The sequence below is a fragment of the Sphaerodactylus townsendi genome, linkage group LG03, assembly GCF_021028975.2.
Source record: "Sphaerodactylus townsendi isolate TG3544 linkage group LG03, MPM_Stown_v2.3, whole genome shotgun sequence".
Lineage (NCBI taxonomy): Eukaryota > Metazoa > Chordata > Lepidosauria > Squamata > Sphaerodactylidae > Sphaerodactylus > Sphaerodactylus townsendi.
The window spans coordinates 79,417,496-79,561,674 of record NC_059427.1 but is presented as its reverse complement, the minus strand read 5'-3'; the positions used below and the strand labels follow the sequence as shown (position 1 = coordinate 79,561,674).

The following is a 144,179-nucleotide window of genomic DNA, read 5'->3' as shown; positions in this document are numbered from 1 at the left end:
TCTGGGAAGAACTGGATTACTTGTATGAACCAGTTGTACTCTAATTTCATTTCAAGGCATGCACCACGACTTCCTGCAGCCTATAGAAAGGAAGAATTCTGTCAACTTCATATACATTTTCCTAAGCATCTTTATATGGACACGAATTCCACTGAACTTAGAAGTTGCAGGTGGTGCATGGAAAAAAAGGGAAGGAAATTAGGGATTCAGTTGGTAATTAGAAGCAGCTTCCCTTGACAGCATTAACAGATAGAAAAGCACATTATCAGCCAGCAGGAAAACATGCATGGAGAAATTGGGTCCTAGCATTTATTTCTGCTTTTTGTGAATTGCAGCACATAAGTGGGGCCCCATGATAATTATGGGGAGATCCCTTCCCCCTCTTAGTGTCCTTTTCCCTTACATCTCTGCTGCTGCCAGGCCCAGCACAGTTCCCAGTTGCTACTATCATACCAGGCCCACTCATCAAAAATTTAAAAAACTAGGAAAACTAAATATTGCCAGAATTGGCAGGACCAACTATGTATTTTTCAGGCAGAAAATGCGCACAACTCTATGATTCTGTTGAATAGATTGGAAATTTATCTTTGCAGCATTGGCTGAATGCAGTTCTCCTCACAAATTTTTGAAGTGGATTGGCATTTTTTATCTCCAAAATTAGAGTACTAATAGCCTATTTTCCACATATGAGATGAGTTGCTCTCTTTCTCCTCTTATTTTTTATCTATGTCTGGAAGCTCTGACATGTACCATCCTGTAATAATGTAACATTCATGGTTTTGAACATACCTCTTTGGAATGCGAAATGATTCTTTAAGCATGTAAAGAATTTCTGAGTAAGCATGTTGAAAATCACATTGAAAGAAATTGGTGAAACAGCTTGAACATATTGATTTCTAATACTCTACTTGTGGATATATTGTTAAATGTGAAAAAGAATATGGAAATAAAGTTGGAGTTACTAGATTAAGATGCAGCTGAAAAGTGACATAGTATCATGTAATATTTAGGGCAGGCAAAATAGGTGTCTTTAAGTATTTGGTAGTGCAGTGTTATGGGTAAAGAATTTGAAATATTACTTTCACATGCAATATGAACTTTTTTCTCATTGTGCATTGTGAGAAATAGTGAGCCAGAAAAGATGAATAAAAAACAACATAAGTGATGAGATGATTTATGTTGTAACCTGCCCTGAGCCTTTCGGAATAGGGCAGGATATACATTTAATAAATATATAAATAAATAAATGATAAAATATGAAATAAATGTTTAAGACAAGTTATCCAGAGACAGTCATAATATAGTCGAAACTTACTTTCAATCCCATCAGGCAATAAAGTACACTGATGACACCCATGGGCAGAACATAAAAGAGGAAAGAGGTCACTTGGATGATACAGTTGTAGATCCACATGGGCTTGACCACAGCGCATGTAGCAGAGCCAGGGACTTCTGTATGGTTTGGGAAATACTGCACCATGATGCCATGAATGCTGGTGTTGGGAAGAGAGAAGAGGACAGACAGGATCCATAGGGCAATGATGATCCTCAGAGCACGCCGCCTTGTGCTTTTCATCTTAGCTTGGAAGGGGTGAAGAATGGCCACATATCTTTCCACACTGACCGTGGTGACGCTCAGAATGGAGGCAAAGCAAACAGTCTCAAAAAGAGCAGTCTTAAAATAGCACCCAACCAGTCCAAACAAGAAGGGGTAGTTGCTCCACATTTCATAGACTTCCAAGGGCAGTCCAATGAGCAGGACAAGCAGGTCTGAAACAGCCAGGCTGAAGAGATAGTAGTTAGTGGGAGTTTTCATGTTCCTGTGCTTGAGAATCACCAAGCAGACTAAGAGGTTGCCGGACACTCCAACGATGAAAATCAGAGCATAGACCCAAGTCATAGGCAAGAACAGATGGCTTCGTTTCGGGCCGTATAAAAAGGCTAAGTAGTCCTCAGTGCTGTTAAAATATTTCCTTAGTGATTCAGCTTCTTCTTCCATTTGGTGAACACACCAAGTGATATTAGTAGTCCAATCCATTGTTGGTTATATGGAGGAAGAATAACTTTCTCAGCTCCAGTTTTATCATCCAAGCTTTGCTTGTTCCAGGCTGTTCACTTTTTAAAGCAGAAATATCACACTCAAAGAGAGCAACAGAGCGAGAGAGAATATGCCTTCAAACCTGAAAGCACAGAGACACTGAAAAGAATAAGTGTGTGTGTTTGAAAGAGTGGGTGAGCGAATGTATGCGCGTGGGGTGCACATCTGCCTTTTCTGTATTAACTGTTCCCTTGTGCAGAGTCTTTTTGACAGCAAGCCCCTCCTTCTGCATAGACTCACTGGCTAGCTGCATTAATCAAATTATATGTTGAACGAGCAAGTCTTGGCTATTTATTTGTATCAGCTTTCTTGACAGGAGCTTTTACTAAACAAGAAGTATAAGTGGGAAGAGAGGATAGAAGAAATATTTAAGGTAAGGCCACTTTTTAAATCCTTACCTTTGAGAGAATCCAGGGAGAAGAATGTGGATGAAGTGCTAGAGTCTGATCAAAACTTAAGCTGAAGTGAATTCTTCCAGCTATAAGGGAAATAATGATGTTTGCCATGTAAAGGATTTTACTGATTTTGGTATTCCATATTAAATAACAAACAGTAACAATATATTGCTTTTCGAGGTAGAGACAACCTTCTGTATTAATTTTAATGTTTCCAGTTCACATACAGAGCTGGAAATTTGCCATTTAAGCACTATATCAGTGTAAAGAAGCAGTTACCCAGTATGTATGTGTCATCAAGTCACAGCTGACATGATAGGCTTTTCAAGGTAAAAGATGTTCAAAGGTGGCTTGCCATTGCCCGCCTGTGCATGAGCTGAGATAGTTCTGAGAGAACTGTGATTGGCCCTTGGACACCCAGCAGATTTCATATGGAGGAGTAGGGAATCGCAGTTCTCCATATTAGAGTCTGCTGCTCTTAGCTACTATTCTATGCTGATTCTCAGTCATCCCATCAAGTATCTCTTGTGCCTGGAGTGGGGACCAGCCCTTGTGGGAGGAGGGGAGAAGGATGACACAGATAAACATGCTGGGAAGAATTGGCCACAACTTTACTTATTACAGGTTTCTCGCTCTTGGCAATCATTGGTGGGGACAGAGGGTGCAATTCAAAACCCAACTGCTGTCAGCACCTCCCTGAGCTTGCCTGTTGGGGTAACCAAGGACAGAGGGCTGAAGTGGTAGAGACCACTATTACTGGATGTGGAGAAATGGCTCCCCCTCCATTTTTTCTCTTTTGCCTCCCCTTCCTCAATCAGGTACCATAGATCTGGAGGACTTAGAAATCCCAGATCAATATCAGGAAGTACTGCCTGACCTAGGGGGAAATGATATCTTGACCCAGCCTGACCTGGTCAAAGGAGGGTGGGGTGTGGAATCTGATAAATTGAGGGGAAGAGAGAGACGAGGTCTCTTTTGCTCAGGTCTCTCCGGAGGAGAGCAGACTTCTTGCCCGAACTGGGAAGGCGGCAGCCATTTTTTGGGCCATGTGCCAGGTAATGTGAGCTCTTTGCTAATTGCAACATTTTAAGCTTTAAGGACCTACCCGGCTTTCTACCATCTTTTAGCCAGGGTATGTATTAGTGATAGGGGAAGAGGATTTGTGTTTTATCTCCTTTATTTTGTAAACCCTTGCTAAATCTGGTGTGTGCTAAAACATATGGTAATCACTTCTTTTTAATAAATACTTTTTAAACCTTGGATGTGGAGGACAGTTCTCTGTACCACGTACGCCCCACTGTCTTGGACACACTTTTAAAGCAGGAGGTAGAAGAAGGCTGAGCAGCTTTTTTTCCAGGATCTCGTCCACCCTGTGGAACCCAGGAGAGGGGAACCAAGGGGAAACTGAGGCAGAGGCCTCACACAGTTGGAAAGGAAGCTGGGAAATCCTGATCTTGCCCAATGGGCAGTCCTCAAATGATCAGGTGGTGGCAGCATACCCAGAGAGAAAGTTAGCCCTCCCCAGAAAAAGTTGGTAACTCCTGGGGGTGTGCAGAGTGTGAAATAGGGCCTGCCAGCCAAAAGCAAGCCCATTTCACCACACTGGCCATCACCCTCCTCCAGGGGGCATGGTCAGTGCATCAACCCAATGTTGTTTGTTGTACTTCCTATCCACCACATCCCCTTAGGGACCCCCTTTTGGATCATATACAGAGCCACCCTATACAACCTGTACTATGTTCCCTAGCCAGTGTCTAAATGTCAACTGCCTGTTGTGATAGTAATGCTCTTTTTAACAGTGCAAACAAGCACACACAGTAAATGTATTCTTTAATATAGGAAAGGCAAAAACCCTAGGGCTTATCAGCCAATTAACCCTGGGTAAAATTCTTTCTCAACCAGTGAGTCATTGTAGTCATAGCAAAGGATGAGTAGCCGCACCAAAAATAAACCCTGCAAGCATGGAATGCAAGGATGGGTCTTTGTTGAGAGAGATGTGCTGAATGCTAAGAACCTCTTCAACCTGTTCTTTCCAATCTGAGCTTCAGACTAGAGAGAAGCCTGCAGTCTGTGAGCCCAACCCATGATAGGCTGACTTCTGGGGCAGGCTGCAGGGAGCTGCTTGATTACTGACGGACTGACAGCCAGTGCTGGGCCCAATTAGTGAAAATCATTCTTGTTCCCCACCACTATCACCCGGGCACAAATGATGACCCAGTCATGGCTGGAATTATTGTTTCAAGAAAGTGATCCTTTTAAGCAAAACACACATGTGCACATTTTAAAATGTATGCATAATGTGACAATATCATTAATGAAATTACACATGCTATCTAGTAAAATTCTTGCAATAGTCACTCAAATGACATTTTAGAAGTTAGACTAGCAGAAGTCTCAGCTGCATTTTTTGGTTCTGGTGTCAACACTAGGACAATGACATTGAAAGCAATACATAACCCTTATCTAACCCCTCCAACCAGGAACTCAAAGCAGCATATGTGTCTTTATTCACATCACATCTCTGTGAAATGAGGGGTGGGGAGGTTTGAGGCAGAGATCAGCTAAGATTAATCAGTAAGGTTCAGGACAGAATTGAAATTTGAACCTGGATCTCCAGTCCAACACCCTACATGATCCTGACATTCCTATTATGAAAGAGCCCTTATTTCCTTAAACATGACTTTGAAGTAAGAAGCCATAGTAGACAAATGGGAGGAATGGTGGCATGGTATAGCTTCTTACACAAAAAGTTCAAGCACCAACATTTCCAATTAAAGGTTTTCAGGAAACTGGTGTTCTAAAAGGCATTTCTCTGCTAAAGACCCTGGAAAACTCGTTTCTCAGACTATAGATGAACCAGTTAGACAGTGCAAGTCAGTACTATATGTCCCTTTGATGTATACAGATCCATTATTTTTTCCTCACTCTTCTTTATAAAACAATACCAAAAAACCCTTTCTTACTAGAAAAAATGTAGAGTGTACACATCATGAACAGTGATTTCTCTTCCTTTTTTTCAGGGAATCCAGCCAAATTGAAATATAAGGGACAACACTACACATCCTTTTTCTGCACTGTCTTCATTATTAAAATTAAGAGTTAGAGCATTTAAATAACTGTCAGGCACAGAGCCCATAATGGTGATAGTAGATTATGGGTGAATCAGCTGCCTCTCAGAATTTAGCCTGCAATTCCTCCCCATAGCAACATTGCTTATGGCTCTTGCACCATTCCAGTGCCACGTGGAAGGCTCAGCTGGAACCAGTGATAACTTTCTCACAGCATTGGGAAAGGAAAAACATGTGGCAACTCCAGCTGAACAAGGAGCACCACTTGTGCACCCCAGATGTGTGTGACTTTTTAAAAAGGGTTTATTTTGGCCTCTGGATGCTGGGAAGTGGGAGTTTGGCCAGCAGCCAATGGGTGCTGACCACAGAGTTTTATTTGGCCTCCTCTTGTTTACAGGGCACTTGAGCTTTGGTGGCTGCATGTGTGCAGGTTGCTTTTTCCAAACACAATGGTCATCTATGGGCTATGTCCAATAGTTCAGCAAATAACAATCTACTGGTGATTTCTGGCCTGAAAGATGTCCTCCTAGCTCCACCAGAGCTAGGGCATTTTTGGAACTGGCCTGCACTTGGTGGAATGCCCTGGAATGCCCAGTGAAACTGGAATGCCCTGGAATGCCCAGTGAAACCAGGGCCTTGCGGGATCTGATACAATTCCACAGGGTCTGTAAGACAAAGCTGTTCCATCAGACATATGGATAAAACAGCTATAGATCATTTACCATCAGAAAGATCTCTCCTCCTTTCCTCTGTGGTGCTGTATTCTATTGATGAAAGGCTAAAAGATTTTGGAATTTTAGTATTTAAGATTAGGTTGTCTAGCCGCTATCCATGTTTTAAATAGTTTTAATGTGTGATTTTATAGCTTCTATACCGGAGTTTCAAAGTTAACTCAGAGATACACCAGCATAGCGACCAGTCAGTTCCCTGAGTACTTTCTCCCTCTATCTCAAGATTGCATTGTGAAACTGTCAGTTGCACAAAACTACAGTTAGGTTTGCAGTCATTTGTGCTTGATACATTTGAATGAATTAAAATGGGAAAATACTGTATTTTAAATGAGTGGACAATATTGTTATTCACTAGCTGCAAAGCAACATTCATTAACACCTGGAAAGGGAAAAGGGCAGAACGATTTGTCATGCTCACGGATGATATAGTCAAGAGAAAGGACATCATGGGCACCACTTCCCTTTTTCATTGACTGAAGGCATCCTTGCCTGTCTTCTGTTCAGTAATTCTGCCCTGGCTCCATAGCCAGACAAGAGGTAATTGCTAGCATCTTTGTCCATTTTGTAGAATAGCATACCCCTGCAGTTGTAAGCTCAGCTGTCCATGAAAAAAGCTTTTTCTTGTCTACACAATGCACTCCATGTGCATCCATTGACAAAGGTGGGGTTTATTTTAGCTGCTATAAAGATCTAAGTCTATAACTCCATTTTCTGACAGTTTCGGGGGCATTTTGGAATTTATCATAACCATGTTGAAAGGAAATAAGCATTTTCTGCATATAATGTCAGATCCAGCATGGAATTGGAAAAAAAGCAGTCAAACTATTCAGGCCATGGAGCCTACAAATGAAATGATTGAAACCTAGATCTTGTTTCTCCAAAGCTGCATCTGTTTCAGACTCCAAAAAAACCAAAACAAAAATGGAAGTCTTCATTTACATTTTAAACAGAAAAAAAATATTGTGGAGAGAAAAAATATTGCTTGTCAGAAAATAGAAGTCCTTCGATTGGGAAACTTTCTCTGAACTGCAAGAAGGAACAGATGGAGATAATATTTTAACTTGATTGGGAGACATAAATATATTACATTCTTTATTTAACTCCATTCATTGTTCCAGAAGGCAGGTTTTAAAATGTAAATTTTGAATTGGAAGAAGAAGAATAAGGTACAGAGTCTTCAAGATCAATCATTCATGCTAAAACATTTACAAAAGCACAAATGAACAGTCAAGAGTCCAGGTGCGGTAGTTACAAGAGATCATACCATTTAGTTAAGTGTGTTTCCTCTTTTGAGAGGAATAAAAAGAAGGAAGAGGGGGCAGCACAAGGTGGGTGGTAGGCAGAAGCGGAGTGAGGAAAAACTGTGCCTGAAGCATGCGTGCGCCCTGCACCCCTGCTGCAGTGCCGCATGCCCCCATCCCAGAATGCCCCTGCCACACCCACTCCTCAGCCTGACCATGCCTCTGCCATGGGTGCCCCCACCCTGTGGGCGCTATGCCATTGTTGGTAGGAGAGACATAGAGAGGGGAGTGGAGAACTGTAACTGAAGTGAAAATAAAGGTCTTCTAAGCAAATAATGTTATGGTCTTAGCCTTTGGTTATCATGCTGACTGGTCAGGAGGATATGAGCCTACGCTGTGAGGACAGTGGAAGGGGCAGAGCTCACAATGTTAATCACGTGTTGTCCTATAATGGTGTTAATTTGGGCTGATCTGCCATCAACATGCTGATGATGCTCAGCTCATTCTGTTGATGGAGGCAGGGCAGCCGTCACCTCAGCGGCTCTACAGCATTGTTTTGAGGTGGTTGCTGGTTGGTTGAAGCACAGCAGGTTAAAACTCAATCCATCAAAGATGGAGATCCTTTGTCTGGGCTGTGGGGAGGGGATTGGGGACTTTCAGCCACCGGTATTGGAAGGTGTCTCTTTGGCACCCAGTGGCATACTTCGGCAAACTGGAGCCCTGGGCAAAACCTGAGTTTGATGTTCCCCCAGGGGCAGCCACCCTCCCCCGCTGTGACCAAACAATGATTTTTTCCACCAGGTCATTTCAAAGTCACCATCCCATTATAGAACATGCCCCAACTCACAAATTGGAACACAGCAATGGGCCATGCCATACAGCAGAAATAACGTTAAAAAAACATTTTCAAAATGCTTTCAAAATGTTTTATTACTGTTATAAAAACATTTTATGGTGTTGTATCCAGTCCCCCCAATTGGGGAAAACAGCATCACTTTCAATGTTATTTAAACTGGAGACCCCAGATTCTCCCTTTAAGGTGGATTTAAAAGGAGAATCTGGGCTCCCTCATTTAAACAAGTCATGCTGGAATCCAACCCCAAACGGCATTATTTTCAATGGTGTTTATACGAGGGAGCCCAGATTCTCCTTTTAAATCCACCTGAAAGGGAGAATCTGGGGTCCCCAGTTTAAACAACATTGAAAGTGATGCTATTTTGGGGAGGATTCTCCTCCACCCTGAAACAGCATCACTTTCAATGTTTAAACTGGGGACCTCAGATTCTCCATTTAAATCCATGCCAAGGGGGTGTATTTAACAACAACAACAACAACAACAACAACCTTTATTAGGCATTGAGAGAATAAAAGAAAGAAATAAAACAAACATTGGCAGGAAGGGGGTGGATTTTAAAGGAGAATCTGGGAAAATTTGGGGGGTGCCTGCTGTCAGGGGTGCAATTATTAAGATAGCAGCACCAAAATTTCAGAGTGTCTTTGTGAGACCCTACTGATGATACCACCCAGTTTTGGTGAAGTTTGGTTCAGGGGGTCCAAAGTTATGGACCCTCAAAGGTGTAGCCCCTATCTCCTATTAGCTTCCATTGGAAACAATGGGGGATGGGGCACCCCATTTGTGGGTCCATAACTTTTGACCCCCTGAACCAAACCTCACCAAACCTGAATGGTATCAGCAGGAGAATGTCTTGATGATACCACCTATGTTTAGTGAAGTTTGGTTCAGGGGGTCCAGAGTTATGGATCCTCAAAAGGATAGCCCCATCTACTATTAGCTCCTATTGGAAACAATGGGAGATGGGGCACCCCCTTTGGGGGTCTATAACTTTGGATCCCCAGAACCAAACTTCACCAAACCTGGGTGGTATCATCAGGAGAGTCTCCCAAAACATCTCTGAAATTTTGGTGCTGCTAGCCTAGAAACTGTACTCCCTGCAGGCCAAAAATGGGAAAAACACTGAAAATAGGAAAAAACCTCACAAACGAATCTGCATTTTTGGCTGGTGGTTCCCCACCCCTCTATGATGCAGCTAGCCTCTATCTGGGCCAGGGTCTTTACAGCCCTGGCCCCTGCCTGGTGGAACACTCTCTCTCCAGCTGTTAGGGCCCTGCGGGACCTGGGTGAGTTCTACAGGGCCTGCAAAACCGAGCAGTTCCACTGGGTTTTTGGGGAGGCTGGCCATGGATTGTCCGCTCCTTTATGATGTCCCCTGTGTCATTTGAATGTGCCTATCTTGGCTATTTTGTTGGTCCCCTCCTGGGGTGTAGGCCAGATGCCATCAAATGCATTAAATACATCATATAAGTATTTTTTACTGATGGAAATATTTCAGCAGGATAAGCAGTTATGTTTTAATTTTAATATGTTTCTTTGCATTTGAACCTTCATTTATCATGACAGTACTCAGATCAATCAATTTTAATCAGCTTTGCTTTGTAGGGGAATGATGAATTGAGAACTGAGCACACAGTAAAGAAATTGTATAATGGAACAACGTCATGCTAACCTTTGCCAGGATCCTCTGAGCCTACAGTCTTAACATGGTTGAATGAGTAGGCTGTTTATCCTACTGTAGACAATAGTTTCAGAGTGGCATAGATCTGGGTACTTAAAATTAACTTGATGGTGTATTAAGTTGTACATCGAAGGTTAAAAAAGGAATAAGTAGAGTTGTACCATGCCTAGTCAACAAAACTTCATTTCTGTTTAACCATTTAGCAGATTTTTCAATCTTTTTTCAAAAAAAAACTAGGATAAATAATATTAGAGTATATTAGCAAAATAATTAATTATTATTTCTCCCAAGTAAGCGGGAAAGAGAATGGCAAAAATGGTAAGAAACCCACTGCAAGTTATTATCTCAGCTGATTTCTTGGAAGTGATGCTCTTTGATTGAGAAATACGATACTTTGGGACTCACCAGAGATGATGTTTTTTTCATTTTGTCTTAGAACTACTTGATATGTGACATAATTCCTGCATGGAAGACTTCTCCATTTAAGACACAGTATGGATAAAAATGCTTTTTTGATAGTAATTTTCTGATGCTGTCCTCAGATAATGTAACAGAGAAAAATCACAGCCTGTCCATGTCCCTCTAATCATAACCACTACTGTGCCTTTTATAATTCTATTCTCATTTTTGCATGCTTCCTATTCTCCTACCTCTGTACTCAGATTCCAAGAAAAAGTCTATTAAATGTACTTTAAAGGAGAGGAAATCAATTTACTGCTATTTTGAAATTAAATAACCAATGAGCAAATATTTTCTCATATCATTTAATCATGTTCTTATTAAATAGAACACTGTCATGACTTGCTTAATCTGACCATTTCCTCATAATATAAGTGAAGGTGAGGCCACAGAGTGGGGGGAAATTTTAGAAAAGTATTGACTGTGCCAAAAACTACCAGACCATGGCCACACAGCCTGGAAAACCCACAACAGCCAATTGATCCTAGCCGTGAAAATCTTCTACAATACAAAAAAATTAGAACTTAAAAAAAGTCCCCAGAAATCTTTCAATTGTTTTTTTGTACAAACAGTACAGTAAGTAGTACAGTTAATTCAGAAACCTACACTCAAATTAGACCATTGATTCAATGTTCCATGGTGCTTTCTCTCTTTGTTTTTACCTTTCTCTGTGTGTGTGTGTATGTGTGAGATGAGGTGAATTTTGAATATTTTTCCATATTTGAAGCTCTTAGATAACTTTGGCTTTGCAAAAAAAAAAGTAAATGTATCTTTTATTGTGAATAGGAAATCTGTGCATGCTGACATAGAAAACCTTACACAAATGAAACCTAATGACTCCTTGTTCACTCAAAGTAAATTGAATGGTCCTATTTTCCTTTCTCTCACGTGAACAGCATGGTGTAGTAGACATTTGGTTTTGTCTATACAGCTCTTGGTTTGTGAGAAAAAAGGGAAATAATTGGTCTGTTACTATTCCACACAGCAGTTCCCTTTTTGCCTTCTGATAGTAAACAAATACGGCTTTCTATTTCTCTCATTCTGCCATTTTAAAGAATTTCCTGGATCATCTTTAAAAGCAAGCTTATGACACACAAACACTGTGGAATAATACTGTGAATCCATTAGCCACCTGACTGTGTTCTGAGCGCTGTCCCAAGCCAGTGCACCGCACAATTTATGCCGAGAGAGGACAATACAGTAGCAAAGTTGCTACACTATAAGCAGCTGAAAACTACCTGTTATTGAGCAGAAATGGGCTTCCTTGGCACAGCTTGTCATTCCAGTCCTACTCTGCCAATTAGAGATGAGTGAGGAGTGAAGAGCGGGAGGCTTCACTCTGCTTTGTGTTGCTGGGTCCTTGCAAGCACCAGAAGACTGGGAAAGCAAACTGCTTGAAGCTCATAAGATCCATACAGAGGCACAACAGTTGACTTTTAAATGGAACCATCACAGTTAAACAAATTGCCATCAATTCATTTTTTAACTTTTAAAAAATGCACTTAAATTTTGATGCATTTCTAGTATTGCTTACTACCACTCCCATAAATATTTCATTTGTATTTAGCTAATTGGATTTTATTTTTTACATCCCCTTGTCTATTAGGTTGCTTTTATTGCAGAGACTGAAGATCGCATATATAGAACCTATACTGGCTTATTCAATTTATGCAGAATTTTATAGTACCATATAAATATATTATTATTATTATTATTATTATTATTATTATTATTATTATTACTACTACTACTACTACTACTACTACTACTACTACTACTACTACTACTACTACTACTACTACTACTACTACTACTATACACATAACAACACAGGACAAGTGTCTGAAATTCATCTCTGAATATCGAGTCCTTCCCAAAGACCTAGGATATTAGAGATATTTGCATACAATGTGTGCAGTTACTAGAAGTGCTGCTTTCTGCAGCATGTGGACTGATGTTCTGTCCAAGTTTACGCTTTTCAGATGTTTTTCACGGTTTCTTGGGATTCCTCCTAGAGCACCAACTACTACAAATACAACAAATACAAAACCTTTAATGGCATATAGCACCAACTACTATTGGGATTACTGTTGTTCTTTTTCGCCACAGTCGTTCGACTTCAATTTGTAGGTCCTTGTATTTCGTGATCTTTTCCAGCTCTTTATCCTGTTGTCAACTGGCACTGCAACATCTATGATCCAAACATGTTTTTTTTTCTCTACCACTGTTATGTCTGGGGTGTTATGTGCCAGGTGTTTGTCTGACTGTATTCTAAAGTCCCAGAGTATTTTTGCTTCTTCATTTTCTGTGGTCTTCTCTGGCTTGTGCTTGTACCAGGTCTTGTTTTCTTGGACTCAGAACCATTCGGAACTTCTCGCTGACACCCGAGGGAGTCACCTGAACTCATTAAGATCTCAAACTTTGAACAGCTCAAGGAGTTGATAGGAATCTCATCTGGGATCTTATAAAGCAAAGCAACAGGGGGCTACTAAATAGCCATGAGGACCCATGCCCTTGAGGTTACTATACACTACTCATTTAACATAATACTACAATATAACCCCTTTGAAAAATAGAGGACACCAAGTTCAAAACCTATACATCTCAATGTACTATACCACCCACATGACAGACATAGGAGTGAAAGGGAGTCTGGACATCATGAAAGCAACTGGCAAAAGTAAGCACTGTGTTCCTTTCTGACCCACATACATTCACAATTCAAACAGACCTCGCCTGAACAATCTCTGAACCTACTTTAAAAATGTCAAAGAAAACAAAGCACATAATAATCACCAACGCACCTGAGACACCAATCACGGACTCAAACTTTACAAATGACAATATGGCTATTCACAAGAAGCTATTCACAATATAATATTAGAGAAGTTGGACAGCTTCCAAAAAGAGAACAAGAACAAACTAGAACAACTAGAAATAGAGATGCACAATCTTAAAAGGGACAATGCAAAGTTACATAACCTGGAAGCTACAATGACTAACATCAAGGTAGATATCAAGGTCACAAACCAAAAAGTGACTACAATGGAGGGACAGTTGGAAACACATAAGACATAGCATGATGAACAATTATAAAAACTCACAATGATGGAACTTAAACAGAAGTAGACAACTTTGAGGATATGAGGACTCCAGGAAATACCAAAAGAAAACCTAATACAACGACTTTCTCCACTTTTATCTAAAACTAGCGGGGCCCAGCCACGCGTTGCTGTGGATATTTTCCTTCTCATCACAGTCCGCAACCTACACAATGTCCATGCAGGTCCAATGATCCCCAGCATAGCCTTTTGGGGTGGTCAAATGGAATCCCTCTTTCCCTTTTCAATTCACATTGTTATATGGTGGTGCCTTGTGCTTTTAGTATAAGATAACCGTTTCCATTCCACAACAGAACTGTCCAGAGTGGGAATCCCGCTGTCTATGAGGCTGGTTGACACGCACTGTCCTGGCTTGGGGCAGAACTGGGGCAAGGAGGCTATTCCAGTCAGGCAGCAGAGGCAGGGTGGTGAGGCGCTCAAATCGAGGCCAGCTTCCTGAGTTCTTAAAGGGCCATGTGCAAAAGAAGTGGAGCCAGTAGTGTTGGTTCGCCCCCACCCCGTGGATTTTCTTAGAAGAAAAAGGCAAACTCCAGCTCGCTTTTAGTAAAAGAGAGCTGTGGCAAATATGGGTGAGGAAGTGGGTAAGTGGTGGTTGAATGTGAGGGAGGGCAGAGTGAGGTGTGTGAGGATGAGCTGGATGTGTATTGTGTGGTAGCAGTAGGTGAGGCACAGAGAGTGAAAGTTACCTGTGTGTGAGGGGGGGAACCCCACCTGACGTCTCACACGGCAAAGTGTGTATGTGTTTCACTTCCACTTGTATTACCTAACAGTATTACCTATTTACTGTTTTCACTGCTCATCTCTGCCCATCTGCACAAACGTTCTAAGCCCTCAGGCCACAGGCAGACAGGCTGCACGAACATTCTAAGGGTGACAGTTAAACCCAGCCAGCTTCATGGCCTGGTACGTCAGGAAAAAGATGTTTTACCTGGCTCAGGTATGGACTTTTGGCGATTTGAAGGTCCAATTACCTGCCCGCAACAGGGAGGAACGTCATGTGAAAATTTGGGAGTGATCCGTCCAGCCGTTTCGGCGTTAGGGAGTGATTAACAAAGTCACTGTTTGCTTTTTATATATATAGATATGGGACATTCCATTTCATGAAATACCTAAAGAAGTTGATCAAATGTACAGAATAAATTTCAGGTACGCTAAAGAACACAAAATACCCAGGGACATAGTGATGAAATGCTTGAGAAAGACAGTGTCAGACATGATCCTGAGGAAACATTTAAAACAGAAACTTACCTTGGAAAACTCAGATCTCATCATACTTAAAGAAATCCCGATATACTTCCAGGAGAAAAAAAAAGGCGTATCATTTCCTCACAGACTTTTTACGTGAAAACAACATTTCTTACAGATAGCTGTTCCCTGAGGGGATCTTCCTTATCTGGAATAACACTAGAGTAAATCTATAAACAGTTGCGAAAGCACAGGACTTTTTATACAGTAACACAAAGCTCTCAAAGAACACAACAAACTAGCCAAGCAAACAAATCACAAGACAACAAACCCACAACACCAAACACATGACTGATCCAAATCTCCATAAGATATTCTCTTGCAATATCAATGGACTCATCCTTCCAAATGGAAAAAAGTATTCAAAAATCTAAGACACATGTGTCAAACACAAGGCCCGCAGGCCACATCCAGCCTGGCATACAATTCTATTTGGCCCACATAACACACACTTAAAATCCCATTGTCTGGCCCAGCCCCAGCTCCAGAAGCCAGCTTGGTGGGCATGGTCAGGTTGCTGCCTGAGGGGCAGGGAGGCAAAGGGGGAGGGCCCACAGTGTGCGCAGTGGCGGCATGGGACCTGGAGAAGAGCAGTTAAGGAAACGCTGCAGAGGGACCCTCTTGTACCTACCCTCAAAACCGACAGTAGGAGCCTGAAGCTTGCAGCCTGCAGTGAAAGACGAAGGAGGAGGCAATTCAACTGGTCTTGTTTTTAACCTGCATTTGCAAAAGGCCAGCTGGGCTGAGAGATCTGTGCCCCGTCAACCCTGTGAGCAGCTTAGAATCTGCAAAGCAGGGGGACCATATTTGCATGCAAAATTTGCAATCCTTTGCAAGCAACGCTCACCCCTCCCCAAATGTGCACACCCAAAAGGGGGAGGAAAGTCATCTCCTCTCCTTGCAAGAGAGCTGACCCATTGCAAACACACACACTCAGCCCTGGCTCCTTCGAATCTAATCCCTGAAAAAAAGAGGGCTGGACAGCCCCTGAGTTACAGTGCTTCAAGCCAAAAGAAGGGCAAGCCCTCCTCTTTCCCCCCACCCAAACTTTCAAATGCCCTGTCTCCAAGTCCGGTGGCATCTCTTTATAGGCAGAAGTTGGTGTGTCTTTTTTGCTCCACTCCACCCTAGTTTCCTGGTGCTTTGCTTGAGTTTTTTGCAAGAGCTGCCCCAATCTCTTGGTTGTGCATTGGGTAAGGTGGTCGAGCAGGAGGGGCATATGGGAGGTCCAGATTCAGCTTTGTACCAGGGGAGTCCTTCTCTGACTTCTGTGCATACCTGCAGGGTAGGCTGCCATGTGGGATGAACAGAAGCTGCTGCAAAATTAAGAAGGAAGCCTCCTGGCTTACCTTGCAAGGCTATTGCATGGTGGGAAAACTGGGGTTACCACCTCCTGACTGGACATTCCTGGAGATATGAGGTGGAGCATAGGAAGGAACTTTAGCAGCTACTATCTGGCGCAGCCCCCCCTCCTCGGGGAGATGTATCTGTCTTGCCTGGAGATCAATTGTAATTCTGGGAGTTCTCCTGGCCTAACCTGGAGGTTGGCCTGAAGCAAAGGCGTAGCTGGACAAAGCTGTGCCTGGGGTGGCCTCTGCATTTTCCACCCCCATGGGTCCCACGCCACACCCCGCACCCTCCCTGTGCCACCACTTACCTTATCCTGCATGCTGCAGGTATAATGGTGCGTGGGGGTGGCTGCTGCATGGGGACCCATGGGGGAGCAGAAAATGCGGAGGCCACCATCCCCCCCTCTGCTCCATTGAGCAGCAGATGGCTGCCTTCTCCGTCGGGCAGAGGGAGTTTGCAGGCCATCTCCGCCATCCCCTCTCTGCCCTGAAGTAGAAGACTTTTAGTCAATTTATCTCCTGAACCAAGATTAGAAAATATTTACATCTGTTCATAACAATAGACTGAAGATAATCTTGGCTACATACATATATGAAGATCAAGTGGGGTTCCTCCCTGACAGACAGGCCTGGAACAATATTAGAACTGTTATTAACATCCTTGAGATATTGAAATCTAAAAAAGATATCCCAATGGTACTGATTTCCCTTGATGCGGAGAAGGGATTTGACCAGGTCAATTAAAACTTTATGTTTACAAGTTTGAGAAACGACCGGACCTATATTTTCTATCAATCTGGGACTGTAATGATACCATATTACCGTATATACTCATGTATAAGTCGAATTTTTCAGCACATTTTTAATGCTGAAAAAGCTCCCCTCGACTTATACGCGGGTCACTAAATTTTTTTGTGTGTTTTTACTTTGCTGGCCAGCAGAGGGCGCAGTTTTTATGCTAGTGGCACCAAAATGTCAGGGTACCCTCAGAAGACTCTCCTGATGATACCAGCCACGTTTGGTAAAGTTTGGTTCAGGGGGTCCAAAGTTATGGACCCCCAAAGCAGGTGCCTCCATTCCCCATTGTTTTCAATGGGAGCTATTAGTAGATGAAGCTACCCTTTTGAGGGTCCATAACTTTGGACCCTCTGAACCAAACTTCAAACCTGGCTGGTCTCATCAGGAGAGTCTCTTTATGATACCAGCCAGGTGTGGTGACGTTTGGGTCAGGGGATCCAAAGTTATTGACCCCCAAAAGGGATGCCCCATCCCCCATTGTTTAAAATGGAAGCTAATAGTAGATTTTCCATTTCTGATAATATGCCTCTTAAAATCTAAGTTGGGTTACATTTGGACATACAGATGATGATGAGGAATCCAGTTTTGAAGGATTTTAATTCTTGTGTTTTAGCTTGGTTGCTGGTTGAGCTAAGGTTTTTGTACTTTTAAAGTTATTGTTCATACCATATTGTTCTTGTTGACCCTCTTTTTCACTTACAGAGCCAGTTTACTGTTTTTCTTTGAAATAAATATTCAAAAACATTTAACTTACTGATGCCTCAATTGATGTAATTTTATTGGCATCTATTTTTATTTTTGAAATTTACCAGCAGCTGCTGCATTTCCCACCCTCGACTTATACGCGAGTCAATAAGTTTTCCCAGTTTTTTGTGGTAAAATTAGGTGCCTCAACTTATATGCGGGTCGACGTATACACGAGTATATATGGTACAAAGACACAAAACACTCCTTTATTATTTAATGACAGCAGCTAGAGTAGTGATATCCAGATATTGGAAGACGCAAGAATTACCATCATATGATGAATGACTGTTAAAAGTACAAAATTACAGAACAGTGGACAACCTGACAACTCTAATACACAAAAAATGCCCTGACCCTTTTTATAAAATATGGGATCCTTTAATACAATACCTATACAATTCTGACTCTCAAAATAGAACCCTATTGCTATCTACATAGCTTACGATTATTATTAACCTATTTATTATTATTATCATTATCATTATTATTATTATTATTATTATTATTATTATTATTTATCTATGTATCTATGTGTCTGTATGTATATATATGTGTGTGTGTATGTGTATGTGTGTGTATACACTAAGATATTATTGTGCATTTATACCTATATTTTTGCATTTATGTTCTAGAATCTTAAACCACTATTTCTGATGTATTACTCGCAAATACTAAGTACATTGTTTATAATTGATGTGGCACATCATATTCTGTTATTACTGGAACAGCTTTAAGTCAGACTGTCTACCAATTAATATGTATTCCTAAATGACAAAATAAAAATGATTTTTTAAAAAACAAACTTATACTGAAGGAGGCCCTCAATAAATAGTTTTTCTGTGATTGCACATATCTCAGATGTTCTGACCAGACACATGCATATACACACACATTGACCTGCAAATCAACCACTAATCTCCCTTCAGTTTCATTGAATCAGATTTACAGATCACCCTGTTGCCAAGTTCTGAAATATTTCAAATTAATCTGGGCTAATGCTGATGTTCACTAATAAAATCTGAGGACTGAAACAGCCATGGTATTAGTCATTGTCTGGGTATGAGGTCAGATACAGATCTCTCATACAATTGTCTATTTTAATTTAGACACTTAAGTTGACCATCAGACAAGCACATTGATTTTATATTCTGCTCAAGGCATGATTAGAATGGAGCATGACAAGTGACCAAAGTTAGATATCCTGCTGCCGCTGCTTGATATACAATATCCTTTCCAAGCTGCACTATAATTTGTTTTCCTGCTGTCAGCATTACTCACAGAGCATGCTTATGGACTTGTATTATGTCTGATTTTTTCAGGAAATCAAGCCATCTGCTCCACAACCTATCATTTTTCTTTACACATTGAATGCTGTCACTATGTTTTTATGTTCAAAAACTAAGGAAGAGCATATAGTTTCCTAGAAGATAACTGTAATATTACAGTTATAACACTCTCAAAAGAAATGGAATGGATGTTTGAAGGAAATAGTGCTCAGTAGCTTTCTTAGAGTTGGGCTACATGCTACAGCTTTAATGTAGGAAGAAGTTCTTGCAAAATAAAAATCCTAAAAAGTCCCCACCTAAATTACCCCAGGACACCACTTCTTGAGAGGTAGAAGAAGATGAGGAGCAAGTCAGTTCATTAACAATTCCATCCTTCCTGCCGGTCATAAGAGGAAGCCTTACACAACAGTACAAGTATAATCAGTTGTTGCCATGTACACAGTTGTGAAATGCAATCTCACAACTGGTATGATAGAACTATGTCATATAGAACTGCTGTAAAACATCCTATGCAGTTAAGGGATAGTTGTTTGTAATGCAGAATGTCATGATACACAACTGCTTAATTGGAGAGAATTGCTCACTACATGGTCATAGATGGTCGAAAGAAGTTCTTCATACAACTACAATAGCCTCATGAGAACTTCTTAAAGGTTCACATCACAGAAAATGACCAAGTACCTTACATTAGTCAAATAATAGTATCATCTTTTATAAGATTGACTGGCCTTTTAAAATATCCAATGTGTGTCTCAGATATGACCATAGAATCATAGAGTTGGAAGAAACCCCAAGGGCCATTAAGTCCAATCCCCTGCAATGCAGAAAAACACAATCAAAGCACTCCTAACAGATGGCCATCCAGCCTCTCTTTAAAAACCTTCAAAGAAGGAGATGCCACAACTCTCCATTGTCAAACAGCCGTGACAGTCAGGAAGTTTTTCCTAATGTTTAGGTGGAATCTCTTTTCCTGCACATTGAATCCATTAATCTGTGTCCTAGTCTCTGAGGCAGCAGAAAACAAGCTTGCTCCCTTTTGTAATGTAACACTTGTGGAGTCTATAGCACTTAAATGTAAATAACAAAGAAGGCTGAGTGCACAAAATTTATTAAAATTATACATATGATTCAATATCAAAATGGGCAGTTCAGATACTCAGGACTAGAAATATACTGCAAACCCCTGCAGAGCTAAACCACTGTTACATATGCAAAGGGAATTAGATTGCAGAAATTCAGAGCTATCTGAATATTATAGAAACATGAAAATCTCTGGACATGCACTTTCAACTGGAAATGATGAGGGCTGAAAATATATCCAATGATGGCTCAAAAAGTAAGCCACAGAGTTTAAGGTCTGTGTAACAAAAGAACTTGAAAATCATCAGAAAGTTATAGCATACATTGTGTACCATTGCCTGAATATATTTCAGGCAGAACTATAAATAGTAATTAGTCAGACTGAAATGAAGCACTTCACTTTCTGCTCTTTGAGAGAGTCTAGCAAGCAATATGGTGACAAATCTGTAGAAATACTCATCAAGCATTCTTATCCATTCTTTCATTAGTTCTCATTAAATTTGTACCATGGGCTTCCACTAGATCATCGCTGCTTCCTGGATGGTTGATATGCCTGGTATAAAGCTTATTTATGTGGAACTAATGAATCCTTCCCTGCAGTCAACTGAATCTGAGTATTTCATGTAACATCAAAAGATTTCTATTTCTTTCTTTCTACTTTTCCCTTTTTTAACCTAGAGAATTGTGATCTAATCATGTTATATGAAATAATTTTGGGAATGCCCCTTCTAAGAGAACACAAGCTTTTGAGGCAGAAACTTAGGCAATGTATTGTGCAGAGATAAATGAGTTACACTATATGAGACCCTAGTTTAGAACATCTTGGATCAAACGACTGCTTTAAAATTATGTGTTCTGCATGTGTTACACATTTTAAAATCTGAATTCTGCAACTTGTTACAGAATATGCCTCATTGGGCCTTGTTCAGCCATACTGGCTTTTTATTTGTATTCACAGTCCAATTTTAAGAGAATGTGCTTTACAAACCCTGCCCCTCCCCTAAGTACTTTGCCCTGTGTGTTCCTCTCTACCACTGGAAATCTGCTTAGGGTGCCAAACTCCATGTTAGCTTCTATACTGAAGTTTGAATGGAAATTCAAAATATATCGCATCAAAATCCTGGCCAAACATACCCTATTGATTAACACTGGGATGATAACTAATCCAAATGAAATCCCTCTCATTTTCAAATCAGAGCTGATTAGGACAACTATTGCCAGTATTCTGGTTCATGCAGGAATCAAATTGTGTTATTTTTTAAGTCTTTCCATCCCACAAGAGTTGTATGGGGGAACAGGAGGAGCAAAGGGCAAAGAGAATGGCTCAGTAGCATGTTTTCCAACCATAACACAAGAAAAGACATTACTATCTTAAAAAGTTCCTGACCCTAACAGTAATTACAGAGCACATGAAGACAAAAAGTTTCTAATGTGTTAGTTTGAAAGTTAAGCAGAGATTTTAAAAAGCATCCCAAGAAAAGTTAAACATGAAAGTACTTGGCCTAGGCACTCATTCAATAAAGACACCAGACAGCAGCTTTGGTTTAACTAGTTTATTTAATCAAACTAATGTGTGTCATATTAAATATACTAACATATTTAAATGGGTGGGCTGTACTAATGCAGCCTGCCTAGGAGGGCCTGGCACACAGTGTACTCAGGGTGCTTGCTGCTCATCCCTACCTATTGGGATCAGCCTGCCTGATCTGTGCCAAACTAATTATGGCCTACACTGACCAGGCCTATTTATAACTACCTTCACTCTAAAAATCATGAAGCAGGTAAAAAAAGGCACTCCTGAGTGCCAATTACGGAGACAGCCAAAAATTTCCTCTTGGTCCCATAGTCCATCAGATAATCTCATGATGCTAAAGGGAGGGCAGGTGGGCAGCATCCAGCAGGAAAAGCCTGTTTGGATGAGGTATGAGTAGAATATAACTGGAACAGCTGCCCCTGCCTGTTTGGCTCCTCCAGCGATGTCTGCCCTGGCCTACCATGGCCAGAGCTCTGCTTCTGCCTTTACTTGTGCAGGAGCAGCCAGCTCCGCTCCACCGACCTACCCCAAGCAGCAACTGCAGCCCGTGGTGATTCACAGCTGTAGCCTGTTTAGTGCAGGGTAGTGCTGAATGCTGAGGAGGCACTATGCTTTCTGTTAAAAATAGAACTTTGCTTTATAAAAAATCTTGGGTTTTATATACCAGCTTTTTCAAGGGATGCATAGCTCTATTCAGCTGATCAGACCAATCCAAAATGATGTTAGAATATAATGCATTTTATCCTCTCTTTTCAAAACTGCCCCATAAGCTGCAATATGCTCTAATTTATTCATAGCTATTTTTTTTAAGATGATCTAATCCAACCAGTGCTACAAGGCTATTTTCATGGTCAGTATATAGTTTCCCATTTAAACACAAAGCATCCAGCGATTGGATATTAGCATGCTGTCAAATAAGCCAATGTTCACCATAAATTCTGGAGAAACATGAAAAGGTTGATGCCTTCTGGGATCAGTTCACAACGGCTGTGAAAGTTTTCAGCGATAACACCCTATTTAAATATTCAATATCATGCCGTTGGTTCTTCTGAGAACAAAACTAGATAACTTGATAGGGATATTATACATCTAACATCCTAGAATGATTTTTACAAGAAAAATTGCAGTTGTGGAACAACATCTGAGCAACATCTAAAAACATGAGCAAGTAAACTGGAACAATAAGCACAATGGACTTCACAGAGACCCCACGATCCCGAATTTAGAGGTATTTATTGATTCTTCTTTGTGAATAGAAGTAGATTTGGCAAATACTGAAGAGAATCAGAGGAAATTGTTTCACAATAGTAAGGAACAGTTGTTGAAAACACGTGCTATAACAGCAACAATGTCATTATCAGTGTTTTGTTCTATCCTAAGAGATCTTTGTCAGTCCCCCACTCAGACAATAAAACGCTTGTAAGTTTTCAAGGATTTTATTGAAGACATATAGGGAACAGAAGAAGCCAGTTCTGGTGGGAAAGGTGCCAAGCAGTTGATAATATGGATAGCATAATCCGCACCCTCACATGGGAACAGAGAGAGTAATAAGTGTCCAGCCTGGAGGCACTTCCCAGCTGCAAAACTCCAAGGCCAGAGCCAGTAGATAGCGATGCACCTGCAAAAGCAAAAGCACTCCCAGACATTCCCCCCTCCCAACAATATCATCCTGACAATCTTATGCAAATGAAGTAAGCAATCTTATATTATTCATAGATTGAGTTTGCATCTATGTGCACTTCTGCTGAACCTAGTCTGGTTATTCAGAATCAAGTTTTCTTTTTTTAGTGTCAGGTAGGTAGCCATGTTAGTTGGCTGTAGTAGAACAGAATTCAAGTCCAGTAGCAATTTTTAGGTAACAACACATTTTTCCAGGTACAAGCTTTTATGAGTCAGAACTCATGAGGAAAGTTTTGACTCAAAAAGACCTTGGAAAATGTTGTTGGTCTCTGTGGTGCTGCAGTTCTCCTGTTTCTAGATATCAGTGGAACACTAAAATTCTAGTCTTTTCCACTTATTATGCAGGGTATTTTTTTTAAGAATCAGAATCTAGTATTTGGTACATATTAAGAAAATAGGCTTAATTATAATGTATAAATATCTGTAGAGAGAGGGACAATATGTTTATAGGGAAGAAGATTTCACCCTCCATATGTCTTGAGGACATTATCACAAGATTGAATAAAGTCTAGCACATTTTTTCCAAGGGGTCAAGATAGATTTAGTTCAATGATAATAAGCCCACTGTGGAAGCAAACACGCTTTCACTGCATACATAAAGGCTTGAATTCAGACTTGTCCATTAGTGATTGCCCATCCTTTGTGTCAGTTGTAAAGCTATTCTCTCCCTTCTTTTGCTGGATATGCCATGACAGTCCCTTACTTAAGTTGGATTCTCTGGATTGACATCAGGTGTGTTTGGCTTGCCATATTGGCTCTCTGTTTTGCTGGAATTCTCTGGTTTGATGTTGAGTCTGCTGCACTTGTTGATTCTGTTTGCATGTTGAGGCTTTTGGGCAATGGTTGATCTTCTGTTTTTGGCTACTGGCTTCTTTACCCTTAGGAAACAATGAAGACAAATTAGATGGCTGTGGGCACCCAGTTATGGGGCCCATAGAATTGGATCCTTTGATCTAATCTGCTGAAAACATTATTTTCAGGTTCACATCCCTACTTCATGATGCACAGTCTCTGCTCCAAAATCCTTTCATACATAATCTTTATATTTTGAAGTGGAAATTCTCCTTAAGCTGGTGAAATTGGGTTTCTTCTTATTAGTCACTTTACTCCTGCTTATGTCTTCACATCCCTTCTTCCACTTTCCTCATTGAGCATCTTCCTTCTTCCTTCCCCATCCTTTGACAACTTCTCAGTAATTTTTTTCCTTCTCTGGTTTCATAGTCTTCCCTAGTTCTAGTTTCATACATAGTGCATTCACACAAGGTGCTAGGCATAAATACATGTGCTAGACGTAAATATATTTAAATATATACCATACAGTCCTTGTAGTTTTCCTCATTAACTGAGTGAACCAACATGGGTTGAATCTTGGGTTGAGATGACTCTACTGAAGCTGTAAGATAGGGATCTCCAACCTTATTCCTATGGACACATTTGGAATTCTGATACAGGGTGGTGAACCACAGGGTGGTGAACCACAAAATGGCTGCCACAGAAAGTAGAGCCAATTGTTGCTGTAGGAAGTGGAGCCACAAGCACAGAGGAAGCTCAGGTGCACAGAAAAAGGTGGATAATTGTAAAAATACACACTGGAAAAGAGGAATGAGACAAAATAAAAACAAAACTGTGTGGCAGTTGTCACTGAAATAATGTTATTTCAATATGCGCACCCATTTAGTTCTCCAGTGGCCACGCAGAAGCCCTGATGGGTAAGTGCTTAACCTGGCTTCATCCACTTTCTATAAACACTTGGTGAGTGCCAAGAAAGGTGTCAAAAGATGCAATGGAGACCATAGACACCACTTTGGGGATCCCTGATTTGTGATTAAAATTATGTCAAATTTCAACAGAGAGAAATTAAAATAAATAATTTTTCCCATACAGTACCAGGAGAGAATATAGTGTGTTCGCGGTAAACCTAATCTGACTTCACTGCTGGTTAATGAACTTAGGATCCATTTAAGCAACATGTTGTCAGGTTCTTAGAGAATATCCAAAATTTATGATGTAATGTCCTGTTTCAAGGAGATCATCATTTTAATTCTCTGGACTGAAACCTTGGTGTGTCAAAATTCCAGAGACAGGGTCCTTACAGAGGCTGCTAAAATATAGCAGAAAAACAGTGTTTTTTCCCTGCCACTTTATTAACCTGCTGTAACTCAGATGCCTTTTTACTGGGTTGATGAAATAGTAAATAAAGTATTATGATGAAAAATCCAACTATTGACCTCATATAGACAATTCCTGCCTGGACTTCCTCTGTTTGCAAGGGCTTTCAAAATACTTATGGCAAGGATGGAAAGTCTGCAAATAAAAGATAGAAACGAAAATAAAGAATGGTTAACGTATAAAAATATTACAATAATAAATCAAGGGAAAATTCAATTAAAACCCAGAAATCTAATACTGGTAAGAGGCCAACCCTGTCACTGGTTCACGTACATACAACTAACAGACAGCTGGAAAAGTGATATGAAACATTGGGGGATTAGCACCAGTTCTACAAACTTTGATAAAATTTTAATAGGGGAAAATAAAAAACTAATAAGCAGATTATATGATTGTCTCCTGCAACAGAAAACCGAAACAGAAGAAGTAAAACAAAATATGATAAAATGGGCCCAAAATATCAACACAACAATTACACTAGAACAATGGGAGAACCTGTATAAATATATATACAGATTCACCCCGAACACAGATTTATGGGAACAAAACCTAAAAATGTATTACAGAACCTACTTGACCCCCCTAACAATCTCATTAATAAATAAGAAAAACTCACCCAATTGCTGGAAATGCCATCAAGAAATAGGAACCTTCTACCATATCTGGTGGACCTGTAGGGAAACAAGAAAATTTTGGACATTAATCCACAAACATATTGAGAAAATTATAGGTAAACAATTAAAAAAAATCCACTAATCAACCTCCTGAGCCCAGTGATGATAGATATAGAAATGGATAAATCACAATTACATCTGATGTATCATTTGATTATAGCAGCTCGACTTGTCTTTGCTAAGCAATGGAAATTAAACAATATTCCAACAATGGAAGAATGGAAGCTAAAAGTACAACAGCTCTATGTAATGGACAAGCAAGCACATCAAGTGAAACAGTTGCCGGCTGAAACATACAGAAAAAACTGGCAACTATGGACAAACTATATTGCTAAAGAGAATGACGTCATTATTCTTCCAGTTGATTATTGAAGAAGATTACGTAATTTCTTATATTAATTTTTTAAGTTAACAATGACAAGAGGTTATATATGTTATGAAGATAATAACATGATTGAAATTTATAAAGTCGATAGGTAGCTAATAATTAAGTATGTATAATGAATATAACCTTGAAAATGTCTTTAGTGAAACACAAACAGTTAGTTTATAATATATTAGTAAATAGAAATTAAAATTGGAGATGAAGTCCTATAAACAATAATGTTAGACAAAAAGGACAAGAGACACGTTAAACGTGTTTCTTGCTACTTTCTTCCTTTAGCACACTACCTCTACTCTTTTTAAACTTATATCTCATTTTGATAATTTTACAATAGATTACTTCTCTTTCTTTTTCTCTCTCTTTTCCTCTACCTTTATTTTGGTAATTCTGTACAATTGTGATGAAATATTGTAGTTATATCAACTTGTAGAATTGTAACCGAATTACTTATCTTAACCACTCTAATTACCTTTTCTTCTCATGTAACTGTTGTTGAATTTAATAAAGCATTTATAAAAAAAATACTTATGGCATTTTTCATGTTCTTGGATTTGTTGCAGAATAAGTGAATATAAAGCAGATTGCTTTTAGTCCATAATTTATTTGCACAGTTTTATATGCTTAAGACTGTTTTGCTTAGAAATGATAGCTTTTATTTTCCAGTAATTAGTTACACACTTCTTGCAACTATGCATATAACTATGTGCATAAATGTTCACAGATGTTCAATTATAAAATGGTTTTCATTAGGACATTGAAAAATTTGATTCAGAATTAAAGCTAGTCTTATTAAAAAGAATGTTACCAGCCCTTAGGACTAGGGGATGCCGCTGTCTACTCTTCACCTCATTTTGGAATTAAAAATGGGAGGAAATTGTAGGCATTTTAACTTTTCCTAAACCATGCAGGCTTTAGCTGTGAACTGACTTCTTTGTCTTTCATAGTCAACAGTGTAAATTAGCAGGAATGGGTATTTAGCAGGAATTTGGGAATGGTTCTATTCTTGGGAATAAAAGAAAATCCAGAGGCATATGGGGGCTGCTACAATGTGGATGCCCTCACTAATTGATTATGCTCTCTTCATGGTTACTCACATGCTAAATGTGTGGATCCCACCTAATACATGCAAATCAAGCTTGCTAATTGCACCCTTTACACTTGTTAATAGCCAAATTCTTTCTCCCACCTGGACGTTCCACAGGTATATATACTGCACTTGCTTTACTACCATCAGATCCTCTGAAGTTGCCAGCCACAGATGCAGGTGAAACGTCAGAAGAAAATGCTACTAGAACATGGTCATACAGCCCAGAAACCACATATCACCCCAATAAAAATGTAAATGAAGTAGTTGTTAAAGGTGTTAGTCAAAGGAAGGAGCATTGGGTTAGTACAACACTGGGTAGCAAGAACATTAACACATCCATTGTCTTCACTGGTTATGGTCCAGAGCTGGAGATGGGAACTCTTTCCAGGACAAGGTCTATGTGATCACTTAATCCTGTCAGGAAGGGTGTGAGACAGGCATTGTGCAAAACTGGTTTGGATGGAGACAGGTCCAGACATAGTTCTTTCTTTTTGTGGGTACATTGAACCATTGCAAAGAATTTGGGCATTGCATTTAGGCACCCCAATTGTTGGTGAGATTAGTAGAGACACCACTGTCTTCCAAACACAGTTCCCTTGATCCACCACAGGTCATTCCTGCAACAGCAGGGCTGGTTTGCAGGTGGTGAGTGCGGGCTCTGCAAGTCTGAGCTGGTGGTGGGGTTGGCTCTGCACATACACAGACTCAAAGAAATAAATTTCTACAAATATCCTCAGCATGATCTACAGTTTATCCTCATTTTTTCCTCATTTTAATGTGGATGTCATGAACCAGTCCCTGGGCAATGAGGACTATGAGGTAGAGACCAGAACTGGTTTTTCACAAAGACATGAAAGCAAAGCCAGTTCCAAACCCTTCCCTGCCAGCCAAGGCAGAGCCAGCAACAGATGCAGTGCAGCTGGGAGAGCCCTCAGCAGCTTCAGATGAGCTAAGTGATGAACCAGCTGCCTGATGCCTATTTTGCAGCTTATTATGGCAAAAGGCTCGGTGAGCCAGAAACAGCATCATCAGAGGAACATTGAGCCTTTGCAGAATCCTGGCCTCATTAGTAAGGCCATCCCATATAAACCCTTCGGCTTGGCTCTGCCTGGGTCCAATAAGTGTTTCACTGGAATGCTCCAAAAACCTGGTTCCCTGCTCCATGCCTTCTACCTCTGTGCCTAGCCTGCCTACCTGCCTGCTTGAACTCCTGGATTTGCTTGACTTTGGACTGACTGCACCTTTGCTTGCCACCTGCCTTGACTCTGGAATGTCTGACCATGCCTTAGCTGACACTGGCTAGCAACACAGAGTATTGAGATCTGGACCACCACTGGGGTCCTCTGGATGTCTGGACCCCAGTGAGGTGTACCCCTTCTCCCCACCCAATAAAGAGACCCTTCCAATGGTGCTAAAAACATTAATCAACTCCTTAACTGCTTTATTGCCATGGGTATGATTGCCAACTCCCAGATGCAGCCTGGAGATCTCCCAGAATTATTGACCTTAGGGATGCCAGCTACCGGGTGGGACCTGGGATCCTCCAGAATTACAGCTCATCTCCAGACTACAAACTGGAAAAAAAAGATGCTTTGAATGGTGGACTGTATGGCATTGTACTCCAATGAGGTTCCCGTCCACCCCAGGCTCCATCTCCAAATCTCCAGAAATTTTCCAACATGGATGTGGCTGCCCTACCTGCTATTCCCTGCCAGTGGCCATGAGGGACCTAGTAACCCTAACTGATATTCAGACTGCAGAGATCAGTTCCTACAGTTTCCAGGACCTGAATGGCAACTGACAAGAGGTTTGGGGATGGAGACATAAGGGGCCATGAGGTCATTTCCATGAAAACTTGGAAGTTATCTAGAGTAGCTCTAAGAATTGTTGAAAAATAACTCAACCACCAGTACTCCAGTCTGCATATTATTGCTTAAACCACAACCCACAGGGATGTACATAGTAGAATCAGATAAATTTACTTCACTGATTGAGCTACTTCCCTTAGAGAAGGTTTTTTTCCCCACAGCACAGGCAAAATAGCTCTTTACTTCCAGAACTTCAACCTCCAAGAAGACTCTTAAAATGTTCTGTCAAGGAATTAACCTCTCTCTCCTCTGTATCATCTAGATACCGGACCAGTCAGAGTGAAGGATGCTACAGCCAATCAACTGGCTTCTCTTGTTCCTAGGCCTCTTTGCCTCACTCTGACTGCAAACAATAACGGCTGCAGACAGAACTGCACTTTTAAAAAACACACATTTCTCTGCAGTCCATCACAGCAAGGAAAAATTGAAAGCAGCAGGAAAAGAGGAAGACCCAACATGAGATGGATTGACCCAATCAAGGAAGCCACTTTGCAAGATCTGAGCAAGGCTGTTAATGATAGGATGTTTTGGAAGTCAGTATTTCATGTATGTGCAAGTGCTATCAAGTTGCTTCTGTTTTATAACACCTCTACCGTCTGGTGTCTCAGCTGTGACCATTCTGCCTTGTGGGTTCTGCCAGGAGTTTAGCCTCTTGACAGGGTCTAGATTCCTTATGATATTGCCGTTGGCTTCTTTGATATACTCAACATCCTCAATATGTTAAGCTGTGCTTCCAAAAGGGGACATTAAATCATAAGGACACCACAAGTTGGACTCTGCTGTCTGGAGGGAGAAGCTGAGAATCACCATTCCCCTCTGAGAAGTGTACCATCCTCTATGATCTTTTAATTGTTTAAAATATTTGTTCTTCAAAACTGATCCCAATATCAAAATTATGGAGCAGTGAAAAAATCCTGATATTGATAGAGAGTGCTAGGCAGCCTGAAGAACTGCTAGATAAGCAAGCAGGATCAGGCACAGTAAATATGACTGCATTGAAGCCACTGGAAGAAATGTCCGTGGCACATGAAGACTTGGGTTTACTTCTCCCCAGTTTGTTTCCCATTTTTGCAGTATCTGAATGGGACAATGATTGTTTGCAGTATCAACTTTCTCTACCATCATGCTGCTTTATCAACAAGTGGTTCTGTTATTACAAACTGTCCATAACCGTTTTCAGCAGTGGTGTTTGCATAATTTCTGAATGTTATTTCTATCTTCGTAAGGAAGGAAGCAGATAACTGCATCCCTAAATGAAATTTATCTAGTATTGCCAGTTGAATCTGGACAGTTAACCACTTTATGCAGTCAAGCCTGCAGTTTAAAGAAATCAGTAGTAACTTGGCAATAGATAATGTTAACACCTTCTATAACAGTGAAAATAGCTTTGGAAGTGGAAAAGCAGGCAATCCTACCACCTAGGCTACTGGTATTGTTATCTTTGGCCAAGGCAGAACATTACACCGCTTTTGGCAAAGTGCTTCCATATTATGAAATCAATAGAGCAGCACAGAATGAGATCCCCTTTGGAGAGAATGCCAGCTGCAAGAATTGGACATTGGCTACATATCCTTTTAATTAGATTGGCCAGTCTGAAAAAAAATCAGTACTAAATATGGGTCAGTTTATCAACAACCTGTAAGGTTGTGGTTTGATGTGTGTTGCTGTTTAGCCAGCCTGGCCTTGGAACATTCCACGGTCTGGGCTATATGCCCAGGGTGGCTGCTGAAGTTAACCTTGCTGCCTGCGCTTATCATATATGTTTGAAGCTTGCCTTTTTCTATCATGGGAACTGTATTGGGGAGTTCGGGGAGGAGCCGTTTTGCCCGTAAAAGAGGCATCCTGATTCGGGGAAGGTCAGAATCTGCATTCCGTGTATTGTGACTCCTGAAGTTTATGAAATAAAGAACTATTCAAAGTTACTTGATTTCGGGTCCTTCGAGGTTCCTTACACAACCTTTGCTTTCTAAAGGCCATAGAAGAACAATTTGTGACATGGGCTTGTAGTTAGCAGCTGAACAAATTCAGCAAAATTGTGGTCCAAATGATGCAATTATGAACTCCAAGAGAAGCAAGAGTTTTAAAGCTACAGGTTGTAACTAGGCAAGTAATGTAATCAGTTTGTGTCATGTTGTTGTTTAGTATTACCAACTGGTGTATTACCAAACCATCTATAGGCTCAAGGAATTTAAAAGAATATAACTGCTTAGGAACACAGTGTTAATCACTGGTGTGCTTTGAAACCAAACCATACACAGGCTGCTAGCATTAATCAACAATCATTATCTTTTATGATTTTCTTATTCTTTTTTCATTTCATTTTTTAAAAAACAAAAATTGCAGAATCCACATCTATTTTAGATGTACAAACATTATTGCATTACCTGATTTCCAACCAAAACAATAGATTTGCACTGAACTGAATTTATTTCATAAAATTTATTTGTCTATGGTCCATTCTGCACAGCACAAATAAGATGTGAGAATTTCTTAAAAAGAACCATCCTGTTTTTTTCCTATATTGTACAGCACAAATAAAACATCCTTAGGACATTTTTAAAAGAATCCCACTTGGTGCTGTTCTATGCACAATGGTCATCTTCCATTTCCCCCACCTTCCACTCCCCTTTCCCCAGAGCAATTACTTTCATTTTCACAGCAGCTTGAGCCCACAATTTTCTGCAGGCTGAGAATCCCTGCTGCCACCATTTGCTGTTTGTTTCTTATATCTCTATATAAAATGTGAATTAATAAGGTTTGTTTTCGCTGGTGATGTCATGCACATGTCATTTCCCCCCTTTTTTGTTGGTTTTGTTTAGAGGGAGCTGGATTTGTAGCTACTATGCCACAGGCAAGAGAATTACAGCTGCTTGGAGGTCTGCTCTACTGTCCATTGAGAAATATTAGATAGATCTGCCCTCCATGGACCATTTTAACTTTTTTGTGCTGCAAGAAAAAACTAAGATGGTTTGCAGAGAGCATGATAATCCAGAATACAGAGTTTGGGGAAATAGGGGGCCTTTCCCCACTGACCTTAAGCCCCGCGCTACTCTCCGAAAGTAGCGTGGGGTCCCCTGGCACTCCCCACAACAGGGGCGGCAACAGTGCAGCCGCCCCGATGCTGCTGCTGTCGCACCCCCTCAGCGCGCGGCATCCCTGGAGCTCTTTTAAACGGCACCTTGTGATGACCCCGCGCAGAGCGTGGGGTCGTGGGGATGCCCGGGCGCGCGCCAGGGATGCCGCGCGCTGAGAGCAGCACGCGGCATAGGGGGGATTACAGTAAGTGGGGAAAGGCCCCTAGTCTAAACTAATAAATCATAAGGTAGCAAATCTGTCAGTGCCTATGGACAGTTTATTTCTCAAATCAACATGCAGCTTAACTGTGCATCTGATAAACTGGCCTTCACCCTTAGATCATTCACCATGCCCTTCTAACTTGTCTCATCCAGCCCTGTAGTAGCCCTACCTGTTGTACTTTCACATTTACCCATTAAAGCAAATTTATAAATCCACAAAGTATTTACACTTAATGTATCCCTCCCCCAGTCCTTAGAAAGCTCAGGGGACCCCCTCCCCCAGCTTGACAGCATAGTTTTTTTGCAGGGGGGGGGGATGGACTCAGATTAGAGAACAAAAAAACCCTTTCTGGTTTTGTACCAAAATGCTTCTCCTTCTCAGTCACACCAAGTTCAGACTTCATTAGCTTGTACTTTAAACTGGGATTCTTCTGTTCCAGTGTGAATCACCTTACCCTTACAAACATTGAGCTTCATTTGCCACGTTGTTGCCCACTTCACCCAATGTGTGGAGCTGTTGTTGGAGCTTTTCACAGTCATCCTTGGTTTTCACAATTTCAAATAGTTCATTTCCCCCCGCCCTCTTTTAAAGTACAGGGTGTGATGAGATAGCTCTGAAACTTTTGTTCAAGTGATTTGGTAGGCTTGATAAATTTGTGGTTACTGGTTAGAACATCTCTGGATCTCTGGTGTCATGGTTTATAATGACATTTTGTTCAGTGACACAAAATGGTGGGTAAAAGAACAATTTTTGGCTGAAATGCTTTATTTTCCCATGCTATGAGATTAAAAAAAGGTGAAAACAGTTCTTTTTAAAAGGTCTGCAAGATGTTTTGTTTGTGCTGTGTGGAATAGGCTATTAACTATGAACTATGTGCAGAAAAACCTATACACATATTTATATCTAAATGGGTTTTTATTCAAAATGTTTTAATCACTATTTAATAATTAAATCAATTGCTCTAAATAGCCTATCACTCTAAATCACACACAAACTTACTATTGCAAAAAAGGCAAACCAATTCACCTAATAGCAGATTCAAATGGAACTGCCTCCCCCACCACCTACAGTTCATAGGATCTAAGGCTGCCTGAGTGGCTCCCTTAGAAAAGAGGACATGCAACCTAAGATGGTGGCACATAGCCAAACTGATTGCAACATAAAATGGTGTCCACAGCTAAAGGTGGGAATAATGCTCTTCCACCCACAAGAAGATGCAAAATGGTGTTTCTCTCTACAGCAACCTTTGCCTCCCTCCGAATATAAAGCAGTTACATTGTGCAACTAGAAGATCTATTATCTGTAATTCATTTAAGTTATGAAAAGAAGGCCATGTATAAAAGTCTGAAATTATGAAGGCAATTAGGATTCAAGGATGGGTTATCATGCTAGCTTCAACAAATTACTTGCAGCTTCAGTTAAATGGTTCAAGTAGCAGGAATGCAAAAGACCTCTGAGATACTGGAAAGTCACCATTAGTCAATACTGACCTTCATAGACCAACGGTCTGATTGAATATAAGGGAGTGTCATCCATTCAACATTCAGCCACAGAATCTGTCTCAGCAGAAGGCTGGGAGAGTTGAATTCTTGTTATAAAATATGTATAGTTAACAAAAGGTTGTGGAGGTTGAATGATTTTCACAGAATGACAATTAACAAAAGGTTGTGGAGGCTGAATAGTTTTCACAGAATAAATTTCAGTGGGAAAAAAAGATGTAGGGGTAGAAAAGTTTCCATTGTCAGTTACACAAGAATTTTAAAAAAGTATCAAATGGATGCTGAAAGAACAGCTAAACTAAAAAGGCACTATATGCACTCATAATGTGTAATGTAAAATTCCTGATGCATCCTCAGGAGACAAAAGAAAAGATATATTTTATTTCTGGTAAAGCAGAGTTCCTCTGTTTTACCAAAACAGAAAGTTACAGGAAATTACATGAGTCTGTTTTTAAGATTTCTCTGAAAAACAATCTCAAAATATATTGGAAAGTTTCACAATTATACCAGATGCCAAAGGAAATGTTACGATAATTTTTTCCTCTGTACAGTTTGGTTTGCTTTTGAGATTTTAATCCAGTAACATTATTTGTGTGCATGTGCATTTGTGTGTATGTGTGTGTGTCACTTCCAAGATTAGTGGAATATTTTGTTAAATTTTCTGTTATTTTTATAACAGAAATCACACACACCATTTACAGTTCAGTTCTCAGCAAGTTTACATAGAATCCTAATCAGATTAACTCAATAGAGCTGACTCTAATAAAATGTTGTTAGGTTTAGTGGTATCCCATGTCCCCGGGGTATGCCATTTGATCATATTTGATCTCTGCTGACAGGGAGGCTGGCAGTGGCTGAAGCACCCGCCTGAGCTGCCCCCTGTTGAGCCACAGCCACAGGCTGGCTCCTGCCTGAGAGCCGGCCTCCCTGTCTGCACGGAGGCCGGGGAAGCAGGAGCCGGCCTCAGGGGCCTGCCTGAGTTGTGAGTTGTGGCCACAGGTCAGCTCTTGGACAGAAGCCAGCCTGCAGCTGTGGCTCTGCACCAACTGACTCAAGGAGTGGGTGGGTGGGGTGGGGCCCCATTGACTGAAGGAGCAGCCTGGCAGGGCCAGACCGACAGGCGGCCCACAGCAGGCTCCTGGCTCAGCTGTGCCTCTGGCCCACTGGGTGCCCCTTGGCCCAGCTCTGACAGGCTGCTCTTTCAGCTGGCAGAGCCTCTGCTAGCAGAAGGGGCAGCCTGGCCGTGCTGCCCCTGGGAACCCCTTGGTCCTGCCCTACCAGCCTTGGCCCTGTCAGGCGCCGGAGCAGCTGCCTGCTAAGGTAAGTGGGGCAGGGGATAGGGGTGCATGTGGGGGGTAGGGTGAGGTGTGTGGGTGGTGGTGGGGCACCTGGAGCAGGCTTTGCCCCTGGCCATCATTTTCCCCTGGTACTCCTCTGGTTAGGATTGCACTGTTGTTTGGGTGTTCCCGATCTCCCAAGATTTTTTGGTTGGGGATTAGGATGAATTACTGAAATAATCTATCTGGATTTAGCATGCCACAACAAGGTACCTTTTTGAAGAACTTGTTTTTCCTTTTTAAAATGATAGATGGTCTGTGGTAGATACATTTGATGATCAGTTTATCTTTTCAGTGTTCTCTCTGGGGTTTCAATTGACATTGAGATATTCTTATAAATTGTTGTCTACGTGAGTCCCATAACTATCTATCAGACTGAGTGCTAACCCCCCCCCCCCGCAAATACCTGTACCTAGCTGTATTTGAGGTTGTAAGTGACAATGCCACAGTGGGGGCCTCTGAAAAATTCCTGAAATTAGGACATTCTAATGTCAAGCATAGACTAGACTCACTAGGGAATATTGTATGCTATTATGATACAAATGTTGTCAAGTAATAATCTTAATGGTGAAAACAGGAGCCATCACATACATTTTGAATAGAACATAAATTAGAATCCATCTAGAATCATTTCAAAATGTCTCAGTGGCGCACAAATGAAAATTACCCTTATTTTTTGTTGCAATAGGTTCTTGATGTCCTGAAGGCATGATTTCAAATAACACAAAATAACTAAAGCATAGAAAGAAAAATTCCAAACTGTCAGATTGGAAAATAGATTTATTAAAGTAATGAACGAATGTTCAGACTGTAGCCAAAAATCCACATGCTGGTATGTATCTAGGTCATAGCCCATATATAACAATTGCAAATGATTGAGAAGTACTTATTAAATATGTAATACTTTATTATCATGTACACTGCTTATTAGTAAACGGCTGGAATGCATACACACACACAACAATAAAGCCCCCAAAAATCGAACATTGTAATGGCAAACCCTAAACAAATCCTCATGCAGGATTCATTGGGAATAAAGCCCTCTGATTCCTGTGCAGGGATTGGGTAATCTTCCAACACATTCTTTCCCTCCTCCCCCCTCACAACACTTACCTTTCCCTCAGGCTGCAGGATTCCTCCACAGCTCAACCCATCTGATGCTTGCCGGTCATTGCATCACCTCCAAAGGCTCAACCCCAGCACCCCCTAGTCCCTAAGAAGGCTCCCTGGCCTCCCCCTCATGCCCTGCTCCCCTCATCCCTGCTCCTGGTCTCCCCCCAGCTGCCCCTGATTCTGAAGAAGCCCTCCCAGCCTCCCTCCCAGCACCTAATGCCTGCTGGATCAGACTGCTGGTCAATTTAGTACAGTATTCTGTTTCACACAGAGGCCAAACAAAGAGGGCATAGTGGTCAAGGGCACCTTCTCATTTTACTTCTTAGCACTGGAATTCAGAGGTTTTCTGCCACTGGTATGAAGATATTTGTTGGAGGATCCCATTGGTCACCAGGGCTAGTAGCCACTGCTTGTCCATTAATCAGCCTAACCTCCTATTAAAGCTGCCGTTTCTCATAGCCATCACTAAATCCACTGGCAGTTAATCCCACAATTTAATTACTTCTTTCTGTTTCATATCATAAAAAGTAAACCACAAATATGTCACTACAATTTAAAGGGGGCACAAAAACATATTAAACAAAAGCCAATTACCTGAAGAAATATATGTAAAAATCCTCACATTTCTTGAACACATCTCTTCCGGAAAACTCTATACACTCTTTTGTAGCTAAATCCCTTGCCAATCTCAATCTTCTTCTTATTCCTTGGTTACAGACACCCTTTTGGTTGATGATGTAGCCAAGGAATAGAAAGTCTTGAACTATTTCAATTTCTTCATTGTCAGTCTTAAAAATTGTATAATTTCACAGTAGTCATAACTTTTGACTTCTGATGTTCAGCAGCTGCAATCCTGTTTCAGCACTTTCTGCTTTTACCTTCAGCGGGAGTCATTTTTAGGAATGGGACCATTTTTTTCTCATTTTTGGGAAGCGGGGATTTGGTTTTAAAAGACTTGGAGATTTTTGAAGACGTGAAAAAAGCTGAACTCCCCGCCCCCCCCCCTGCCAGCATTTTTGCCACTTCTGACATTTTTCAGGTCTTTTAAAGCTGAATCCCCAAAATTTCAAGCTGCAGAACTGAAAGGATCAACTCCTGCGCTCAGCTCTCCAGGCAGGGCCATCGGAATCGCTGAAGCTGGAAACAAAATGGAAAAAGCTTTTTGGCTTTTTTGGCTTTGCCTATTTGGCTCTACTCAGGGGGAAAAACACTTTTTTTGTTCAGCTGATACCCACCCACCCCTCAAGACAAAATGGCTTTGGGGATTTTTTCTGGCTCCACTACATCTAGATGCACAGCCCTAGTCTTCACTATTTTCCTCCCAGTAATGTTGTGTCATGTGTATATCTCTGATTGTTAATGTTCCTTCCACCAGTTTTCACTCTACCTTCTAATCCAGCTTTCCATATATGTTTTGCATATGGACTGAAGAAATGGGCAGATAAAATACATCCTTGTCTGACACCTTTGCCAGTTGGAAACCCTTCTGTTTCTTCATATTCTGTCCTAACAGTAGCTTCTTATCCACAGTACATGTTGTGCATCCAAATAATCAGATGTTGTGGCATACCTATTTCTTTTAAAATTAACCACAGCTTTTCATGATCCACATACCGTAGGTACATATTTTGCTATATGAAACACAAGATGATTTTCTTCTGAAATTCTCTCATATACTCTTGCAATCAATAAAAAGTTGCAATATGATTTCTAGTGCCTCTTCCTTTTCTGAATCCAGCTTGAACATCTGGAATTTCTCATTCCATATATAGTACCAGCCCTTGTTGACAGATATTGAGCATGGGATGGGGCAAAATTTAAGTTTAGCAGTAACTGGCAGCTGTCTCACTGTGTTCTATGGGTCTGCTGGTCAAACATGTATGTATTCCACTATTGCTTTGCAAGATCAGAGCCCTATGCAGCAGCAGAGGCAGATGCAGTAAATGCAGTAAAGATGCAACCCACATGGTGGATGAGTAAGTGTCATTTAGATGGCTATGGCATGAACCCTTAACAAATGGAGCCTCCCTCCATGGTGAGGGGAACCATAGGCCCTGTTGAGGTCTCACAAATGTGGCTGAAATGGTCAGAAGCACTGTATTGGTTGGCATCATTGCATATATCCCTGGTGTCTTTGAGGCAGTTATTCAACATGGAGGAAAACAGGGAGGGTGACCTTGCTGGTATGGTATAGGCTGGCCACAGTGACCTGTGTACATCCCATTGCTGGGCCATGGAACGGCCATCTCACTGATTCCAGCCCAGCTCTTGCAGCATCTTTCTTTCTTCTTAGCAAATATGCATGAGATTGCTTCTAGTCTTAGATATAACTTTTGTCCAATATTTCCTGCTAAATATAGAAGGTAAAATCATAAGCTAAGAAGGATGTCAACATATAATTGCACAACTAACTGGCAGAAAGTTATATTGATATTCCAAGGATGCACATCATCGCTAAACCCTTTGATGAACTTTAAATGAAAGATTCCTGGAAAATGAGTGATTACTAGCAAGATGCCCGGGAAACAGAAAATCAACCTTTTTTTTCTAAATTTAAACCTTTAAAAATCCTTTTAGACATCTTACTTCCATTCATATTCCTTTTCAAAAAAACTGGTTTCCCATTATGCATTGCACTAACATGTACCTTTGCCTTTCATTGCACTTGAAAAGAATGGAGGGTAGGAAGGATAGACTGTGCAAGTACCATTTCTAGCCTAACAGCCCCATCCAAATGTGTGGGGGAGGCAATTCACCACTGGAGGTGGTGTGGGCTTATGCCAGCAGATTTGCCCTTCCCAGGACACTTGCCCCAGTGAAGGGGTGGATCCACTAACTAGCACCTGTCAAAGCCTGCCCAAGTGGCCAGATGTTATGACATGCACCGTGGCAATGTGCCTGTGCCCCCACCCCCATTGCAGTTGTGTTTCAGAGGCATGGCCAGGGGCAGAGTGGACATTAGTCAGCTCCTCACTCTGCTTCACAGCCAGAAACAGGGGTACCCACCTTTTCAGCAGCAGGGGGTTGAATTTGCCTGATTGGCTCCCTGCACTGCTGGAAAGCCCTCATGGGAATGGCAGGGTGGTGTGGCAGTGGTGCCATGCCCTGGCACCTGGCCGTTTGGATGGAGCTGCCTGACTTTTTATTCAAGCATAGATTGGCAAGTTTTGTCCCCTTACTCTCTTCAATCTTACAATATTTGCTTGGACTTAATTCAGTGGAATTCAGTGGAGCTGAATGGGGGAGTATATGATTAAGTTAATAAAGGATTGGTGAGGACAACTCAGAAGCTTCAGTTAATATCAGTGTGGCTTCTTGAAGCAGTGGGCCAATTGAAACATGTGTCCTGGTTGACTACATGTTCCAGCCTCAATTAAAAGTGCTGAATTTTAACTTTAAAGCTATTCTTTTCTTGAAATGAACTTATAAAAAGGATTGCAGGAGATGCTCACTGACCAGTGGCTGGACTTTTTGTTCTGTGGTACTGGACATTTTTGACACCATTATTTTTTAAAAATCTTATGTATTTCTTTTATTTTAGTTTCAACTGTCAATATTATATATAAACCATGAAGATGAGGAACCATGATGAGAAACTATGGAAACTTATGAACTTCTATTGATATTAAAGAGTGCTAGCCATCTCTTGACAAAAGTAATAATAGTTTGTGACTTAGCTGAGCTGTTAATCTTATTTTTCTCCAACAAACAGGGGGGAGCAAGGGGGAACTGCACCTGGGGCACATGTGCGCCCTGTGCCCCTGCCACACCCCTACCCTGGAATGCCCCCAAATGCCCCTTCCATGCCCTGGCCATGCTCCTGCACAGGCATGTGCCCGGGGCATCATGCCCCCCCGCTCCATTGGTCCTACACCACTGCCACCAAACAATATCTGGAAGACAATTTTCAATTTAATAATATGACATGGCATTCTAAATGCTTAATTCCTGAGACTGGAATAATAATAATAACAGCAACAAGGGCAATATTTTATTTTTTGAGGTTGAGCATATTCAGGAGGATTGGATTTTTATTTTTAACTTCAGCAAGGTCATTTTACTGAACACTTAATTTGTGTCACAAGGAAAGACACATACCCCAAATCCTGCCCACAACCCACCTTGACCTTAAAGAAAAGCAGTCCCACTAGCAAATCAGCAGGCAATTATACAACAGAATTCTACTTGAGAATTCAATTATGTTATTAGATTAAACTGTATCTGATATTGTTTTGTTGTCTAAAAAGAAATTGGAACTGCCCTCAGAAATCTCAGTAGCAGATTTAGAACATATTCAGATACATTAGTCATTCAAATTATCAGTAGATTATATTCAGTCATCATTCCCAGGGAAGAGGCAATCTCCATGAAATAATTAATGAAATAACCAGCTTGTCAGACTTCCATCTGCAAAACACAAACAGTTCTACTAGTTAGAGGAGAGGCAGAATTTAGGGTGCCAGGACAAAGAGTTTGAAAATGAGATTACTTTCTTTTGCCACCTCTTTCTCTCTGCCTAAAGGTGCTCTTTTACATGTAAGTGGGGGAAAATACTTAAAAAGTGGGATAGATAACTATGGTTGGAAGATCTTGTGGATTTGAGGATGGGGACCGCAGAGTGGCACAATGCCACAGAGTCTACCCTACAAAGCATTTTGTCCAGGGGTACTGATCTCTATAGTTTGGAGATAAGCTGTAATTCTAGGGGATTCTCCAGGACCCAACTGGAGCCTGGCACCCCTAACAATTATCAAATTAATGTTAGAGATCACTCAGTCTGGGTTTGTATGCGAGTATAAAATTGAAGTGATAGGAAATGTGAAATGGTAGCCATATGTTGTCTTAACTCAAAGAATTAAGGCGGATTGCCATATAATTTTTCACCAACCATTAAGCTATCTCAAGATGGTGAAATTCTATTGTTTTCAAAATGTTCTTCATTAGTATGTTTCAATAACTATTAGATGAAGAAGAAGAAGAAGAAGAAGAAGAAGAAGAAGAAGAAGAAGAAGAAGAAGAGTTGGATATATATCCCCCCCTTCTCTCCTTTAAGGAGACTCAAAGGGGCTTACAATCTCCTTGCCCTTCCCCCCTCACAACAAACACCCTGTGTGGTAGGTGGGGGTAGAACCTAAATTAATACTTCTCAGCTGTTAAATTTTTAAGCAGAGTCAGTTTCCCATTCATAAAATGGGAGCAATAGTGACATCAAGAAAAATTGTTTATATTGTTATTTTAACAATGTTAATAAAGACTTCATACACTTTTTAAAAAACATCATGAAAGATGTAAGCACTATAAACCATGAACAGTAAAGACTGGATGTAGAAATGGTTAATCATGAGAATTATTTTGCTTCCATACCCTGAAAAAAAAGGTACCAGAGAAGATATACGATTTATTAATTATATTCTGAATTATACAATTATACTCCCTCCCTCCATGGTGTGGACATCCTGTGGTGTGAAGCTGCCCTATTGAGCCTGTCAAAATCTGAACAACCCCCCTTGGCTTCAAGCTGGTCATAACCACAGACTTTTGCTTTTCTTAAGATGCACCAAATTTATGCAGAGACATGATGTTCACTGGGCACACACTCTACAGTGCAAAGAAGGTGTTGATGTGTAGCACCAAAGGGTTAATCCTTCCGCATCCTCCGGGACCATACAGCTACCAGTCATTGGTCTGAGTGCCCCCCACATCTAATTAAACAGTAAGTACCTAACATGTACAAATCCTGTCAAGCCCAGTTAGGATTTGATCAGGCCCTCGGGATCAGGCAAATTAATTTAACCCAACAAGACAACAACAAATATGAAACAGGTGGGAAAAATTATATGATCTTATCCAATCAGATTGGGATTCAAATAATTCCAGCCATTTACACACTAATGATTGCCCTGGGTTTATGTTCTTTCCTTCTGAAGCTTTTCCCCCCAGGGCATCTGGGATCAATTACTCACTCCTGTTTCCTATTTTTCCTCTGTGTTTTTCCCAGTATTTGCAGTGGGGCTTCAATTACACTTATATGGAGATGGGGAGAACAGAGAAAAGAGCACACAAACAGCCACAGAAGGTTCACCAGACTCAAGATTTGTGATCTTGTGATTGAGTGTTTGCTCATGGTATGGATGCAATGGTAGGAGCAACAAAATGGAGAATGCTGGGAGGGAAATGAGGGAGCCAGAACAGGCGGAGAGTGAGCAGAGAAATGAAGGAATGTATTGCTTTTTGTGGAAGGGGAAAAGGTGGGAAGGAGGGGGGGAGAACCCAAGGCAGGCATGGTACACTCATCCAAGTTTGGATTCCTAGAAAATTAGAGGAAAAAGAAAGAGTTTGCCTGCATTGGGAAAATCCATCCTTTCATTCATCAGAAGTGCAGTGGTGTTGCAACAGCTGAAGAATTAAAATCAAACTTGGATAATGTTGCAAATTTGTTGCATAATTTAAAATCTTCCTCAAAGTGAAGGTGAGCTAGCCTCAAGGAGAAGCCCCGTGCACAGATGGCCTACTGGACCCTGAAGCCACTGGCTAATTTTATATAATTGCTGCAAGAAGAGAAGGATCAGAAGCTCTGTAGGAAAAGCAACAAAACCATATGCTGAATGATAATGGAACAGCTTTAACTAGCCTTCTTTTCTCAGGGCCCTGGACTGTATGAGACAGACTTTCTTTTTCCATAAACTCCAAGTCTGCTGGTTCCACTTTTCCAATAAGAGCGGGTATAAAACCATGTCACCATTCTTTGGGCAGAAATGAGTTTACAGTTTATCTAGGAAGCCAACTGGCATTTCTTCACAATTACTCCATAATGAACATTTGGAAATGCAATACAACACAATACTTTTTTTTTCTGTTTCTTTATATGTGGCCTTGTCATATATCTGGATTATACTCTATTGTGCAATCTTACAAAAATCTAACAGTGGTTATACCTTATTTCACATTAATGTTTTATGAAAGGATGGTTGTATGTTGTCACAGGCTACTACAAATTCAAAATGATGGTAAAACTTCATTGTATGTCTCTCACTTAATTTCCAACTGAAAAATTAGCCATCTTTGATTACCATCACAAATTTATCTTGCTGATAGCAGAGATTTAATAGCAGAAGAGGATAATCAATGCAATGCACCATATTGGTGTTCTAAGTGAGAAAACATTCATCCATTTGACAAGAAAAAAGGGCACTCCTTATTAGCATCTTTGGTTGTGAGAGATAGGCATTTATCACATTCAGCAATGATAAATAAGTAAAATTATATTGATTTATTTATGCTTCGCTAATCAAGATTTCTATGATGAAATGGATATCTAAAGATCTGAGCTTAATTCTGGAGGTGAGGTTGGAATTTTGGCAGAAATGCGGGTGCAAAGAATTGCTCTGGTGAGATAGACTGGATGAAAATGGGGACAGGAGCTAAATTATGCTAGTTTGGCACAAAGGCTGATGAGAACATCCACTGAGGCACTATGTGATTTCCCAGAAAAAGACTGAGCTGAAATGGGATGATGCTAATTTGATCCCCACCTTTCCCAGATACAGATATCATAAAAGCAGAAGCCAGAAATCTGTTAGAACAGCAAGAAAGGTATCAGAAGCCAGCCTTCAATCTCAGTGCCTTAGTGTTTGGAGCTACCAGTGTTCAGCCATATATCTAGAACTATCCATAACAGAAATCAGAGATTTATTTATTTATTTATTTAATTTTTTTAACCGCCCACCCCCGAAGGTTTAGGATGAAAGCTTTCTTGTACCCCTGGTTTTATTGAAGAGTATTTGATGCTGCACAAATTAAAAAAACCCACTAGATTTGTGCATTATGAAATGCACACCAGAATATTGACACAAACATTTTATCTCCTTACAACAGAAATAAAATGGAAATGCAATGATTGAATATACCAAGGACAAACTTCTGACACAGAACTGTGACTGAGTGTTCAAATTATTTCAGATATTTCACGAGATAAGAGCTGGATTCAAGTCTAGTAGCACATTATAATTTAGATTTTCTCCTTCAGACCAATGCAGCTACCCTCCTGAAACTATCTTCATATCAAAGTAGTTAGATATTGGGAGTGAATGTGGGGTCCCCAGATTAAGTTGTTTTCATTCAGTTCAGTTGTTGCCATCCTTAAAAAGGGCCCTCATGAAGCAAAAGTATAGACATTTTGATCTTCCTGTGGGATTCTGATTGGTATTTCACTTTGTTCCTACTGTCTTACTAATGAACATTCTATCATCTTTTTCATTCTGAGTTAATTTCTCCAAGAGTACATCATTGCATTACAGGGATACTAAGATTTTTTCCCTTCCTTTTTATAAGTACAAAAGTGATACATTTTAATACTGGAACATAGATGTCCAATCAGTCTACTTTCCATCAGGCTACTTTTTAAATCTGTGTATTAATGCCAAAGCTATCTGATATTTTTATCAAATTATTTGCCATTAGAAAATTATAGTGAAAATGCTTTTTGAAGTGAGAACAGCAAACAATTGCAAATTGCTACAGACTGTTCAGTGTTTCCCTAATACAACAACAACAATCTTTATTGGCATTGAACTGTCCCTAATATCAGAATGCTTAATAGTTCCTTTGGTGCTCCAGAAATTACCTCCATTTAAGTAACTCTTACTATTCTTTTCAGCCTATTTCACATCATAGCTTTATGTCAGTGCCACTTCACAAATATAGAAATCTAAGATTATAAATGGCAGTATTATCACAGTATTGACATTATGCACTCCCGTGAAGAGGGTTTATGTGACTAGGTATCTCAATAGTTATCATAATAGTAGCAATTTACCATTGCAGTGATGGCACATTCTGATGCACTGCAAAATTCCTCCAGTAATAAGTGAATACTACCATGCAATAAATATGTCTTTGATCAAGGCTGTTAGATGATGAGTGCTGAAAGAGGATTGCGTTTTCACAGAATTTGTATAATGTCATTCTGGAACTTTACGTTTTGCAATAAAAGTGGATGAACAGTGCAACAGTAAACTGAGGCTGTTTCTGCACAGGCCAAAAAAGCCGGTAAAAGGATGGCAAAAGCAGCATTATAGGCGAAGAGTTCGCACAGCCATCGTCGCAGCACTGATGCTGGGGAGACGCGGAAACACTCAAGTGACTCCAAAATGGCGTAATTGAAAGTCGTTCAACAAGTGAGGTTTTCCAATAGCGGCGCTTTGAGGGTGCAGTTGTGTGAAGCACCTGCCAGTAGTCAATGATACAAACCCTGCCCTCTCAACGGTGGCCTACACTGGTGGTGGCCCTGATGGGGAGGGAAAACCATCATGGCAGCCATGTGGGTGAGGTCAGCTGTGGTGCGTACCAGGGCCACAGCTGAGGGTGGCTGCCAGTGCAGGCAGCTGAGGCGGTAGGCATGTGTTCCGTGGCATCGTGGGTAGGTGATGCTGTTGCCGTGCAGGCGCACATACCTGAGCCACCAGGGAAAAGTGGGTCTATGGCACATGGGACAGAGCAAGCTCTATGCAGGACAGAAACACCGTGTAAGCATGAGAGGCGCACTGATCCAGGGAGGTGGCTCCACTGCCAGTCCTGGGCGGGTGGTAATCTGTCAACCCTACCCCCAGCTGCTGAGGGGGCCCCTGCAAATAGAAGGACAGGACAGGTAGGGAGGGAGGGATAAAGGGACAAGGTGGACTCACAAAGCACCGCAAGAGTTCCATGGTACTGGTGAAACAGGTGTGTGACAACAGTGTCAGGTTGGTTGCTGGGGGGCCCTTTGGCCTTGCGGTGGTTCCCGCCCTACCAATGTTCACAGAAAGAGCAGCTGCAGGATGCTCACCAGGGCGAGGGGTTGCCTGGAGGGACAGGGAGATCTGAAATGTGCTGGACATCTGTGGGGAGGCAGAGGTGCAGCGGGTGCTGGGCAGCAGCTGGCGCAACATTGACATGCTTGACAGGGTGGCCCAGCAGATGAGGGCTTTGAGTCATCAGTGAATGGCCGTCGAATGCCGCACCGAAACAAAAGACATGCGGTATGAGTTCAAGCATGTGCAGCAACACAATAGAGGGACAGGTCATGAGAGAACCACAAGCAGCCTTGTGTTACGGCTGTCATTCCCTGCAGACCCCAACCATTCTTTCCCACAGATGTCATAGGCATGCAGGAGACAGGCCTGGGTGCAGGGCCAGTCGACCAGGGGTCCCTGCCAGGCACTGGTAAGTGTGGGCCCCCCACTGCCACACCCTGAGCAACAGAACCAGATGGCTGCTGCCAGGAGATGGTCAGGAGATGCTGGGATGACGCTCCCATGTGTGAACATTGCTATGCCGACCCTTGCTATGTCTGAATGTTGCTATGCTGACCACATCTGATTCATTTACCCAGCTGGAGGAGAGGGAGGAGGAGTAGGAGCACATCGACCCCGGTGAGGGCAACTCCAGGCAGCCACCAGAGAGAGGTATGGCGAATGCCCCTGGCAGGACGGCCTGCCAGACACCAGCCACATCAGCCATTGGGGGGGGGGGTAGCTGGTTGCAACCAGGCCTGCCATTTGTATCCCACAGGTTGCCCCACAAGAAGTCAGCCAAACTTGCCAGCACCACGGGAGACTTTGCATGAGCACTGTATTGTGCAAAGTTGATGTTGGTTCCGATGGGTGGCCCTCTTGACTGATCTGGGCTGCCAGCTCCTGGATCAGTTCACTGCCAAAGCCAGCAGCCAGAGGGTGGCCCAGGAAGCAGAGGTGGCATGGTTGGATAGAGCACTGGAGAAGCTCTGAGAGATTCATGAAAAGATATCCCTGCTCCGGGATGCCTACATGGCTGTGGCAGTCCATACCCATGAGCTCATGGGCGAGAGGACAGACATCCTCAGGGGCCTGCTGGACCTCAGGATCTAGAACCAACCACCCCCCTGGGGCCCCAAAGACAGGTGGAGCCGCCCTCCCCCCTGCTTCCCCCGGGAAACACCAAGATGAGGCCAGCAGCTGCCATTCCCCCCCCCCAAAGCGCACCCGCAATGCTCCACCAGCATCCCCACCTGCGAGGAGGAAATCCCGTGGGAGGGGCAGCAACCAGTGCAGGCGGGCAAGAGGTGCCTTGATTCCCAGGACCCGTAAGGCTGGGGGCATGTGGGCTGGGCCCCAAGGTGTGGTTGGGGCCCCACCAGGGGGCAAGTATGGGTGTGTGTGTGGCAGCTCAATAAAATGGGGCCCACCCAGGACATTTGTCCCCATCCCGCCATGTGGAAGCTACGCCACTGGGTACACCTGTTCATGGTCTGCAATTCATGAAGCTAAGCTGGCAGCTGCCTGACATAGGAAGACTTGGGTTTCAGGACCTTCTTCATTTATACCCTACCTCTTCCCCACAATGGGGTCCCAAAGAAACTTACATCATTCTCCTGTTCTTTGTTTTATCCATACAACAAGCCTGTGAGGTAAGTTATGCTAAGAGAGCTTGATTGAAGCTCCATGTGAAGCTTGGAGGCAGCAAAAAAAAATTTGGGTTCAGGTTTAATAGACCTGAAAATTTTAGAAAAAATATGTGAAATAAGTATGATGAACAGAATGAGCAAGAGACAAAAACAGTCTCTGTCGAAGAACTTGGATGAATAAAAATTAAGGCAAGGTAGTAGTTAACAAAACACTAGATTTATGGAACCTTGTGGACCAAAGAGCTGACAAAATTGATTTCTACTCTGAACACCCATCATAAGCTCATTTTAGAACAGATTATCAATGCCTGTAGGCGTTTGATGTTCTGTGTCAAGCAGCCATGAAATCCAAATAAAAATATTATGAATTTTTAACAGTGATGTAGGAAGAAGTCAGTCAGGCTACATTTTTTAACTTCAGTGAAACCAAGCAACTTTAGGGCAGTTACCAGAATTAGTTTTGGGAGAAAAATGTTTTTAATGTATGGAAACTGAAGCGTATCAGGAGCCTAAAGTCCTATTCAAATGATATAGCCACACATGAAAAAACACATTTGCAAGGCTGCACTCCAACATCACTTTTGAAATCAAGTTTCTATGTAAGATCCAGTGTGATATAATGGATAGAATGTCAGAAAGACTGAGAAGATCATGTTTTCAATTTGTCATGAATGTGGTCCAGTCACTACTGCTCAGGCCCTGCTCCAGAAGAGGGAGGGGGTGCAGAACGAGCACTCATCTCTCGAGGAGGGGAGCCAGTCACCACTCTCCAGGTCCCATAGCAGGCGTTGGGGGCTTCTGAGGCAGCCACTGAGGCCATTTTAACAACAGGGTGGCTTCAAAGAACTGGGAATTAAGCCCAAGGGAAGATTTGAGTGGCAGCTTTTGCATGGGAGAGGGGCACGAGATGAGCAGATGGTCATTTGTTTTGCCCCTCAGCCCGTCAGCCAAGCAGCTGGTGCCTCATTACCGGGCATTTTGTTTTTCCTTCCATTCTCCCTTATAATTTTTCAGAGGCATTCAGGGGTAGCTGCCTGCTCTTGGTGGCCATTTTAGAAAGAGCCTTTTATTTCCAAGCAGGCTTCATGGTGGAGGCCATTTGACTAGGGCCATTTTGAAGTGCTTTTTTTCATAAGGTCTGGGTGTGGAGGCAGCTTACTCTCCCATCCACCCTTTGTTCAGTTAAAAAAATAAAGCTGGATGGAGTTCACCTGTCCGATTGGGGAATGGACATTTGGCCACATGCCATAAGACACGACCTATTGCAGTGGCTAAGCAGCACACAATAGACTGGTGACTCTGGGCTCAGGAAGCTAAGGTGGAAGCTGTTGGTAACAGCTCAGTGGCAGTTTTGGGGCATAGGAGCACATCCTTATTGGAAAGGCAGAGCTTGCATGCCGGACCTTCCCGCATTGGGGGCCTCAATAAGAGATCTGGGGGTAGTGGAGGGCTCAATGGTGCAAGTCTTAGGGCTATGCTTGAGAGCTCGCTACCCCGGCAGGAAGGGGTGTCATTAAATGGGTATGTGCTCAAGTGGCACCTAGTAACTTTCTGTTCCAATCCACTTGGGGGATTGGTGCTGGGCAGTAGTTGCTGCCTGAAGGGCCCGGGGAAAGCATGTATACACACATGCAAATACTATATATGTACATTCTCACCCTTCTTTTCAAATATGTTCATCCAGAAATACAGATATTTGACAGAATATATAGTAAGTTACTCCCTCGGTTTTCACACATAATTCATCTTGAAAAAAAACCAAAATCGTAATTTTACAAAACTGGAGGCAATTCTATTTTCCATAGGAATCAATGGTAACTAGGTTAGTCCCTATCTCGGCAGGCACTCCCAAAAGTGCCTCAATGGATACTAATTGGCTTCCTCAAATCCCAAGCCGGAGAGGCAAGGGAGTTCCTTATTTGACGGCAGTGACATCAGGGGGGTGTCACCAGTGCCCAAATAAGGAGCTCCCTCTGCCTCCCTGCTGGGGTTTGACGAAGCCCAGCCAGCCGAGAGGCAGAGGGAGCTCCTTATTTGGGCAGTGACTCCTCCTGATGTCACTGCCCAAATAAGGAGCTCCCTCTGCCTCTCCTGGCTAGGCTTCCTCAAACCCCAGCCAGGAGGCAGAGGGAGCAAAAGGAAGGAGGGGGGAAGCTTCCTTTCGCTTGGGTGACTTCCCCTGAAGACAGGAGGGAGGGAGCGACGAAAACCGAGGCAATCGATGAAAACCGAGACAAATTTTTCCCAGAAAAAATCAACAAAAACCTAACCGACGAAATCCGAAGTCAACGGTAACCGAGATACCACTGTATCAAAGAGAATAATAGGATGCAGAAGGATTTCATTTGTTGACTGGATATGAATAGTGTAAGCCAAAATTACTGTTTACAAAACATATTCAGTATAGACAAACTGTAACAACAACAAGATCACTATTGATACCTGCTGTCCATAGGCTAGGGTTTAGAAGTACCGTATATACTCATGTATAAGTCGAATTTTTCAGCACATTTTTAATGCTGAAAAAGCTCCCCTCGACTTATATGTGGGTCATTAAAATTTTTTTTGTGTTTTTACTTTGCCGGCCATCAGGGGGCGCAGTTTTTATGCTAGCGGCACCAACATTTCAGGGTACCCTCAGAAGACACTCCTGATGATACCAGCCAAGTTTGGTAAAGTTTGGTTCAGGGGGTCCAAAGTTATGGACCCCCAAATGAGGTGCCCCCATTGCCCATTGTTTTCAATGGGAGCTATTAGTAGATGGGGTTACCCTTTTGAGGGTCCATAACGTTGGACCCTCTGAACCAAACTTCACCAAACCTGGCTGGTCTGTTGTTTATGTTGTACACTGCTCAGAGCCCTTTGGGGGTGAGCAGTATAAAAGTCTAATAATAATAATAATAATACCCCATCCCCCATTGTTTACAATGGAAGCTAATAGTAGATTTTCCATTTCTGATAATATCCCTCTTAAAATCTAAGTTGGGTTACATTTGGACATACAGATGATGATGAGGAATCCAGTTTTGGAGGATTTTAACTCCTGTGTTTTAGCTTGGTTGCTGGTTGAGCTTGCTAAGGTTTTGTACTCCTTTTAAAGTTATTGTCTGATACCTATTATTTGTTCTTGTTGACCCTCTTTTCCACTTTCACAGAGCCAGTTTACTGTTTCTTTTCTTTTGAGAAATAAATATTCAAAAAAACATTTAACCTACTGGATGTCCTCACAATTGATGTAATTTTATTTGGCATCTATTTTTTATTTCTTTGAAATTTACCAGCAGCTGCCGGTGCATTTCCCAACCCTCGACCTATATTGCTAGTCAATTAAGTTTTTCCAGTTTTTGGTGTGGTAAAAGATTAGGTGCCCTCGACTTATATGCGAATTAGGCTCCAATTTTATCAATGGAGTATATACGGTACTTTTTTCTTGCTCTGCAGACTTATCAATCCATTGTTATGCTGATGATTCAGAATATGGCTGATGTTAGTTAGTGTTAATTTTTAGGAGAAGTAATCCACTGGTAGCACACCTTCCTTCCTAAAACCAGTAGGATGTGACTCAATTTACACATTAATAGACCTTTACAATATATTTTGATACCTTTATTTCTTGAAAACCTAGAAGGATTATCTGTAATACCCAGATTATCTATAATACCCAGTATAGGTAATAAGGCTTGGAGGACTGTCTACAAGGTCTTGCAGAGGGCAGTAGTAGCAGGTGGAGACAACCATGTTTCCACTTCCTAGCATGAAATGCATCTTATGCATCTGTATGGAAATGGTGTAGTCCACCTTTCCAATGCAGGTAATTTTATGGATTATACTGCATTGTGTTTTGCATAATTTTATTGTTGGCAGTTTAGGTAAAGGGTGCCAAGCTTGTCCCCTCATTTGGCAGAATTAATATGGACTAGGTACTACAGATTGAAAAGCTCCAAGTCAGCTGTAGATGGTGGGAAGCGAGACCAATCAGACACTACAAGTTGATCTGACAAGTTCCTGGGGAGGCAACTCATCATAATCTGAATCCACATTCTAACCAGTGTAGGGAAATGGTTCTGATAAATAACAGGGCTAGTTCTCTGCCAGGGCTAGTTCCAGGTTTGGGGAGGGCTCTTGCCAGTTAATGCCCAGATCCTTTTTCTCTCTTTGCCACTGTGCCACCCTTGTCCACAGTTGTTGATTTTGTCCATTTGCAGATTGGCAACTACAGAAGACCCTGTTCAGATGAGTAAAACTGTAGAGCACAGAGGACAGGCAATCTTGCAGATATGAGATTCCAAGACCATGAAGAACTTTTTATGTGATGGCCAATACCTTAAATTGAGCCCAGTAACTGGTGGACAGCCAGTTGAATGACTGCAGAATGGGAGTAATATGTATGTGTGTGTAAAGTGCCATCAATGTTGCAGCCAATTTAAGGCAATTCAGTAGGGTTTTCAAGGCAAAATACTGAAAGAGGTGGTTTGCCAATGACTTCCTCTGCATAATTACCCTGCATCCTTTGGAGATCTCCCATTCAAATATTAATTAGGGCTTAGCTTCTGCGATCTAAAAAGATCTGTCTAGCCTAGACCATCCAGGTCAGGCCTTGCTCTATGTCTCTGCTGATAATAGTTGAAACACATAATTTTGCACCAACTGGAATTTCCAAATTGATTTTGAGGAGAGAAAAATGTACAGTGCACTGCAATAGCCTAGTCTCAGTTTTACTGTGGCATGGATCCAGATGGCCAGATCAGCTGTATCAAGGTAAGGGGCCATCTTTCAGACTAGACCATGTTGGAAGAAAGCCTCTCTTTTGTTTATAACCACTTTAACTTGCTTCTCCAGTAATAAAATTGAGTCTGGTATAATCCCAAGGCTCATAACTGAATCAGCCTGTGTCAGTTGAACTCCATGAAAAGGGGAACACGTCTTTCAAGATCACTACCTTCCGAACCAAAATTACCTCTGTTTTTTCAGTTTAGTTTCAACTTGTTCACTCTTACCTAATTTACCACAGCAGCCAGGCAGTTATTTATCACCAGGGGATTTGAGTATGGATGTTTAGTGCTGAATATCATCCTCATATTGATGACATCAATCTCATGTGATCTCTAGATCACTGTCACATATATTATGTAAATTAGGTTTCAGATACATTGTAGAAGAGAAAAGAACAAAGACATGTAGTGTTTTGAGTTACAGAGCTATCCAGAGAGTGCTGCAAGTTCATATTGTGCAATTCCATCCCCACATAATTTAAGGAAATTTCCTTTAATTCAGGCTGAGAAAATAACTTTGATTCAGGCTTGCAGAAAAAGCTGGATATGCAATCATAATAAAATGATTTACATCTACAAATTCTAAGATGATTTAACTCTACCAGGAGGTAGAAGTAGCACAGATTGGGGAGAAGACTTGGAGAATGGAGTGTTTAAAAATACACACCAGAAGCGTTTAGAATATTGATGATTAAAAATGCTAACTCTGACTATCCACAATAGTGTATATGAATATAAATACCTTATGTGATTGTTATTTTAATTTATCATAAAACATAGAGCTGGAAGGGGCTATATAGGCCATCTTGTCTAACCCTCTCCCCAAATGGGGTCAGGCTAAAGCATCCCACACAAGAGTTTGTTCACTGCTAAAAGATTTCCAGTGAGGGGGAACTCACTACCTCCCAAGGCATTCAATTCCACTATTAAACTACTTTTATTGCAACATTTTCCCCTGATATCCAGCTAATACCTTTCTGTCCATAATTTAAGTCCATTATTTTGAGTCCAAACCTCTGCAGCCAACAGGAACAATTCCCTCACTTTCTGTAAGTGACAGCTTCCAAATACTTAATGAGAGCAATCATGTCTTCCCTCAACCTCCTTGTCTCCATTCTAGGCCCCTCTTTGCTCTCTTCAGCACCTGCTCCATTTTGCCCAAATCCATTTCAAAGTGAGAGCTTCAGAATTGGAAACAGTACTCCAGGTACAGCTAAAAAAGTCCCCAAGGTGGTTTAAAGTAAAATAAAATACAATAAAGCCAATAAAAACAGAAAAAATATGTAATAAAAACTCTATTATAGTACAGTAAAAAGCAATAACAAATGTTACAGTTAGTTTATTAGTACTGCCATTCCCTCATCTCACCATTTCTTATCAATGTAACTCAGAGGCTTTCTGGAACAGGAAGGCACTCAAACCTACATGGAAGTTCTTCATGGGGGCAGCTGTACTCTGTTCCTGAGTATGTACAGGTAAAGTGCTCTCAAGTCACAGCCAACTTACGACAACCCTGTCGGGAAGGGGTGTTGATCTCATTTGTTAAGAAGATTTAATATAGCATAAATGTTACTTGGTCAGATCAGACCCAGGTGCATGTGTGTGACTCCTTTGACTGGCAAGCCCCCAGCAGGCTCCCCAGCCCAGATTGGTAGTGGTGGGGGGCTACCTCAGCTTGATAGGGTTTATCAGGTTCGCAAGGAGGGGGGGTTTCTCAGCTGGCTCAGGGGCTTGATAAGCCCTCTCAAGGGGACGGTTGCGGCCTCTGGCTGCATGTTTGACACCCCTGCTGTAGGTCTTTCATGGCAAGAGACTAACAAAGATGGTTTGCCATTGCCTTCCTCTGCATAATAACCCTGGCATTCTTGACAGTCTCCCATTCAATTACCAAAATGGGTTTACCCTGCTTAGCTTCTGCTCATGCCATCCAAATCAGGGTTTCCTGAGCACAGGCATTCCAAATTTGGATTCAAAAAGCTCTTTGCCAGGTTTCCACCAGGCAAACTGCTACAAAGGCTGGATCCCAAAGGAAGGGTCCCAAGGTTTAACTTCAAGCTTACAGTAGATTAATATTTATTTATTTGTTCGTTCGTTCGTTCGTTCGTTCGTTCGTTCGTTCGTTCCACTTATATATCGCCCTCCCCCGAGGGGCTCAGGGCGGTTATGGGAAATGTTCCTTCATACATTCTGAATCTAAGCCATTCAGGGATTTAAAGATCACAAACTAACTCCTTGTATTGAGCCCAGAAACAATTTCTAAATCTATTGTCGAAGGCTTTCACGGCCAGATTCAACTGGTTCTAGTGGGTTTTCCGGGCTCTGTGGCCGTGGTCTGGTGGATCTTGTTCCTAACATTTCGCCTGCATCTGAGGCTGGCATCTTTAGAGGTGTATCACAGAGGGAAGTCTGTTACACACTGTGTCCAAAGAGAAGGGAATGTTTGGGGTATATATTGTCCATGTTCCAGGGTGGGAAACCAATCAGTAAGTGTTTTGGTGGAACTTGTTATGCAAAGATATGGTTGATAGTATTGTATTACGGGTGGGGCTTATCAGTCCAGGGAGTGATTCACCTTTTCATGCCCTGCAGCAGCAGCAGTATTGGTGAATGCAAATCCTGTGTTTGGGTGGAGTCCATTGTTCATGAACTTAGCATGCCCTTGGGGTTTGCTTTTGGTGTTTTTAAGTACTGGTAGCCAAGCTTTGTCAGACTGCACAGGGAGGCCATTGAAATTCACAAACACCAAGACAACTTCAACAGGAAAGAAGAGACTCTGAGGCCGTTTCCGCACGGAGGCAGAAGAGACTGGGTCGGCGCATTTCGCGCCAACCCGACGACGCTGGGACCGTCCGCATGGACGGTCCCAGAACCGGCTGGAACAACGGCGCCACGGAGCGCCGTCGCCCGGCCGATCCGGCATGTCCCCGGGCCTCCGGCACGTCACCAAGGCCTGAGGACACGCCCCCCGCCCCTGCGCGCCTGCTCCTGAGTCGCAGGGCAGGGGGGCATGTCCTCAGGCCTCGGTGACACGGCGGAGACCCAGGGACGAGGTAGTGCAGGGAGGGAGTGGGGGGGGGAGTGCCGGGTAGCCGCTGCCGTTCGCACGGCAGCGGCTTCCAGCTGGTGTTTTCAAAAAACCTCGCTGGGAAAGCGTAGTTTGAAAATACCGGCTCGGCGCCGGTCGGGCGGCGTGGCTGCGAAGCAGCTGTGCCCCCTGTGCGAATGGCGGCCTGGGGACGCCCGTGCGGAAACAGCCTGAGAATTAACAAAGCTTGGCTACCAGTACAACTTTGTGCTCTGTAAAACCTCAACTTTGACTTACATTTTTGGAGTGGCAAAATGATGCTGCCTCCTAACTCCTTGGGCACCTGTACCGAACTGAACTGAGTTAAACAGGGGCATTGCTGGGAGATAACAGAAAGATTGCCTCTTGGGAAATTTCTTAAAGGGACAGGGGCTAACTAAAATTCATTCCCTTTGGAGACTATACAGAGGACTAAACCCATGCTAGCTATGGGAAATTGATACTTAACAATGAAAACAATAAAGACTTCTGTGGGAGCATGACACACTTCCTCCATCCCACTGCCACTGCAAGCAGATTCACAGCTTCCCATGGCTGTATTTCAATTTTTTAAAAAGTTGGAATATCCAGTTATGAATATCCCTTGTAATGTAAGCATAGTATGGACTGTTTAGGAGCATTTTGACTCCACATTTGTTGTTAAGTAGCATTCATATCCAAAATGGCTATACAAAATTGTCTTTAATTTTTATCCAATTTAGTATATTTATTTTCCACTCTAAAGACCTCAGGGTAGCTGAGAATTGGCTTCTGATTTTCCAACTGGAGACATTTTGTCTATTACTCAGCAAAGTTGTCAGAAACTGACTTCCATCTGATCAGCTGTAATCTGGGTTCTTCTAATTTCCTGTTTTAGAAACTGTCTCTCAGACTTTCCGAGATGCAGGAAATTTAGAGATAGAGGGAATCAGAAGTTCAGATTATTTTCTTTCTTTTCTTCCAACCTCAAACAGTTACCCACTATTTCCTAACACCCCCACCCCCACCCCACCTCACCAATTCCCAAAGGGGGATGGAACCCATAGAGTCCCATGGTCTGCTAGAAGAAGGAATCACTTTCCCCCACCTGGGTAAAAACAACCTACATTCCACACTACTGAGAGAGCTGCAATAGCAGGTTGCTAATGAGCTGATAATGTGCCTGAGAAAAAGTAAAGCAGTTTAACTGAAGCAGAGGAAGGAGGAGGTCTGAAGGGAGCCAGGTTCCCAGGTCCTGCCCAGGAGGTGAAACATGGCAGAATCAAACAGAGGCTACTCATGGTATAACTTAAGAGTGCAGTCCCAGGAAACAGCAGAGTGCAAGGAAATACTTCCAGAGCAAGTGGCAGTATGCAGGTTGTGCTATAATTATTTATGTATTTGTTTATTTCAAAAATGTCTATGCCACTTCTCCTGGGAGCCTGCCTGAGAAAGCTTACAAAATAAAACACAATTAAATAACTTATAAAACATCATATGGTAGTGGAAAGTACCATCACGTCACAGCCAATTTATGGTGCTCCGATACAAATGGTTTTTCACTGACAGCCTCTGTGTTGCAACCCTGGACTTCAATGGTTTCCCATCCACATACTAATCAGTGATGACCCTTCTTAACTGTTGAGGACTGACAAGATTGGGCTACCCTGGACCAGGTCAAGAAGCAGCCAGAACACAAAGCTAATGGCCCTTTCTTCACAAATACCTGAAAACATATTCAATCCTCCCTCTACCATGATGTATGTCTATACTCACCCTCCTCCAAATGATTCCTGGCTGCCATTTTATTTATTTATTTATGTATTTATTTACTTACTAATGGAATTTACACCCTGCCCTATACAGATGACTCAGGGCAGTTTACAAAAATTAAAACCAACAATAAAACAGGATCATAGAAAAGAATCAGGATACTATAACTTTTGCTCCCCAATTCCCTTCATCTATTTCAAACCTGTCCACTCAACACTGCTTATATCCTAGGAATGTGTGAGTGTTCTGCTGTTTCAATTATTGTATTGCCCGTATACCCCCCATTATCCCTAAACAAATTGTTAAACGTTATTTTGCTGTCCTTCAGAATTCCTTGCAAGAGCTGAACCATTGGCATCAAAGATCCCGAGCTTGTCCAACCTAGGCCAATAATTTGCTCTTGCTAATTTCCAACTCTACAAGGGACAGACTCCCACCATTTTGGGTAACACAACCTGAGACATTTTTCTGGGAACATGTTAGATTGCACAATACAGCAACTCAACCATAATTTATACAAGTACCACCCCCCCTTCAAAGCAGAAGCCATTTTTACCCTTGTCTCCTCTAAGAAGCAGGACTGTTGGGAGACAGGAGTCAAGGTGGCTGCCTTACAATTAGCCTAGTTAATCAGACAAGTAGTAGAAAGAAGCTATTTAAAGACAACCCATCCCTCAGTACTATGCCTTTGCCTGGGAAGTTGCCTGTCCTTCCCATACTTCTTTACACAACATGGGATTAGCCAGTCAATTAATGGCCAAGCTAGGGGGGGTTCTTTTACAATTATCTCAGACAAGGATTTTTTTTTCATCTGCTTCATTTTGTTCTTGTAGGGTGTTAATTAAACAGGCCAGATCCATCTAGAACTGATTAGGCGTTTGGATGAATAAGTGTAAATTAGATATCTGTAGTTTGGGTATATTGGTGAGAAGCATCTGGGGACTGGGGAAAGTACTCAAATTGGCCACTCAGGGCTGGTGGGACTTAGTAGAAAGTACTCCTTTGGTGCTGGACATCATCATTTAAACCCATACTTGCCTGGGAGAATAGACCACATCTCTCTGCAAAGGGTTTTGTCCAGAAAATGAAAACTAGGCAGTAACTATTTAAAATGTTGTGTGTGTTTCTTTAAAATGTTGTAGAAGGAAGGGGGTGAAAATGAGATGAGAGAGTGAGGTGACTGGCTGACACTGAAGAGTGACTGTGTAGACTCTGTGCTGAACTGAGAGAAGGGGGCTTGATGATGTTAACAGCCTAGTGTTATATAAAATATAGAACTGCTCAAAGAAATAGATAAAAACATTGACCGGCTAGAAATGGAGTCAAATCCTAATATGGTTTCAGAGATATAAAGGAGTGAGAGAGTAGATTGATGTGAAGTAAAAATCATCTCAGCAGCAGTTGCTGCCACAGATTGTTTTATTTATTGTAAATTATTTCTTGAAACCTTTAAGTTAAAGAACATATATAAATAAAAAATTTATTTGTTAAATTCAACCTGGAATCCCACCCTAGTAATTTCCTAAAAATCACATAGCCCTTTGAAACTGCTTTAGTTTCCTGGTGGTGGCAATATGAAAAGAAAGGAATAAATAAACATTATTTTGCTCCTATCATATTTATTTAAAAAGGAATACAAAAGTGGTAATCACAGAGGCCTAGTACTTTTCACACATTTGTTGCTAGGATCAGATTTTCCAGATGCTAGTAGTGTCCTTGTGGGATCCTTTTTGGAATGCTGCCCTTCTGAGGGTAAGATTTTATACATTCAGTGCATTTTTCTTATCTTCATTTCAGTGTTCAGCAGCTAAGAGACTAATCATAAGAACACACAGTTGGAACTGAACCACTTTATACTGAAGATGTTTTGCATGTCTAAATGTTTCTTTATGAAGGAAAAAAGCCTTCCTAACCTTAGAATAGTAGGTATTCTCTTTTCAGTAATAATTTGCCTCTTTCCCATTTCACTAATCTTTTAGGGAGTTCAAGTACCAAGAAATAGAAGAAAAATGTTATCTTTGGTCAATTCCCCACTGAGGATTAGATGCGTGCTCATCACACAAAATATCCAGGTTTCCAGCAGAACTCCCCACTTCACCAGCACCAAACACGCTTTCATCCTGTTTCTGGCACTCCCCCCCCCCCACACACCATGTGTTATTTTAGAACCTGCAAAAAAGTAGACGTTCTCAAAAAATGCATGGGCAATCTGGAATGGTGGGGAAGTTGCGCGCGGGGGGGGGGGGGGTGAATCCGGATTTGTTTTTCCCGCTACTGGTAGTGATGTGGAGCCTCCCATCCAATGAGAACGCAGTGGGCTCAGTGGGACTGAGTAGAAGGCAATACAAAGCAGTTCTACACATCATAGCCACGTGGATCTGACTACATGGAGGCGCGCGGAAACAGGACTTCGCTTTAATCACCCGTTTCTTCATTTCCGCATAGGGTCGTTCTGCACATGCTCACAGAGACTTAGATCTGGAAGTTTGAAAAATAAAAAAAATTCCCATCCCAACACAAAGCAATAGCCAATCAGGATAGCCCCTGAGTGGCTCGCGTGTTCCATCCGCCTCAGTGGGGAATCCTTTGTTGCTGCTGCATTTCTGGGAACAAGGCTCATTTGTGGAGCAGAAGCTGTAGTGGGGATGCTGAAACCGTGCTGAAAAGGTCCCAGTTTTTCCCAAACCAGTTTGTATCTACATTCATTTTTCGGTGGCGAATCGACCTTTAAGGTAACAACTTTTACTTTAATGGAGGAAGTCTTCAATGAAGTATCTGGCATGCTCCCCCTCCCCCAAAACATAGAAGTGAGATTATAATTTTTCAGGAAAATATTCTTCCAGCAAGAAATGCTTCTCTTTCAAAGGAAACTTTAGGCTTTGCCAAAATGTCCTCAATTACAGTGAAAATTGAACCATGTAAAAATCAGGCAAAGCACTTAAATATGTGAGAAGCATCTTAAATATGTTACCTCCGGGAATACTATAATATTTATTCAGCAACTCAGAACTGGAACAGTCTTTGTATAGTGAGTCCCTTGACAGGCTATCTCTAATTAGGCTGTATTTCTAGGGCTTGTGAACAAGACTTAACATTTCTTTCTTTCTGTGGATTGATGCCTGAATTTTTAATTGTCCACGAGAAATATTGCTGACATTTGAACCTGGGTCCACTATACTAGTGCTGTGTGCTTTGCATACATTGGGTCTCAGGTGATTCTCCTCTGATTTCAACTGTTTTCATCCCGTGGATATAGAGCAAAACAACAACAAAAACAGTGGCAGTGTCGACGAACCACTCTGTGATTGGCAACACCATGAAATTCAGTATGGTGCATTTACAGAATAATTGATTAAATTTGCATATGCCAAAATAATTTTACAGTCAGCAAGCACTGTCAGGGGACCCTAAGAACTAATGTGCTTCAAAATCTTAGCAATTTACAATCTACATGGAAAAGTGGCGCCAATGTTCCTGAAGCGCTCAACTGCATTTCAATGGCTTTTAGTGTTGTTAAATTTTACTACTATTAAGAGGATAATAGTAGTGCTAATCTCTCTTCAAAATGGGCAATTAACCTGAGTGAAGATAAAACATAATGGTAACATTAAAAGAAGATCATTTTTTTCTCATTTTCTTTCTGTAGTGACCATACTGGTTGGGAAGCAGATTGCTTCAGGTTTGCCAGCTCTGAGTTCAGAAATACCTGAGGTGGGTTTGGAGTTTGAGCAGGGGAGGAACTTCAATGGGGGTATAAGGACACAGGCTCCACCTTCCAAAGTGTCATTTTCTGTAGGCATACTGATCTTTGTTGCCTGGAGATTAGTTGTAATATCAGGAGACCTCTATCCACAATATGGAGGTTAGCAACACTAGTCCCACCCCTCTGGCACAGGTTTCCCCATGATCCAAGTTTACTTAGTCAAACTTATTGCTTCTGAGGGAGATTGATGCATAGAGATTGATGCTGGCTCTGAATTGCCAGTTGCTGTCTGTTACCTGGAGCACATCCCCCCAGTGGTTTATCCCTTGTTATATTCAGCAGGGGGTAGGAGCAGCTTGTGTTTGGCAGACTCCGCATGGGCCAAAAACAGCGGTGTGAAAACGGTGTGAAAATGGTGTAAAAGGATTTAAAATGGTGTAAAAGGGTTTATACCATTTTCACACCATTTTCACACTGGCCCATGCGGAATCTGCCTTTGAGTTAAGGGGTTAGCAACCTGCTGGTCTTTTTTGGAAGAAGGCTTAGTAGCTCAATCACAGTTTCCTCATAGTCTCATTTTTTGCAGCCTAATCAAGCAAGGTCAGCCTTGTAACAAAAGCATTGCTTGACTATACACATCAAATGAGATTTTGTTTTTTGTTTTTACAAAATTTGCATTTGTTCTTATATGTAAAGGAAATAAATATACCTGAGATTTTCAGTACTGCTAAGACATCATAGTAGAAGGGAATATTTTTTGGAAAGCTGATGAAAAGCATCCCCAATTTTCTCATGGTGAAGTCAAAGGTGGTGAAAAAGTTGCATGAAAGAGAGAAGGAAATGTTTTATGCTGTTGAACATAAGACAAGGAACATATGCTTGCTGTCCTCAGCAGTGAGGCTGTGTTTCAGTTTTCACAGCTTTTGATATGAGAGATTCATCTGCCCTTAATGATATCACCATGGAATTAAAACTGTATGGTATGGTAACATCATCTTAGTAAGGATTGGCAGGTATCAAACTATCAGATGACAATACCTCAATAGAATGGAATTTAAAAAACTAGAATAAAGAACATTAACTACTATTTAATATTGTATGTCTTGTATGTCTTTAAGGCTGATCTGTAACATTTATTGTTACAAATGACCTTTATTGGCATCACACACACACACACACACACACACACACACACACACACACACACACACACACCCCTATGTTCTAACTGATGGGACATTTTAATTTCATTGTTTCATTAGTTAATAAACTCATCCCTACTTCAGAGTGTGTATTTCTTTTGCTGGAGGTGTTTTAAGTGATTGCTGCACTAAAATTCTATTTTACCCTAAATATTTTATAGAACAACACAAATGTAGATAGCTATAGATTGTGAACAGAAATTAGTTATGTCATTTTCTTCCACAATTAAGCAGCAACCTAAGCCAATTCTCATTTTGGTGATTATATTTCTCAACATTTTCCAAAAACAGTGTAGGCTTTAATTATATTAGATTGAAAAGTAAATTAAACAAGTCAAGCAATACTTTTGAAAAAGAGCAAACGCGGTGTAAATCAAAGTGTAGGTAGGAAATTGCACCATTTGAGATGACACAGGTGACTGAACAATTTAACCTGATGAACAGTTCACAGAAAAAATGGGATTTTCTGCAGAAGACCACCAAATCAATGGTCTCAAATACTGAACATTTCTTTTCAAGATCAGGTTATAGGTAAGTGATGGCCCACACTGCAAACTGCCTTTTACAAATGGATGAATCATTTTCAGAGAGCTGCTACTGCTTTATAGCTTTGGTGTACTGAGAATTGATTTGAATTATCCTCTGGAACACTGCTTCCTGCAAGAGTTGAATGGAGGGTACACACTTTTGGTCAATTTGCACAGCCTAACTTTCCAAATGCTGGCAAAGGAACAATGATTATAATGAATATATATAATGTTGATACTGAAGGCCCCACTGTCATGTGCCCTTTGGTTAGAGAGCCCTTTATAAAATTGCTGCTTCTGTGAATTAAAACCAAGTAGTTCAGAGATCAATTCACTGCAAAGAACACTGGACCTTGGTCTCTCTAGGCAGCCTGTTCCACCAGAGGGGGAAGCAGGGCCTGGTCCTAGTGGAGGCCAGCTGGATATGTTTTAGGCCAAGGATCTCTAAGGATCTCTAATTGGAGTGTTGTTGATCTTTGGAAAGATCAGAGGGACCTAATGGGGCTATATGGAGAGACACAGTCCCTCAAGTATGCAGGCTCACAATGAATATTGTCGAAGGCTTTCACGGCCGGAATCGCTGGGGTGTTGTTTCCGGGCTGTATGGCCATGTTCTAGTAGCATTTTCTCCTGATGTTTCGCCTGTATCTGTGGCTGGCATCTTCAGAGGATCATCTGTGGTGAAATGAATAATGGGTCCTAGTTAGTATGTGAGGACCACCAATGGCCCATGTGGAAGAAAGAACCACATGGGCTGGAAGTGATTGCTGCTGGTGGAAGGGCAGAACCAACCCCTGTGGGAAAAAAGTAATTATTCTTTACAGTGGGGCCTAGCTCAATAAACAAGAAGATTCTCTTCTCCGCTGGTTGGCAGGAGAAAGGACAGGCAGCTGGCAAGTTCAGCTCTGCCAAAGTCAACGGCTACTATATCAGAAGGGACAGCTGCAGCCCAGACAGGAGGTTCAGAGAGGCAAGCAAATCAGAGGGCAGATAAAGACTTTGGAACTAGGCTGTAAGGCATGGGGCAGAGCATCAAGGGATAATAATCTGAACACAGAATGCATTGAGCTTTTCACATCTGAAATTTGAGAACTTGTGACCAGGGAGCTTACTGGTCCATGAATGGCTAGAAGGATTGGCTAGAATCCAGAGATTATTAAAACACTGTTTTTCTCTCCTTTCCATCCATATATGTGCACCTGCATAACAGTTCACAGTAAAAATACAAAATCTATTAGGGCCTTTGAATATATGCAAAAAGTAAATCTTTCATGCTTATGTTTTTATGCCCTTCCTGTGAATAATACAGGAAGGCTTTAATTGTATCAGGTGGCTTCTTAAACTGACAGAGTTTAAAGTCTCATGAGGTCATAAACCAGCACTGGCAGCCTGAGTGGTGGAGCTCAATGGGCTTCATGTTGCAAAGCACAGCAGTTACAAGTGAGAAGAGAAAGCCTTCAAGGTTGGCTTGTTTCATGGCTGATGTAGCTAGGAGACCAAATTTTAGCCCATTACATTCCATCTGGGTTTGACAGCACTTTGTCAAACTGAGAAAGGTGGATTGGAGCTCAGAAGGAAGGTTAATGTCTGGAAACTCAACCAATATTTCTGAAGGCTAATGAGTTAGCTGAGAATTCCTCAAGGAAAACTTTGAATGGTGAATATTAATTACCCTACCATGTGAAAGGTGGGTCATTTCCCTCCTATCTTATCTACTGACCCTCCATCCCTGCTGTACTTACAATAACATCTCTCCATTAAATAACACAGGAAACAATCCATCCTCTGGACAATCATTTTGAATTTATTTCTCAGCTCTTGTGATGCATATAAAATATTCATGCTATCAGCACAGAATACCTTTCCAAGAAGAAAGTCCCAATTAGAAGCTGGTTAAATATCCATATATTTTAACCTTCAATTAATTAGTAAATTCTTCATTGATAAATGGCTCATGTCCTATAATTTGTATTGTGCCCTGTATTGGATCTGTTGGGAATATAACCAACCAAAATCCTACCCTTCATTTCAGGGCAGTAAATGTCTCCAAGAGGCTGCATCCATCATTTTCAATACATTCCAGTTATGCAGAGAACAAGAGCTTTGTGGTTACTTGGGAATGCATTTTGAAATGATTGCCTCAATAATTCTCTTTACATGTGATTAAAGAACTAGCCTGTCAAGAGACAGGAACTGATAGCTAAGGGTCATTGCAAACAGAAACAATTAGAAGATTTGTAATCTCCAGGGTATACCCTCATACTACCAAGATTCAACCAAAACATCAAATCTAGCTCTTCTGATACAGACCAATATAGCTACCCACCTGAATTTACCAACTTCTAGTATAATTTACAAGTTAGGCAATCATTTGTCTGATAATCTGGGTTTAAATGATCTTGTGGAAAATGAAGTGGGCAAATAACTCAAAATGAGGATATCTGATATGAGTTTTAAACAGAATTTAGTGATGGGAAAATCTTCCACCCTACCATTATCAAAGATAATTATCATATTTATTCATCATTTATTTGAATATTTTATCCCATTTCTCTTCTGCAAAGTAAGACTAAGTGGTTTACAAATACCAAAAAATGTGCAAACATCTGAAAATCATAATACAAATCTGGTGAGATTTAGATGCATGGACATTCAGAACAATTTGGAGGGTCTACCCTAGGATTTGGAGGGTCTACCCTAGGATTTCTAATATTTTTTGGCAATTTTCAGTTGGCCAAGTTGGTGCTCCTGTTGCAGCCTTAATTCACCTGTGGAATATGGGAATTACCTGGGCTGTGGACATGATTGACCCTGAGTGCGCTCTCTTCTTCCAGAATTCCTCATAATGTACTGAGGAGCTTTGCATGATGAGTGAGGTTTGAAAGTGGCACCTTTGCGCCACTCTGGGCTGGCCAGGACGGCACTGCTTGGCAGATGATTAAGGAACAAGTAAAGAAAATTGTGTATTACTGTAGCTTTAATTTGGATAAAAATGTGGTTCTTTCTGTGCTGGGCAGTGGGGTTGGGGGTGGGGGTGGGGGTGGGCTATGTGTTTCTGTTCCTTTGGGCAATGGTACCTGCTCCAGAAATTGTTTTGGCTTTCATTTTGGGTTGGTATTTCTCAACAGTAAAAATGGAGACTGTAACATTTATAAATTACTGTTTCAAAATCTAACTGTGCCGTAACTGTAACTGTACACTAGAGCACTAGAAAAAAAGGGGGAAGAATTGTTATTCTGTATCATAGATGACATCCCAGACCATCAGGAGTAATATGTTTTCAGCAGCAGCATATAGAATAAATGCAACTGAAGAGACAAGAGGGAAAAACAATGGGGGAAAGGAGGTATGTGGAATGATTTCCCAGATAATATTTCCAAGACACAAGGTTTGACCACTGGGGAAATCTGTGGTAAGTGATTTCACCATATAAACATTTTAAATAAATAAACATTGTGCACCTATAAAGCTATTTGACAGTTGTTTAACTCAGACTGTGGTAGACATGCAGTCTGATGTAGTGATTAGAGTGTAAGACTAGGGCTCATTCTGCCCAGCATATTTATAACGAGTTGCAATAGTTATAAATGAATTCATTTTCCATTTATCAAAAGGAAAATTAGTTCATTTATAACTATTTCAACTTGTTATAAATATGCTGTGTGGAATGAGCCTAAGACCTGGGAGACATAGGCTGTTTCCGCATGGGGGAATAACAGCACCCTAGGGATGGTGAAAACACCATGCCTGGGGTGCTGTTTGCACAGTGGCGTCCTGGCCGGCCCAGAGCGGGGCAAAGGTGCCACTTTCAAACCTCACTAATTGAGCAAGGTTTTTGAAAAGCGATGTCTTCCCACTGGTGTGGTGTGAACAGCACCGGCAGGAAGATGCTGCTTTTCCCATCCCCTCCACTGACCTTCCTGTCGAGCTCTGGAGGGCTGGAGGGACACACTCATGCTACCCTCCGACCCCTGGAGGGGAGGGGCCTAACCAGAGCCGCTTCTCCGGTTTGGCAGATCTTTGGAGCTGCTCGCATGCTACCATGCGAGCAGTCCCCAAGCCTCCACTGGCATAATTTATGCCGGTGGAGGTGCGTTTCTGCCACCAGGTGGAAACAGCCATAGGTTCAAATCCCCATTCTGCCTTGGAAGCTTGCTGGATGACCTTCACCTTGTATACTTAATGCTTTCCACACAAACATTTTCACATTGATTTTATCCCCTTTAATTCCCAAAATGTTTTATTTGCAGCCTCAAAATGCTTTAAATGGATGTCCTTTTAAAATGATTATTTGGTTGAAACTCTTTCAAAACTGCTTCAGTTGCTTGTCCAATCTAGTTACAACGTTTTCCACACCTCTATGCTATGCCTGGACTTCCTCCTTGATGCCATTTTCTGGCCTTACTCAGTCCCCCAGCCCCCGTTTATTTGCATCATTTCTGTTTGTTTTTAATTGGTGTGTGTGTGTGTGTGGGGGGGGTAATCTTCAAAGCATCGAGTATACAAAGTGAAGAAAATTGCAATACAAGGGTGTAAAGTACTGAAGCATTAATTCAACAATTACCTCAAAAACAAGTATGGGGGAAATCATGTAATGGCAGCCTTGGATCATTTCAAGTGGGTGAGTGCAAACATACATCATGGTAAAGGTGGGGGAGAGATTGAAAACGTTTTAGAAATGGGGTGTTGTGTGGTTTCCAGCCTGTATGGCTGTGTTCCAGTAGCATTCTCTCCTGACATTTCACCTGCATCTGTGGCTGGCATCTTCAGAGGATCTTTAGAATATTTTTTTGAAATGTTTTAGAAGATTTGTGCAGAAAGGGCCACAGTCTCACAGCCTATCCTACTTCACTGGTTTGTTGTGAGGATAAAATGGAGCAGTTTTTGATCCCCATCAGGGAGAAAGTTGGGATATAAATGAATAAAATAAAGTATGTCTCATGTATTTTTTATTTATGATCAAAAGATCCATAGTCACAGGTTAAAATAATTTTGAACAAGATAAATTTTGAACAAGACAAAAGGCAAAATATACATTCTAAAAATAGAAACAGATTAAAAATATACAGATTAAACTCAAGAGTATTATAGTCAACAAATAATCTTACAGTCTGAGTTAAAGGTGGAAGCCCTAATCCTGTCTGCCACAGACAAACATTTAGCAACCTCAAAGGTGATATAGTTATGTTTGTCCTCTAGGAGAGTCTTTACAAGCTTTACAGGCGGATAGTTTCACCAGCCTGGTATCAGCAGTATTAAACCATCTTGACGTTTCCTCTGGTATAACTTACAAAATAGCAAGGCATGCGTCAACGATTCCACTTCATTTCCATTACACGGGCAGAATCTTTTAGGAAATGGAATGCCCCAAAAACGACCATGTGCAACCTCAGAGGGGAGCACGTTAAATTGGACCTTTGCAAAGATTACTTTGTACTGAAAATCTGATAAATTTGACAGATAATTTGCTGGACTACCTGGGTTATTATAATTCAGTTCCAAAAAACAAGGAGAACCAACAGATGATGATTAAATTCGAAGTTCTGCCAAGGAAACCTCCTTGAATCTCTGGATCATGGTTTTCAAAGCCATATCAGGTCCCATAAAGTAAGAAAAGATGGAGAAAGGCCAGACGTCAGGCCCGACGGCTGGCCCCCTTCCTCTCCCAAGCGGACCTGGCCACTGTGATCCACGCAACGGTCACCTCCAGGCTAGACTATTGTAATTCGCTCTACGCTGGCCTGCCCTTGCGCCTGATTCGGAAGTTAAAGCTGGTCCAGCATGCGGCGGCGCGTTTACTTACAGGAGGTGCCTTACCGTGACCATAGGTTCAGCTTCCTGTACTCCGCCAGCTGCACTGGCTTCCAGTGGAATTCCGAATCATCCACAAGGTATAGGGTGTTAACCTTTAAGGCCTTGCGCAGCCTGGGGATCTCTCGTGTATTCCTCATGGACCGCTTTACCTCCCATATGGGCCCATTACACGCCTCAGTGCGCTCAGCAGAGGCCAATTTGCTGGTGGTTCCCAGCCCTCAATGACACGTGTTGGAGCCACCCGGGCCAGGGCTTTTACAGCCCTGGTCTCCTGCCTGGTGGAAACACCTTTTCCTCCAGCTGTCCGGCCCCATGGGATCTTGAGAGTTCCGCAGGGCCTGTAAGACCGAAGTTGTTCCACTGGCTTTTGGGGAGGCCAGCTGTTGAGGGTGAGCCTCTCTCTTTGTCCTTCCCTTTAACATCTTGGGAGCTGTAATTAGATCTACCGCCTCTGGGAGGGTTTTATTGTTAGTTTTAAACTCCTGGACGCCTAAGTGGAATCCCAGTTTCATACAGGGTTTTAAATATGTATATTTACACTGATTATTTATTGTTATTATTGTTTCTGGAATATTATTTTGTTGTTCACCGCCCAGAGCCCTCAGGGGATGGGGCGGTATACAAATGTAATTATAAATAAATAAATAAATAAAGATGAAGTTACTTTGCATTCAATAAACCTGGCCCATTTAGTGTAATCTTCAGTGACTAGGTGTGTTAATAAAGCTGTTCTTTTGGCAAAAAGAAAAACCTTTAACCGTAATTTTATGACAGCAATCCATATCCTGAATAAAAGTGGAAGCTCTCCAGTTTCAAGAAGAAGAGCAGAATTGGGAACACAATTGTGAACCTGTAAAGGGGATCTCAATAATTTTGCTTGCACTCTATCAATATCAGCATTAGCCCCCTAAATCCAGATAGGTGCAGCATACACAATTTGAGCAGTGAAAATAAAGTGAAGGCATCTGAGGCTTAGCCTATGAGTGATGATGATTGTTGAACATGGTATGTTTGTGTATGAATGCAATTTGTGGCATCCATCCACTGTGTATCTGTAAGTTCACACTGTTTCAAAGTCATATTTTGGGGAAACATTTTGGGAAAACACTGATGAATAGTTTCCATCAAAGGATACACAGGGAAAGCATGACCTTGTTGACTCTCCTGGACCTCTCAGTATCTTGAGATATACATCAGTGATATACATCTGTATTTTTACTGGGAGTTGATACTGGGTGTAGTAATGCAGATCCTTCATATTAGAATTAGAAAGTGGCGTTGATGTATTATTGTTATACCCTGTGGGAAATAACTTTGGTTGCAGAAGACATCTGTGCTTATCTCATCTCCTGTGTTATTCAACCTCTATGTAACACTCCTGGAAGAGGCTATAAAGAGTCTGGGAGCAAAGGTGGTGATGAATGGCCCAGTGGATCTAGCAATTGGAGCATACCATGTTTCAAATGAAGTTACTGAAGGAAAAACTTCACCACTTGTAACTGGTCTTTTGCTGCAAGTGGATTTGCAGATTTCAGCAATGGCAAATGTGGTTTTGTTTTGCATCGTATGCCAGCTACATATGATATAAAAAGACACCTTAATGCAAACCATAGGCAATCTCTTATTTGAACTACTGTAATGCAACTTAGGTGGATCTGTTTTTAAAGTGTATCTGGAAAGTACAACTGGCCCAGAATACAATGGCTAGACTAGATAGATTTGATTTTCATTTTTCCACAGTTGTGGAACTAAAAAATAGAAATGGGTTTTGAGATTTTTATTGTTTCTGCAAACTGGAGCACCATGAAACATCATAGATGAGAGGATGATTTGGAAACCCATCAAATCTCTCTCTTCAGTATTTCCTAGCTTCTGAGGCACTTGAATAGCCTGATCTCTTTTTCTTTTGATACTTAGCTGTTGTGGGTTAGGGACTTTTTCAGTTTTTTGCAGTTATTTTAAAAGATTTTTTTCCTTAACCTCATTTACAAATTCATATTCTGCATACCTGGGGCGTCCCTTGAATATGTAGAGTTCAGCTCTTGACTATACTAACTTTGTTGCTTTCAGGTCTAGGGTGGGAACCACATAATAATATTTTTATCATGGGGGAGTCTGGAAGGGTGCCAGCGAGGACCCTCTCAGTGGAAGGAATAACCTCCACCCTAGAGGACTATATCACAGACTATGTTGAGGTCTGTCCTGATGTGGAGGCCACAGCAGCGGAATTGGAAAGGCTCCACCTCAGTGAGGTGGTGGGGCAGGTCAGTAGCAAGGACAGTCGAGGTTCTGAGATTGGTCCTGTGGCTACTACAGATCTTCTGCAATTGGATGTGAGGCACAAGCCTTGGTGGGTGTAACCACTCTAATCAGAGGGGACACACAAGGGCCACTTTCAGAGGACTCTTACAACCCTGATCGAGAACCATTGGAGCATGGGACAAAACTTTGGATTTTTCCACCGGGGGCCACCCTCATTTTTTCCATGAAACTCGCTCTGAACGTTGGAAGAGCACAGTGTGGCTAATCCATCTGGTGGGTCCAGTCTGTCCCTCGGAATCAGATGAGGAATCACTGAGGTCTCCCCGAGTCCCCCGGAGGGAGGCAGATTGGTAGTGTCAGGAGAGAGAAGAATTCCAAGCCGAGATTTCCCGTTGCATTGAGAAATGTTCCTCATGACGGCACATGCCTAAGCTGTGGAGGGGGCCACTTGGTGTTCTCAGAGCAGACCTAGTGTTATTGGACCCCCTCATTTCCAATTTGGGGCCCAATCCACCACAGGAGTGCAACAGCCACCCAGACATGGACAAATCCAGCCCCCCGGTGCACCATTGAGCCCTGCTGATGATTTGGCTACTGCCTCCTCCTGGGAGTGGGAGACTCCACTTCATGCCCATGGGGATCCTGGCTCCAGTACCCCTGGTGGTGGAACTGCCTCCCATGCCTCACAGAAAATTAATACAATTTGATGGTACCCCAGATCATTTGGCATTTTTCTTGGTGCAGGTGGATGCCTACATGCAAGACCATGGGGGAAATTATGCAAGCAAGGTGGAATGGGTACACAAAGTGGGCACTTTACTGAAGGGTTCAGCAGCAGATTGCCATGTGGGTCTGTTTGATCGACAGGACCCTGAGTTCCGCTTCCTTCCCCAGTTTATGATGGCCCTCAGAAGGTGGTTTGAGAATCCCTTCTTAGGAGAGAAGACCAAATGAGACATTTTGAAGATGTGGCAGGGTAACAAATCATTAGTAGATATGCTGAGGGCTTCTGAGCCCTGGGCAGCAAGATCCATGATTGGTCCAAGCAGGTTTTTGTGCACATGTTCAAGGAATGTCTGTACCCCAAACTCCGGCACTAGTTCCACTGAATGGCAATCCTAATACCTTAATGGAATGGATTTGAACTACTGGTGGGGGAGGCCAAAATACAAATGATGGATGCCACCATTACGAGACTAAAGCAGTGCCCAGCCGTCGAGTGGGACCCTCTGCCCCATCTGGCAGATGTCAGATTATGGCCAAACCAGCAGTTGAACCAGAGGAGTACCAATATGCGAGAAAAAACTGCTTGGGTCTTGGCTTGTACTGTGGGGATAGTGGGCATTTGGCAGCATCCTGTCCAGTCAAACCACCAGCTCATGGGGCACCCCCACAATGGTTGGCCAAGCCACCAGCTTCTAAGCCATGCCAACAGAAGAAACAGTCCGGCAGAGTGGCACTGGGCTTGGTCAAGGAACAGCCCTCCTCTGGCGAGGCGTCTGCTGAATCCAGCGGGGAGCCAGCAGGAAATGGATGAGACCTGGCCTAGATGATGTCCACTGCCAGGTCCAGCCTCAGGGCACACCAGAAAGGGTGCCCTTTGTTCTTCCCATGATGATAACCAGCTCTCCCAAAGGCACACAAATGTTGGTCCAAGCCTTGGTGGACTCAGGATGCTCAAACTGCCTCATGCATCCTAGTGTAGTGGAGGGGCTGGGACTAACACCCATTTCCCTATGAAGACCCATCCTGTTCACTCAAACGGATGGGCAGCCTATAAAGGGGCCTCTGGCTGCTTTCAAAACTGAGAAGGTTTTGGTGCAGCGTGCTGAGCATTGGGAGTGATGCAGTTTTGTAATTGCCAATGTAGGCAAATACCCAGTAGTTCTTGGAATGCCTTGGCTAGCAGAGCATGATGTGTCCATCATATGGGCAGATCGGATTATTCAGTTCACCAACCCTCTCTGTGGAGACCTCATTCAATCCAGAGATGTAACTATCCCAATTCCACCGAAAGAGGAGAGGATCACTGCCTCCATGATGAGCCAGGGCTGCTCTGACATGGGTATTCTGACACCGTACAGAGATTTGAGCCAGGTGTTCAAAGAAACGAAATGTGACTCCTTGCCCCCACACCAAAAAATGGATTGTAAAATCGAACTGGTGCAGGGAGCTAAACTCCCCAAAGGGCGGCTATATCCCATGAGCCCTGCCAAAGATGTGGCACTTCAGGAAGCTTGCTAGAGTGTTCATCGAGCATATTTACAGACTGCATTTCACACCTGACAAGATTATATCTAAGGTTTGGAGAGCCTTTTTACGATTATTGGGAGTTGATCAAACCTTATCTTCGGCTTATCATGCTGAATCTAACAGGAAGTCTGAGCACTCCAACCAGACTCTGAAACAATACCTCTGGTGCTACATCAACTATCGCCAAGACAACTGGGTAGAGTTGCTACCTTATGCTATAATAATACATAGCAGCACAGGAAAGACTCCATTCGAAGCCATCTCTGGTCAATCTGGTAAAACTCTCCCTTTCTTGGGACAGCCTGCTGTTGATCCTCCTGAATTGCAGGAGTGGATTTAGCAGATAGGGCAAGGATGGAATCTCACTCTCTGGGCTCTCCAAAAGATTAAAGACACACACAAAAAACCAAGCTGACAAACACAGACGCCCTGTTGTTTTGGATGTGGGAGACATGGTGTATTTGTCAACCAAGAACTTAAGGGCCTGGCTATAAAAAGCTTGGGCAAAAATACCTGGGTCCTTTTGAGATGATACGTAAGATCAATAATGTGACAGCGGAATTGCAGTTGTCTAAAAACCTGCATAAAATCCATCCTGTTTTTCATTACAGCCTTCTAAAAAAAATTGTCCCCCTGAATTCATGGCATCCTGCCCACGCATCTCCTCCTCCTCCGTTTCTGATTGATGCTGAACAGCATCACGAGATTCGTGACGTATTGGACTCTCGCATCTATCACAAACGCTTGCAGTATCTGGTGTGCTGCACACACTTTCCTTCAGCTCAAAATGAATGGGTGGATGCCAGTCATGTTCAGGCCCCCCGTTTCGTCAAGGTGTTCCATAAGGTGTACTCTGAATGCCCAGAGGGAGGACCCCAAGGAAGGCAGGAATGTCAAGTCTGCTTTTCAGAATAGGGCTTTGTGTGGAAAGTTATTTTTTGCTTTAGCAGGTGTTTGGCCATCTTTGGTTTGGCCTTCGGAATCTACTGCTGGGATGGGTCTGCTATCCAAGCCTTTCTGTGTTTCTCTGTTTCCAAGAGAGGGCTAGGGATGTACCAACTATATTATCTACTGCTTGGTGCCTTTTTGCAAGAATTGTCTTCCTTTGTTCCTTTAAGTTCCTGAGCCCTTCGGGGGAGGGCGGTATATAAATGTAATAAATAAATAAATAAATAAATAGATAAATAGATAAATAGATAGATAAATAGATAGATAAATAGATAGATAAATAGATAGATAGATAGATATAAATAAATAAGTCTGTCAATAAAATCCTTGAAAACTAACAAGTGGTTTGTTGTCTGATCCAGGGAGCTGACATGGGATGGCTTATTGTGTCCAAATGGTTTTTCAGCACTTTGATATCTTCATGTCAACCAAGTCTGACAAAAGAACAACTAAATAAATGTGCACAACAGCTTTTGGGGATATACATTTCTCTTATAAAGATGGAGATTTGATTTTATGTTTGCAGGTTTTTTCCTAGAGTTTCTGTTTTGTTTTTATTGAAGTGATTGTAAAAGTTTGCTGTGGTGCATTTGACCATTCCAAATAGAGCCAGTTCATATCCAGCAGTTATTGATTTCCATTCTGAGACATTAAAGATAAATGTATAGATCTAGCTCAGAACAAATCCATTCCCAACAGGTAGGCAATGATAAAACAGTGTGGTATAGTGGACAGAATTGGCTTTGATTAGCAAGATCCACTTGAGGTTAAAATCCCTTCTTAGTTATGTCTTTCACTGGGTGACCTTGGACTGATATAACTATTTCTCAGTCATATTTACCTAATATAGTTGTTGGGAAGATAACACATAAACATTAAGAGCTCCTTAGCAAACTGCCACATCGTAATAGAATGAATGAGCCATTTATGGGAGAGCTGTACTATTTGTTTATGCATGGATATAATCTGAGGGTAGATGTAGATATAGTACATCTTAAAACCAAATTAGTCCATATTATCATGTAGACTTATTTGTAGTTTGTCTAATTCATTTCAAATGTAGCTGATATTCCACGTGTCTACTGTGGAAATAGGAAAAACAATTTCAATCAAAGAATGATGGAGTTTTAGTGAATGATTGAATTGTCTACTATAAGAAGAAGAAGAAGAGTTTGGATTTATATCCCCCCTTTCTCTTCTGCAGGAGACTCAAAGGGGCTTACAATCTCCTTGCCCTTCCCCCCTCACAACAAACACCCAGTGAGATGGGTGGGACTGAGAGAGCTCAGAAGAGCTGTGACTAGCCCAAGGTCACCCAGCTGGCATGTGTGGGAGTGTACAGGCTAATCTGAATTCCCCAGATAAGCCTCCACAGCTCAGGCGGCAGAGATGGGAATCAAACCCGGTTCCTCCAGATTAGATACACAAGCTCTTAACCTCCTACGCCACTGCTGCTCCTAACAAGCATTCAGCTTTATGGAAACTTTCTTATTACCTGACCGCTCCTTTTAACTGCAGAAAGAGAGGACTCATATCCCCTTCCTTTTTTAAATGAGGTGAATAGTGGGACTATAACCATGGTGGCGAACCTTTTGCACTCCAGATGTTATGGACTACAATTCTCATCAGCCCCTGCCAGCATGGCCAATTGGCCATGCTGGCAGGGGCTGATGGGAATTGTAGTCCATAACATCTGGAGTGCAAAAGGTTCGCCATCACTGGACTATAACATCCTACAACTTGGATAATATGCCTCTGTTGAATTTTGATACACTCCAAGCCTCATTCACCTTTTTTTGCCACTGCATCACATTGACTGCTCATATTGACCTTACAGTATGCTCCAGGATCTTGTTCACACCCACTGATGCCCAGAAGTCTATCCCCCATCCAGTATGCAGGCTTCTCATTTTTGTTACTCAGATGTAAAACTCTGCACTTACCCTTGTTGATCTGCATCCTATTCATACCCAACCACTTTTTTTAGGGCATTCAACATCTGGTTGAATTCCACCATTATTTTTTGTCATGTTCACTACTCCTCCAAATTGGTGTCATCTGCAAATTTAAATGAGTAGTCCCTCCAAATTCTTATCCAGATCATATTTTGAAAAAAGAAAAGAAGAAGAATGAGTACCAGGCCCAGAACTGAGGCCGGACATCTCCCTCCACTCAGATGAAATGCCTTTGAAAACTACTCTTTGGATGTGGTTCTCCAGCCAGTTCTCTATCTACCTAATTGTCTTAGAGTCTAGCCTACCCATCAGAAGATCATGGATACCCCTGCAAAAAAAGCTCCCTTGCAATTGGGCCTGGCCAGGTGTTCTGCTCCACCAAACTGAGTCACAATTTTCATAAGTTGAGGCTGTGTGGAGGTGGGAGAAAGCTGAACACAGAGGGGCAGATTTTTTTATTTATTTATTTATTTATTTATTTATTTATTTATTTATTTATTTATTTATTTATTGTTGTATTTATAAACCGCCCTCCCCCGAAGGGCTCAGATAAAGGTAGGTTGGCTGTTGGATAGGAAGGGGATAGGGTTACCAACTCCTGGTTAGTAAATATATGGAGATTTAGGATGGGTGGAGTTTGAGGAAGGAAAGACTTCAGAATAATATAATGCCATAAACTCTAACCTCCAAGGCACCCATTTCCTTGATGGGAATTAGGGTTGGGTCAGCTCATGAGAGTCCAGGACCCATATGGTAAAATGTGATCTTGGTAATTCCATACTTTATCACCCTTACATTATGACGCTGATTTCCTTAAGGAAGGCTATGTAAAGACTGCATCAATATAATATATATGTAAGTAATTTTAATATTCTGAAGAGTGATATAGAGTTGCTATCCATCTTTATAAGCTTCCTGATTCCATATTGGTTTTGCATCTCAGCTATTTGAATTAAATCTTATTCAGCAATCTAAAGGAGGGGGGCAAAACTGCTTAGGAGACAGCATAATCTGGGACTGGCATAAATGCCACTTGTGCTGGCAATTTGTGCCGACATTTACACTGATGTTGAGGCACATACTCTGGCCTTGGGGAATCATGTGTCAGCACTGGGTGCCAGTGGAACTGTAGCAGTAGCACTCCTCCAGCATAGGGGCATTCCAGAGTAGGAGAAGCTTCTCAAGCCTGGGAACAGCCCCATTTGCTGGTGCAAACTTACACCAGGAAAAGAGTCGCGGCCCCCGTTGCTCCGGCCGGCTCGCCTCTCCGCTCCCCGGCTCCAGTCCTGGGGCGGGGCCGCGGAGTCCCGGCGGCGGCGGCGGCAGAGCCTCCCCAGCCTCGGCGGAGGAGCTTCCCGCCTCCCCTGTCCGGCGGCACGGCGAGTCCCTCGTGCCGCGGTGCCGCGGCCGCGCGGGCAGCGCCGTCCCCGGCCAGCCCGAGCCTTGCGGGGCGGCCGGCCGGGCCGAAGAAGACGGCGGTGGCAAGTCCGGGCGGGGGGGGAGCGCCGGCGGTAAGTCCGGGTGGGGGGAGGGCCCCGCTCCCGGACAACGCCCATGTAAGTGTGTTTGGGAGTGCATGAATATATTGGAATGGATTGCATCCATAACAGGTACAAACAGATGCAGGTATCTAAATCAGATCAGTTCTGTTTATTTCAGCTTAAACTATTTAACTAGTGCCATCTTATACTTCAAAAGTCTCAAAAACGAATACTTGAATTTGAATAAAAGCTGTGCTAAACTGTGCTAAAAGCAGTGCTAAACATCCCCTACGGGGATGGGGCGGTATAATAAATCGAAATAAATAAATAAATAAATAAATAAATAAATAAATAAATAAATAAATAAATAAATAATTGCATCATTATGGTGTTTCAGTTATTGTAATTTCAAATCTCTTGCCTAATTTTGAATTTTATGGACCCTTCTCTAGTATGTCTTTTTTCTTCATTGAGAACTTCCAGTTCCTGGAAAACAGAGACCTCTAGCTGTGATAAGCTGTACTTTACAGCAGGCAAAAGTAAGCTGTAAAAGCAACACTATTTTTCTCTCTGTCTGCCTAAAAGGACACTTCTAAGATCAGGAACACAGCCATGTAGAAATGTCAGTTATCTTAATAATAATGATCAGGCTTACCACCCCAGTGCATATGCAGAATTTCCAAAAAGTAAATATATTTACACCTAATGTATGTAATGGAAGACAAGTCTAACTGGAAATCCAAATGTTCTATTAACCCACATGACATTGAAGGTAGGAAGTGTTAAAAATTGGGTTTTATGAAAATAAAACACATTGGGCGGGGTTGCCAGAAGCTAGTAGGAAGAAATCAACCATGTCTTTTCTGCAATTATGGAGTATTCAAAGTTTGCCTGAATGGGTGTGTATACACAACCCAATGGTGGGCTAAAATCGAAGCCAAACTCAATGAGCTGGGTATTTCCTTAGAGGACCTGCTGATGCTAACAGAGCAGGAGGTCTATGGGGCTATCAAGAAGAGACTTTTTGATAGAGAGTTCCAACAGATGCTAGAGGAAGCCAATAAAACCTGTTCCCCGATCTCTCTGGGAATACCGGTGGATAGGTTAATTGCAGCCCGGTACCTCTACCTCCTGGTTGAGGCCCGGTGGCGCAGAGCAATCACCTTAGCTAGGTGTAATGCTTTGCCCTCTTCCTTTAGCCAGGGACGTCATCTTGGTATTCCACACAAAGAAAGGAAATGCCCCTGTGGCATAGGTTCTGTGGAAAACAATTGTATCTCATATGCTGTTGAATTGTTCCCTTTATGAGAAAGAATAGGAAGAAGCTATATAATCCCCTCCCTGTCGAGGAAAGTGAAGGCATAACAACAGATGTGATCAGAAGGTTATATATCTTTTAAATGGCCACAACCTTGATCCTGTTGGAAATGCGGTTGGCTAAATTTTTTTTAAACGGTGTTATTTCAATGCGCTTGAAATTGTAAAACTTGTTTTAAATTTGTGATGTATATGCGGTTCATATGCCATTAAAGGTATTCGAAATCGACTCAAAGTTTGCCTGATACCATTTTGTTTTAGTTGATTTCTCTATCTGTTCCATTAATACAGGTACATGCATCTGAAACTATTTTCTTGGTATGCATCACAGATTCCAAAACTAAAAGTAGTTTATAGAAGATAGCAAAAGGGATCTTTCAAGGAATAAATGAGATTTGGAAATAAGTGGCTGTTGGCTATAAGTTGTGTTCAATGAGTCAATCCCTTGACTGTGGCTTCATAATGAACCCTACAAATAAACTGTAAAATCTTTTATCAGTAATCACAATGTTATCATGATAGTTTCACAAAGTTAAAATTTGAGTTCTACAGTAAGTAATGAAATCTGCTATTTGTTTAATTGTAGTAGTGCACTGCCGACCCAGCAGTGCCCGTGAGTAGAAAGCGTTGGGGGGCGTAGCGGACCCTCTTGCGGCCTTACCCGGTGCGCCATCGCACCCCCTCCCTCATCCCCATGGAGTCACGGGTCATGAACTGTCTGGCTCAATCACCGGAAGCAGGGACAATGAATGCTTGCCCCAGGTGAGGATTGGGCTCAGGCAGCGTCGCTCCTCTCCCTTGCGTAGCCAGATGAGATCATGCATCACCATGATGATCCTCCCGACCTCCACGCTCTCCCAGACTCCCCGGTCCTCCCGCCTGCATCCCCTAATGGGATAATAGCAATAAAGGTGCCAGGAGCGGCAGGCGGGAGATTAGCTAGGAACCACGGACCTCGGTCTCCGCTGCTGGCGATCTCTCACCAGATGTTATCTCCGTCTCGTCACCGTTCTTGCGGCCAGCGTGGGTCGACCTTCTAAGCTTCTAGTGCCGAAACCCGGGGAATCCTCGAACCTCCCACCCCTGCTCACGATAAGCGCTGGGAAGGGCATGATGCGAGAAGTCCGCTGGATAAGGCTTGTCCAGGGACCACCCGTTCGTGTCGCCTGTCACTCCTGGATCGGCGTGTCCAGAAGACTGCCAGCGTCCTAGGACACTCTGCGTCCGGCGGAACACCCGGTGAAGTATAGGAGCTTGCAAGAAGCAGGGCTTAATGAACAAAAACGTTGGCGAACTGAAAGCGTTAACGAAATGCGGCAGGGTCCCAGTAAAGAAGGGAGCTGCGCCATAGGTGGTTGAGGAGATTGAAGCTCCGGAGTGTCCATGGTACCCAGGGGGGGGGACATTGAATCTTAAGGACTGGGAAAACATCGGGCAGCACTCTTAGCACAGAGCCCTGCAGCGGCGCCGATGTGGCTGCTACTGGCGATGGAGACAATGTTTTGTAAGCCATGCATCAGCCTGCAGACCTACGCGCCTTGCATAGGCAGCCCTCCTTTCGATCTTTCACCTTCGAATTTCAACCCGGAATTTTTTTCTCTATCCACTAAATTGGGCCTTCAATGTCCTCCTTCTGCCCCCTCAGCTCCTTCACCCATTTCCAAAACTCTCCAGCGGCTCAGCCCCTCCCCACTGCTCCGCCTTCATTTTCGAAGCCACTGCCACCTCCCGTCAGCGCCACGTAATGGCGGGACAGGTTTCCGCTTTCATGAAGCGTATTAGCCGCGATCTGCAGAAGAAAGACCCTGACGGAAGGCGATGCCGAGATTCTTGCATTGTGCCCGTCCACTTCACAGATACTGAGGGTGGTGCGTCATTCGGCGGATTTGTCAGTACAATGCCCTTTAAACTATAACATCCTCACTGAGCTCCACATAAAGCAATGTCACGGAGACGTAGGAGTCACTAGCCCACGGTAGAGAGGCATGCTGGGAAGCCATCGCAAGGAACCACCTAATGGTTTCCAAGTTGGCTGAAGAGACCACCGCTGCATGCTCCCTGAGCCCTGCGCGAATTTGTGGTCCTGGGAAAGTGAGTTCCGCCATGCAATGCTTCAACAGAGCAGCCACCTCTGGCGGTAGCCTGCACCGCTGCTCCAGCTTTTCGAAACCGATGCTTTTGCCCAATCCCAGCGATCAAGATTGTCCTGCCTGAGGCCACCCTTCACCTGATGCAAGCCTCTGGAGTGCGCCCATAAGGCATTTGTCAAAGTCCCTAATGCCGGCCAGCCAACCCCAGAGTTTCTCCTCCATCCGGCAAAGCCCCAAAGAGCCCTATGCCGGGTGTGAACAGGCTCCAGGAAGCTCAAGAGAGCAGGTAGATGGCGGGGAGGCCCAAAGCAGGCTCCTCGTAAGCCTGCGCCTACAAAGAAGAGCGGCTTCCCGCAGTGCCGCCAGAGCAATCAGACCTGGGCAAAAATCCTGAACTGGCCTTGACATGCTTAAAGGCTTGCGGGACATCGGGTCCCTCAGCGCACGCAAGCTAGCCTCACCAAGCGCAGCCTTGCTTACTCCGCGGTGGGGAGACGGTCTCAGGATGACTGCTTTAACTGCGGCAGACCCGGACACTTCGAAGGTGTAAGGCAGCCCGGTGGGGGGGGCCTACAACCCGATGGAGGAGGGTCCTCCCAGGAGGAGAAGGCCACCCCTAAAACCCAGTGCCCACGTTGCCCAGAAGGGCTTCCATTGGAGAAAGCGACTGCCCGTCTGAAACTCCCGCCGGGCGTCTCCACAACCAGGACCAAGGAGGAGAGTACAGAGCCAGACCCCAGCGTAGGGGCCCCTACCAAAACCACCCCTGCATCGTGGCATCTGGCTGCCATGCACCCAGCCCCACATCTCCCTTTAAGTTCCCCCGCGAGGTTCTTGTCCCACCCCAAGCCCAGTACGCTGGACAGGCCCATCCCTACCGGGACAGGTGAATTAGTGCTGCCAAAGAGCCTCTGCCGCTGAACGGGGACTGTTCGCCATGCTGGTGACCAAACTCCACGCACCAAGGACCCATCCACCTCCCAGGTCTGGACAAACATCCCACAGGGAGCTGCCCGCCGGAGCCAGCTCGCGGCTCAGCTGATTCTCTTGCCCCATGCGCTGCCAGCTGCCCGGCGCCAATAAAGACTACGAGCCCCAGCAGCCAACATGGCGCCCAGCCTACACCACCACCGTCGCCCAGCGGTGGAGGCGCTTCTCGGGAGCTCCGATCCCATATCTGGAGCTTCATGCCATAGAAGGATGTAAGTTCAAGGGGAACTGGTGGACACGGCTGATGTTGCACTGTCATCAGAGCAGCCCGGTGGCCCGACCAGTGGCGACCGAGGGCTTGCCGCACATCTGGGGGGGGTGGGGGGAGACAGAACCAGCGAGGCCAGGAGCATCCGCCAGCTCACGGTCCAACAGCCCAGGACTCGGCGGCAGCTCACCAGTCCGCCCATCATTTGGACATCAATGTCAGAAATCTCCTGAGGAAGGGACCTCATGAGGTCAGGTCAAAATGACTCTCTGGTTTGGAGACGGGTAGAGCGTCACCGAATGCGTTGATCCAATCTTGCCCTCCGAAGTTATTTTCTAATTTCACTTGAAATCTGTTTCCCTCTCCCCTCCTCATTTTTCCTTCTGTTTTTTTCGACCGAGGTAAAGGCGGGAGGCCAATTGGCTGACTGGCCCTCCCTGGATTAAAATCTGGAGCCGATCTGAGTACCCGTAGCACTGTCAGGACGGAGATTTGGTTAAAAGGGCTGCGCCATTATGCCCTAATACCACAAGGGGTTGCTGCAAAACACAGATCCTCTCAGATTTGGGTGGGTGGTGTTTGCCGCTCATTCGGCGAAACCGCCCTTAAAGAGGCTGATGCCGGTAACCAGGACTCAGGCTCGATCACAAAATTTAGCACCATCCAGCTTCCTGCATTTAGCCACCAAAGGTCCGCGGTAAGTGCAACTCCCTTGCAAAAGAAACCCCCCCCTTTTCCTTTTTCCTTTGTGTGTGCGAGGAATTTGCCTCTAATTGCCGGATTGCTTCATCCCCCGATACCCATCCCCAAAGGTCGCTTCCACAAGCCCCCTTATGTGTTGCTGGCATTAAGCATGCATACCCTGTCCCCAGGACCAGCCTGTTCCCTCCCCTCAAGGCTCGGACCCTCGCCTTGGCAGCACAACTGACAGCTCTGAAGCCAATTTCCCACCAGGGTGCAGCCTACCTCCTGCCCTCCCCTGTCAAACAACTAAAGAAGAGGAGTGTGGCGGCCCAGGAGGAGTTACATTAAAAAGCAACCTTCACCAGGCTGCAAAACAAGCCTTCTTCCCTTCCATATTTAAATCTTAAAGCACTAACTTTCGATCCCAATCTCCCCGCCATCGGCTCTAGAACTGACCTGGGCGGGACCCGCCCGGCCAACCTGGGAAAGGGGTGTGTTTCAGTCCCCACTCTTCCTACACGGAGTTCCACGTGGACTCCGATTAAGCCATGACAGGCCAAGCCCATGGAATGGCGCCATGGAGAAACCAACCCCATCCCGGAGATGGAGCGCATCTCTCTAGAGGATCCGCCCAGCGATCCCCAACAGGAATGCGTCGCCAACGCCCAAAGACCGAATGACCTGCAGGAGGCGTCGAAGGCGACCTGTAGCCAAGCCTAAGCTGCTGCTGTGAACCAGCCGAGAGACACCCGAGATACCCGGGGAACCTCTGTACGCTCTCTTTGCGATCATCACCACCAACTCAGCGACCACCATCCTTTGCCTGCTCTGCTGCCTCCACCCGATGGCGATCCGGCCACCTAGCGAGCTTTCACCAGACCAACATCTGGGGAGCAGTTTGCTGCGGCTGCCAGCGTCTCATCTTTCTGCCTGGGCCCAGTACACACCAAAGGTTCGAGGAGCCTGCTAAAGCTCCTGCACCTGCTCCCCGTCTGCAAAAAGCCACCGGAGACTTCGTGAGGTCTGGGCTGAGCCTTCATGAATGCCTCATCCATCAGATGCTCTATGAGAAGCCGACTGGGGATCCGTCGTCCAAACCCTCCCGGCTGGTAGCTCTCTCCCTTGTCCGCCACCAAGACTGTCGCCGTAACCACGAGTCTAACATAAGCCCGCATCGCGAGCGCCAACCGAGCCGAGGGGAACCGAGCCCGGGCCCGACCGATGCGGCACCGGCCAGTTGGAACTGCACACACATGGAGGGACCCATTTCCCCGTGTTGGAAACATCCCTGCTCCCCAGGGCTGGTTCACCGGACCTATACTTGGGGAAGGGCGTTTAACTACATTCCTTGCGACTCCCCTGCGGGACTCTTTGCTGCCTCAGTAAAGCCTCACCATTGTCCTACCCCAGGCTCCCCGAGAACCCGGGGCGGGTGCCGCCCGCTTAGCAGCTCAGCTCTGCCTTCGACCTCCTGGCCGGATGGCGGTAAAGCCCTCTCGAAGCGGAGTTCGTCTCCCTCGCAACTTCCACAGTGGGAGTCCCCGGACTGCGCTTCCTACAATGCTAAGACTATTGGCCCGGCTGGCCTGTTGCGCTTCACCGAAATCCCATCAACTCTACCTCCACACGGCTCTGGATGCCCTGGCCTCCGAGGCAGCAGGAACTTTCGATCAAAGCGACCCTGGGCAATCGTGCGCTATTGAGTTAGCAATTTACGTTTGGTACACCACCAAGGGTTGTGAGAATGTACGCCATGTATGTGTTGTTTTGAAATCTTTCTGAGTAATTCCCAGTTGATTCACATGAAGTCGTGAGGCTGCAAAGGAAGTTGTATCTAATCACTGAAAGTATGATGTTTTGCCCCATTGGTGGTCCAGCCCTCTGGAGCTGGCTGCGGGAGGATGGTTGAGTGCTATTGGCGCAGCTCTGCATTGGTTTAATTGGTAATTGCCTTATTATCCGGATCTTGTTTTCGTTCAATGCGTGTCTAATATTGCCTGCTCGCGATGTGTAAAGGCACCGAATTTTCCCTTACCCTTAGCAAATTCCACAATATTACACAAGCAGCTTGGTCAACTTGAGTAAGCAGCCGGAGAAGACAAGCGTCTCTTTGGCCAGCCCATAAGCGTTTATTTACGTTTGGCCCCAAAATGTAAAAAAGGAGAGTGTAGTAGTGCACTGCCGAGCCCAGCAGTGCCATTAGTAGAAACGTTAAGGGCCGCCATAGCGGACCTGCACTGGCCTGCGGTCGCCTCCTTGCCCCTCTCCCTCATCCCCATGAGAATCCGGGTCGGGTCATGAACTGTCTGGCTCTCAATCACCGAGCGCCAGGGACAATGGTCTTGCCCCCCCCAGGTGAGGATTAGGAAGCTCAGGCAACGTCGCGCTCCTCGCCGCGTAGCCAGATGAGATCGTACATCACATGATGATCCTCCCGACCTCCAGCTCATCGGAACTCCCCGGTCCTCCCTCCTACAGCCCCAATAGGATAACAATAAAAGGTGCCAGGAACCGGCAGACGGGAGATTCGCTAGGAACACGGACCTCCGGTCTCCCGCTGCTGGCGATCTCCACCAGATGTTATCTCCGCGTCTCGTCTCGTTCTTGCGCTGACCGCGTGGGTCGACTACATTTAATTATGAGGATCATGACTTCCTTGTAATGTAAAACATACCCTCAGTGTAATTCCATTCTTAATAGCTTTATTTTGGGGAAACACTGTAAATCTTCTTTCAGAGTTCTAAAATGAATAAACATGTGGCTACTGAAATAGTCTGGTTTAGGAAACAATAATAAAACTAATAACCTTTAAAGGAAATGTTTAAATTTTAATTATGTATATTTTTGCCTAATAAATGAAATATAACAAGCATACGTGTGATAGACAAATATTTTAATGGGTTTTTCTTGTAAATAATTTTTTCTTTGATGGTGATAGTGTTATGTATGTTGACTAGTGTAAGTACATTCCGAAATTTACTAGTGTATGTTCCTTCCGAAATTTAAAGATTCTAAGAATTCCCATCTTGTAATAACTCCCTTGAATGGTATTATTAATTTACATTAATTTAATAGGAAAAATTACATTAATTTAATAGGAAACTCTTTCATGGAGCTTCTCAAATCCAGAAACTTTGATTGAAGTCTCTTTCTTGCAGATTATTGATGCGAACACAGCTGTCAGAGCAACACCACTAGATGTCACTACAGGCTAAATTATGAAATTCAAGGCATTTAATGCAGGTATATCTAAATGCCTTGACCTGGATCGCTCAGGGTAGTCTGATCTTGTCAAATCTCAGACGCTAAGCAGGATCATCCCTGAATAACATTTGGAAGGAATACCCAGGTTGTGACACGGAGGCAGGCAATTGCAAACCACCTCCCAAAGTCTCTTGTCTTGAAAATTCTACAGGTCTGCCATAAGGCAGCTGTGACTTGTGGCAACCCCCCCCCCCAAAAAAAAACCCCAAACAAATCAAAACTATCCAGTATCAGCAAAATGGGGCCATACATAGTTGGTATGAATGGAAAATGAAATATCAGTGGATCTTTTCATGAAACATGGTATGGAAAGAGGTGGCTTGGGTTCATTTACAAACGGTTCCTAACTGCTTAGAAATAAATTCCATGCTATTTCTTCTGAGTAAATAATATGTTGAGCTAATATAGGCAATGAGAGGCCTGTGCACACTTAGCATATTTTCATCTACTCTTTCTCCTCTGGTCAAGTTACTTTAGCACTAGTTATATGTATGGAGAGAACAGATGGGAAATGCCATTCTCCATAACAGCTAACCACACAGCCTCTGCATATGGACTGAAATTGAGAGACAGGAATTGGTCTCTACTGACTCCTCCCTTCATGGATCTGCATTTGTGTTAAGAAAAACTGCACCCAATTGTTTTTCAGGGGTAGGGAACCTGCGGCTCTCCAGATGTTCAGGAACTACAATTCCCATCAGCCTCTGTCAGCATGGCCAATTGGCCATGCTGGTAGGGGCTGATGGGAATTGTAGTTCCTGAACATCTGGAGAGCCGCAGGTTCCCTATCCCTGGTTTAAATAAATGTTTTATAGAAAAGCTTCTATGTGTAACAAAAAGTTCCTCTGTCTAGAGATGATTCATTTGATATGATTATTTCCCATCTTTTAAAAAAAATAATTTCTCTTTACTAATAAGTGATTGACAGTTTGTGGGAAGAACAACAGAAGTGCAAGTATTTGTAAGACAAGAAATATTTTTATTGCAGTTCTGATTCAGACCTGTTAAAAAACAAGATTATGACACAGGGAACTCATGACTATTGTTCATGCACATTTATCTAAATGAGGTTGGATTTTATGAACGTTGTAAATCCTCTAGCATAATTTGCTTATTCTACATGTTTTCCTAAATGCTGGTAGATGAGGTTCCTAGTGTGGTGATGTGGTTAGAGCAGGGGTCTTCAAACTATGGCCCTCCAGATGTTCATAGACTACAATTCCCATGAGCCCTACCACTTGGCCATGCTGGCAGGGGCTGGTGGGAATTGTAGATCCCATGGCACTGGAGGGCCATAATTGCTTTGAAGACCCCTTAAGAAGTTAAATATCAGACACCTTGCACGGGTGCAGTGGACATCCAGGTTTGAATCCTTACTCTTCAATAGAAGCTTGTTGTGAGAATAAAATGGAAGAAAGAACAACAAAAAACATGTTGGGTCCCCACTTGGGAGGAAGATAGGGGTATAAATGAAGTAAATATATGATGATACTTTCTTAATCATCACCAGCAGATCACTGCACAAAATCAAAACAATGGCTGATAAAACTCAGGATTGGATGGAAGGGAACACATCTCTCTACTACAATGGAAGGGAGAGCAGGAGCTAACCAAAGGAATTCATTCAGTGTTGTGGTTCATATACAGAATTCGTGGTTCTTCAGATAAGTGTGTGCTAAGGCATGAAGAGGTTTAAAGATAAGAAAAATCATGTTGTTAATCTCTATCCCCCCATACTCTAAAGTGCTTTCTACAAAAATCCCCAAAAATGTTTGCAAAACATTTGCATAACATTTTTGATCCCCACCCCTGTTTGTCTGCACTCACCCCATCAAAACGATTCCTGGCCCCTATTTTGTGATCATTCCAGGGGGGAGGGTTGGCTTCCCTGTGGATTCAGTGCTATGTTGCTTCAAAGCCTCATGCTGCAATTCTTGTATATTGTGTATACAAGGCTTCAAAGATTTGACTTCCCCAATTAAAAAATGATGAAAATGAACATGTGACTCATTGGTGTGAGATCATAAAACTGTGCCAAGAAGGAAGTCCAGGGACTACAGAGAGGCATGAGAAACATTTTAAAGTTATATGCACAGCAAATAAAAACATTTCAGAAATGTTTCAATATAGGAATCGCTAAAATGGAAGATGTATTTAAAATGTTTTGAGGCTAGAAATACAATGTTTTGGTGAAAAACTATGTGGAACTCCTCAGAGGAAACATTTTATTTCCTGCCTCAAAAAGTATTATTGTGGCTGTGTGGAATGGACCTTGATGAAGTAATTTCATGCAGTCCACAAGAAATAGCAACCTCTTAAATTAGTAATTGTTACTGTTTTCTTTCTCTGGCTTCATTACCCTCAGACATTTGCTCTTGGTCATTGCTATAAATAAGACTAAAAAAGCACCAACCTAGCACAGGCCTATTTATCAACCCCAAAGTAAAAAGCAGATATTCTTTATGAAAAACTATTTTCACTTTACTCACCTAAAGTAAATGGAAGTGAAGTACTCAAAAAACCCTTTATCTCAGTATACTCTCTATTTCATCAAAGGAGAGAATATTTAAAATGACCCTAGTTTTCTATCTCCGGCCGCTTCCGCATGGCCACGCTGGGGGTTGGGTCAGCATACATGACGCCGACCCAACCCCCCGGGACCGTTCGCACGAACGGTCCCGGGAACGACAGGGAAGATGGCACAACGGAGCACCGTCGCCCGATCGACGTATCTTCCCTGTGACAGTCCAGCGTGTCGCCGAGGCCAGGGGACATGCCCCCCTGCCCTGTGTGACTGCTCCGGAGTCGCAGGGCAGGGTGTGTGTGTCCCCAGGCTTCAGCGACACGCCGGACAGTCGCAGGGAAGGTAAGTTGATCGGGAAAGGGGGGAGGGATGGCGCCTTCCAGCCGCTGCCGTTCGCACAGCAGTGGCTGGAAGCCACTGTTTTCCAAAAACCTCACTTGGGGAGCGAGGTGGGAAAATGGCGGCTTCGCGCCGCTGGGGAGGAGCGAGGGCGGCGCGGCTGTGAAGCAGGTGCGCCCCCCAAGTGAACAGCTCCCTAGGAACGGCGTTTTGCCATCCCTAGGGTGCTGTATACGACCCGTGCGGAAAGGGCCTCCAAATAACTTTTCCAGATAAGGTGGAAAAATTCGGTTGGCTCTCTGACTCGAAGTCAATTTAGTCTAGCTACTTTGTTATACGCAATGATTCAAATATGTTCCAACCCTACCCCTCAAGATTTTCTTTTTTTGGCTGGAAAACTAATTATACTTGCCTTTAGAAAAAACTGCTAAATATTCAAATTTGTATTGTTTTGCAATCTTGAATTTCACTTACACTTCTTCTACCAGGTAAAATATAAGAAAAAGAAGAGTAAGAGTAGGAGTTTGGATTTATATTCCCCCTTTCTCTCCTGTAAGGAGACTCAGAAGGGCTTACAATCTCCTTTCCCTCCCCCCACATAGCAGACACTCTGTGAGGTAGGTTGAGCTGAGAAGAACTGTGACTAGCCCAAGGTCAATCAGCTGGCATGTGTTGGAATACACAGGCTAATCTAGTTCACCAGGTAAACCTCCACACTCAAGTGGCAGAGTGGGGAATCAAACCCGGTTCCCCAGATTAGAGTGCACCTGCTCTTAACCACTACACCACACTGGCTCTCCAGTAACTTTCTGTTCCACTTCCCCGATAGGGATTGGGAATGGTGTCGGGTTCAGCAGGCTTGCTTCCCGGCAGCTAGGATGTGCCCCATATGCTCTCTCAGTTTTCTATGTTGGTTTTAATAAAACAGGCTGTGGCCAAAGTTCATTCCAAAGAAAGCTGAATCTGTGGTGATTGTATAAGCGAGCCGCTGCACATCAGCATGCAATTCAAGAATTTTTGCACTAAGCTCATAAACAATGCAGAGCAAAAAAACTGTGATTACTAAAATGAGTTTATCTGGAATGGACATTTTCAGGGGTGAGTATCTATAAGGGATTTACTACATTCATTTCATTTAAGTAGAGACTTTATTGGCATATACAAGATGACACAATAATAATTATAAAATACACAATGAGCTAAAACACATTACTTCAGCTTAAAAAGCTCAATTGGCAAACAAAATATCAATGACAATTGTATAATATTGCTAGTAATATTAATATAATATTGCTAACTGTTTAAAAGTTAGTATCCATTTAGGCTTATATCTATAACTTTTAACAGAAATTTCGCTACATTCTCGCAAACAATGGGATCAAGGTTGTCCAAGATTAGAGGAATCTTAAGAGCATCAGTTAATTGATTATATATGAGTGAAGTGAGGGAGGATTGGTTCATTCTGACTTTAGCAAATCTTGCACGATGAAAGAGAGTGTGATTGAGTGTCTCAATTTGGCCTGCATTACATGGGCATAGTTTACATGTAATTACATTGTTTGTCTATTTGTTGGTATCTACCATAGAGTAGCATAGAGGGCATTATGTTAAATTGAGCAAGTGTCATAGTTCTTCTTTGTTTTGGGTTTACAAGCTAGAACAGATAGTTGCCTATGTGCCCTTGTTCGAGAGGAATGAGCAGGGTTAAGGGAGAACACGTTTTCCTTGCAGCAACCAACATGTCTCGATGCTCATGTTCTAAAAGCTTAGTTCTCAAACAGCTATATGCCTCGTATAGAGTAAGAGAATATAATGACTCTAATGAGAGGTGGATGGTACCAACTTCTAGCTTCATCCAGCTGGATACCACAGAATCAGAGAGCATCAGATAAACTGGAATGATCCTGTGCATAACGAATACGCAACCAATATTTAACAGTTCTCAGCCAGGCCATTGAGACATGGGATATTTGCCCAAGTTCTAAACATAGGGCTGCATACAGAGCACAATTTGGTAAGCCCATGATTTTGTGAAAAAAACAGGACTGTAGTGTATTTAGAGTTTTATTTACAGCTCCGATCCAAATCAATGCTCCATAGAGGAGCTGGGGTCCACATTTAGCATTAAATACTTTTAATTCAGATGGTACATATTGTTGATGTTTTAAATTATGTTTTTATGTCTGCTTTAAAACTGTTGTTCACCACCCTGAGCCCCTAGGGGAAGGGCGGTATACTAAATAAACAAATAAACAAATAAACAAATAAACAAATGAATGAATGAATAAATGAATAAATAAATAAATATTGGTGACCCGAATTGAAGAAAAAGCGCTGGACTGCTAGAGCACTATTGTTGGCTGCACCAAGTGCCAATTTTCTGTGTACTGCACAATTGAGATTACTGGTGAAAGTAATGCCCAGATATTTGAACTGTTTGACTTGCTCTATAGGTCTTTTGTTAATAGTCCACGTGTAGATTTATTACAGAAAGTCAGTTTGTAACTTACAATATGAATCTCAAATCTAACTTAATTTAATCTTGCTTTCAATTGAAAATTCACAGGAAACATTACATAAGTACTATATATCACCTCAATAAATATTTCAGGAATTAGCTAAATGTGTTTTTCTTGTGTTCTCTTGCATGGTATAATGGTTAATCTGGAGAGTCACATTTGATTCCCTACTCCTCCACATCAGTGGCAGCCTCTTATCTGATGAACTAGGTTTGTTTCCCCACTCCTACATTCCGGCTGGATGACCTTGGGTTTGTCACAGTTCTCTCAGAACTCATTGATCCCCACCTACCTCACAAGTTGTCTGTTATTGTGAGAGTAAGGGAAGGAGTTTGTAAGCAACTTTGAGACTCTTTACAGGACAGAAAAGTGGGGTATAAATCCAAACTCTTCTTCTTCTCCCATACTTCTGTAATGAAATATGAGACACAAATGGTACAGGGGCTTTGTTTATTTTGCTAGTTAGCTGTGCTACGTCCAAATTATTACATAGGTATTACATAGCTAGTATGCTATGGCTAGAGAGCTCTGAACCAGTTAAGCTCAGAGCCTTTTTTAGTCATGAGCAAGAAACCAATTATTTGGTGAGTTGTAAGAATATTTTAAAACCAATGTGCTTTTTGTGATTGCATTGCTTTCTTGCAATTAGTGTGATTGCATTGCTTTCTTGCATTCAGTGAGACTGCTGACATCTGCTATTTTTATGAGGCATAGTGACTCAATGTGCATTTGATATTAGTCCATGAATCTATCTAATCTTGCAATCAGTTCTTGCAATCACTTTTGAATACAAGCTGTTGTGCAAAAGGCAAGCAATGCAACCTTGAGGATCTCTAATTTAAAAGGTGCATCAAAAGGGCAGGCACAAAAAGGGGAGGGAACAAAGTGTGAGTGATGTCATGCTTTAAGTCAATCAATCAATCAATCAATCAATCAATTAATCAATCAATCAATATTTGTGACAATCAAAAAAATTAGTGAACATCAGTTTAACAGCTTACAAACAGTTTACAAACAAATATTTCAGTCATTTTAAAGACCTGATACATATCTCTTCTTTGTCTGTCAGAAAGCTTCTGTTTGCAGTATGGGAGAAAGCAACTGCAAGGTGAAACACCCTGACCTGGCTGAGAAGTGGCTACTGTGCAGGTGCAAAACTGCTTAATATGAGTGGCAGCGAAGGTTGGGGTGATTTAAAAAAATAAATGATTATTGAGGCAATCTGATCAGGAGCTCACTTTAAGGGAGTTCATGCTTAAGCAAGTTCACTTGTTAATTTTATTAATTTTGAAATTTGCAGCATGACTATCTATGTAGATTTGTTATGTATGCAGAAAATCATGTAGTGAGGAATAGTTAGACTCCCCTTTCCCTAGCGTAGTGGTTCTATTCTCTTTTTTTTGCCTTTCATTGGCTCTTGTTTAGGAGTTGAATAACTATCACAGAATGATGTCTGAGCTTTATTTCCTAAGATTTTTAATATATATATTTTTTAATTGCTTAAATATATTACCATTCTAGTGGGATTTCTACATACACTTAACAGTTACAATTAGAATTTGTGTTCTGCCCAATATAATCTACTTGTAATTTTAGAAATCTCAATGTCTAAGGGCAAAACTTCTATGGATTATTCACAGTAGTTAAATCATTTACTAGCTTTCAAGAGCACAGCTTTCATGAGAGGGGTTTATATAAATTGTATAGCTCATATATTCTTTTCATATGATTTTGAAAAAAAACCTGGTTCCAATACTTTGTGTTACAGTAAAGACTGGACAGTGGCATAACATATTGCTGCTTGAGGTAAGTAGCTAAAACCCTCTTAGCTTTACAAAACAAGGGAGTACAACATACTTTTCTTATGTGGAAAAATGTTGGCCATAGCCATTTTATTTTACAACATTGGTTCAAGGAAAACAAAGCATATGGCGCAGCATAGGGGTCTGATCTGTGTGCTGGGCAGCCCGAGTGCTGTCCCCCAGACACCTACATTTTTCTACAGCATGCCTGCTGATGAAAAATGAACGCACGCTGGAGCAGCTGTGAGATTCCAGATGGGCGGTTGCCACTTCCTGAAGACTCTTAGCTGCCAGGGGCGCAAGCCATAGAAGCCCACATCTGGGCAGGTGACCCCTTGGCTTGCTCCACCCCAAACCTCATAAGGAGGTTCCAATAAAGCGGGTATTTCACCCACTGACCCAAACTAAAGATCAGTCTCCCATGCGCAATCCGCCAATCCTGTAATAAAACAAACATGCATTAACAAAAGACAAAAGGGGGAGGGGAGGGTGGGAGACTCGCATGCTCCGGCAAATGGGAAGGAGGCTAAGCTGGGCCCAGCCTTATATAGGCCGCCCGGCCCTCCTCCCCGGTGACATCAGAGCTGGGCACCCGAGAGGAACAGAAGCCTCGCAAGCAGACGAAGCTTGCGGGGCTGCCGGAAGGTGGCAACCCACAGGAGGCGGTCCCTTCCCCAGCAGCAATGGCGGCCGCGGTGAGTCACGGCCGCTTTTTTCTGGTTTGTATGTGTTTTTACAGATTGAAAGACATTGTCTAAAGCGGGATATTTCCCTTGCCTGTCTGTTCAGAAGAATTATGTATATTGTAGAAAGTAATCACTTTGTTATAATTACTTGAGTGTTGCACAAAGAAAATGCTTATAGCTGAGATGATGAAATGAGTCAATTTAAATGAAGGAAAATGCCAGTTTTATATTTTATAATTCTGATAATTTGTCAAGATGAGATTACTAATTTTGTGTGAATTCTTTTTATAGACTGGTATGTCAAACTCATATCAAAGCTGGTTTGGAACATTAAACTCCAGTTGCATTGCATAATAACAAAAACTGTGGAAGACCTTTTAAAAGGTAAACTGCAACCACAAAGATTCCTTATTCAGACTTAGGCTGCAGTGTAGGTTGGAGGAGAATTTTAAACTTTTGTACTGAATGATTTTACTTGGGATTGCTGAAAGCTATCATGGGCCCCTGAACAAAGATTCCAGGTGGATTCCCACCTCACTAGCTGCCAGTTGTTTTCTGCATCATGTTCAATGTGTTAGCAGTTGTGTAGTGGTTAATACCAGCAGATTTTAATCTGGAGAACTGGGTTCGATTCCTCACTCCTGCACATGAAACCTGCTGGGGAATTTGGGCTAGTCACAATTCTCGCAAAACTCATTCAGATCTGGGCCATACAAATTCTGGCCTAGTTCTGCCAAACCCTCAGATGTTCCACCAGGCTTATAGTTGACAAGAGCAATGGTTTATATGGCCCAACCACATGTTGACCCGGATCTTGGGATTCCCCTCTCCCCACTGCAGTTCGTCATTCTCATTGTCTACTATCCAGTCTCTCCACCTCATCAGCTCCCAGATTATTATATAGACTAATAACAGTTAATATGCCCCCTTGGTTTCTGTATGGTTTTACTTTGTTCTTATTTTATTTTGAGATTTCATTGTGGGGGGCTGTAATCTTTTTAAACTGCTATCATTATGTTATTTTATAGTTGTGTTTTTAACAGTAGGGTAGCTCCATCCACAACCAGACACCTGGTCACAGCGCTGTGGCTGCTCCAAAAGAGGCTTCTTTGTGGCATGGGGAGGCTTGAAAAGCACAAAAGCTTCCCAGGCACTGAGAAACCTTTATGGACAACAATGTACTTACACGAGGTAAAAGACTGGCTTAAATCCAAACTGCAGCCAGCCGCATAACACTGACAAAGGTCAGGAGGTAGCCGACTGATGTCAGCTTCTCCTCTGGCCATGCCCCCAGCCTGCTCCCCGTACGCTGGCAACAGCAGGGGCCCTGGGACTCTGGTGTAGCATTCAGCTCTGTATTCCAGCTCTCTCAAGGGTCCTGACCTAAGGTAGGATGGTTCAGTTCATTTGCCAGGGAACCTGTCTTGAGTTGCAGGCTATAGTAATGAAAACGACACTGTATTGTACTGTACTATACTGTAATGAACCCATCGTGAAGTACTCTGCCACTACTCCATCCATTGTGTCTGCTGTTCATAAGGCCTTGAGCCTGTGAGTTAATGGGTTGCCTGGTTGTCTGGCCAACTGATTCATGGAGCTCAGTGGAATGCTGTCAATTTCTCCAAACCACAGCTGTGCTCTGTCCTTCACCTGGGCGAGGTGAGGGGATTCTGGCAACTGAGTGTGCTGACAGCCCACTATGGGATTGTCAGTATCTCTGCTCCTCAGCACATATCATAGGAAGCTCTTCCAGGTACATTTACCTAAGAGTATGTCCCACTGCAGGACATGGAACATAGTGTTGGATAGGTCTATCTCAGGGCACCCCCATAAGAATACACTGCTAGCCTCAGATATAAACTCCCTGACCTGGACAGCTCAATTCTTATCCCTACAACTAATAAACATTTTAAGTAAAATAGCCCATCCAGACGTTCAAGCTAAAGGGGTGACCCATGCATTGATAGAAAAGCAGGGATAAGAATCGATTTTCCCAGACCTGGGAGTCTACCTCCCATGTCCTCCTTACATGAGTCCAGGTGCAATCTTGCCAATGCTAGCATCCACATCTGAAGCTATTAGTGTGTTCTTATGAGGGTGACCTGAGATAGAATTAATATGGGCTAGGCTACCAGATTTACACCTTGTCGTCCTTAATTCGTTGTTCACCTAAAGAAACTGCTAAGACATCACTGTGTGACCAAGTTTAGCAATAAATAGATATTTCTGGTCAAATGGAAGCCCCAAGTAAATTCAGGTGGCTCCTCTTCTGAAGTGATAATGGGTCCTTCAAATTCCGGTACTATGCTGTGTACAATAAAATTGACAAATAGCATAGTATAGCACCAAGCCTTTATTGGCATATAAGACAATACAGGTAAAATACAGTGGAAAAAACAAAAACCAGATTTAAAACAATCCCCAAAAAGAATAACAAAGAATCTCTTAATAGCAGAGAGACACAACAAAGTAAAAAACCCCCACAGAACTATCCTTTAGGGTGTATAATTTCTAGTAAAAACTTGGCCACTAATTCACAAACTACAAGATCAGGGTTATTCAGCAAGTATAAGATATTTTGAGTATTTGGAATCCTGTCACAGTTCAAGGGAAGAGCATTTGCATATTTTCCCCTAATTCTCTCATATTTAGTGCAATAGACGATGGAATGGACTAAAGTTTGCAGTTGATTAGAGTTAGAGGAGCAGAATCTCTTTGCATCCTCTATTTTTTTAATCTACCACATAGCAGCGCTGAAGGCAGAACATTGAACCTAGCCAATGATATAGCTTTCTTAAGGCTATATGCATATTATATGCATATATAATCTGCTATGCATCTCTGTTTAAATGTTATTGAGGAGCTAAGGGGTGAACATGTTTTGGATGCCACTGCAAATAAGTTTTGAGATTCTGTTTTTAGTAATCTTTCTTTCAGACTATTATAGGCTTCAGCATGGGACAACATACTTAAGGATTCAATAGAAATGCCTATTTTCTCAATTTTGTTTGTTATTAATGGGAGCTAGTTGGAAAATTTGGATTCTGTTAGATATAAATAGCTTGAAGGGTCCTATTGAAAATGGATACGCAACCAGAACCTAAAATTTCGCAACCACGCTTTTGTTTCTAAGGTTGATTGCACAGTTTCTAATCACAATGTCGCATAGGGTACACAGTTTGGCAGCCCCATGATTTTGTGTAAAAATTTAGAGTGGACTGAATTTAAAGAATAATTTACCAATTTGATCCAAATGTGGGCCCCATATAGCAGTTGAGATTCTATTTTGGCATTAAAAATTTTCAAAGCAGCTGGAATTTCTCCTGCTGTAGAAGAAGCACATTATTGCATTTGAGTTGACTGAGGCCATATTGAGGGGTACTTTCCGTCGGGTAGACCATGATAGATTATTGCTGAATGTTATCCCAAGATATTAAATCGCTTTACCTGTTCAATTGGATTATCTTGTATTTTCCACTTGAAAACTTTTAATTTTTTGGCAAATACTAGGACTTTAGATGTCTCAAAATGGATCTTTAATTAATTAGTCTCGCAGTAGATGGCACAAGCATTCATTAGGCGGGATAGTCCAATTCTAGAGCAAGACAGTAAAACCGCACCCTGCATATAATTGTATGGGAATGTGGAAGGGGCCTAGTTTGGGACTATGACCTGAGAGTGCCAGTGGTAGATCATATAAAAATATGTTGAACAAGAGGGGGGCTAAAATACAGCCCTGTTTAACATCTTGTTTAACGGGGTGTCACTTGTGAAGAGGCCCTCTGGTGAACATTTTACTTGGCATGTTGTATTGGAAAAACTTACAGATACATGTGTACAGGATTTCAGCCCTGGACTAATATGTAAAAATCTCTTCAGAGGCTAAGGAACCTTGAGTACCAAATGGTGGACATGATTCCCCTAAATTGCTTCTGCACTAACACCATTAATTTCAGTCATGGTTTCAGTAAAACCCCATTCATTTCAGACTATTTCAAGAGTCACTGCTTTGTTCAGTTACGGCACTAGACTCAAAATACAGGGGTTATGTCAGGATAACATAAACTCATCAGGGAGATACACTCCAGGTTAATTTCCCTTGACTCAACTGGAGCAGAATGATAATGCCTATAAATTAGATATTTCCAACATCTGGTCTGTGACTTAGTTGTACTGAATCCAGATCAGGCATGGCTCTGGAATGGCTCTCCTGTGAACTGTTGAGATGTAATTTCATCTTTCACCAATTGCCTTATATATAATTTTGGCTCATGCAATACTGCTGTATACAGGGAATAAAAGAGAAAGTATATCCTGATTAGCTAATAAAACAATTTTTACCAGGGTACTGCAAAGATTTCAGGCTTCAGTTTCTGTCAGTAAAAGACAGGGGGAGAGGACAGAATCCTTTCAAAGCCTATTTTGGCTTTTGTGGGAGGGTACAGAAGAGCCAGGCCTGACTAGAGTTGCCAGCTCTAGGTTGGGAAATTTATGGACATTTTATGGTGAAGACTGAGAAGATAGGGTTTGGGGAAGGAAGAGGTTTCAGTCGAATATAATACCATAGTGTCCACTTTCCAAAGCAACTTTTTTGTCCAGGGAGACAGATCTCTGTCATCTGGAGTTCTGTTGTAATTCCAGTGAATCTCAGGTCATACCTGATCATATCATCAAATTTACACAATTACTTGAAAATGTAAATTGTTATATGTAAGACAAACTCTGAGATCAGCAAGAGTTCGAATAGCTGAACATAGACCATGTATAAAGAATAGCATGGTAGAGGCAACTTTAGTTCAGCATTTTATTCAGGAAGAATATTCAGAAGATGATTTCTAAAAAAATTGTTATTGAAGAAGCAAATATACAATGTCACAATTACATCAGTATACAAAAACATTTAACACAACAAGAATCAAAGTTATTCCCATAGTTTTTTTCTTTAAGATCCTCATATCATATTTAAGTTATTTAGAACAGGTTTTCTGTCAGTCAGAATGTTTATTACATGATTAACCACAGTGATCCCTTCTTGACCCATTTCTTCATAATCTCTCCTTCATATGGAGATGATGATGGTATCTCCATATATGGCTTTTAAATTATGCTGACTTAATAATAAGTGAGAAATACAAAACAACATGGTCTTTGTGTGACATCTACTTGATTATTTTGATATTTCCCCCTCTATACTTTGTTTTCACCAATATTCAATTGATTTATCATTGCCAATGTCTGCACCTTCCAGAAAAACCTGCAAATGGGTAATAAAGCTCATCAAGAATGAGAAAAAAGATTGTAACAAAAATTCTAATGATATTGGTAACAGCTGTAGAAAAAATACTATCTGCAGCTGCTATCATTTTATTATAAGAATTAAAGTATTCAGAATTGTATCAGTCAATGCAATGTTAAGCAGAGCAACTCTGCTTAGGGCTACATTGTATAATCATTAATATTAATGAATATATCCATGATAATGTACCCAGGAAGGGCAATTCTTGCACGGTAATATTTTAAAATCTATATCTCCTTCATGAATCTGTATTGATTTCATGTATTGAATTCATGTATTGATTTCAGCCTGTTCACCCATTCACAAATAATCAAAGCAACTTATAGAACAGCAGGCACAATTATGATTCATAACAATAAATGAATATGCCCCAAATAGTTCAAAGAATTTATATTATTTACAGCCCAATCCAGAGTGGGGGTCTGAATTGGCTTGGGAAGGTGGGCAGGCCTCTGTTTTTGGATTTGCCTTCCCTGGGACACTTACCCTGGTGGAGGGGCAATCACACCAGTGGGCAGATGCAGCGTTTCCCCAAGACACCTGGATGCGGCAACCAGTGATGCATCAGTGCTCCCATGTTGCTGCTAGTCCTGCCAGTGCAGCATGGCAGAGGTGGGGGCATGGTGGAGGTGTTCTTGGAAGTGGAGATGACCTTCTTTGGCTTCCACCCAAGGTTTGTGGCAGTTGTACCATGACCCTGACCCTTTTGGGTGGCACAAGTCCATTAAACTCTATGGAGGGCTGTGTACAGCAAATGCCTACATAAAACAGTGTGGAGCCAGTTTATAAGCTTTTCTAACAACTCATTGCTGGGTCCCAGCACAATTTAACAATGTATCACTGCACATTTGAATTAGCAGTCTGGCACAACAGCATCTCAGGTTCAGCAAGGGTGTGTGGGGGGCAGGGGATAGGAATAAGTCTTTGACCCTGGAAGGAACAAAAGAAGAGAGATGGGGGAAGAGGAAAAGGAAAAGGGAAAGGAAGGGAGAGGGAAACAAAAAGAAGAGAGTAAAAGAAGGAAAAGACAGGACAGGAAGAGAAAGGCCATCTAGAGTGAAACTGTAACTGTCCTGGTGAAACATCTCAGTCTTGCAGGGCCTGTGGTGTAAAGTAGCTTACAATGCATGACAAAAACAATTCAAATATAATGCCAGGTGACCTCAGAGTACAAAAAGTAGCAGAAAAAAACTGGAGTGGGAAAAAAAATCATGCAGCAGAATTCAGAAATGAACTGGTGTGTTTTCTGATGGTGGAGATAAATTATTTTCTTCAAGCTCCTCTTCAATCAACACATATTGGCTTGTCCTTCACTTTTTGCCACCGAAGGGGGAAAGATGAAGGTCAAGTTCCCACAATAAGACAACCATTTTGTGGGCTTAAATTTGCCACTGCCTGTTTATTGATTATGCTGGCTAAGGAAGCAGAGGCACAGCAGAAGGGATGGATCCGATCACTGGGAAGCACCATTGCTGTTCCTCAGTGATATCCTACCCCTAAGGCCAAGTGCTGGGGGAACTAGGAGCATCAAGACCAGGATTATTGGTCTCAACTGCCCTCTGCACCAAATAAAGCAGCATGAGCTCCATGGAGGTCCAAGGGCGTGGAGAAGGCCAGGAAGGATTCCACATGCTGCGTCATCAGGGTTAGGAACCTGAGTACTCCTTGCATGATCAGGTGCTACCAAGGCACCACAGATCCAGTGGGAAACACTCAGGGTGCTGGTTCACATTGAGGAGCCAGGGACCAGAACCTCTCTTCCTGGAAGTAGACAAGGCATCTCTTATGTCATTATCAGTGCCTGAGATATACTTAGCCAAGAAAGATACTTTATGCACTGGTGTACCGCCCATTTGGCAAAGTGAGCAGTTGCCCACGGGCACCCCCTTGTGGCGGGTGCCAAAAATGCAGGGTTCGTTTGTGTTTTTTTGTATTTTAGTGGTTTTTCCGTTTTTGACCTTCAGGGGGGCGCAGTTTTTAGGCTAGCAGCCCCAAAATTTCAGGAGACTTGACTCTAATGTTTTGGGAGACTCTACTGATGCTATCACCCAGGTTTGGTGAGGTTTGATTCAGGGAGTCCAAAGTTATGGACTCCCAAAGGGGGTGTGCCATCCCCTTTGTTTCCAATGGGAGCTAATAGGAGATGGGGGCTATACTTTGATGGTCCATAACTTTGGACCCCCTGAACCAAACTTCACCAAACCTGGGTGGTATCATCAATAGGGTCTCACTAAGATACTCTGAAATTTTGGTGCTGCTACCTTAATAATTGCACCCCTGACAGCAGGCACCCCCTAAATATTCCCAGATTCTCTTTTTAAATCCACCCCCTTCCTGCCAATGCTTGTTTTATTTCTTTTATTCTCTCAATGCCCAATAAAGGTTATTATTTTTATTAAATCCACCCCCTTCGGCATGGATTTAAAGGGAGAATCTGAGGTCCCCAGTTTAAACATTGAAAGTGATGCTGTTTCAGGGTGGGGGAGAATCAACCCCAAAATAGCATCACTTTCAATGTTGCTTAAACTGGGGACCCCAGATTCTCCCTTTAAGGTGGATTTAAAAGTAGAATCTGGGCTCCCTAGTTTAAACACCATTGAAAATGATGTTGTTTGGGGGTGGATTTCAGCATCACCTGTTTAAACTAGGAAGCCCAGATTCTTCTTTTAAATCCACCTTAAACGTAGAATCTGGGATTCCCAGTTTAAATAACATTGAAAGTAATGCTGTTTTCCCCAATTGGGGGGACTGGATACAACACCATAAAATGTTTTCATAGTAGTAATAAAACATTTTGAAAGCATTTTGAAAATGTTTTCAAAAAATTATTTCTACTGTGTGGCATGGCCCATTGCTGTGTTCAGATTTGTGAGTTGGGGCATGTTCTATAATGTGATGGTGACTTTTAAACGACCTGGTGTAAAAATCATTGTTTGGTCATGGTGGGGGAGGGCGGCTGCACATGGGGGGGCACCAAACTCCAGTTTGCCAAGATATGCCACTGGACATAGCTACAAGGGGGCTGGGGGGGTGCACGTTGCACTGGGCACGCACCTGGGGGGCATCAAACTCAGGTTTTGCCCAAGGCTCCAGTTTGCCTACGTACGCCACTGACTTTATATATGAAGCAAATGATCACAAAGCGGCTGACTAAATGCATGACCTTCTTGGAATGAAATATCTGTCAATTAATCACCCTGACAACAGCCTGGTTGTCACATCAGAAAAGAACACATCTGTCCCTAAACTGATCCCGCCACAAGTGAACTGCAACCAAAATGGGAAAGAGCTCCAGGAAAATTAGGTCCCTGAGTATTCCTGCACCCTTCCAGTAGCTGGGCCACTGTTGTGCATACCACCAGCCCCTGAAAAACACCTTGAATCCCAGGCTGCTGGAGCCATCGGAATGCACTTGAAAGGCCTCTCCAAGGCAAAGCGGCATCTGCCAAAGTGAGACCCAATTGTAATGGCTGGGAAATTACCAGAAGACAGCAAAATCCAGCTTAATGCCCTTGCCCAAAGGAATGTAGCAATGTGGAGTGGAGATCCCAGAATGTAGCAATGTGGTGTGGCCTTGACCAGTCAGGTGTGAAATGTGTGCCCAGATGTAGTCACCTGGCAGGCAAAGTTAAGGAGCCCAAGGATCAGATGCAACTCCCAAAGGTGCACTTTGTCCTGCCCGAGAGACCTAAGAGGAATGACTACAGAATTTTACCTAGGAGGTATGATGTGCCTTCACAGTGTCCAGTGACGTAGGTATAGATTTTTAGGGGGGGTTGGGGGTGAAGCCACACCCCCGCCTGCCCCTGGCAACACCTCTCTAAGCCACGCCCCTGAACTCAATGCTTATAAAAGCAGCTCTCCAAGGCCAATGGTGGCAGAGGTGGGCTCCCAGCTGGTAGCCGACAGTCCCTTCTCCCTCCCCTCCAGGCAGAGGGGTAGCTAGGGAAAATGGAGCCCGGTGCAAAACCTGAGGTTTGCAACCCCCCCATGGGCAGCTGCTGTGATGCTGAAATCCATCCCCAAACAACATCACTTTCAATGGTGTTTAAATTAAGGAGCCCAGATCCTCCTTTTAAATCCATCTTAAAGGGAGACTCTCGGCTCCCCAGTTAAAACAACATTGAAAGTGATGCTGTTTTGGGGTGGATTATCCCCCACAATGAAACAGGAACACTTTCAATATTTAAACTGGGGACCTCAGATTCTCCCTTTAAATCTATGCCGAAGGGGTTGGATTCAAAAGGAGAATCTGGGAAAATTTGGGGGGTGCCTGCTGTCAGGGGTCAATTGTTAAGCTAGCAGCACCAAGCTTTCAGGGTATCTTTAGGAGACTCTCCTGATGATACCAGCCAGGTTTGGTGAAGTTTGGTTCAGGGGGTCCAAAGTTATGGACCTTCAAAGGTGTAGCCCCATCTTCTATTAGCTCCCATTGGAAACAATGGGGGATGGGGCACTTTTTTTGGGAGTCCATAACTTTGGACCCCCTGAGCCAACCTTCACCAAACCTGGGTGGTGTCATCAGGAGACACTCTTGATGATACCCCCTAGGTTTAGTGAAGTTTGGACTTATCCCTGAAAGATATGGACCCTCAAAAGGGTAGCCCCATGTACTATTAGCTCCCATTGGAAACATGGGGGATGCAGGCACCCCTTTGGGGGTCCATATCTTTGGGCCCCCTGAACCAAACTTCACCAAACTTGGCTGGTATCATCATGAGTGTCACTTAACGATATTCTGAAATTTTGGTGCTGCTAGCCTAAAAAGTGCAGGTCAAAATCTGAAAAAAACACACTTTAAAATACAAAAAACCCACAAATGGGGGGGGCGGAGCTTCGGACATGCAATGGGGGAGTTGAACCCGAGAACCCCCCTTACCTAAGTCCTTGACAGTGTCTAGCAAAATGCCTATAAACCAGCCTGGTGGTCGGCCCCTCAATATTTTTTACAGTCAGCGGTACCCTTAACTCCTCTGTGAGTGTCTGGAACTTGGCCAGCTGGATCTGGCAGGCATTGGTCCCTGCTGGACCTGTGAAAAGGAGATAATCTAAATAGTGTGTCATGTGGAGGCTGGCTGTGTGCCCCCTTAACTATCCACTCAAGGAAGTGTCTGGAAAGGCCCAAAATAGGTACAGTGCTTTAGTGAAGAAGATGTGACTATCCAGGATCCTGGAAAAACAACCACCCAAAATTCTTCACAGCATCTGCCATGTTTTATATCACTTTTAATGAAAGTGAAAAGTTTTAGTGAAAACAGACTTCTCCTTTCTCAGAAATGTCATTGTCAGATCTTGTTAGAAGCTATTGATAATTTATTCGTAATCTTGCAGCAAGCACTAACATAAAAAAATTGCAGATATATTATTTCTATTACAATCACTATCTGCACTTGCATGCTTCATTTTGTAACTTTTTAAATTGTGCAGTGTTTAACAGCATGTGCTGTTTCTTAATGCTACCTCAAGAGAGGTAAAATCACATTGTTTTTTCTCTGAGAGGCTGATAGAATGTTCATACTGGCTGCATATAAGTAAGATTATAAATCTTGTTCTTGACTTTCTTCGCCAGGAAAAGTTTTAATACTTGGTCTACCGATCAAGATAAAGTGATTTATTAGCAGCTAGCTTGAACAAAATGAGCAATTTTAACAGATACAGAGCTGCCATCTCTGATAAAAGCAAGATAATATTACTAGACCTATTTAGTTTGATGGCATCTAGCTTCTTGAACAGCTAAGTCTGAAGCATATTTGATTGTCTCTTGAACAAAAAGTTTTATCAAAATGACATATTGGTTTCTTTTTTCTCCCCATAGGTCATAGCCACCTATTTCCATTCATGTCATCTCAATTGCAGTTCCTCTTGCTCCTGCTTTCTCTGTTTTTATCTTTTAAAGTTGCATTTAGAAGAACATGTGAGGCATGGAAGCCCCATTTCATTCTTTTAAGATGTCGTGTTGACATCCTACTGGTGGATTATGGAAAAGGCTGACACAAATGAATGTGCATGTTGACCTCAATTGGACAGAATGCCTTTACCAGAGCATATAACTGGGGTGAGAGGTGAAAGGAATGGCTATGTGTGTTTTTTGCATGGATCAAAAAGCAACAAAGGATTATTAGCACTGAATACAAACATTGCAGAATATTGATGGCAGCTCTCTTTTAGGGATACTTTATGATCATTGAAGGTTACTGTTTTGAGTCATTTACAATACAAAATATAACTGAAGGAAATAAATTAAACAGCAAAGTGCCAATTTTAATAAAACCATACCCTTTAAATAACCATTGCATTCTAATCTGTGGTCATCAGTAGCAATGAGCAAGTTATACTATATACACAAAGGTGCTGAAATATAATGCTGAACCTAGCTCCAGTGTGTGGATGGGAAGGTCTGCACAAAAGGGCTGTGGACAGATTGAGGAAAGGTTTCCATTAAGCAGTTTTTTTAAAAAAATCACAACTTTAAAAAGTTTTAAAGTGTTTTTTTAATTATAATTTTAAAGGAGAGGGGAGATTTAATGCTGAACTCTCACAAGGTAACCTCCTGAAATTTTACCAGCCATTTCGGAATTGCCTAGGCAACTGTGGTTGCCTAGGTAATCTAAAATGGCTACTGTCATTTCATTTTGAAACTGGAGATGAGTTGGCAGGTAGAGAAGACAAAAAGAGTAAAGAAAACAAAGCTACAGTAGATGGCGGGAGGGAGGGAGGAAAAAAATAGAACCAGAAAGGGTAAAATGGGTGCTGGTGATAGGGAAGGGAGAAGGGGAAACAGAGGAGCTGTGAGGAGGATGGAAGAAAAAAAGGGCAGACTGGAGGTAAAGTGTTAAATGAGGAAATGAGAAAAATTGGTGGGAAGGAAGAAGCTGGATAATAGACGTTCCAAAGAAAAACCTCTGTGACTTTAGACTTTGTGTGGTAAATCCAAACATACCTTTGAGCTAGTTCTGATTTGAGTTGTTATGGTCAGATTTAGCATGATTTTTTTGTACATCATTCACAAAATCCTTTTTTAGTAATTAAATGTACATTTTGCCATTTACAGACATTGATAGTGTTCCCAGGGATTCCATTCAAAGATGTGTGCAATCTCCCTTGATCCATCTTGGCTAAATTTGCTTTGGCAGCCAATTTAGGTACAATTTCATGGCTCAGAGAAGGTGAGATCAAGGCTTTGCTAATGAGTGGCCAGAACTTTGGGTCTGATGGGACATCTACAATGCCTACCCATTTGCCACAGGGGCTTACACCCACCTAGAGCTATTGATGCAATTTCAAAAGCAAGAACAAGTCTTCCTGAGTACAAAATCAAACAAACAGCTAGGTGGGCTTGATTGCTATTATTGACCTTGTCTGAATGTCTCCTCCCAACCTGACTCGGACATGGGTGAAGCCTCCACTCTGCCAGCCCTCTTGTCCACTCTGGTTAGTGCAATGTCCTTTTGTTACCTTTCTGGAAAGACCCCCAACTCTTTAGTTCCCACCTCCAACAGTGAACTCAGGGTTATCTTAATTCAATCAATGCCAGAAAACCCACAGATTCTCATCCTAGACACACCCTAAATTCCTGGACTTCATAATTATTTCTTTGATATTCCTTTGTATGGGATCTTATAACTACTGCTGTTCTGACAGCCACAATTGTGCAGTCTGCTGTCTCAGAGGCCGGAAATTCCACTCATCTCTTCTGAGACCAAACAAGCCTTCTCACTATTTCCTCTGGACCCTTAGAAGCTCTGCCTAAAGGTCTCCCACACTGAATCCCTGCATCATCTAAACATACAATGTGCTCTACACAGTTCAGCATACTAAAGATATGTGAACCCCTTCCCTGTTTACCCCTTTTCTCTTAAAAACTATCATTTCTCCCTCTTTAAATCCTCCTACCCCACTTTTCTTGTAGCCATTCTCTGCACAGGATTCCCACTGAATCAAAGGCTTGGGTCTGTTTTATTTTTTTCTTCTAATGTTACTCTTCATACATACTTCCATCTGAACACAATTGCACTGTTTTCATATTTAAGTACCTTTTAAATCCTTCTACTCCTATATGTCCCTCAATAAATTATATGCTTTGCTTTGGAAAAGATCTGGTTGTTTTTTTGGTTAGTGGTAGCCATTTAGAGGCACTTTGAGCTTGCTTGCTTGCTGAATATCCAGGCCAAGATCCTCAGTCAGGCACTTGGGACAGGTAGAGTCGGCCGGGACATGGGGGAGGAGGCCTTGGGACGGAGTGCAGGACAGGTGAGTCCAGCGGGACATGGGGAGGGAGGCACCTTGGAGCAGCTGCTGTTACCGCCCGCGGCAGGCTTAAGCCTTCCTATAGGGAATTCAAAGAGCAGAAATAAAAAGGCTTTTGGTTATAAGTCCGTTTATTCAGACATCCTGGAAAGCACCTGCGACATGGCAGGGAATGAGCAGCCCGGCTCAAACTAGCAGGTTATAGCTGACTAACCCATCCCCTGCCCGTTCTCTGAGAAGGCAATTCTATATGCAAAAGCAAGACCAAGCATTCTCACAAGGTTGGTGCAGGTTTTGGCGGGCCCAGCCAAAAGAATCTCCGTCAAGGCCAGGTTAGGCTGTAAGGGAAACAGAGCGACTGAGATCCTTACACTCTGCCTCTCTAAAGAAATCTTCTCTTTCCCCTCCCCGGTTTGTCGGAAAAGCAGTAGAAATGCAACAATCCAAAGAGGGGCATCGATATTCTCATATACACCCATTGATTATGGCCAGAGGAATAGCCAACCCATGACACCAGATATTGTAGCGTTTACTTGAAAGCGAGAGTCCAGGATAGCATCTATTTCATAATGCTTATGTCCATCAATTATAATAACTGGCGGGGGGTATACCAGGGTCGTGCCAGGCATCTGAAGCAGGAGCCTCCTTGAGCAAGCTAGAATGAAAGATGGGATAAAGATGTTACTTAGTGAATTAGGCAGATCATAGCGAGCAATAACATCATTGATCACTTTGTAATCTGAAAGGGACCCACAAATTTCTTGCCAAGTTTTGAGTATTTATGCACGTCTGGAAGGTTTTTTAGTGGATAAATAGGCAAGCCCCAACCGTAAAGGGGAATTCTGGCCCGGTGTTTATCTGCCTGAATCTTTTTGGGCTTCTTGAGCCTGTTTTAAGGTAGACTGAACTGATTTCCAGCCTTCAGCTGAAGTGACAAAATCCATTGATTGAATTCTGGTGGCTGCAATACCTCCGCCTTGACAGCTGGGAACCTTGTGGGAAGGATCGACCAGAGACTATTTAGAATGGGGTTTTCTGCGTACTGCTATGAATTGCATTATTGTAAGCATACTCTAGAAGGGAAGCAGTTCTCACCAATTGTCCTGATGGTAGTCTGTATACCGTAAATATTGGTCTAGTGTTCTGTTCGTCCGTTCCTTTACCCGTCACACTTTGGCGACTGGTAGAAGTGGCGACTGCTGGTGGTTCCCAACAACTCCAGGGATACCTTCAAAATCGAGAAATGAATTGAGGGGCCGCGATCCGATACCACCTTCTCAGGAGAGGAATGTAGGCGGTAGATGTGTTGAATGAACAACCGGGCTGGTTGGGAGCTGAAGGTATGGTGGTGCAAAAAAGGAATAAAAATCGCCCGTTTGGAAAAGAGATCCACCACCACCACACAAAACAGTGTTCCATTGACTGTCCGGCAAGTCAGTGATAAAATCCATTGAAATAACCTGCCGAAGTCGAGAAGGCAGCAGGGGATAGGTTTCAGTAATCCATGAGGCTTCCCGGTATTGACTTGGCCTCCAGCATATGGAACACCCTTTAATGTAAGACTCAGCGTCCTTGCGCAAAGGCGCCACCAAAACTGGCCCGGGCTAGATGAAGGAGGTTTTCACAAACCGAGAAGTGTCCAGCCTGGCCGAGCATCATGGCGTAGCGAAGAACCTGCTTTGGAGGGAGGAGGAGCGTACCAACACCTTTTCCAGACACCATCCTCCAAGCGTGGCTGTGCATCTTTTCCTCTGTTGGCAGCTCGGCGTAATCCGCCTCCTTGAGTTCCTGGAGGAAGGGGAGGCGATGGCTGGAATGGTATGGGGGGGGGTGGCGTAGAAGGATTGTGGTGGTGACAGCCAATCCTAGCCGGGAGGAGAGCGGTGCATGGAATATCCGTAGGGATCGTCTCCCCCTCCCGGGGAGGCGGGACAATGCATCAACCAACTTATTGCTTTTACCAGGGAAAAAGTGGACCATAAAGGAAAAGCGAGAAAAATCAATAGTGTAATTGTTTAGCGGACATTTTGAGGTGTGGAAAGTACAGCCAAAATGTTATGATCGACCAGACTTGAAAGGGTGCTTGGCTCCTTCTAACCAATGGCGCCAAGTGCTCAACAAGCGAGTTTGATAGCAGCGGTTTCCCTTATCTCCGACAGTCCAGTTTAGTTGAACCAGAAAATTTTTTTGGATAAATAAGCCTGCGGTACCAATTTATTGTCTTTATTTTTTCTGCAAGAGGGCGAAGCTGGCTGTATCCGAAACATCCGTGAAACGCGATGAAGAAGGCTCAGGGTGGGATGTGTCGGTGAAACTCAGTTGTGAAAGCTGTTTTCAGCTGCTGGAGCGTAATTGGCATTCCTCGCGACCAGGAGGGGCCCGGGCTTGGCAGCAGGCGTCCCTTTCCTTTAGTGCGTAAAAGATCAGTGGCGGTAAAGGCAAGTTTGGCAAAATGGGAATGAAGTCCACGATAGAAGTTAGCCAAAGCCTAAGAAAGGTGCAATTCCCTTCTATTGGTGGGGAGCAGGCCAGTCAACCACTCACGGCCACTTTAGCGGGTCCATTTCTAGACCGTCAGAGGATATTCGATAGCCCAGGTAGTCTATGGAGGATTGGTGAAAACAGCACTTTGACAACTTGGCAAAGAGGGAGTTATCAAGTAAGCGTTGTAAAACTTCCCGGACTAAAGCCTCATGCTCTTCCAGGGTCTGTGAGTAAATCAACACATCATCCAAATATCTGACTACTCCCTTGTACAACAAATCATGTAATGCCGTTTATGAGGCCATGAAAGCCCCTGGGGCCCCAGTTAATCGAAGGACATTATTAATATTCATATTGCCCGAATTTTGTATTAAATGCTGTTAAATGTTAAGTACCCTCATGATCGCAGTTGCGATAATAAACTTCCGCATAAATCCAATTTGGTAAAAATCTGGCCTTTGCCTAGGGCATCCAAGAGGTCCTTTATTAAGGGCAAAGGATATTTGTTGGAGATGGAAACAGCATTTAGTCCACGATAATCAGTACAAAGTCTTAACAAACCGTCTTTCTTAACAAATAAAACGAAATCGGCATGGGTGTGTTTTGTGGCTGCGCCATTATGGAATCCAGCGGGCTAAATTTTTTATCTAAGAGGCATAGAGCTCCTTTTCCTCGGTGGGACTCATCGCGATAGATCCTACCTTTCTAGGTAATTGGGCTCCGGGTTGTAAGGATCTTGCAATTGGTATCTCTATGGGAAGCTGATGCTTGCTCTGTTCCTGGAAAACTCTGGATAGGTCTTGATGCGCCTTTAGAGTTTCTACAGCAAGAGCCGACAGTTCATTGAAAGCTGTAGCGATGTAGTTTGCTTCCCCCTCCCTACCGATGGATCTTCCCCATCCATGCTTGATCTCCACGCGGGGGGGATCTGAGAATTGAAGATTCCGTTCCTTCCAAGCGAAGGTTGGTTTGTGTAAAAGTAGCCATGGCATACCTAATACAATGGAGTGCTTGCAACTGGAGCAAGAATGAAACTAATCTTCTCCCAATGATGGTTACGCGGAGAAGTACCCGGTTGGAGTTTTGAACGGGCGGGCCCTCACCACTTAGCGGGCTACCGTCCATTTGGGTGAACCGGCTTCACTAAGGAACTCGGTCCCAGAACCGGTTCCTGCGACCTACTAGCGATCTCATAAGGCAGTAGATACAACCTGAGTCCACAAGTGCAGAGGCCAAAATCTTGGCGATATGTTTACTGGGGTTGGCTAATGAAGTCAAAATAGTAATGCGTGGCGCTGCCTTCACTCACGGATCAGGAGAAGGATTAAGATCCCACGGGTGCTGCTGAAAGACTAAGCACAGTTTCTTCCTCTTCGACATCCTCATCAAAAGTAGCTTTGGGCCGATCCTTGAGTTGGCAGGCTGGATTTGCGTGGAAGCCCGGCAGGCGGTCGCGGGCCCGGGGAGGGGAGGCTTCTGCTTCTTTTGGCAGTTGGCAGCCAGGTGGCCAGGCCCTCCGCAGTAGAGGCACAATCCCATGGCCCGGCGTTCCGGCGTGGTCTCGGCGCTTCGGCCGGGCTTGGTTTTCCTGGCGGCGGCGGTGTTGGCTGGTTTGAGCGTGGCGGCCTCCAGCGCTGGCATAGGCAAGGCGGGCAGCAACCTGCAGGCGAGCTTCGATCCAATCCATAGCGTTTGTAGGATCCAAATAAGGATCACTGTCTCACGAAGTTTAATATCCATCGCCTCGAAAAAATACTTCGCATTTCATGCTTTCAGACCCGGTGGAAGTTTACTGGCGCTGCTGTGATTCACGGGCAAAATCAGCAAAGTGGTTGCCCTGTTGGATGGTTTTACTGTACCGGATAGCATCGTTTTCAGCATTGGGATCTTGGAACCTAGTGCGCAACTGGAGAGCCAGCTACGTCGCGAGGGTATCGTCCCCCTGCAATTCATAAAGAGTAACAAACCACTCAGCGGCTACCCCATCCAACACCGACCCAATGTCAATTTTTCTTAGCGTTCAGAGCGATATAGATCATAGAAATTCTTGCATATGAGCATCGGTTGCAGGATAATGTAAGGAAGTTTGGACGCGGTACCATCAAGCGAGGCTGGGATGGGGGGTCTGTAGAGACCCTCTTTCAATCGCTCTAAGAGTGCGTGTTGGGGTTGCTGTATGTAACCTGGTTGTTGTACTGGATAGGGTAGAGGCTGCTGGGGTAGCAGGGGTTGAGGAGGTGCCCCAAAGTTGAAAAGCTGGAATGGACTCGCGGCCCAGCGCTCCGGCAGGACAGGGAGGTCGACCGGTCATGAGGAGTGAAAGGTGTAGGCACCAACTGGGGCTCTAACCAGCGTCTCCGCGTTGCCATAGTAGAGTTTGCTCCGTTCAGCTAATTCCCTTTCCTTGCGTGTTAAGGCATCTTGAGTGCTTGGCGTGCAAAGCTGCCCTCTCGATCCAATTTGGCTCTTTACCGATCTCGTTGAACGGCTAAAAGTCAGTTCATTCTGGGTTTGGATGGCTTTGATGTTTTCGCTGGCTGTAAATCCAGTTTGGACTGATCCAGCACTTTGTCATGAATCGTTAAATTCTGTTGATACTGTTGACGCTAGCGCTTCTCTTTCACGGTCCAACTCCATTTGGATTTCCTTGCGTTGCTTTTCACAGAGTCCCGTTGCAGACTTTCCGCGGTCCCGTTGCAGACCCACGCTCCTCTTCCCACAGTTGGCTTCGGCTCCCAGGCAAGTTTGGCGTCCGCGCGCCAGCCGCAGCATCGTCCCAATTTTTTCTTCGAGGGCATGGGTAACGATTCGGGATCGGGATCCAGTTCCTCCTCTGATGGTTTTTCTCCGTCTCCAACTGCTCCGCAGTTTCACCCATTCGTTAAGCTCCTGGGTTTGGTACTGCCGAGGTGGTGTGGAACCCTCTTCCGATCATCGATCCAACCCTGCGTCATCGTCCCTGCTTCCACTGTAACTTTGGGACGAGCTCGGTCACTATGCCACTGCTGATCTTTGGGAATATCCTCGAAGTATTTGTCCAGGAACCTTTCAATGGATTCTTGGGTGTCAGCATGAATGGTAGATAATCCAAACTCCTCAGGGACTGGCTGCATCTGGGGTTTGTAATCCACACGCTGTCGGGTGGAAACGAACCGGTCAACAGGCCGATCCATAGATAGCGCCCAAAATTCTCATGCATCTCCACCACGCATTTGAACCATGTCGATCGTCCCCAGGGAAGAGAGGCAGACTTCGAACTGGACCGAGGTCGAGAGAGTCACCAGCTTAAACCGGATCATCCCCCCGGATCCTCGAGTCTGGAAGGGAAGGCTCGAAAACCTGTATGGGGGCTATCGCGCCTTCCACATGGTCAAGAGTACTCAATCTCTGCATGTTAGAACACCAGAGATCCAAACACAGTCAGAGAAAAATTGAGTTAGATTCCTGCCATAATGTAAGGAATTCCAAAGAGCAGAAATAAAAAGGCTTTTGGTTATAAGTCCGTTTATTCAGACATCCTGGAAAGCACACACACACGACATGGCAGGAATGAGCAACCCACGGCTCAAACAACAGGTTATAACGCTGACTAACCCATCCCCTGCCCCGTTCTCATGAGAACGGAATTCTACTATGCAAAAGCGAGATAAGCATTCTCACAAGGTTGGTGCAGGTTTTGGCCGGACGCCCAGCCAAAAGAATCTCCGTCAAGGCCAGGTTAGGCTGTAAGGGAAACAAGAACGACTGAGATCCTTACACCGCCATTTTCCGAAAACCTCGCTTCCCAAGCGAGGTCGGAAAATGGCGGCTTCGTGCCGGTCGGGTGGAGCGAGGGCGGCGCGGCTGTGAAGCAGCCATGTCCCCTGTGCGAATGGCTCCCTGGGGATGGCGTTTTTGCCGTCCCCAGGGCGCCATATTCCGCCCATGCGGAAGGGGCCCAAGCTAAATTCACCCAAATTGATTGCAGCTCCACAACCACAACCAAACAGCCCACCCTGAAAGGAAGTACATGTGATAACAATACTTGCACCCAAGGTTATGAATCATTATATCACCATCAATACTGTTTTCAGAGAACTGACTCAGATTAGGTTCCCATATTCATCCAGCGCAACAGAAATCTCTTTGGAAAAGTAAATATTTATTTTAGTATTCCCTGATCTCTTAAACTTCTTTGGCAGCATTACTTTTTTTAAAAAAATCATAAGCTCTGTATAAAATACTGTTTGGAAATTCTTCAAGGTCTTTTTTTTGCATGGAATGGAATTCTGTCAAATCTGTTAACAGGCTGACTACTATCAAAGAAGAATCATCCATGCAAAGTGTTCACTGGTGTTTATTATTCAGAAGGTGGAACAAGCTGATCTAGCCCATTGGATATCACACTGTCTAGATCCATAATACCATAAAGGACTTCTGTTTGACCAGGAATTTCACTTTCCATCAGATGTTTATTCATTTTGTGTGTCACATACAAGTCTTTGGTGTGTTAACAATATTCACTGGGCTGTTAAAATCAAAAGGAAAATATCTAGTTGTAAAAACTATTCCATATATTTGAAATACCAGTGTGATTAGCAACATATGGGACATCAAGGAAACAAAGTCGAATTTCAAGCACTTAGTAGGCTCCTGCTACAATGGACATAAAAGAGCCTGCACCATACATTTGATACAGTTTGTGACATATGTCAGCAAAGTTGTTGAATACAAATCTAGAGATTTCTGTTGTGAGCAGTGACTGAAGGGGAATGGGTTCCAGTGCACTCACTGGAGGGCGCTGTGAAATAACTGCTAAGGCATGGGAGGCAAGTCTCCACTGGCATCAGGACTCAGGTCCACACCAGGTGTTTAGAAACATGTGTTTATTCAGAGTTACACAGGGTTGGCAGTTCCCACTTGGTGATGCCCTTTAATAAGGGTATCAGGTCCCCCTGGGTAACTATTAAGTACTGGGAGCGTTTATTATCTAGTGAACTGCCTCACCAACTGCTGTAGACATAAGTATCCCCATAAGCACCCATATGCACAACAAGAATGTTAAAACACCTGCGAGATAGTCTAACTTTCCATATGTCAGTGGTAATGGCTACTCCTGTTAATACAGTAAATCAACAGTACTGTATGTACAACAAGTCTTTGGTGAGGATCTTGTCCAATGAAAAGCAGAGCCACATTTCAAATCCAAGTACGGATTAATTAGTATATCACAGCAGCAAATTCAAAGAGGGTGATTACAGGATCCAGAGTTTAGGCACAGTCCAAAGTTCACAAAGAGAAAGTCACAATAATCACAGGAGCAACACAGTCAGCAGACAGCAAATGAAATGAACAGTGGCAATGGGATAAATCAGCAAATAACAGACACCAGTCTGCTTCTCAGCTGTTGCTTATATCCCACCACCAATCCTTGGCTCATACTGAATCATTCTGCAACAGGGGGAAACAATTACTGCACATCAGAGTACCTAACTGACCACTACTTCTATAGTCCTGATTCTGCAAGGACTCATCTCCAATAGCTGGAGTTAAATGTTACTGAGTTGCCAGGGACTGGCCTGCACATTTCTTCCAGTCAAGCTTCTCAAGTATTCCAAGAAACTGGGGTCCCTTCCGCACATGCAGAATAATGCATTTTTAATCCACTTTCAGTGCACTTTGAAGCTGAATTTTACTGTGCAGAATAGCAAAATTCACTTTCAAACAATTGTTAAAGTAGATTGAATGTGCATTATTCTGAATGTGCAGAAGGGGCCTGGGTGATGAGAGTGATGATGCTAACTCATGTTCGAAAGAGCCTTAGGCTAAAGATCTTCTGAAACCAAAGGAACTACCTTCTCTGGTGGAGCACCTATTGTTAGTTGTGAACTTCTAAGCTTTCTACCCTTCTTGTTTGCAAGGAAGCCTCATCCCTTAGTTGTCGCATTTGAACTTTTGTTTCTTTCATATCTTGATTTAATTGCAATATTGTTTCCTCCAGCTTTTTAACTTGGGAGACTTCTACTCGTACCAATTGCAGTTCTTCCTCTAATTTATTCAGTCTGGTAACTATTCCCTCCAATATTTGTTCCATTCTATGGGACTCTTTGCATCAGTGGTCTCCATCTGCAAAATGGATAAATGTTAGGGTTGGGGATCACCACAACATGAGGAACTGTATTAAAGGGTCGCGGCATTAGGAAGGTTGAGAACCACTGCAGTACACATTTAAAACCCTTGATCTGCATCAGAATTTCACAATTTTTCTGTATTTTTCTGACAAATGTTCTTCAGTGGAAACACATGAAGCTGCCTTATACTGTGTATGAAGATAAGTATTGTCTACTCAAACCAACAGAGCTGTCCAGGGTCTCAGGCTGAGGCCTTTCACATCACTTACAGCCTGGTCTTTTAAATTAGAGATGCTAGCTATTGAACCTGCAGCCTTCTGTGTGCAACGCAGAGGCTTTTCCACTGAGTCACAGCCCCTTCCCCTGATGCTGACCTCAGAACCTATGCTAATATTTCAGATAGACCAAATGGAAATTTTATCTTCCTGGGTATGGTTACTAGTTGTCACAATATGTGTTTGAGTAAGCACAGCAACATTTCTCAAGGAATTTTACAAATCCCAACTGTACATGGCTTACTGAGACTAATTATCTGTTTATGCCACCATATGTGGATGTAAGCAGATACTCAGTAAGTGCTATGGAGTAGCAAGCCTAGAGAAAAAGAAAAAAAGAAAATGTATCAATGGCTGTTCTAATCCCCCTCTCAGTATCAATGCACTGATGAAGGCATCAATAACAGTAGCCAACAGACCCAATTGCAGGATTATGCTGCCTCAACAAATAATGATCCAAGACCAAATTAAGAGTTCTGTACTGTTGACTTAAGAGAGTTTCATATTTTTTGTTTAACATTAAAAATATTCCCCACCCCACCCCCTTGCAGCCACTGATACCTGCATAATAAGTCACATTCTTCTGGCATTTCAGAAGAATAACTAAATCTCCGTCAAGTATTAGAATGCAGGAAGTTAGAGAAACTTAACATTTGAAGTATATAGATTTGAAGCCCCATGGTGCTGAGGGAAAGTTTGAATATTTTTGTACTTCAGCTGCAAAGAAACTCAGTGACCTCAAGCAGAGCCTGGAGGAATAGTCAGCTCTTCATTTCTGCCTCCCATCATCTTTAATCTCCAGTTATGGAGGGATAAATTAGGCTATAATGCTCTTACATAGCTATTCAAACAAGCACAGTGAAGGAATTTGGACTTCTGAGAAATGAAACATAGAAGACAAATACTAAGTGGCCAGTTGTAGTAGACCCTGGCTACAAAGAAGGTACATACATGGATGCACATGTGACGTTGCCCTATACAAGATCCAATCATCATCGAGGTCTGTATTGTCTGCTCAAGCTGGAAGCAGCTCTCTGAGGTCTCCATGGACTTTCACATCACCTTCTCTGTGGTCCTTTTAACTAGAGATGCTGGAGACTGAATGTAGTCTTCTCCATGCAAAGCATAGGCTTGTCCACTGAGGAATATAGTCTTCTGCATGCTAAGCAGAGGCTTGTCCACTGAGGTATTTGTCATGAAAAATAGATTTCTAACATTGGGAAAGAAAGGTATCCCAGATCGCTGTTCCCAACCCTCTGCTTCAAACCAGGGTCTGCCACAATCAAGCTATTGATAGCACATTGTTGCAGATGCCTTTTTGTGGGGAGGCATGGCTGGTTCAAGAATTGGGGCAGTTACCAGCTCATTAACCACCCAACTACCTATACCAGCCAGCCTGTATCCAACATGAAAAAGGACAGAATCCTGGGAAGGATTATTTTCCTAACAGAAATAATAAAGAGGCTCCAAAGCAGGCATCCCTGAGTATAGTTTTACTATTTAAAAAAAAACAGCAGGTCCTGTTTCCTCAAGGGAAGATGGCTGTATAAATGTTCTAAATAAACACCCTGTCTATTAAAGAAGACATGTCCTCATCCTCTCCTGATATCTTTCGCTGTTTAACTTAATGGGACAAGATAGAAATACAATCCAGGATGATATGAAATCAGCAGCAATACTACTAAAATAATTCTAGAACAGCAAGTGTGGCATATTGGTTTGGAAAGTAGATAAGCAAAAGAGACCTTGGTCTACTACCCTGCCATGAAGAAAATGAGAAAGACTTGGACAAATTATATCTTGGCTAATATGAACTCAGATGTTTTTTCATGAAGGTAAAATGGATGAGTGCCGCATATTCCAGTTTGAGCTCAATGGAGGAAAGTGAGATAAAAATATGGTATATAAATAAATAATAACATTGTGCTAATTTTCAAGTGCTGCCATCTGTTACAAGTCTTGGTCTGACTATAAACTCACCAATATTGTGATTTAGAATGAACTATCTTCATGTCCATTTCCAGCTTAACCACTAGATGGAAGTGTGGGCACCTGAAAGGCAGAGCCAGAACTGCAGGAGCCTATCAGCATATGTCACTATGTGGGAGCAAATTGCAGAGCACGTACTATTCTTGTCATCAGGTTTTTTCCCCTTATTAATTGAGAAACTCACTTGCCTACAGACTAAAATCTTTCAAAACCCAAAGGACAGTTAAAAAAAATAACAAGTACATTAAAATATAGGCATTGTTAGTTGAATTTGAGTTTTCTAACATGATTAAATATCTATGTGGTTCATCATGTAGCATACATCAGTGGAATTCTGTGAACAAGTGGAAGACCCATCGACTGAAATATCAGTTGTTGATATTCATCAAGGTAGTTAAATAACTACCTCTGCAGCTCCAAACAAACAAACAAACAAACAGAATTGTAGTCTTTTACTGTGCATCTCTCATTCATTTTCAAGACAATGTAAGGAAAGTTCTTCATGTATTGAGCTACTAATGGGAAAATATTTGAAAAAGAGAAAACATATGAAGCAAAATAGTGGTTAGCGGTTCACAAGAGCAGATTTATCCCATCTATGTCTCTCCTTCCCCAAGAATGAAAAAGTTAAAAAACCTGAACACGTGTTGATCTGTTTTCCTTACTCTTCGAGTATTTCATTCAAAGACAAACATATCTGCAGCACTTTAAAACTCCACAGTGTAAGCTTCTTGAATCCTTATTTCTCCAGAATGTCAAATGATATTTTGTTTTGCCTTTTATTTCATAGGCTCACCTTACAATTCTTTATATCTGAAACTTATAACCACCCCCCAATAAAAAAGCAATTATTTTAAACCTTAAACACAAGTACCAAATTCAAAAAGGTTAAAACCATTCAGTTCCTTCAATGCACAGGAGACTGCAGTACATAGATGATGAGACTTATTGCATTTCAGAGACTTCCAATCAAAAGTATACCAGACAAGACAATTTTCTATTCAGTGCATTTCCTGAATGGCAAGGTATCTTCTGCTTGATTTGGTTCAGCACTTATGAGCTTTCTTTGCAAATATTCAGGAACAGCTTATCTCTTTCTGAGAATTCAATCCATCCCACACACATGCAAACAAAAGAAATCAGGAACAAGAGAGTTTTTGATAGAACACCAAGCCCCCCCCCCCCGCCCCCAATTACAAGAAACAGCAGAATGTGCTGACCTAAATAGTGGAGATGTTCTCTGAACAAACTGATGGTGCCATCATGTAGTTGACAACAATCACCAATAGTTTCATTAAGATCAAAGAAGTTTATGTTAAGTTTCTGGTTTGCTAAATATCGACTGTGTAATGCACACAAATTCATTTAGTATTCCAAAGAACCAAAGAACTTCTGAAAGATACAATATACAATTCATAATGCTGTCAAGCTTTAGACACTGAACACATTCATATATCATATAGATGTATATTATCACATGGAAGCTAATGAAGCCCCAAATCAGTGGGTTTTTTTTGTTACAATTATGGCAACTAATCCAAACTGGAAACTTTAAAAATGTATAAATAATGAAGGGGTTTATTCACAGTATTCAGACACCTGGCTGACACTATTTCAGCTTGACAAGAGTGACAAAAGACGACAGGGGAAGGGAAGAGAGTGAGTCATCAGATAAATAGAAGTGACAGACAGGCATGTTACCCAAGCAGCATATATTAATCTTGCATCACCAAAGAGAATTGACAGATTTCCATATACAAGGTTTCCACCATTAATTGAACTGTTGGAAAGTGCTTTATGAGTATGGACTAGAACAGCCATTTCCCTGTCCATGTCTGATACTTCCTCTGACAGACTGGGTGTTATAGGTTCTTTGTTTCTTGCTTTGTAATTACTAAACTTTCTATCTCCCCTTCCTCTGTGTATTGCATGAGAGAGAGAGAGAGAGAGAGAGAGAGAGAGAGAGAGAGAGAGAGAGAGAGAGAATAATTTTATGCCTACTTTCTTGGGATTCCAAATACAAGTCTTTTTGTACTTTTTGTGTGAATCTGCCTGCTTAATTTTTTTCCTGGGGTGGGGGCTAGGGAAGGGGGAATGCCAAGTGCCTCGTTGTACCAGCTGTGTGAATGAGAATTTTAATTGACTATACAATAAGAACACCACCAAGTAATATTGAGCAGGGAGAACTCCTACTGTTAGAGGTACTGTCTTTAAGAATTTCAAAGTTAGAGAAAAAGTTAGAGTTGTAAAAGTATGCTGTGTCATGTTCTGATAGCATTAAATGTGCACTAATGATAATAAAAAGGAATACATGTTAGGATGCTTTCCATGAGCCAGAGTAACTTTGAGATTTCATGCTTTATTATGAACAGGGTTTGGGTGCTTTAAATCCTATGCAGCCCTTTGTCATCTTTCACAATTTGTTTCCATGCAATAGATAAGTTGAGCTAACCTCATTTTATACTTGCAATAGACAACGTTTCCCCCAAAAACCCAGGAAGTAGAAGTGCTAGTGGTGAAGGTACTGATAAATTGTACTTGCAAAGTTCACCTGCCACAGAGGCCGTTCAGGCACTTTCTTTAAACTGAAGATACAGCATAATAGATGCTGCTGAACCGTTAAGGTTAACTCTCTTATGAGTGTTAATACAGGTACAACTTGGAAGACTGCAGGAGGCACAGCTCTTAGATTATACTTTTTTTTGGCCATGAAGTCACAGTTGACTCATCGTGACCCTATAGGATTTTCAAGGCAGTAGATTTTCAGAGGTGGTTTGCTGTTGTCTGCATCACAACCCTGGCATTCCTTATTTGTCTCAGATCCAAATACTGACCAAATATAACCCCTTACAATATCTGACAAGATTGAGCTAGCCTGAGCTATCTAGGTCACGGCTGTACTAATTAAATGATGTATCTATCATTTAATTGAGTTTAACACATCAGTCTTAAACCATGGCTTCTTGGCTTGGTTTCTCCTCTTTCTCTAGTCATTTACTTTAAAAAGGGAGGGAAGATTATTATTTGTTTGTTTGTTTGTTTAATAAAACATGTATGTCCAAATCTTTCTTATCAGAGATCTTATCACCTTTCATAGCCAGACTGTTTTGATTCAAAAACTCTAGTTTCTGATGTGAGTTCTTCCCACACAAGAAAAACTTTACTCTTCTAAACTGTATTAGCAGAACTTCATACAATGATGGATAACTGTTTTGTTTCAATTGCATATGAATTGTGTTTCGAAAGAAATGATAAAATATGAAATGCACGAATATAATGTAGAAATGGTATACAGGGAACAAACAAACAAAGAAAAAAATTGAAAGGCAAAAGCTTTTTACATTTTAATAAAAAAACAACAACAAAAGACTAGATTTTCACATTCCTAGATATCATGCAATTACTTACACAGCAACAGTAGTTTAGTTGACAGTTTCCTTGCTGTAGAGAGGAGCCTTATTCACTACTGAATATGCATCCTTTTTCTGGCACTCTCTATTGCTGGCTCTTGCTTGCTGCAGAAAAAAGAATCAGCAGGTGTGTCCTGAGCGCATTGTATTTTCACCTCAGTATCTCATGTGCCATAGTACCACTTTAGATTTCTGAGCTGCAGTGAAAGGAGTGAGATCTAGGAGCTTGATTGAAAAGGGTCAGGAGATAGAGACAATGAGGTTGCTACTTGACTCCACTTCAGGAACGTAACTGTTTAGTGGAGATCAGAACTCCATGTGCCCACTGATGCCTACTTGTCTGTACTGGACACTGTTCCTTTTTAAGAACTGTAGGCCTGCACTGTACTGAAACAGTAGCCCTGATATCTCTACCATGATATCCTAATCCTCAGAAATCCCATTTCTATTCTGCCCATTGGCAGAAGGGGACTCTATCAATTAAGATGCTGTTTTGGTTTTTGCCCCCCATCCATTTCAGTGATGGAAGAACAAATTACTGGAGCAATTCTACTGAAGCAGTACCTCCTCAGCTGTCAGAAAGATGGCTTAGGCCGTTTCTGCACGGCCCATTAATGAAGGCCTGAGGGCGCCAAAAAAGGCGCCCCCAGGCCGCCGTTTGCACAGGCGCCGCTGCTGCAACGCAGCAGCGGCGACCTGAATGCGCTTCCCTCCCCCCAGGGCGGCGTCAAGCCGCCCTAAACAACAACCCTTTAAAGGGTTGTTGTTGAGGAGCGTCTTCCCGCGAAGCTGGCGGTCGCGAACACTGCGCCCGAAGACGCTGTCTCCGATCTTCGCTTCATCACGGTGGTCCCCTGGAAATTAGCCTGCGAGGCGTTCTCGCCCACACTGTCCTCCAACCTCCAGGGTCAGAGGAGCAGCGTGAAGCGAGGCTGCGATGCCTCGCAGGCGCACCAGGAGGACACCGTGAGTGGGGCGGGAGGGCGCAGAGGCGACTCCGTGCGGAGCCGCCTGCCGCCTGTCGGCAGCCGCCAGCCTGCTCGCACGCTTGCGTGCGAGCAGGCTCCCGCCCCCACGCCGGCAGAACTCCTGCCGGCTTGGGGGCGCCTCCTGGCCGTGCAGAAACGACCTTAGCTCTTCTAAAACTATTGGCTATTCAGAGGCTGATTCTGGTGCCTGGCCACTATTGAGAGGCTTAAATTCTGGTGAATGGCCACTTTCACAAAAATGGAATCCTTTTGTCTTACTCCGTGGTTAAAGTCACCCCCCCTTAACTTCTATGCCATGGAAGCGATAAATATTTCATGTGCCTTCTCATATTTTACTCTTTTAACAGTTTAGTTTGTGTTGTAGTCCTAAGAACATTTTCTTGGTGAGCCCTGCTAAATTGATCTAGATAGGATTCTCAGTAGACCTGCTTAAAATTGTTTTGTACGTTTATTCAGAAAAGGTTACCAAATGACACAAATGATTTGTGTGAGGTTTTTTTTAGTTCTTGATAAATATATATCTTTTTGTCTAGGTAAGCTTCTGTATCATCAAGGGCTCTAACAACATTTCCCAACATTCAGCTTTGCCTGAAACCTATCGCATGGAAAAAATCCTTCTTAACAGAATCCATATCTATAATTTTCATCTTTGACTTCTGGGATCAACAGAACAAACGAGAAAGAAAGGGTTTGGGAGGGAAACAAATAAAATGGTTTTACGTTACAAAGTGATCAGACTGTGTGCTAGCAAATCCCTCAGTGCTTTATTACCATCAAATTGATGGCTTGAGGTTTGGTGGGGGGTCGGAGGATTTCCCACACTGCTTGCTTTCCCAGAAGTGTGTTCGTGTTTCTTTTCAGAATACTGGAAACACAAATTCATTCCCACTTTAAAAACATTCACAAACACATACTCTGGAAACGTACACAGAACAAAATCAGTAGAACTGCTCTATTCCTACCCATGAAATGATGGGTTGGGGAGGGGAGGGAGATTTGCACTGAGCCCCGGAGTGAGGTTGGTGCATACTAGTGAACAGTTAGGTTAAATTTGTTCTGTCAAGACAGTGAGATGGATCCAACATAAATGTTCCACTGACTAAAGGCTCTCCCTTCTCATTGCACACGTCTATCATTTCTTCTCATGCAGTTGGAGGAGGTCCCTCAGAGCTCCCTTCCATGAGTAGATATTTTTGTGTGGAATCAGACCTAATCAGAGCTAAATAATAGGTGATCTTACTAAAAACCAACACAAGCTTACTCAGCATTCAGCTAAGCCTTTTTGAATTTACACATCCTCTCATTTTGCACTAAATGATTAGTTGGTTGCTTTTGGGGCAAGTAGAATCCTCCCCTCATTTTAGTCACAATCAAATTGGCTGTTGCAACATCCCATCTATCAGATCCTCTGAAGATGCCAGCCACAGATGTAGGCGAAACATCAGGAGAGAATGCTGCTAGAACACAGCCATACAGCCTGGAAACCACACAGCACCCCAGTGATTCCAGCTGTTAAAGCCTTCGACAATACATCCCATATCCTTCTTTTTAAATAAAATTGTGTAATAGGTGTCAACTAATGTTTAATCCCTTACTTCATCTCAATAAGGTTGCCGCCACCAGGAATATAAATCCCAAAACCCCTTTATCACTTTCTGTCTGGTAGTGTGTATGAACTTTTAAAGCAAGGTGGAAGGACTTTGTAATCTGAGAAAATAGGGTGGAATTCCAGGTTTCTTCAAGCAAATTAAAACTGTATTTATGACTGTTATGTAACTTTAAGGTTTCAAGAAAAATATTTACAAAAACTAAACTAAACTGAGGAATTGACTTAGGTCTCTGGGGGGAAATGGTGGCTTTAGTCGCAGTATTTAATCACAGATTAACAAAATAAATTCTGCTCACATTATTAAGTATACATGCTAAATAGTTAAATGCCCTAGTTTTCCATAGTGCCAAATTGAAGACCTGCACTTACCAAGGTGTGGGGCCAGGACCGCGTCTCTGGTCCTACACAGCTGAATTAGTTTATGAAAAACTTAAAGTTAGAAAACACCCAAGAAGCAGTTTTGAAACAGAAGATATGTTAGAAATAAATTCCCAAATAAAAGCAAAAGACATCTGACATCAGAAACAAACAGACAGTTTTCACTCAGCAGAATATAGATAAGTTACACGCCCTGGTGCTCTCAAGTGAGAGACACGCCCCCTTCCGGGTGCTCTCGACCAAGAGGCACACTCTACATACGAAAGACCCCAGTCTTTATAGATGCAAAGAGTACTGCAAAGAGTACAGACGTCACATAGTTCATCCCCTTAAGTTTCACGTACATAATCCATACCTCTTTCACGTGCTACAAGCATGTACTTTAAAATCCCATTGGATAGATCTGTCTCCTTGTCACATCAAGACAGCCTTTATTCTACATGTCAGTTTCCTTAGCTCATGTCCCTCTACCCATATGCAAAGGGCTGCAATAAAACTAGCTTGCTGTCTTTCTTGTTTCCAAGAAAAACCTGTTTTTTCTAAGTTTGCTAAGTTTGCTCCCAGAGAGATGTATTTCCTCAGGGGTATGCGTTTGACATTCCTTTAGATTATAAAACTTCCCTTTTCATTTCAAAATGATTCTAACAATTATTCCTTCGATTCCAATACAATAGAATTATAGTAAAATACTAATACATGTGAATCTCTCATAATCATTTCTGTGTTCATTTAACTACATAGAAAAACACTTTTTAATTTAACTAATCACATTCATTTCTATTCTAACAAAACAGAGTTATAAAATGCATATGTCTGCTCTCACGTTGGCCCCTAGTGACACGATCCCAAAGATGTTATCTTTGCTTGCCTGCATAATCACTACAAGCTTCCAACATTCCTTTTGACCTGCTGCAAACATGCAGGCTTCTGGTCACTTATAGAGAAGCACCATTTTGATTCTTAGGATCTTTGGTTCATATGAATTTCCATATTTCTTAATCAAATACAATTTATAGACATTCTGATCCATCTCCACAAAGGAAACCAAATGTTCATATAGGACTCTCCCATTTTTAATGTGCCACTTCAATCAGCTTTTGGTAAAACTCCCAAAAACCACTTTCAAGCCTTGCTGACAATAACAGTCTTACCTTTGCTATGTTCAAAGCCCTTCACATGCCTTATTTCAGCCAAGAATCTTCCAAGTAACTGAACGTATAGAAAGTATTGCAGGATCTCCCCGAGATATAGATTTGAAACCCTTTACTTCAGTTGCAATAGTTTTCTCTCACATACAGAACATTGCAAGGTCCCAGCATTAGTTTTTTAAAAACAGTAATGTCTAGCATAATGAGCACCAAAAAGTATCTTCACATTTTCTATCAATAATGCTATCTCTGCTGCCTACATATCTAAAAGACTGAAGGGCTAAGTGAGTGAGGGGTGGCATGCAAGGGAGGGGGCCCGGCATCTGGACATGGCCCACCCCCCTAGCTAAGTGAGAGGGAGGGAGAGGGAGGGGTGGCATGCAAGGGAAGGGAGGGAGTAAAGGGTAGCATGCAAGGAGATGGAGGGAGCCTGGAATCTGGACATGGCCCACCCACCCTAGCAAAGGGAGCAGAAAAGGAAGGAGAGGGAGGGGTGGCATGCAAGGGAAGGGGAGGGATTGAGGGGTAGCATGCAAGGAAACATACATGGAAAATATATGTGCTGGCAGGAGCTTCTCCCTTCCTCAGAACAGTAGTCCTGAGATGGGAACTATCTATGCCAGCCACCAAAATGCTATAATCAAAGGTACTAGAAACTTGTGTTATCTTGATGTTCATAATGTTTTGTCCTACTCTGATTCCAAACATCTCCCTGACCATACCCCCATTTTTAAAAACTGCAAGGATGTGCATTTTTTGTTCAATCTGTGTTGGCTGGATCACAAGCAGATCTGTTCATATCTTTTAAAGGAATCTCAGTTACCAAGATGCTGCACAATCTGTGTTCAGCCAATAGTCACCCAAGATTTCGACACTAATGTAGTGGATCATAAACTTATGAATTAAACATGGATAAACAATTCACTAGTAAGGAATTTTTTGTGCTCACCAGGCCACTCACCTCCCACTTGGGCCCTTCTAAGGCCTTATGGGCCTGCAAAGTCTTTTACAGGCCTCAATGCGGCCTGCAAGGCCTCTACATCCTCTAGAGACCTGCCAGGCCCTCCTAGGCCTTCATGGGCCAGTCAGGCCCTTACAGGCCTCTTTGGGCCTGCAAAGCCTTTACAGCTTCCTGTAAAGATAGGCCTGCAAGGCTATCTTAGAGCATTGATAATGCTGAAATTCATTCACTACCTCTTCAGAAATAGGCCCCAAACAGGGGACACGGAAATAGGCACACAGGGTTCCCTGGCATCAGAGCCACAACAGGGAAAACAGGGCCCCTCCCTGGGGCTCCCCCCTCTCTTACCAGTAGCTGCAGCTGTGAGGCTCAGCAGTCCTCCAAAATAACGCAGCAACTTAAAGCCAAGAGAGCAAGTACTCCACTCACTCTCAGGTCTTGAAAAGAGGCTGAGCTGGCCAGGCGCTGCCTTTTATAGGCACACCTGTCTCCCGTGTCACATGACGGTTCCTCTTGTGGGAATGGGCCAAATGTCTAAAAATTGTATTTGATATCAAAGAATATGGGGTTTGTATGAATCAGAGATTTGTAAAATCAAAATGGAGTTTTTGCGTAGAGACCAGCATGGTCAGCAGACACGTAGCAGTCATGCAGGCTAGCAAAATATTAAATCTTTACGATCTGGTCACTACAGGCCAGAGACGTGACAGAAGACATACATTTTATAGCCTTGTTTGTCAGAACCAGCTATATGGGATAGCTACGTGAATATACAAAGCCATAAAATAAATCAGAGGTTAGAATAGAAGAAATGTGATTAGTTAATTGAAAATGTGTTTTTCCATATTTAATGAACACAGAAATGATAATGAGAGTTTTCTATTTACTTGTATTGTAATATAATTCTATTGTATCAGAATCAAATGTTGTATGGGTTAAAAAATTCAGTTTTAAAGTGAAAGGGAAGTTTTATGATTCAAACCCACCCTGGGAAATTGGTTATCTGATTGAAAACCAGGAAAGGCAGAATTCAGTTTATTGCAGCCCCTTTGCATATGGGTAGAGGGACACGAGGAGAGAACATGCAGCATTTGTGACACGTAGGATAGAGGCAGACTATCCAATCAGATTTTAATGCTTATGCAGAAAACATGTGTATGGGGAAAATGATCTGATGGGTTAATATGCAGGTATGATTATATGACATATGTATTCTTTGCATCTATAAAAATGAAGTCTTGGTCTAGGTGGGTGTGCCTCTCTTGGAGGGGACACCCTGGTCAGATACCTAAGCTGTCCAGTAAAACTCTCTTTCTGTTCAAACCTTGATTTCTGTGGGTTTATTTCCTTACCATTCCTTATAACACACAGCTGCACAGGACCAGACACAGGGTATGGCCTCACACTTGTCATATGTCCTTGAAGCCAGTAGGCACCAGGAAGGAGGGTGGCCACTCACTCCTCCCCTGCCGCAATGGCACCCCAAGTCTTGCCCAAGGTAAGTCTTGGGGCACGTTTTGCTTTCATTGGAAATCTTGTTTGCAGGTGATTAACAGGCCTGCTGTTTTCCTAACTGCTTTTTCTGTTGTCATGATGAATTCTTCTTGATAAACTGGCAAGCACTGGGTCATTGCTGATCCATGGGAAGAAGTCACAACCTGACATTTACTAGGCAGACTATGTTTACAGAGTGGTTTGACATTGCCTTCCCCAGTCGTCCATATAGACCAAACAAAATGGTGGTTGTCTCAAGATGGCAGTCTGCTCTCATTTTCATAAACAGAATTCACAACAGTCTTTGTTTATTCTAAAGTAAAAGGAGAAAGTGTGACTTAGGTTACATTTTGAGGAGTTGCACATGGATAATTCTTTACATCAGTCCTACGCAACTTGTGACTCACAGAGCCAAACAGAGCTTATCATCCATGTATGAAGGATGACAAGGGTGAACCTCCTGTCTGTGCTGGGATTGGGACAGCAGATGCAGATTGATTGGCAAGGTCACAAGCTATGCCTGGAGGGCTTCTTTCAGCTTTCTGGGTTACTGGTTACTTAGGCCTCTTCCCAAGAAATCCACTTCCCTTCCAGTTCCTATTTCTAAGTCATGGAAGCACTACAGAATGTTTTCAATATACCACTGCATCATCAGTAAAGAAAGGCTGCCTTTGAAGCAGATTATAAGTACAGTCAAAGTTCCTCAATAAAAATTCTGACAGGCTTTGTTGTTTTTTTAAAAAATCAGCCCCCAGTTTGCATTTTCACACCTAGTTCTGCCTCAGCATTGTTTTGTTAGAAATACATCTTTTGCCTTAGGCCTGATTTCAGCTTCTACATTTGTTGCTGATCCTCTCCACAAACAATATTCTCTTTCAGTATTCAGTGCATCTCTTCAGAATGCAGAGAACACAGAGATGAGCTCTAGCTTTTTCTTTCAGAGTTTGCCTGACCCTCCCAGCAATGCCTCTGGCAATTTAGTTTTGCTTCTGAACTAATCTGATAAGTCCCTCTTTGGTGATGTCAACATGTTCACATGGGGATAGACTGACAAGAGGCTGTTTAATCAGCAAAACCAGTTCAGTACTGAAAGAGTTTAACTAATTTATTTAAGAGAGATAATAAACTGCATTACATGCCTGTTCTAAGATGACCAATAAAGATCATTTGGTAACATTCCCAATTCCCATTTACAGGTGCCTCAACAGACCAGGTGATCGGGAGCAACAGCCGCAGAAGGCCATTGCGTTCACATCCTACATGTGAGCTCCCCAAGGCACCTGGTGGGCCACTGCGAGTAGCAGAGAGCTGGACTAGATGGACTTTGGTCTGATCCAGCTGGCTTGTTCTTATGTTCTTACAGTGCAATGAACACATTTGAGTATAGAATCTATATAAATGGTATCATTGATGGCCAAAATAGCTTATTCTTGTCTCTTTAGATGCCACCAACAACAACTAAATGAACCATGTAGAAGTAGACAGGGAGAGATTTTTTTTTTTAAAGGAGAGGTTCAGGAATGAATTCTACTAGTTTGGAAATCTCAAAGCTATTAGAAGTCAAGTTTCTTTCCCTTGTATTGAAGGATAATACTTCAGTGCCATTTTCTGTCTGTTTTCCACATTTCCATATTATACCAAATTTTCAAGTCTTTTGAGGGGGGCAGGCGATTCAGAACAAAAATGATATCCAATAAGTCTGGAAAGAGTTCTAGTCTCCGAGTACTCCTCTGGCCTGGCTATTTTCAAGCTTTGATGAATTCACAGAAAACTCCTGAGAATTCTTCACAAAGGTTGAAAAGGATACAAACTTATGCTGAACTGAAATGGGTGGATCTTGTCAAACATGATTTAAAAACCATTATGCAGGAGATCCTACTGAGCAGTGTTAAGTGACACACTGTGCTAGTTAAAGCTAAGGTCCAGAAGTCAAGCTGTGACTGCTGGAGCCGACTGTGTGACATAGATGCTGTTGCATGAAAGGCTGTGGGTGAACTGAGGCCTCAAACTCTTTCAAGGGAGTATAGATATAGGCTCTCAGTATAGATATAGGCTCTCAGTATTTATGTTGTGCCTGGTTGCTCTGATGGGGCTGAGGTGGATTAGGACTATGAGAGGCATGAGGATTTGGTTGATGAGAGACTTATGATTCAGCAGCAGACTCTATGGTAGAGTCTATATCTGAATCAGAAGTCAGGGATATATCTCTGGATGAACACACTAACTTGGGGCTCCTCCTTCACATAAGAGGAAACTCCTGGAAGTTTCTGTTTCTGTGGTGGTGTTAGGTTCTCAGCTGCATCCTTCTCTGAAACTTTGGCCTCCTCATTTGATGAGGGGTATGTACACCACTCACGTTATCAATATCTCAAACACAAAATATCACGTGCTTTCCTAGAAATCTAAAGTAGCATGTTATTACCGTACTTTTCTTCCTAAAACACAACATTGACCTTTACACTCACCTGCTTTAAGTGAGAAAGTTATCTCCTGAATTACCATATGATCTCCTGACTGTGTCATTGGTATACACAACCAAAGTCTATCACCACTATGTTCCATTAGAAGCTATAAAACTAGACTTGGATACAGTGCTAAAGTTTGACTCCAGAACACCACAATCTACACTATTCATCTTTATGCCACATTTACAAGTTCAGGAAGAACATATTTAAAGGTAGCTAATCAGAGAAGATTTGCAAAAGCAAGGCATAAGATTGCTGACAAGTTCTATATGCAGGGCAATCACTATCAGTATCCAAACATTCAGTATCCAAACAACTACCTCCCCCCTACCCGCCCCCCATTCTGGCAATGTCATCATGTATTTCATGCTGTAAAACCTATTCTTTTTCAAAGGATCCAGGGTAAAAAACAGATGGTATGAAGTAAAACAACCATTCATTTTCCTGGGCCATTTCCTTGGTGAAAGTGGTTCATCTCAGTGGCTTCAGAGATTACTGGGACAGTACAACTACTGTCAAACCATAATCTTCTCTCCTGAAAAGGGAAGTACAGTTAAGTATCCCCATATGGAATTTAGAACAGGGCAGCCAATTGTGTTTCCCTCCTAATTAGAAATTTAATTCTAACACTACTGTTTAAATGGCATGGTGTAGCTTTTTATATATATATGGTTCTGTTTTTGCCTGTACACAGAAAACAATTCTGTGATTCTGATGCCTGAGGTATGTTTGTTTGCTTCTGTGCAGAAGGAACTGATATGTTTTAAAGATACATCTATTAATACTGACAATTGCCCAAATACTGGTTCATTTAAAATGCAGATAAGTTTCCACAGCATTTGATAGTGTCAATTCTACAGTCTTCTGTGTGTGAAATTAAAAGGACTTTGGCACTATTTTTTTTTACAGTTGGGAAGATGCTGTTAAGCGAGTAGCTGGCTTTTACTGTTCACATAGTTCTGATTCAGAACTTCTGACATCCTTTCAAGTTCTTTCAAAATTCAAGACCAGTTTAAATCCCCTCTTGACTTCTCAGAATGTGATGAGAAAGTAAACATATTTCTTTAAACTGTGTGCTCCTGTCTTGTGTGACAAGCAGTTCTTAGGAAGCTCTACAAGCTTTAACATGCTCACTTTATTTCTTTAAAAAAGATTTATCATTGTTATATAGCAGCTACCCTGTTTCTTAAACAAGCCTGTAGTAATTCTAGACTTTTCGCTGGAATTATTAGAAAAATACAGGTCCATGAAGGTTTACATCAGTGAAGTATGTATGGTTTGCCTTCTTATAAGGTGTGACAGATCATAGTGAATAATAGAGTGTCTCTGTTTAACCTAGCAATTGTTATTTATTGGTCTTTCTCCATTTTGTATTATGAAAGAGTTGGGTTGCCTTTCTTCTTTCAAGTGGAAACAATGTGTAGCTGATAGGAATCAAACTTGTGGAGCGGAACCTGGTAATTACCCCTGCTAGAAGGAAAATGAAGAAGTCATTCTTCCTCTGCACTGCTATGGTTGGCTAAATGTTACCTGCCAGTCTTCCAAGAGAAGTTGGTCATCCATTTGTCAGCCATAATAACTGTAATTTGTTTGCCTGCACACTGGCCTTTAAATCTGGTAAAATTAGTAACAGTGACTTTCAAAGAGCATATTTATCAGAACTTTTTTTTAAAAAAAACCCTCTTCAAATATGGAAATTACTAATGAAATTTGGTGTTGGAATATCTTGTAGATATAGCAGTAAAGGAAATTAACTCATGAAAAAGATGGAACTCGCCTAAGACATCTTTAGTGCATCAGCCTGAAAATGTCCTCCCTCAAATGTGTTAATTGAACAGGTTCTGCAAGACAGTTTCTGCAGTCCACAGACCTGCCAGCCACTTTTGGAAATGGAAACATTAGTGTGTATTCAGGTCCTGTGCTAATTACGAAAGGTCACCAATGAGAATAGTTTGCTCTTTGAGTAGTTTTGTTTGTGTGTTCTTATTAAAATCATAAAATATGTATTATTTTACCATATTCTCTTCCAACAAGTCCTGTATTTTTCAGTCCTCTGACCAGTTTTCTTCTCTTCAAGGATAATAATTTTCATGACACAGCATTGTAGCACTTCAAAGAGACTTGTGGTACTCTTATTCCAGTGTAAACCTTTGCAGAAGCGATGGCAGAAACATGGTCTGCAATAAATAAATCATGGTTAAATAATTTTAAATGGTATACTCTGTCAAAATGTTGCAAAATGCGGTAAAATAAATAAAAGCGGGGCATATGCCTTACGAGAATTCAGGGATAAAAATAGTCTTTCTAACTATGCACAAAATTTAAAAGAAATCATTCCATCCTAGATCAAGACCTCATAGCAGTGGCGTTCCTGCCTAGGGACAGGGGGTACCCTCTGTCCCCGGGCGCCCCCATTTGGTCACGTGGGGGGGCGCCAACATTTCAGGGTCGTTTGTGTGTTTTTGAATTTTTAAGGGTTTTTTCACGTTCCGGCCTGCAGGGGGCGCATTTTTAAGGCTAGCGGCACCAAAATTGCGGGGTACCATCCAGAAACTGTCCTGATGACACCACCCAAATTTGGTGATGTTTGGTTCAGGGGCAGCAAAGTTATGGACCCCCAAAGGGGGTGCCCTCATCCCCATTGTTTTCAATGGGAGCTAACCTGAGATGGGGGATACCCATTTGAGGGACCATAACTTTGGTCCCCCTGAACATAACTTCACCAAACTTGGGTGGCATCATAAGAATAGTTAACAGATGATACCCTGAAAATTTGGTGTCAGTAGCTTTAAAAATACACCCCTTCCAGGCACCCCAAGGAATTTGCCCAAGATTCTTTATTTTGCAGTGACTTTGCTCCATTGTAGCCAATGGGGAATTTCTGAGTGTGTAGGCAGGCTGCACATTTTTTAAGATAGAAGCACCAGACTTTCAGGGTGGCTCTAGGAGGGCCTCCTGGTAATAGTATCCAGGTTTGGAGACCTTTGCTTCTGGGGGTTCAATTTTATGGGCCCCAAAGAGCTTATTTTTGTTTCCCCCGCCTCCTGCACATGAAAGCCTGTGGGCTGGAGTTCTCTCAGAACTCTCTCAACTCCCCCCCCCCACTCCAGAAGCAAAAGCTCACCAAGCTTGGATGCGATTACTCAAGGCCTCTTTTGGAGCCACCTTGAAAGTCTGGCTTCTCTATCTTCAAAAAAAATGTGCAGCTCCTGCCCTCAGAAATTCCCCATTGGCTACAATGGAGCAAAAGTCACTGCAAAATAAAAGAATCTTGGGCAAAATTTCTTGGGGTGCCTGGAAGGGATTTGATTTTAAAGCTAGTGACACCTCAAAATTCCAGGGTATCATCTGTTAACTATTCTTATGATGCCACCCAAGTTTGGTGAAGTTATGTTCAGGGGACCAAAGTTATGGTCCACTCAAATCGGGTAGCCCCCCATCTCAGGTTAGGTCCCATTGGAAAACAATGGGGATGGGGGCATTCCATTTGGGCGTCCATAACTTTGCTGCCCCCCCCCTGAACCAAACATCGCCAAACTCAGCTGGTATCATCAGGGCAGTCTCCTGGATGATGCCCCTGAAATCATGGTGTCCGCTAGCTTTAAAATGCGCTTCCTGCAGGCCGAAAAATGACACCAAAAAAAATACCCCCCCTAAAACTCCAAATACTTTTGCATTTGCATTTGTTCATATTTTGGGCAGGGACATAATCAGGACAATTTTTGTCCTAATGTATACCCAAAATTTGTCCAGATTCCAGCCAAATCTGCTATTTGTTCTCTTATCTGAATCTCCAACTCTCAAAAGTGATGCTGTTTCAGGTTGGGGGAGAATCTACCCAAATAACAGCATCACTTTCTCATAATTTTAGTTTAACCGGGGGACCCCCAGATTCTCCCTTTAAGGTAGATTTAAAAGAAGAATCTTGAGCGCTCCTAGTTTAAACACCATTAGAAAGTGATGTGCTGTTTGGGGGTGGATTCCACTGGAGGTGTTTTGTGAGAGAAGATGCTGACATTTGTTTGGCAAATGTTTTGCTGGGGGTGATTTGTGAGAGATTTACATGCTTAATACCCACTTGCACTGACTTTGAGTTGTTTCTCAGGCTAACAACCTACCTCATAGGGTTGGTGTGATTAGGAAATTAGGCAAAGAGTTGGTGGGGAGAGAGCCATGTATGTTTTGATGGGAGTGGGAGGTGTTTTGAGAGCTGGTACAAAAAAATCATTGTTTGGTCATGGTGGGGGAGGGTGGCCGCCCATACGCCGGGTGGGGGGGGGCGCCAAACTCAGGTTTTGTCCCCGGGCGTCAGTTTGCCTAGGTACACCCCAGCCTCATAGCAATGTAAAGCTATTTGATTCGGTATGGATGTTCATACATGGAAACATTGCTGTTTGCCCAGAGGTAAGGAACACTTCTGTATAAACTGGAAGTGATGTCATTGCACAGGGAACACCAGTCACCACCCCTGGACGCACCTCCCTAAACATCTTGCTAATTGCCAGGAGAGATCTGGCAACCCTACTTCTGACTCATGGCAACCCTGTGAATGTTCTCCAAAATATCCTATCATTAACAGTCTTGCTCAGATCATGCAAGCTGAGAGCCTATTTAATCCATCTCATGTTACGTCTTCCTCTTTTCCTGCTACCTTCACAATTTCCTATTGCTATTGTCTTTTCCAGTGAGTCTTCCATGTATTTAAAGTATAATAGCCCCAGTTTAGGCATTTTAGCTTGTAAGGACAGTTCCGGCTTGATTTGATCTAGCAGCAGTGGTGGGATCCAAAAATTTTAATAACAGGTTCCGATGGTGGTGGGATTCAAACAGTGGCGCCACCGAACACACACACTTCCAGTCCCTATTGGGCAGGGAGGTTGCTTTAGTAACCCCTTCTCGGCACTCAGAAAAAAATTAGTAACCACTTCTAGAAAAGTGGTGAGAACTGGTTGGTCCCACCTCTGTCTAGAACCCACTGATCTGTCTTTTTGGTAGTCAATTGTATCTCTCATCCAACACCACATTTCAAAGGAATCTACTTTTTGTCAGCTTTCTTCATTATCCAACTTTCACACCCATATATACTTATCAGGATTTGGGAATACTATGGCATGAATTAACTTGATCTTGGTCACATCCTTAAGAATCTTTTCCAGCTCTTTCATGGCTGCCCTCCCCAGTTTCAATTTTCTTCTGATTTCTTGGGCCCTTTCCGCACGAGCCATTAACAGCGCCCTGGGGACGGCAAAAACGCCGTCCCCAGGGAGCTGTTTGCACAGGGGGCGCAGCTGCTGCGCCGCCGCGCCGCCCTTGCGCCTCCTGAGCGGAGTGAAGCTGCAGTTTTCCGACCTCACTTCCCCAGCGAGGTTTATGGAAAATGGTGGCTTCGAGCCGCTGCAGTGCAAACAGCAGCAGCTCGAAGGTGCCCTCCCCCCTTTTAACTGTCAACCTACCGTTGCTGCAGCCGTCCAGCGTGTCGCCGAGGCCTGGGGGCACGCCCCCCTGCCCTGCGACGCTGGAGCGGTCGTGCAGGGAAGGGGGGCGTGTCCCCAGGCCTCGGCGATGCACCGAATGGCCGCAGCGATGGTAGGTTGACCGGGCGCCGGCGCTCCGCGGCCGTCTTCCCGGTTGTTTCTGGGACCGTTCGTGCGAATTGTGGCCGTGCGGAAACGGCCTTGGTTGCAGTTTCCCTTTTGGTTGGTGATAGAGCCAAGAAATAGAAAGTCTTAAGCAATTTTAATTTCCTTGCTATCAGTCTTGGAGTTGAGTAATTCCCCATTGGCCATTACTTTTGTCTTTTTGATGTTCAGCATTAGTCCTGTTTTGGCACTTCCTGCTTTAATTTGCACCAGTAGTCAATTCAAGTCTTCACTATTTCCTGCTAGTAATGTGGTCATTAGCATATCTCAAATTATTAATGTTGCTCTCCCCAATTTTCACTCCACCTTCATCTAAATGTAATCCACCTTTGTTTATGATCTATTATGCATATGGATTGAAGAGAAAGGAATGCATCTTTTTTCCAAATGGAAACCATTTTGTTTCTCCATATTTTGTTGTAACAGCCGGCCCTGTGTTCATATCAAAATAATTAGGTGCTTTTGCACACCTATTTCCTTTAATACTAGGCAAAAATTTTCATGATCCACACAGTCAAATACTTTGCCATAATCTGTGAATTTTCTTCTGAAATTGTCTCATATGCTCCAATAACTAATCTAAGTTTGCAATATGATCTCTAGTGCTTCTTCCTTTTCTGAATCCAGCTTGAAAATTGGGCATTGCTCATTGCATATATGGTAACAGTCAGCTGCTTGGACTTTCATTGCTGTCTGTTTTGATTTGATCTAGAATGCACTGATTTGTCTTTTTGGCAGTCAATTGTATCTCTCATCCAACACCACATTTCAAAGGTTGGCCTCAGAAGTGAGGGAAGAGGTCTCATCAGCCACTCCTCTCTCACTGTTTAGTTCCCCAGCCTTGGGGAGTACATACATGGCTTCCTCTTTGGCTTAACCCTTCTAACCCAAATATAGGGGCTGTCCCATCTTTGTTAGCCCTCCCCACCAATCAGGATCTTGGGATTGGGGATTGGCCTACCTTTTCTTGGCCTCTCTGGCTGCCTTCTGTTTCACTCCTATTCCCCCCCTCCCCAATATCCTCCAGCAGCTCTGTCCTTTTCCCCACCCTTGGCTAGCTGGCATCAGATGCATCCCGTGCCCACCTGACCAGCTGCCAACTGCTGCCATGCCTTCTAGGGCCTGCTGCTGACTCTCTGTTCACTCACCAGCTTTTCCTCAGCAGTTTGGGGTCCACTGGGCTATGCTGTAGTTGTTGCCCTCTCTGCCACTGCCCATCCTCGTCACACCTTAGTGGGAAAGGGGAGTACTGCCTCTATTCATTCTGCCAACTCTTGGGGTGCCTGGCAGCACAGTGCCAAAGAGTCATTTTCTGCATTGGCTCAGTGTCACCCACAAGGACAGAAATTTTTGTCTAGACTAGTGTTCCCCAGCATCTGCCTTGCAAAATACCTGCCTTACCCTTTCTAAAGAGATTAAAAATAGAAGAATGCTTCAGATGGGAAAGCCTAGTTCCACTTCCAGCCCTGGACTATTTGCTTTAGCACTACCATGGATGTGCTAATGTGATCCCATTAAGAGCTTCCTTACAGCCATCCTCAAAAGAAGTTAATCTCACTTTTCTCACCTCTACTAACCTCTCCAAGATCACATTATTTGCATTACCATTGTTTTATAGTTGTGATTGAGTCAGCTCCTCTCCCACCTTCGGGCACTCCCAAGGTTAGTTCATCAAGTCAAGTGCTCAAACCATTAGATTAGCTACCCAGCACTTAAATTTATGGTTATCTCTTGTTTTTCCCCAGGAATGCAAGGCTTCCCTTTGTCTTGGGAGATTAAGGGTAACTCTGCATAACCCCAAGGGCCTGATCTTCCCTATAAATTGTCCCCTCACCCAACACCCAGTATTTCTGAGCCAGTCTTTTGTTCAGTTGTGCTGCATGCCATTCGCTTTTTACCCTGCTTCATCGGAGCCCTATGTGGGTTACTGGATTCTTCCAAACCAACACTATCTATATCCTAGTACTGTGTGATTTCTCTGTGTGTTTTGACCATTTGTGAACTTATATTTTACTAGCAGGGCCCGGCCACGCGTTCCTGTGGCTTATTGTGGTGAAATGGGAAAGGAACAGTAGAAGCAAATCAATTGCAGATGCAAGCAGTATGTGTTCATGCAAACACGCAGCCTGATACTGTGCGATATCATTGATGTGTGTGCCCGCATGCCTGGGCGGGGGAAGGCACCTCTCCCACACATCTAGGCTGGCTGGTCATGATCCTTTACCTGGGAGTAAGTTTGGTTGGTGGCAATGGGTGTCACTTCTGAGGAAACCCTCTGAGGGGCGTGACGCAGCCATTCAAAGTATGTCACGGTTGCTGTACCAAGCTTACTCCTGAGTAATGCGTGCCTGGTTTTCTTAACTGTAACCGCAGTATTCAGGGAATCTAGGGTGCCTGCCCCCCCTTCCGTCCCTTGCATGTTGCCCCTCACTCTCTTCCCTCCCTCACTTCTCTTCCCTTGCATGCCACCCTCCCCCTCCCTCCCTTCCCTTTCCCTCCACTAGGGTGGTTGGGTCATATCAAGATGCTGGGCCCCCTGCCTCCCCTCCCTTGCATGCCACCCCTCACTGTCTCCCCTCTCTCACTTCTCTTCCCTTGCATGCCTCCCCCTCCATCCCTTTCCTCTCCCTCCCTCTTTTCCCTTGCATGCCACCCCTTCCTCTCCCTCCTTCCCTCTCCCTCGTGTGTATGTGTGTGTATGTGTTTCACTTCCACTCGAGTTATTGCCTATGTACTGTTTTCACTGTTCATATCTGGCCATCTGAGTGAACATTCTAAGCTGCATGAACATTCTAAGGGTGACAATTACACACAGGCACCTGCATGTGCTTCACCATGGAGCGCCAGGAAAAAAGGTGTTTTACCTGGGTCAGGTGTGAAATTTCAGGCATGTGAACATCTAAAAACACTCTCACCTGGCTGACTACAGTGGCTGGGAATTTTCAGAGGAATTGGCCCAGCAGTTACTGAGTTATACTACCACTTACAAAAACACTGTTAGCTTTGTATGTATATAGATTATCTTACTTTTCTCAATAAAATTTGTTAAACTTTTACAAAGTTCTTCTGCAGTTTTTTTTTTTGCAAAAGCAACTCTTCATAAATGTTGGCAACCAAGATTTCAAGCTTGCCCAACCTCTTAAGCCAGGTCAGCCCTTTTGCTAATTCCCCCATTCTAAAAAGTGCAGACCCCAGCATTTTGGATAATGAGGAAGCTGCCCTTCTTCCCCTCTCAGCTGCTGGAGCAACGTGTATTGGGTGGGTGGCATGCTGGTGTCTGTCATGGCCTTTACACTTTTATGGGTATGTTCTTGGGGGGAAGAGTAGCTTCACTGGGAGGGCTCCTGTGGTGGGAGTCCCAGCTAGTGAAGGGGGCTTCAGCATCAGGGCTATCCACTATCCCAGGACACTTTCTTTACTTGCATTAGAGATTAATGCAATGGTCCAATAGTTGTTGCAGTCTTTGATATCTTTTTTAAAAACTGAAATGTAAAATGACAGTTTCCAGTTTGTGGGCCATTGTTTTGTTTTCCATATTTGTTTGCATATTGTTGTCAAGATTTTGATGGACCCTGTGACTTGGAATTGCTCTATTGATATCCCATTTGCTCTTGGTGATTTATTTATCTCAATTGTTCTCAGTGCAGCTTTCACTTCACTTTCTAAAACAATAGATTCTTCTTCAAAAGATTCTTCTTTGAAGCAATTTGTCATCCTTTCATCTCTGAAGGAATCATCTTGGAAAGAATCTGTCATCCTTTCACTCACAGACATGCCACTGGATGTCAGCATTGCTCTGTGGTGGCACCTGTTTCCAAGTTTTGCCACCATGGAGCTGAGGGGCACCCAGCTGCCTGTGCCTTTACTTGCGGAATGACAAGCACATAAGAGGTGTAGCTGCTTTAATAGTGAGGCAAGATGTAGCACAGGCTGTAATGCACAGTCAGTCTGAATAAAAACAAGAATTTAGGAACAGCTTATCAATATAACCATCATTCAGGTTTATGCCCCAACTATAGGTGCTGATGAGAAAGAAATTGAAAACTTTTGTGCAAGTTTCCAGGAAGAAGTTTATCACACATCTAAACAAGATGTGCTGATCATCATAAGTGACTGAAACACATAAATAGGAAATAAAGTAGAATCAACTGTTGTTGAAAGATTTGGACTAGGAGCACAATATAAAACAGAACCACTCAGAATTCTGTGAAGTCAGCATTTTTATTGCAAACTATAATAATAACCAATGTAAAGAAATAGAAGAGATCATCAAGAAATGAACAAGAGACCTTTTCCACAAGATCCAAGAAATCAAAGAGAAACAAAGGCCCTTTCCGCACGGGCCTAATATGGCGGCCTGGGGATGGCAAAAACGCCGTCCCCAGGGAGCCGTTCGGACAGGGGGCACAGCTGTTTCGCAGCCGCGCTGCCCTCGCTCTGCCCGAGCGGCGCGAAGCCGCTGTTTTCCTACCTCACTCCCTGAGCAAGGTTTACGGAAAACGGCGGCTTTGAGTCACTGCCGTTTGAACGGCAGCGGCTCGAAGGCACCTTCCCTCCCCCCATGTCCAGTCAACCTACCTGCTCTGCGGCCCTCCGGTGTGTCGCTGAGACCTGGGGACATGCCCCCTCTGCCCTGCGACGCTGGAGCAGTCGCGCAGGGCAGGGGGGCGTGTCCCCTGGCCTCGGTGACGCGTCGGAGGGCCGCCAAACTGCAAATAAGTCAACTCCGACTTGACAAGCGCCCAGTGCGAAGCGCCGTCGTCCTATGGTACTATAAGGATTCTGGGACCGTTCATCGCGAGAAACCCGGTCCCAGAAGAGGAGGAACGGGTCGGCGTCATGTACCGACCGTGCGGAAACAGCCAAAGTTACATCTTTCTAAAGCCACTGAAACCAATGGTCTGAGAAGCTGTAACTCTGTTTAAGATTGTTGGTCTGTTTCATACAGATCACCTCTGTTGCATCCATAGACCAAAGGAGGGAAGAGTCTTGGATTGGCTATAGCCTATTTCTGTGCTGATTACCCAAGCTCTAGATGTTTATTCATTCATTTACTTCATTTATACCCCATCTTTTCCCCAAGTGCAGATTCAAAGTTCCATCATTCACCTCTTCTCCACTTTATCTTACCCTGGACTGTGTGACTTTTCCAAAGTCACCCAGCAAACTTCCATAGCACAGTGAGGATTCATCCTGGATCTCCCAAATTCTAGTCCAACACTTGAATGATTATTCCAGGATGATGATAAATGGATCTTAGTGGCAAAAATACACACATTGACAAATATATAAATATTGGACATATTTAGAAAATATAAACACCCAAGTCATGACAGGTTAGAAAAATTGATCCATTTTGCTATAGAAGTAGAGATGTTGAAGGAGAGAAGACCATTTGGTTTTGCGATTAACAAGTGTCTGAATCAAAATCAAGTTCAAAGACTGGAGCATCTGCGCTTGACAACTGTGAAGGATGAGAAACAGGGCATTTTGATTGGCTGAAAGGTTGCTGTTCAATATGATTGTAGCTGCTGCTTGAGCTGTGATAAATGATTTGCTGTTGCCAGAGTCTCCTGAACAATAGATTGAATAATTTAAGAATCAGGATGCTTTATAAACAAAGGTTTGTTTTTTTAAACGGTGCATATCAACCCTGCTTCAAGCAACTGATGTTATCATTCAGGATTAGCAGTAGCATTACAGAATCTCCACATTTATATTTTATTTATTTATTTACAGTGAAAAGGTGTGCATATATAACAGGCTAATTACAATGATTTGGGATGGGCAGAATTTCCAGAACCTGTTTGGGATCTTTTAGATGAAGCAAATCACATCCAGAATCCCTTTACCCAATCCCAGGTTATTTCATTAAGGGCTGAGATGTACCTGTGGAAAGCAAAGAGAACTCTCAAGGCCAAGAAGATGTGATGCAGAGATTGCAAGGCCCCCTACAGCCTTAGCCAGTTGAGCCAGCATTGACACACCAAGTAGGAGAAATTAATTCATAGTTACACTGGCATCAAGATTGCTATTATATGATGTTTTTCAATGCACCAATGCGCACAGGAGGGAAAAATGGAAATAAACTAACAGAAATGAAAGAAAACTGAACCCAGTCTAATTCTACAATGAATATAATCAATTCTCAGTGGTTAAATTGAAATTAAAGAGGGTGCAATAGTAGGCAGAGCAAACCTGGGAACGATAAATTGCACAAACTGGGGAAATCACCTCAGCTGGTTCTCTAATCAATCCGAGAGCTTCACTCTTGAGTTGAAATTAACAGATGGGGAACTTTCCAACAAGTTCTTTTAGTATGTTACTTGGGAAAACATAATAAATGAACATTTGCCTGACTTTTCTTAACATTCCCATCTACAGATAGTTTAAAATTTTGTAATTGTTTTCTTTTTAATTAATGTTTAATACTTAATGCTTTTAGATTAGTTGTTTTCACTCCATGTCTTGCAGAGACCACCATCCACAATTATCAACCCAAATACCCACATGGTTACCGTACACCATGTGCACCACCCCACCAAACATACCAATATAATAGCATAAAAAAGTAAATGTGGTCTCCTATGCAAGCACTGGGTCATTAGTGATCCATGAGGTGATGTTACATCATGATGTTTCCTAGGCAGGGTGGTTTACAGTGTGGTTTGTCATTGCCTTCCCCAGTCATTTACACGTTATCCCCCAGCAAGCTGAGTACTCATTTTACTGATCTCAGAAAGATGTAAGAACCTTGAACTGGTTACCTGAAACTGACTTCCCTCAGGATTGAACTCAGGTTGTCAGTAGCTCTGACTTTGTGTACTGCAGCTTACCACTCTGAGCCACAAAGCTCCTGTTAAATTCTAGATAGATTCTAGGTCACAATAAATTTGATAGTCTCTAAGATACACAAGACCCTTCATCACTCTCATTCCAGGACTGGAATATATTTGTCAGAAGAAACAAAGTACCTTTAGAAGAAACTACTGTGTGAAGATTTGGACCGCTGGGGGGTTGATCACACTATTATTGTGCTATGATGAGGAGATCATTAATTCTGTGACAGGGCACAGCAATAGAAGGCATATAATGAATAACATATCTAGCTAGGGAGAATGTAAAAATAAAACAGGAAGACTGGAGGTATTCTCAGCTAAGTACTGACTGAATGCAATTACAACAGAGAGATGTAGTTGTTTAAATTTAGATACAGCTGCACTTGAGTCAGAACTACTCAAAGCTCTATTGAGAATTTTAACCATCTTATATACTGCAAATAACTATGAAAACTGGAAAAAGTGAACTTCTTGT

The 144,179-nt window shown here is 42.8% G+C and overlaps 1 protein-coding gene across 1 annotated transcript in view; it reads right to left on the bottom strand.

Annotated features, from left to right (window-relative positions):
- Window positions 1-2,095, bottom strand: part of NMUR2 (neuromedin U receptor 2) — a 12,141-nt gene extending 10,046 nt beyond the window's left edge. Inside the window, exon 1 of the mRNA XM_048491109.1 lies at window positions 1,316-2,095. Coding sequence (XP_048347066.1) covers window positions 1,316-2,038 — 723 coding nt within the window. The 5' untranslated portion in view covers window positions 2,039-2,095. The remainder of the gene's footprint in view (window positions 1-1,315) is intronic.
- Between the last annotated feature and the right edge of the window lie 142,084 nt (window positions 2,096-144,179).